Consider the following 127,047-nt stretch of genomic DNA (forward strand, 5'->3'; position numbering starts at 1 on the left):
TCCCCCGCACTCAGAGGGAGAGAACACACAGATTTGATGTGCTGGAAACCATGCAGTGTGTTAGTGTAATATCAATACAATTTAGGTAAGGCCATACAAGCAGCGATTGTTATTGTTGTGTACAAAAAACATCACCTATAGTTTTAAATGCTGCTGAACTGTTAGATTTCTTAACAACAAGCTTTTACAGTTGGACAGGTAATTGAAAATCCTGAAAAATTGAAAACTTGCTATTATTTTTGGTAGACGTGGCATTGCTATCCTTAGTGAGGAGCTATCAAACCTTCTACCCAAACTCCACTAGAACTCTTAAGTAACAAACATAACGGGTTTGCTGATTTCTTTGGCAGTAAATAATTTTCATTAGGGACAGTGTAGCTAATATCCTTCTCCCGGAGGCTTCCTCGTCCACAGTGGGGAAGGAAGTATTATGCCAGCTTTTGCAAAACAATCAGTTGTGAAACACTACCTAAGGTGAGATCATACCTTAACACTTCTAGCTACCTTCTTGATCTTCTACCCACCAATTCTTTCAAAGAATTTCTGTATTGGCTTACTGTCATTGATTGAACTGAATCAGTTGGTGGTTCCCTTTGGTGAAGCGAACAGGACAACGCTCACAAGAACTGCGTAATGCTATATAACCCAAGTTTTATTAGTGTAAAGGCAGGTATTACACCTCCCCACTGTAGGGGGAGTCCAGGAAGAAGAAATACCAATTATCCACAATGCTGCTTTAATTATATAGAACATTTTAATCTCAGCCTACACAGTGTTTACATTACCCATTGGCTCCATGTGGCTCACTGGAGCCAAAAAGCTTCCCGTACATAGATGTAATCATGCAGCACTTTGTCCACCAAACATTCAGCTGCAAGATAGTGATGAGGAGGCAGTCATCGTCAAAAGGTATCTTCAGTCCTCCTCCTCCAAGGACATGCAGTCTCAGTCCTTTAGAGCCACTTTCATTCTCCTCACTTTCTATCTCCACTCCACTGTGTCCTCTTTTGAAACATTCCTGGATCTGCACTGCAACTAATTTGGTCTCCCAGTCAAATGCTACTAGCACATCATTTTCATCTAAGAACCATCAGGCCTTGATTCCCCCAAAAACCTTTTCGCCCACCCTGACCATGTTTTTCATTTCATAGAGCACTTAGGCCACTACCACAGCAGCCACAGCAAGCATTTAACATTACATTTATGACATTTAGCTTATCCAGAGTGACTAACAAGGTTACGCATATTACAAAGGAGGGCAGCGTAGTGTTAGAGGTCTTGCCCAAGGTCTTCTATTGGTGTAGCACAGCATAGACACCCATACCAGGCATCAAATCCTAGTCTCCCACATGGTGTGATAGCTCACTGGCAGGTAGTGGTGTTATCTGTTGCGCCACAGCAACCACAGCCCTGAACTCCACTGGTAACACATGCTACAGCATGCTCAGATTATCAACATCATGCTCATTCCCCAGCTAGGAATATCTGTTACTACAGCTCACTGGAGAACAGAGAACTTCTCCCCCGCACTCAGAGGGAGAGAACACACAGATTTGATGTGCTGGAAACCATGCAGTGTGTTAGTGTAATATCAATACAATTTAGGTAAGGCCATACAAGCAGCGATTGTTATTGTTGTGTACAAAAAACATCACCTATAGTTTTAAATGCTGCTGAACTGTTAGATTTCTTAACAACAAGCTTTTACAGTTGGACAGGTAATTGAAAATCCTGAAAAATTGAAAACTTGCTATTATTTTTGGTAGACGTGGCATTGCTATCCTTAGTGAGGCAGGCTGGCCTTATTACAGATTGTAGTGTTCCTAGAGTTAATAAGAGAGGTGGGGGTGTAGCTAGTCTGTCTTTAAGATGTTATGCTGTAAAGAAGTACACTATATAGACAAAAGTATTGGGACACCCGTCCATACATTGTTTTTTTCTGAAATCAAGGGTATTCAAAAAGAGTGTATCTTGGTTTTGTTGAAGTAACTGTCTCTACTGTTTAGGGAAGGCTTTTTACTAGATTGTGGAGCATTGCTGTGAGGATTTTATTGCACTCAGAACGACAAGAGCGTAGGTGGCGTCAGGATGTTGGATGATCACCACCTCACCTAATCCCAAACATATTGGGAGCAGCATCATTCCAGAGAACACAGTTCCACTATTCTAAAATCAAACCATAACAAAACCAAGACAGACTGAGCTCAATGTATAAAAATGACCTGAAATGACCATGGTGAGGTAATTTTTCAAACCTTCTACCCAAACTCCACTAGAACTCTTAAGTAACAAACATAACGGGTTTGCTGATTTCTTTGGCAGTAAATAATTTTCATTAGGGACAGTGTAGCTAATATCCTTCTCCCGGAGGCTTCCTCGTCCACAGTGGGGAAGGAAGTATTATGCCAGCTTTTGCAAAACAATCAGTTGTGAAACACTACCTAAGGTGAGATCATACCTTAACACTTCTAGCTACCTTCTTGATCTTCTACCCACCAATTCTTTCAAAGAATTTCTGTATTGGCTTACTGTCATTGATTGCTCTTGACTTTGTTAATCAGTCACTTTAACAAGAAATTTACACTCAGACTCTTAAAACAAGTGTCACCAGGCTTTTAGTAAAGAAGAGAATCCTCGACCCTTCAATTCTTAGTAATTGAAGATAAATTCCAAACATTCATTTACTGTGTTCATTGTTTTATTTGGATCCCCATTAGCTGCTACTGCAATAGCAGCTATTCTTCCTGAGGTCCGACAAGCATAAAAAACAAACAAACACCCCCCCCCCCCCTAAAAAAACTCCACAACAATTTACAATAAAAAAACAAACAAACAAAACAAAAAAAACAAAAACAAAGCAAGACACACATACATACACGTACCTACATGTGCACACATACCTACATACACATACAATATAGTCGCATAAAGAAGAATACAAATAGTAGTACGGTTTAATAATATTAATATTAATAATAATACTCAGCAGTGAGGTAGTGAGGTAGTGTCCTTTTATTATTTTTTTTAAACTTATTTTACCTTCTGTTTTGAGCAATGTAACAGGCAGTGAGTTACATTTTTAATGGCTCTGTAAATAACCGTTCTACACATGTAGTGTTTTTGTTTTTGTTTTTTTGTTTTTTTTTGCTCTTGGCACTTTAAAATCATTTTTTAGCTGAATATCTTGTACAATATGTTCCTCTCTCTATTATTTGTTTTGGGTGATTAAAAAGGCCCACTGGATGTTTTTGTTCATCATTTAAGATGTAAGATATATATATATTGCAACATATTGAATAAGACATATTAGTCTGGTTTCTGGTCTTATCATAGCACAGAAATGGCACTTAAGTTTTAATGATCTTAAGGTAAATCAGGATGGAGGTGACCCATCTGTATTAGTTCACTTAGATTTTAGTGTAGCTTATGGCACAGTTGACCTTAAGATTGCTTCCCCTTTCAGAAGATTGTGTTCGTCTCTCTGGTTCTGTCTTGAATTGGTTCCAGTCTTAATTGGTTCCAGGCTTACCAGAGTGGAGGTAAATGTTATGTCACTCGTGGAAATGACTTCTTTTATGAATCACACTTTATGCTGTGTAGTACTCCAGGGTTCCATCTTAGGACCAGAGCTATTCTAACGCTATATGCTCAATACATGATTCTCTTCCATCAGTATTCTGTTAATACACAGTTGTACATATCCCTAGCAACTGGCCCTTCAAAGATCTATTAACACACTGCTTAACTGTCTAGAAGACATTAAGTCCTAGATGTGTCATACCTTTCGGATACTAAATAAGATATGACTGAGATGGCGAACAGAAAGCTGAGACATATTAATGCATATTTAGAATCCCTATCTATGACGCATTAATGCTGAAAGTGAGAAACTTATACATATGTTTGTGTTATCACACCTGGATTAGTGCTGTGCTCTTTTTTTCTGGCCTACTAAAGAGCTCTATTTCCAGCTGCAGTGAGAATTCTGACACACACTCATGTGTCAATCAGCTGCTCTTCACAATCTTTGCACATTTATGAGGAGGGTTGAGACCTATGTGTTTCATCTGTTTCTTAACCTGACAGTTTTTAATCCGATTTATAAGAATAATTATTTTACTAATTCACTCATACACACACACACACACACACACACACACACACACAAACACACATACTTACTTATATGTAGGATATACTATCGCAAAAAAGTTGTTTTCAGTATCAGTTTTGGAGAGCTCACTTTTCATGTTTCCTTCTGCAGGTGCACCCTCTTAAATAAAGGAGTGACAAAGGGTTCTTTGAGCACTGCCACAGAAGAACCAAGTTTGCAAAAGATAAGAAACAGCTTGACCACCTTAAGCTGGTGAAGCTAGTTGAGCTCTTAACTAGCTCTTAACTAGCATAGGGTATGCTATCGTTTGAGTTGATGGTTTAGGTGGTCTATAAGCATGATCAACCTGACCAAGCTTGACTGTGCTGGTTGACTGGCAAGACCAAGCTGTTCAACAAGCATGACCAGCAAGACCAAGCTGGTTGACCAACATGACCAGCATGACCAAGCTGGTTGATCAACATGACCAACATGACCAAGCTGGTTGACAAACATGAACAACAAGACCACACTGGTCAACAAGCATGGCCAAAATCAAATGCAACAGATACTATGCTGGTCTAGAGCCGGTATAGCTTATAAGCATAGGGTATATTGTCATTTTGATTATTAGCTTCCGACCACCTAGACCATCAAAGACTAGATTAGAACAAAAGTTGGTCTTGAGATGGGTTTTCAGTGTGAGAGTGTGAAGCTTTTAAAGGTTTAAAGAGCTTTCATTTGATGTAAAGGTTCTTCGCAATCACATATCTACTGCAAAAGTTTTTTTTAGTTTTTTTTTAGGAAACTAAAATTGGATCTTCTATGGCTCAGTATTTTTTCGAAAGAGGCTGCAGTTTTGACTCAACTGATGCTCTACAATTCTCTCAATCCATTTTACTATTCCATTTTAATCTGTAAAACACTGTTGTGTTTTGTACCCCTCTCTCTAAACTCATGTATCTTTGCACCAAGTATTTTCCTCTAAACCCAACAGGCTCTTCCTAATTTTAATCAAATTAAAGTGCCCAAATGGCACATAACAGAATTCAGAACGACAGCGCTTGCTCGGCTTCACACATCCTGACAGAAACACGGAGAAGCAAGGAGCAGCGTGACAGATACAAGCTCGCATTGGGGTTAGCGAAAATGAGGAGTCAGGCTGAAAGAGTGAAAATTAATGTGGGCTATCAATTCACAGGCTTTAGGATATGTGACACACTTCAAGCTGACAGCTTTTAATTAGATCATCAATAGTATGGCAGCGGTGGCTAATGGAGCAGGAGACACTGCCCAGGCTTCACTCCCACTGCATGAGCTTCCCTCCTCTATCTTTCGCTGTACGCATCACCTGACTGCATCCGTGCTGTTTCAGACATGTGAACAGGTCACGCAAGTGTTAAATGTGTATTGATATGATGGATCAGAGGAGGGCAGGCCAGTTGCAAATTCCACTGATGAATTAATACATTCATCAATACATCCTCATACAATGCAACTAGATGTCAAACTACTAATCAGTTTGGGTACATTAGGATACCCCAATAACATCCAGTTCTAATAGGGTGCAGGGTGTTTAATTAGCTTGTCTATGGTCCTTGCCACTGTTGTGATGGTTGACCAAGCTTTACAGAACATTGGCAAAAGCCCTATTTAATCTAATGAGGAACTGTAGTGATGGTACGAAAAAACGGTAGGGTCGCTACATAATGCTGAGTTTCCAGTTTGAAATGCAATACTAGCAAACCGAATCCAATGTTGTTGTAGCCAATCTAAACTTGACTGGAAACAGCGATGTTGCCAGAAGCTAACATTAGTTGTGTTAGGCATTTGCAGTTTGCCTTGCAAAAAGGGTGTGTACCTGGGCTGGACCAGCAGCCTGGTCACCAAAAAGTCTATTGTTATTGGTGGCTAACTAAACCAGTGACAGCAAAAAAGAGTTGAACTACGAGGGGATCTTTGTGTAGATATGTGCTTAGCTTAGCAATTAACAGACTGGCTAATACAGGTACCATACAGACTAAAAACACTAAAGCTAACCTTATCATGCCAAGTTGTGATATAATGTATGTAGTATGTAGTATGTAGTAATGGCCACAGTACAGTATTTAGTATAAAACTATGCATAACTCTGGTTGGAGGCAGTGGTGTAAAGTAGTTTAACATATGTGTTGAGAATGCTGGCTAACTCAGTTTTGTATAAAATAAAATAAAAAAAAAAAGCAAAATATTTCCAGATAATTTAATACTCACTACAGTCCAGTGCGGAACACTGAATTCTGTGTATACTGTCTAACTGTCATGGCTGAGGTAGTGGATGATTTGTGTGTCAGCTCCTCTCAGCTGAGGAGCTAATTTAGGGATTAGCATGCTGATTAACTTAACTACAAGAAACAGAAACAGAAACTACAATAAATAGAAATATGATAAAACAGTCTCCTGATTGACTGTGTTTTTAGTTTATTTAGAGCCAGTGGAGAACAAGGCATCATATTTAGGCACAGCAAAAATAAATAAATAAATAATATTATTATTTTGTTGCAATTTTCCCTTTTTCCTCCTAATTTGGTGCTGCCAATTATCCCACCCATTTGCAGCACCCCTAGAACTAGCGGTGCTCCCAACCCAAGAACTTAATACATGTTTCAGCCACTACCTCTTTTTAAACTGCCACCAATGCCACCAGTTGTGCTCTCTCATACTCCGGCTAGCTCACTAGCTCCAGGCCATATTGTTAGCGCATTAGACCGCTGAGCCACTCTGAGAATACTTAATTTGGTAAAAAAGGTCATTTAACTGGTTTTATTATGGAAAAAGTATCTAGAAAGAAAATGGATGGCCCTAAAATGTAGATATATTTTATTTACATAACTTGTAACAGGGCCGCCGCAAGCTAAAGGTGCAAGTGTCTCCACATCTCTTCTCAAGAAGAATGAATGAGTATTACATTTCTGATACATTATTATTAGTTTGTTCTTACTGTCCATATAATCATTTATTACAACCCTCTTAATATACTGTAAGAATCTATATCTTAGTAAACCCCTGCCTTTCCTCCCACATTCCCTCCTACTGCAATCTATTGGTTTAATGGCATTTATACTTTGCAGTGATGAAGCACTGCAAAAACAATGCACTAAGTACATTGAACAAAAAATGTGCACAAACTGAAAAAATACTGAAATAGTCACATTCCATTCAGTGATTTTATTTCTCTGCAGTGTTTTGCCTCAGCAGCAGTTGTGGTTGCTGTAAAAGTGCCGAATATTAGTCTAATTGTACAATGCAAATGGTGTAGGAGCCAAATTTGACAAGTATTTTGTATTTTATGTCTTAGTTATGTGTAAATATGAATATCTAGGTTTTCTTTTTGTTTTTTTAATACAACTCTGTACAGAAAAATATGCTATTTAGAGTGCAGATATTTCAGAGTAAAATACTTTGTATGACCAAATTGGTTAAGCACACCTTTCAAAAGGTGAAATCACTTGTGTAATAGACAGGCTTTAAATACCACTTCTCTTTATCCCCCTCCCAGCTGCGCATTCTTCACTCGAGCAGCATCCACTAAAAAACGCTAAAATTTGAAGGCACCACTCCGCCTCTGGAATAAATAAGATAAGAATGAAAGCATCCATCATTCCGCGCGGGAAAGGCTAATTTCAGACGCCCTTCCTGACGGCTTTTACAACACGGCGTGCTACTTTATTTTAATTGGCAATCATAAATTAAGTGAATGGAGGGAGACTCGCCTGCCGCCACTGTCTCTGGCGTTTGAGGCTTTTAATTGGCTCGACTTGATGGGTCCCTACGATAAGCACAGACAATACATCCGCGTGATTGGCAACTCATTTGTTGCCGTGTAATTAGAGCGAGAGAGGGCCCCAGCAAACACACCACTGTTTCTCCTTAAGGCTCTGCCGTGCCTCGACTTTAATCACTGTTGCTTTTCAATTATGTTCAAATGCAATTTAAAGCCAGAGCTCTGCCCATGCTTATGGTAGAAGTGGCAATGACGTTTATAACAGTGCAGCTGAGCTGATTACCAATAGATCAATGGCACAAACTGAACCTCAGTATTTTTACATATCTTCCAATCCAGCATGGATTTAAGGCAAGGGGGCAGCATAAGTAGCAGTAAACAATAAAACAGATCTGATACTTAGAACCTTGGGCAGATTACTGTTTAGAGTCAGGAATATTGGTGTAATTACTCACAGTAGAAATGAAAACAAAATATATTTGTGCAATGACAATACATATGCATAACTTTGCAGTCACTGACAATAGATCTGTATTTGTGCATATGTGTATACATGCATAATTTACAATAAAAATATATCGTTTAGCTGCCACTAACAACATATTGTAACATTGTCCAATCAGGGACAATAGAAATGTGTAATTGGCCAATTTCTCACAATAGAAAAGTATAATTGTGCAGTTACTCACAATAGAGAGGAATTATCTTGTGTAGTTTCTTACACTAATCACTAACAATAGATTTGCAGTATTGTAAAGTCAGAATAGAAATATACAATTGTCTAATCACTCACAATAGATATGCATTATTGTGAAGTCACAATAGAAACGTATAATTGTCTAATCACTCACAATAGATATGCAGTATTGTAAAGTCACAATAGAAATGTACAATTGTCTAATCACTCACAATAGATATGCATTATTGTGAAGTCACAATATAAATGTATAATTGTCTAATCACTCACAATAGATATGCAGTATTGTAAAGTCACAATAGAAATGTACAATTGTCTAATCACTCACAATAGATATGCATTATTGTGAAGTCACAATATAAATGTATAATTGTCTGATCACTAACAACAGAAATGCATTATTCTGCAGTCACAATAGAGATGTATAATTTTATAAATGTATAATACGTGAGTCTTATAGTATCAACAGGTGCATTAACGGACCTCCATTTACTCTGTCCCGGTGTTTGAGGAGTTTAAGCCTGCAAAAAGATCTCTCCCTCTGAACCATTAAAACAATGTGACAAGGCAAAATTAAGACCTCATCCATCAGGGGAAAAACTTGCATAGCATTAACATGTTGTGAAACTACCTTTTGACGAAGGATACTGTAAGTTATAAGGCATAATCAGTATAAAATTCAGGGATTCTCAAGTTTTTTTTTTTTCTTTCTTTTTTTTGTTCAACATTTTGAATAACACAGAACACTTGAGACGTTTTAGTCACAAAAGAAATGTATAATTCTGCAGTTAATGACCTACAGAAATGTATAACAGTTTAGTCACTGGCAATAGAAATATATAATTGTGTAATCACTAAAAATATACCTGTATTACAAAATTCTACAACTCTCCAAGTATTCTTATAGAGGTTGGCTGATCCTAGAAAGGAGGGGTGGTTGTCAACATTTAAATAAGGGGAGTACCTGTACTTTTTTCCACTTCAAGCACTCTAATGCTTCTAATGATAGATCAAAATAAATAGTCTGAAAGTCTATGTGGTTGTTGACATCATGTAATCAAATCTGATCTGAGTACAGAAACAGCCAGGCCATCAGCTGCCATGTCAGACGTGCCTGGCCCTGAAGCAGCTCATCGCATAAGAAACAGACACAGCTTTTTAAAGACATCCCTCCACATGAAAACACAGAAACATTGCTTTAAAACCTCCACCTGCTCTACTCACTATTAACACCACCTTCCAAAAACTGTGTTCACAAGGCAACCAGAACTGGAGATGAACCTTTCCACCTCTCTCGCAACACTTAATCATCATCACACACTTACACATTGCTTGTGATATTCAGATATTTCGGTTTATGTACTGCTTGCTATTGAGTCATTGAAAGCTCCCAGGCAGTTAGTGTTGGAGTTAATACACCATGCAGGAAGCGAGTCTCAGAGCAGTTGTTAAATGTAGAGATTCCAGAGTTACTTTTAGGACTGCTCCATTCTCTTTCACCATTGCTGCAAGTAGACATCTAATTTAGTCAGAAACTGGATCTTCATTAGAGTTATCCCCAACTGAACTGTAGTTTATATAACATAAGGTCTGCTGTTTTAGCAAAACTAGGTAATTTAACAGTATTGCCGAGGTAACTGAATGGGCAGTATCATTAGAAATGTGAGTGAAATGAGTTTTATTAGGTCTCTGGTTGATGGTGGTCAGATTTAGACAGAATTTGGTCAGATTTGATCAAATTTCTGAGCTACGACAGGCAAACTGTGGCAAAACATACTTTATTCGGATTGGGAACAACACTTTAGACTGAACTGATCACTGAACCAGGCAAAGGGCTGGGAGCAAAGGCTCCCTCAAAGCCTGCATTGCAAATGTAAAGTTTAAAAAATGTATACAGATAAACAGTGCTTGGAATATTAACCAACGACTGTAGGCTCAATGTGAAATTATTGAAGAAATGTCCTGGTGTCCACTGAATACTGATGTTTTTACATGCAAATAATTATACTATACATTTAGTAAGTGATTCACAAGTGTTTACATTGCATAGTATAGTTGTATACTAGTATGTCATTCTATGTGTTCTTGTGTATTCTGCCCATGGGCCTTACAGTGATCTGTCTTTGCTCAGTTATAAACTATATCTGTTGCTCTACTGAAGGAACATATCACTGAATGCTACTTGATAGGATCAGTATCAAGCCATATACTCGGGGAAACATGGTCCCACCTTACAGACCCAGTGAATACTGTGATTTTAGAATGGGATGGAAGCTGCCATGGCAGCACTAGCAGATTGCAGATAGAGCAAATGGAAAGCACTAAACATGGCACATCTAAAAATGGCCCAACAATTCAGGCCTAAATGTTTTCTCAAGTCTTGATGTCTCTCGCCTTCTGCCTCCCATCCTGCTATTTTTAAGAGACAAGAAACTTGCTTCTAGGTTGTGTGTGTGTGTGTAATATATTTATAGGACCATTTTCACTTCTTAATGCACTTTATAAGACTATGACTACGTCCCAATGCTTCTCAAGCAATATACCCCTTTAGACAGTTGCAGGGTTTAATCTTTTCCAGCCAGCCCAGCTAATATAACCCAGAATAATAGGAATTAAACGTTAGTGTGGCAATGAATGAATATGGTGTGACTGACAATCTCTGCACGGCTTTCTCTAAAATCGATCTTAATTAAACTCTTCTCCGGTCTTTTAGTGAATTAACACGTCTCCTGTGAGGCCTCCCTCTAAGTTTCACCTGCTCTTCCGTTCTTCCTTCTGCAGGTGAAAATGAACTAAACACTCTTTCACTATGGTGATAAGTCCATGGGAAGGAGTAATAATTAGCCACCAAGGGTCTTTTTCCTTGAACAAGCACAGTAAGTCATTGCCACTTTCTGCATGCAAATGATGACATATTTCATCTGCTATTTTAATACAGGTTTCATCATGCCCTTGTCAACATTGACTCATGACACTTGCAGGACAACCAGGAAGGCCGTTTTTGACAGGATCTAATTACGTACATAAAAACTTGAGACAAAAATAATAATAAATCAGAGTTTAATAAAACAATAACTTGCTTGCTTCAAATGTAAGTTTATAATGCAATCTATAATGCAAAGTTTAAAATGCACTGTGCTTCAGTTTACTTGTTGCTAGCTGTGTAGACACTAGTATGCTAACTAGCAAGCTGGCAGAGTAAAGTAGCAAAGATAGCTGGTTATATTATATAACTACTTCAAACAACACGACAGGACAACTAGGATGGAATTTATTAATAGGAACATTTCTCTTTGCTAAGCTAGCCTGAGGGAACTAATTATGTAGCTAGAAAAACTTTTAGTGTTTTTCTAACCATTTTTTTGGATGTCAACAAAGTCAAACACAAACTGAGACTAATTGTTTTGTCTTTCTTCAATTTTAGATGTACAGTGTAATCTATGAGATTTCTTTGGTGCAAGCTGTGTAGACTCTAGCATAGAGCATTTTAAATAATGCTAAATAAAAAATGGCTGTGGGCAGTGGTGGGTTAGCGGTTAGAGCTCTGAGCTATTGATGACAGGGTTGTGGGTTCTATACCCGGGCTTGACAAGCTGCCACTGTCGGGCCCATGTACAAGGCCCTTCACTGTCTGCTGTGTGTTTCACTGCATGGATGGGTTAAAGGCGGAAGCCAAATTCCATCTAAAGGTAAAAAAAAAGGTAAAGGTGCACATATTTGTCACTGTACTATGTACAGCACAACGTGTCTTCTGCATTTAACCCATCTGTGGTAGTGAACATACACACACTAGTGAACTAGGGGCAGTGAGTACACACACACATACAGAGCGGTGGTCAGCCAACTCCAGTGGGAAGTTCTATAATTTGACCGGTACTCAGCAGCTCAGGCAGTAAGTGGCCAGACAAGATCAGGTGAAGAATCCTGTGGGATTGTTTCATTATTGCAGCCGTTTTATGCCGGTTTTATTAAACAGGTGTCACGACTAGGACTCATGTATTCACTGTGTGATCTGTGTGAGTCACACGACTTAAAAACATCAAGTCCCACAAGCACACACACAGGACACAAAGTCTTTTATTTACACATAGTAGTATACTCAGTTCTCTGTCAGCGCTTCCTCAGCTCTCCCTTGTGTGTGTGTGTGTGTGTGTGTGTGTGTGTCTGATCTAGGGTATTTAAAAGGAGCTGGGAGCTCCTCCCTAATCTATTGCACTTGAATATGATCAGATGAGAGCTCCCAGCACCAGGTGACTGGGAAACACAGCAGCTCTGCCCCTTGTCTCACCACAAATGGATCTTACTGATATGAATGTGTTTTAAAATATCAATAAAAAAATAAACATGAGACATTTGTCATGAGGAAATTCCATCTTAAAACAGAGCTGCAGTTATGTTTGAGTGCCTGTAGCTTCTGGAATGGGAAATGTCAGTAAGAAGCTGGAGAATATTCTTCACAATGGTTGTTTGCCATGGTAGTTTTAGGTCTTTTTAACATTGAGTTTTCACATAATAAGGGTGATGATATATATTTTCTTTAGTCTAAATGTGGGTATGTATATTTAATGTTTCACAAAATAAACACAAACAGGAATAAATGATGTATCTGTTGAGTATTTAATTATTAAACAGAAACATTTAAGATACACATCCAGTGGCAACCACCTAATGTTAATCATTTTAAAAGATTTTTCAAAAAGCAGCATGAACACACAAAGTTACAAATATTATGAAATGTATATTTTATTATATATCATGCTCTTGCACCAATGGTCAAATGAACAGTTTACCTCAGAACTGGCCTTGCAAGTGTTTTAATTAATAAAAGCTGTGACTCTGGCTCATGAAACTCTGCATACTTCACTGATCTTCAGCTCATTTTACCGTTCACCAGATCATCAGAGATCTGCCATCTTGGTTTCAAATGAGGGTTTTAAGAATTCTGTAAATGTGAAGGACACACTAGGGTTTGGTTATATTAATGGTTATAGCATGGAGTTAAAACAAACACAGAGCTTCAGCAGTGTTGTAGAGACTTCAGGCTGTGTGCTGGGGGAGGCAGGTAAGAGGAACCAAAGCTGATTGGTGCGTCACAATCGAAGCTAAACATTCTCCACAAAAATATCCAATCCCACCGGTGGGACCGTACCAACCAGAGACCAGCCACAGCATATCCCACTGGTCTGGCCTTATGTGCTAATGAGTTAATGTAAAGTATTTACAGTATTTTACTGCTGTAACGTATTAACAGACCTGTGTGCCATTTATTGAGTTCAAAGAAAAAAATTGTTGACCCCCAAAGTTGTGAAACAAACTTCACAAGAGGTAATTCAGAAATATAATGGCCCTTAACATGGCATCAAAGAATCCCTTGAGTAGGAAATGGCAAGGATAAGTCAATACAGACACATTAAAATGTTTGGAAATCAAGAGCATAAAAAGATGTCTGCCCATTTGGATGGAAGGCTGTACTCAACTCTGAGGTACTATTCTGAGTTACCTGCATTTGAGCATCTAGTCCTCTTCTATTGATAACTCTTCATTCTTCATCCCTCTTTTATTGATGCAGATGGAGTCGCAAATACCAAAGCAGTGCTGTGTTCTCTTCTCACTCTCTCAGGAGCTGCCATGCCTGCTTCAGTGAGATATGTATTATTGAACAGTTTAGTTTGAGGTGAGGCTAGGATAGAAAAGAGGAGACTCTACACAAGAGAGCTCGTCAAAGCTCTTCTCTTTTGGTGACAAGTCAGACCTTAAAAGATAAAAAAGGAAGAGTATTGCTGTAGAAAGGCCAAATGACCTTTCCATGCCATGCCCACTAATGCCTTGTGGATATGCAGTTTTGCTTTAAACACTGGAAAGAATTGTGCTATAGAGTGTACATGACTATAATGTGACATGTGGTCACACATGATGTAATATTAAAGAATATATCATCACTGCCTCACAAAACTTGTGTAAATATGGCAGTTGTTCTATACATTTTGTTTTTCAAAATTTCATAATGAATGGACCAATAGAAATAAACTATAATAAAATGTAATAATAAAAAAATAAAGAAGATTTTTTTCATCTCCTGTAAAGTTTAGATTTTGGAGAAATGTCACTTGACTAACCTTTAGGCTACGTCTGCCCTTGTGTCACTGCATGGCAGCAACAATATCCACCCTCAATATCTACTGGTCTCCCATCTTATTTGTACACTTGAAAAAGGCAAGTTAGGGGATTTGGGTAACAAGAGTGCAAAGGGGGCTTAGTGAATATTGGGTGGGTTAGCAAGGAGCCAGCATTGTAAATCATTGCTGAGCTCCAACATTTGGAAGGTCATCGCCCACTGCTGTGTAACAAAGGGAATAATCCTCACTAGTTTGTCATCAGTTGAGATGGAGATGCAGACACAGCAGATCTGAAATTTTAACCTCTTAGGGCAGCACAGAATTGGACCAGCCAAAGCATGGTTTATAGGAAAGACAAATCACCAGTTTTAACATGCAGCATGATAATAGCTGGTGCTTGCTCACTCTTTAGAGTACTTAAAGATAGGTACTGTTTTGGTGCAACAGGTGTACAATTTTTGTACATTTTAGTCTTGTAAATTCAAAGCAACTATTTATTGTTAATTTTTAAATAAAAACAAATATTAAAAGCTGATTTAAAAAATGATCACTGTTCACTACTATTAAATACGGTAATACAAATCAGTATTAAATGCTGAATATAGCTAAATAATCATATATACCAATATACCAATGTTTTACTGTACTTACAATGTGTTTAACTTCCGATGTACTTGTTTTTAAAAAAATATCAACTAGATTCTGCTGAACGTACCAGGTATTTTTACATAAGCCAGTGATTATTAATAAGTCCATAAGCTATGCACAGCTATGTACACTCTCAAACAAAAAAAAGATATCAGGGATCACCGGGGTGGTACCCTTAACTAGTACAATTAGGTAATTGTATTATAATCATTTGCATTTGAAGTTACAATACCTACATATACCCTGCATAGAGTACAGGCTTTTATTTGACTTTATTAGACTTTATTGTACCTTTGACATTTATTTTGTGTTTGCCCTGTGGGACAAAAATGTCCCTGTGCAGTACCCTTTTTTTGACAGGTGTGTTCCAGAAATTATGTCAAATTAATGCAGATTCACTTGTGTAATACTACCATATATACCATACTGTAAAATACAAATGCTACCAGGATGTTTACAATGTGGAAAATGGTACATTTATTGGCCTACAACAAAACTACTGTTACGTAGTCTTTACAGCATAGAAGAGAAAACTTTTGTAACTAATTTGCTTGGTTACATAGCGACAGCAAAACGATGATGGGTTTTGATGCATCATCTATTTATAATAATCAATTTATTATCAGCGCATATGGACAGGAGACATTTTGATTAGCATTGTGAGATTGGATTGGATAGTTACTCAAGCTGTCATTCATGTGTCTACAGCCCGTCACTGTGGAGTTATTGTTGTTCTCTCTCTCTTTCTCTCTTGCTCCCTCTCTTTCCACCCTGCACTCCATCTTGCCATCAAGCCTGGTGACAAATGGGACATTTCTCCAAAATTCCATCATTAAATGTCAGGTCTTGCCAACACACAAACACATTCTGGCAGAAGGTCAATACTGTGTGCATGTGTGTGTGTGTGTAGTTTCTGGCATACTGTGTCATGCTGTGCACATGTTTGAGTTGCCGCTAGAAAGAAAAGACATATCTTGTGGTTACCCATTCTGGCTTTGTAAGGCAATAACACACACTCACTGCAAAATCTTGTATCTCCATTTTTGCAGTTTTTCCATTTTTCACATTTAAGGTCTACAAGGTTTTTCCTTCTCATGTAAGGTTGCCATTTTGGTGATACTAGGTTTTGCGTGCAGGGGTTTTACGCACCTAAGCACATTATTTATATCTCTTCAATCAGAGTGTTTCTGCTTATAAAAACTCACGTGAGCTAGTTTGAAGCACAAAGCTTGGTTCCAGATTTCTCCTGGACGCCCTCAGCCAGTGTGGGCATTTGACTTTGACGTTATTTATTTGATTAACAGAGACAACACACAACTGAGTCACCTGATTTAACAGGATATAAATGTATGCATTGTATACTGCATATTTGAGTAATTACAGTATATGTAACATGTTTCATATCTCCATTTCCAACCATAAACACATTGTTGGTGCATTGTACTGAAGAGGTGGGTAAGCTCTCTTGGGGGTTTCTCTGAGTTAGACAGTTAGAACATTTTTGGTTCTGAAAATAAACAAAATGTATTAAAAACACGCGCAGCTGATTTCCATTAGAGATTTGGCCTGGTTATTTTAAAATCTGCCTGCATGTTGCTCCTACCCCAACAGTCTAAGAGCACTTCATTTGCTTTAGTGGTTTACTGTCATAGAAACAGTGAAATAGAACAACACAGGAGCGGCGACTGATTTAAACAAACTTGTTCAGATTTTTGGTTAATCTCTCCTTTTCCTCTATTACCCAGTGTCCTTTCCAGTGTTTAGCTTGCTTGACCAAATGACCAGAAAGCATAACAGTCCTGCATTTTTTTGGCTGTGAGTGAGTGAGTGAGTAATTGTGGCAGTGCTTTTACAGTGAAAATGTCTATCAAAGCACAGTTATTGTATTTCTCATAACTTACTCTAAATGGGAATAAATAGCTACAGTATGAAAGTAAAAACAGGGTTAACTTATTGGCTTTACTGTATGGGAATGTAACAAGAATGCAATTCTGAATTATTTGCATTGGAGAGCAAGAGTAATTGTGCTCTCTTGGGCTCTGACTGTCCATGGCGGGCTGCATGACCCAGGATTTGAACCAGCGATCCTTGGGTTATAGTGCCAGTGCCTTTGTCCACTGGACCACTTGGACACTTTTTACTTTATTTTATTGTATATTTGTATTCCTAATAATTGTAGTAACAATATATTTATGAATAAATTATTATTATTAATTACATAAATACGCTTGGAGCATTCTGGAGCTCAAGCCAATATCTCTGGGATAAGTTTGAGTGGCATTTTTGATCTTTAAATAATAATCCATTAACAGTACCTGACCTCACTAATGCTCTTATGGCCAAATGCCATCAAACGCTGTGTGAGGTCTTTGTAGGAGAGTTTTACAGAGACAGTATTAAGCATCACTGCCTGGACTGGAAATTGCAACTCTGACTTTAAGACATTACAGCAGAAAAAGAGGACAGCTGAGAAGATGACTGTAGACATTTGCACCACACGCTGCATCCACAGAACCACCTGAGGACAACCTCACCCATCCCTCACGGAATTCTTCTTCCTGCTGGCATCTGGTAAAAGGTACAATATATACAGTATGCAATATTAGCGTAAATATGGCCATCGTTTTTTGATTGTTTTCATTGTTTTTTCCTGTTGTACTGCACTCATACCTAACCATGAGGTCCACACCATCGATATGAACCGATAGTATGCTACATTCATCTGCATCTTTGTCCTCACACAGTACACACAGCCTGGCTACTATCCTTCACATTTATTGCATATATATATATATATATATATATATATATATATATATATATATATATATATATATGTACACACATTTGTATCATATACAATGTTGTGTAGTAGTTTGTCCTTCTATGTCGCACTGTGTTCCAGAGAAACACTATTTCGCCTCACTGTGCAGATATTTATAGTAAAAATGACAATGAAGCCTCGTGAACAATACTGAATGTTTCCAGTCTAGTATGTTCAGAGTCCAAAACAATGTACTTCAAAACACACAGGCTGCAGAAGACTAAAAGCGAGAGTAATAAAGAAGATAAGCAGAATAGGACCTTAGAGAAGGAAGCTTACAAAGATTTGCAAGGGATTTACAAAAAATGAAAATGTCCTTAGGAGTCTATAACGTACCACAAATTCACAACAGCTGAAGGAAATGCTGTGGCTATATCCACAGATTTATGAGCTAAAAGAGCTGAAGTGTAGAGTGCCAGGCATGTCTGAACAGGATGTTCTTCCAGGTCGTCAAAGGGTAGGAGCCCTAAACGTCTCTCTTTTGGTGGTGTCTCGCCTTCTGCTTTTATAGAGGAAGTGCCCCATGTGCCAGTCATGGGCTTGCACCTACAGGAACACACAAAACAGTATAAGCAGGTACACAAAAAGAAATTTTGTGACCATGGGTCATAACAGCAGCTAATCAGTCTTAAATGTATATATGTACAAATGTATGTCTTAAAGGCACAGTGAGAAAAACAGCCTGTTTAATTCTAAGATTCTAAGGTTGGAGATTTTAACACAGAGCCTACACTGTAGCATTTTTACCTTCAAAATCATTGAGCTCCACTGATTTGTAAAAGGAAGAATAGCGCCTCTGTTGTTGCTACTCCAGGCTCTAAACTCTGCTAACTGCACTATGTAACATCAGTGCATCGGGCAGGACAACACCTGTGAGATCTGGGTTGCTCTGCATAGTTCATGTTTATGTAAAATCCGGTGGTATTACTCTAATACGTCAGTCCACATGCTTCATTCAGTTTCAGTGCCAGTTCTATATCTCTCAGCATATAGCCCTTCACATGTGCCCATGAGGGAGGGAGCTCAAAGCATGATTTGTCTTCATGGTAGTGGATTACACTTTCCACCTGTTGAAAGAACACATAAGCAAAAACATTAATTCTTGCATAATGCTGCATCCCAATACCATTCTTCACTCTACTACTGTAAGGTATATCATAATTATAATTGTGCATGTTTGTACTAACAGAACGTAATGAAGAGCTGGTATGCCAACATAGGTCACAGCAGGCTCCCTTGCCACTGTGGCTGCTGAACTTGCATCTTGCACCTCATTTTTACAGATGTGAGAAGCTTCACCCTTTCTGTTTTGCACTGCATTGTGGCATGATAGCGTGCATTGTGACCGCACTCAAAAACTGACCTGTTCTCAGAATGCATTGTGGATGTTTGAGTATACTCAACTTTCATCTTTCATCTATACTATAGACTCAGAAACTAGTTAATATTACTATGTAGTGCACAGTTGGGACGGACCCAAAGTCTCTAAAAGTAGCACTAGTTAGATATCTGGTGAGAGAAGGTTCAATTCTGTGGCCAATCAGAATACCCCAACACTGTGTTCAGTAAAGCATGCTCTCCTGAACCTTTTCTAATTATTTGCCACTGCTCCTCACCATTTTACAGCCCTCATTAAATGGCAGTCTGCCGAATAAAGACTTTTCCCAGATGTCCGAGCTTGTAAATCGTTAAAGATGCGCAGAGGAGGACTTTAATGCTTTTTAATGACGATCATCATAATTCATCGGCAATCATTTCACACTGATCACAGTCTGTCGCCGCCGCTCTACTGGTTGGTTCTAAAGTGGCTTTTCAAAACATGCACCCCAGCGTGATTCTTGCCAGTTTGTCAGAATGAGATGGAAAAGGGCAGACACAGTGATTTGGAAGCTCATCAAAACTCCGAAGCCAAGTTGTTGCTGAAATATCATTGATTAGCCACTTTGCCTCTTATGAACAAACCCCAGGCCTTTAAACTGGATGGATTACAGAAAAGTAACACAATCCCAAACTGACAGGGAGCTACTGGTTAACTATCACCAGCATGGGCTTTGCTGAGTATGATGCTGATAAGACTTGACAAGCTTAGCTCTCAGTGGGCAAAGCTCAAAATAACATTTACAAAGGGCTGCTAAATACAAATGATGCTATGCTGACCTGTCAGTCAGTCAGTAATTTTAAGGCTTTGGCAAAAACATATAATTAACTGATCAGGAATTACAACCATTTTTATGAGGTACCTCCCACTATTTGATAAGTTAGTGTAAGAACTAACAAAATTAATATAAGGATTGTCTGGATTCTGCCTTCAGTTTTGTCTTTAGTAAGTGAAAAATGGCTCAACTGGGTTGAGGTCAGGTGACTTCGGATCTCAAACTTCATATTCTTGTCCCTACTCAGGTTAATCTTGGTTCAATCTTTCCAAAAAATAAAAAAATGCATTTTAAGATATGTCGGGTATAGGGGTATAAAGCCACCCAGTATTAAGCTGTGAAGCAGTGGAATTGTGTTCTCTGGAATGATGGTGCTCTATCCTATAATTTTGGGATGAGGTGCTGACTGTCCAACATCCTGAACTCACTAATGCTCTTGTCACTGAAGGCAGATCTAATTCCCACAGACGATCCAAAACAGTAGACAGTTACTCAAGCAGATTAAACTTAGCTCATTCCATTCATTTAAGGATTTGTTTACTTATTTTCACTTAGACAATCCAGAAAATGTGTCAATTGACAAGGTAATACTGTATCTACATTTCTGTGGGAGCAATAACAGGACTAGTCATATCTGAGGGGTGGCTGCAGCACCACCACTGTTCCTAACTTATCATACATCTAACATTCTGTTTATTTCCATTCAGTTAGGGTAACCATAATGAGGGTTTTCCACTCTTTAAATAAAAAAAGACAATCAACAGAGAGCAGCTAGTACAAAAGTAGAAGAAGTAGAATAAGCCCAATAGTATTATTTCAAATTCAGTCATTCCCACAGGGACTATTATAAAAATATATGTCTCAAACTATTGCATCACAAATCTTACTGCTTCAGTTCAGTGACCTTGGATCCACGTCACCAGCAAGTAGGAGGATTTATTTTGGACCATGGTTCATTTCCATTTCGCTTTTAAAAGTAAGTCAGGGGCTCAAAAATTCCAGGAAAGGGATCAAACAGGTAGATGTGGAAGCCCCAGGGCTGCTTCGTCAGGGATTTTTGTTTAAAGCTCCTCCAAACACTTGCATTGTTGGAAAGAAGCTGTGTACGTGTACTGAGGCCTTGATGTGTTATCCTTTAGATCAAGCGGGCACCACAGTCTTGGAGGGCCATGTCACTTAGGTTAGTGGTTTATTCAGTGCCCTGATCCATCTCATCTATTTATATTCTTTAAGAACTGAAAAAAGGCAGACACATAAGGCAAAACTGTGTAGCACTGGTGTCCTTCGAGACTGAATAGAATAAAAGATATAGACAGAATAAAAAGTCATTGGCACCTTAACCTCTTTCTACAGACCCATGGGTGGACATCATTACTGCAATTTAAAGTATTCTATTAATGACATGCTGTCTTACCGATGCTGCTTTTTCTTAATATGTTATGTGTCTAACAAGTTGAAAACACATAAATATGAGTAGTTGGTCAACTGTGATTTATTAGCACTGTTAGAATAAAAAAAATAAAGGTAAAAAGGTAAAGGTGCACGTATTTGTCACTGTACAGTTTACACTGTACAGCGAAATGTGTCCTCCGCATTTAACCCATCTGGTAGTGAACACACACTCACACACACACATGTGTTAGGGGCAGTGAGTACACACACACACCCAGAGCGGTGGGCAGCCAACTCCAGCGCCCGGGGAGCAGAGAGGGTAAAGGGCCTTGGTCAAGGGCCCAACAGTGGCAGCTTGCCGAGCCCGGGAATCGAACCCACAAATATTGTACATCTTATATACAGCAATAAAAAATATGGTATTACAAAGAAGGTGCTGATCCAACATGCTGGTCTATTTACTATTTGCTGCATAAATCTATGCAGCCGAAATAAATATTCAATCAGTTGATCTCCACAAGGGGACATAGTGAGAAACACATAATACACAAAATACAACAAAAACACAAACACAAAATATGAAATATAACCTTGTTATGAAATACATTATTGGAATATATTAAATCAATAATTGTAGAAAACATGGTCACTTCCATTCTATGGAGATGAAGCTAAAATTGTTGGTCATGTTATCATTTTTGCCACTAGAGTTTGCTACCAGAGGCAGACCTAGATAAGCAGTCCAAATTGGGGAGATAATGGGTGAAAATTGGATAACATTTATAGAGCAGTTCATGTATTTTATCACAAAACGAGTTTAAATCAAATTACAGAACCGGAGCTCAGCTCTGTTTGTTCTGTTTGCTGCTTCAGTTTAACACCTTAGTCCAGCACATCTAACTACACTAACATTAGCTGACTGGCTAACAACTAATTAGGTCACATTGGCCTATTTATATGACACTACATTAACATCAGATCTACAAAGATTGTCTACAGAGTGTTTGTTAATACAACCAACAACACAACATAATAGATAGATAATAGTATGATTAATTAGCTAAATGCTGTACAGCTCGACTACAACTCAGCTATTCCATGTAATGAACAAAAAGATCCCACAGATGATCTTTTTACGACATAGCAGAATAATGGTTTAAAAATTTAAAAACTGTTGGAATTAGACACTGGAAATGGCAACACTGGAAAATGGTCTGTTTTGCCATTGAAACATAGGGGGATGACCGGACCAACACATTATACTGCATACTGCATTGCTATATACTGTATTCATAAAAAATGTACAGTATTCAAGAGTTACAAACACTATAAAGGACCCATATCTAAAGGCATTTCTAATCCCCAACGAGCAAATCCCAATGTAGCAGAGTATCAGGAAGAAACACAGAGAGCTACCAAGACTCGAAATGCAAACTTGGTTTTAGATACAAATTAGAGGTCTGCACCTGCAAAACTCACCCCAATATCTATTATTTTCAGTGAAATGTGAGGGAGAGGCCAGTTAACCTGCCCAGTGTGGTCAAGAATGGGACAGAGACAACAATGAGATAAAAGGAAAACAACAACAACATAATGAATGAAGTCATTCTAAATAGCAACCAACAAGGCAATCACACACAAATGGCATTCTTATAGGCTACAGAGATGGCAGAGCCTTTAGACATTCAGGTGGCCACAGCTGTGCGTTTAATGAGTATTTTACCTACCAGTAATGAGTACACTGTGGTTTAATTCCTGCTTTGTGTTTATTGGGAATAAACTGCCTGGGGTGACGTTACTTCACAATAAAATCAAACCGGCCAGATGACTATGACTGCCTTTAAACTCAGCAGAAAATCTTTTACTTCTGAATTTTCTTTAGTTATTTATTAGACTGTGTCAAATCCTGGATGTCAGTTTACCTTTTTGGGACTGTGTTTTGGTTGTGGGCAAGAGTGGAACAAATGGTAGCAATTTTCTGTGGGAGTAAACCACCTAGTCACTAATGTTAAATATCAGTCAAAGAGCTGCTGGACTGCCAATTTACCTATCCAAGGATGTGGGAAGTGGGAAGGTCTGCCAATTTACCTACACAGGAATATGGGAAGTGGGGGTGCTGATAGGGGCTGCAGCTTCCCCAGATTTCAGGACTGCTAGCGGCTAAAAATAATTTGAAAAATGTATAAATCTGAGCATAAATGTGAGCTTGCTTAGCAAAGAGTTCATATATTTTGTGTTTCATTTATGCAATTTCAAAATCTGTAGTAGTCCTCCTTTGTTTAAGTCAGAAAGCATCGTTGTGGATCAGCAACTTTATGCTTCTCTCATCACATTATAGCAGGGACTATAGCACAGAGTTCATTAGGTTAGAGATGGAACTTAAAAGAAGCTAACTTTAGATTCTTTCATATAGCTGCATTTCTGCTAGCCAGCCAGCTAGATAGATTCATATGATAATATAATGCAATATTGCATGAGGTGATGCAAACCTGATGAGCCGCTCACTGTTTGGAAGCATACGTGAAGATTTTTATTCACACAGAATCATACTGGTTATTCTGTCTGTCTTGAGACACACAAGGAGCAACGACCCCAGGATTTAGATCACTTGACATGGCCTTTCTTTACCTTTTTTTAATGTTTTACAGCTCTGATATTATTCAATCTCATGAAGATCCCATGAAAATACATTGAAAATACATTGAAATACATTGAAAATACATTGAAAATACATATGGATAAAAGTATTGGGACACCTACTCATTCACTGATTCTTAAGAAAATTATTAAAGGTATTAAAAAAGAGTAACTGTCTACTGTCCAGGGAAGGCAATCTACCACGTTTTGGAGCATTGCTGTGAGGATTTGCTTGCATTCAGCAACAAGAACATTAGTGAGGTCAGGATGTTCTCCAACTCATCCCAAATGTATTGGATGGAGGACCTTCATCATTCCAGAGAACACAGTTCCACTTCTCCACAGCTCAGTGCTGGGGGCTTTATACCCCTCTATCCCACGCCTGGCATTAGGCATGGTGGCAACAGGGTTATGTATATCCGCTTCAGAGTCCTATTGTGTTGACGCTACTATTCATTAGAAGGGGTGTCCACAAACATTTGGACATATAGTGCATATGACTATGAAAAGGTAATGAAGGTTTGTATGATCTGGCAGTTTAATTTGGTCTAACTTTAGCAAGCAACCATGGCTCAGTCTTATGCACCTCTGTGAATTATTGCATGCTATGACACTCTATTGATATGATTTCAATGCTTGGGTCACTTACTGCCTTTCAACATTTCAGCCCCCCATATCAAATCACCATCCTGTGTCCATAGACCTATTCAAGCTTCTCACTAATATGATTTTTTTTTTTAATGTTGGACTATATTGTGGCAGATAAATGAAACCAGTCAGACTGAAAACATTGTTTGCTATGCTAATGTGCTACCATGCCAATTGTTACACAACAAACAAATTACATCTGATTTATTATATAAATGCAACCTTTCATTCATACAAAATTGGTCTGTAGATTCTACATTTAGGCGTGTCAAAAACTGAGTGTACTGCAATTAACTTAATTTAGGTTTTTACCATGTGTTCTTTAAAGCTTGTCTGACCTCACAACAGCTGCTAGTGTAATTGTGGCTGGAGCATGGGTAGCATCAATTGTGTTAGACATGTACACGGTGTTAGATATGAAGTTCATGAATTACACCTTCCAGAAACAGGTTAGGAGTTCAAGCCAATCAGAAAGCTTCAATCCGTGTAACTTAATTGTGTCTTCAGATGCCTCTCTAGACCACAACTTCTCCATTTAATTATCGTGATTACCATTTACCACCTTGTACCACCATCAGTACATCATTCTGCCATGAAAAGTGAACTTCATGCCCCTTTAAACTGCATCACTGCCTTGCTATACTTAGCTGGTGCTGTTTCACCCCCTAAAGCATGTCACACAGCTTTCCGCCACATCCTCATTTATCTATGACTGGCAGAGCTTCTGTTCACTTGTCTATCTGTCTTCACACTTGTAGTTTCTAGTCCCATTTGAAGGCTCCATGTCCAATCAGGCTTTCCCACCCTCTGTTAAAGGGCCTTCCAACCTGTAGCCGCATCTGGTGGGACCATCTTCAAGAAGAGTATCTCTAAAAACTGAGTTTCATTAAAGAGACCACATCCAACTTTTAACTTTTGTGTGGGTTTATGTACCAAAAGCAGGCTTAACTCATTGTGACATGACCTTGTACCTTGTTCATTTAGACAGACTGTTTGATACAGTTCTGTTCTGATTGGTTGTCCTGTGTTGTGTCTAACTCACAAGCAGTGCATATCAAAAATTTTATCACTTTAACATGAATGGGCAGAGTTTAACTGCTATTAGAAGAATAGGTGCATATTTGTAATTGGGTTGTTTTGCATGACATCACAAAAACAATACATTTTAAATGTTATACTGCTTCTTTTACATTTACATGAAAAATAGTAAAAGGGGAGTGGGAGATATTTAGAAAAATAATAATTAATCATATTAATATTATGGTCATTTAATGGCATTGGAAACTAACCGGATAGTCTACATATTATGCATGTACATAATCGGGATACAAAATAAAAACTGTCATTTGTCACAGTATGTGGAGCTTGGAGGCAGGCGTAAATACAGCTACTTACATTAACACAAACCAAACAAAGCAAACAGGGATACAAAAAGACACAAACTGGAGAATAAAACAAATACTGTGAAACATAGAAAAGTAACAAGGACCAAACACACTAAGCTAACCCACCGTGAACTACCAGGAACCATGTACACGTACAAGACCACCCAAACCAACACTGGCACAAAGGGACTATATACACAAAGACCAACAAGCAACACTTGAGACTAATGAGAGGGCGGGGCTACAGAGAGGGCACATGTGGGAACACAAATGAGAAGGCAGGGCTAGGGCGGAGACAAGAAACAAACATAAACAGAGGACTAAACAGAGACACAGACCAGGAGAGGAAAACACAAGGACAAGACTAAGACACTTGTTACATCATTATGGCACAGTTACAGAACAAAACTGGAAGAAGCTTATGGACATGTTTATTTAAAAAGGAAAAAAAATCCTGATTACTTCAACCTTTAAATACAGCTCATCCTAATGACACACATGGACATCAAGCTTCTATAGTAACAGCCATTTTTTTAAAACAGTATTATCCTTTTATTACAAAAAACAACTCTCCATTATAAAGTTTAATTTGAACAGTATTATCATGATATTCTAAAAACAGCTCTTTATTGTAAAATGAATGCATAATGATTTGGTTAATTCAACACTAGTCAGAATTCTCTCCATTTGGGTTTACTCTCCATCAGCAAAGAGAGTAAATTAAACTCAGAAAGTGTCAAAGTAACAGTAAACATTAAGTCCTGATTAACTCCCTAGTCCTGATTAAGTGATTAGGTCCACACATGTGGTCTAGCCCTGGAGAGGTGTGTTTAGGAGGTCTGCAGGGAAGGAGGATCTACCTAAATCCTCTGTTATGCTCGTTATTGCAAGTTGTGAGTTGCTGTAATGTGTGCTGTGTGTAAATACCTGTGTGTGGGTGCCACTGGGCACAGTTTACAAACCCTTTTCCCTCACAGTTACACTTTTTAAGACATGTGGTGTGAGCTCAGGCTACATAGAGGGTGGGCTTCACTCTAAGATTCAGGTTGTTGTAGGAGTTCTTCAGTTCTTTAATTGGCTTAACATGCTCATATACATTTGTCAAGTCAAGTCGGTTCCTCCAATGTGTTCATCTGTGAATACTAAAACAAAAATATTTGACAAGACATAGTTATATTCACCACTTGTGTTGGACACAGATGGACTTTGGCCTCTGCCTTTAACCCACCCTAAAAGTACTGTAAAAGTATTAAATTATAAAAGCAGTATTTCGCCAGCATTTTTTGTCTGGCAACCTGCTGCCGGTTCTTTAACACCAGTACTAGAGATGTACTGCTAATAGTATAGGACTCTCTGGAGCAGATAAACATGAACCCATTTTCACCACACCTAATGCCAGGAATGGGCTAGATGGGTATAAAGTCCCCCAGCATGGAGTGGTGGAACTGTGTTCCCTTGAATGATTGTGCTCCATCCGGTACTTTTAGGGCTAACTGGTGTCCCAATATTTTTGTCCATATAGTTCAAGATTGCTATTGATCAGAGGTGTGTTTTTAAGTTAAAAACAAAGTTTGATCATGATGTAATTGATTATGTTAATATGGCAAATTATAACTGAAACAATGCTTTTAACAAAACAGTCTGTTAAAACCAGCATCGGTCAAAAGGACAGGACAGTCATCCATGCTAACTACTGATTTCTGTACATGATTGAATCACTGGGGTAGTTTTGCTGGAGCTGGCCTTTACCCACAATTCCCAAGAGGTATGTCTGTGTGGACCAAGAGGGCATATCTTCTCTAATGAACAGTCCACAAGCTAATCATGCCTCTCGCTCTCGTTCAGTCTCTCTCTCTCCCTCTGTCTCTCTCGCTCTACACCCCCCTGACCAGGAGTGAAACCCTCTCCTTTGTTTCTGTTCCCCTGTGAACTGCACACAGTCGGGAAGGAGCAGAGTCTCGGCTCCTAACGAAGCCAGAGCCACCTCTGCGTGTCCAACCTGCTCTGCACTCCGAGAAGCCCTGCTAACGAGACAACAGGACTGCGGCTGTGCACAACAGGGGCTGGTGATGGCAGCCAAAGCAGGGGGAAAGCAGTAATTAAAATGATTTCTGTGGAAGTGTTACGTTCCTATCGCACCAGAGCTCTCACATCATAGAAGCAAAAAAAAGGCTGAAATCAACCCCCTTTAAAAGTCGAGAGCGATTAGAGTCATCTTGCAGTTCTGTTTTAAAGGTAATTACATAATTCCTTTAATGACCGTTATTATTAACTGTTACAGTTATTCCAGTATTAACTACATATTCAGTCTATTTTTGAGGTAAATTTTGCAGTAACATCTTAAAGTGTGTCATTAATTCCCAAAAACATGAGAAACATTTTTTTCCCCCTGCTAAACACAGCATATGGTGTATTTTCCCTGTGTCTGTTTGGGATTCTCTTCGGAAGCTTCTGAGGTTTCCTTCTAATTTCAGTACATGAATTTGCCATGCTACATTGCCCCCTAGGTGCGAGGGTGTGAGTGAGTGGGTGTGCATGGTACCCTGCATAGGACTGATGTCCTGTCCAGGGGGTATCCCTGACTTTCGCCTAATGATTCCAGATAGGCTCAGGACCCAACAAAACTCTGACCAGCAAGAGGTGAATATGAAGACGGATGGAAAACATAACACCTATCAATAAAGGAGCCAAATCACGTTGGTTCCCAAAGTTAATGTATGTAAATGTATAAAGCTGCCACTCCTAGTCATTTCTGATCATTTCTAATCTGGCCATGCAAATGAATACATACTGGAGGAGTTTAAAATAACCAAGACATGCATATGAATAAGTGTATGGAAATTTATGCTAACATGGACAGGTCATAGCAAATATGAATTCAACGCTTTTTTTAAAAAAGGTCATTACCGTCCAAGAAAATGAGGCCTCTTGCATTCCCAGGTACTAACCTTGCTGGCCTTATAAAGTTGGAGAATGCACATAGCTGGTTCATCCATGAGTTGCTGTCTGTTCTGTCTTTTTCTGATGTAAGGCTCTCTACCATCTACATCTGAACCACCATCAATCACCCATCCCAAAATATCTTTATCTCTGCCTCAATATGCTAAAAATACGCAGAGGAATGTTCCTTCAACTTGTTCAAAAAGTAAGGACGAAGACATCCGACTACTGCTACTTGAAAAGGTCATTATAGTCAGAGAAAATGTGTCCTCGACTACCATTTACAGTTAAATAAAGAGAATGAATATATACGAATGGCCTTTATATAAGTTTCTGTCTGTCTTGTCTTGATCTAAAATTGAAACCTGAATCATAACCTTTCAGAAACTTTATAAAACTGTCTCAAGTGATAAAAGTATAAGAAGAAAGTTTATTCAGGGTTGTTAAAGAAATTTCAAAACTTGTCACATTGAATCTGTGTTATTAGGAGATAATGAGAGAATAATCTATAGTATTAATATGATGAAAATTGTGCAACTTAAAAAGAAAACTAAACATAATGACCAAAAATAATAAATAAAAACACATAAAAGTAAACGTTCTAGCTATAGGTATGGTAATAATGCTATTAACTCAATAACTATGCTAATGATTATGCTAATTCTAGCTAGTCCGGAAAGCACCAGTGTGTCTTTATAGCAGACATCTAACAAAATCACATTGTAATAGTTCTAACTTTAGATTTTCTCTTAATGCTGACTCGGCCTGAGTCGGCCAATACAATCTGATCCAAACTTTGTGTTTCTACAAATAATACTGCCTCACAACTTCGGTAAAACACCAGTAAAATCATTATTTTTAGTAACAGTTTCTGTAATCAGACTTTCTAAGCTGACTCTCTAAACTATCTTACAATCCAGTACGACTGACCTACCTGACCATTCAGCTCCCAGTTCCTATCCAGTTCTGCAGCCAGAGCTCGTTTAGAACCAGGAAAGGATAATAACCCATAAAGGAGGGTGTTTCTCTCACTGATAGAACTGCATTTTCTTGATAGTTTAGTTTTGAACTAATTTAAGAGTAAAAAGACAGAATAGAAGTAAAGTAATATGTTCCCAAATGGTATGGACGTAATGGAGTGAAATGTGTCTGTTGGTGCACAACAGATACATTTGTCATGGTTACAGCGAGGCCCTAAGCTAACTCTTCCTTGAACTTTTCCACCTTAAATAATGCAGAAGTGATGTTCTGCTGTTGAAATGTACACAATGTAGTTGTGACACTATTTAAAGGACAATGAAGAGCTAGAATTACAAGCCAACTTCAGCTTCTGTTTTGGCTGCTAACTCATCAAAATAATGTCAAAACTTTCACATGTCTAGGGTATGTTTTGAAACATGAAATATGAGAAATATGAGATATAAGTTTATCTGAAACAGCTGAGGACCATGTCTACTGACTTTAATGACACTCTGCTAGAGCAAACCCAAGGATTGGAAGCAGATCAGAATCTTAAAAGACGATACCCATTTCATTAAAAATGCCAGGATCGGCCTCTGCTATTCTCTAAAAAAGCTTTAAATGATCACTAGAATAAATTTTTGATCAATTGACCTGAAAATTCCAGGGAAACCACAATCCAGATAAAACTTGAAGGCAATTAAATGAAATGTTTTGAGATTAGCTTTAGCAGCATCATGTGATTCCCCCCCCCCCCCCACACACACACACACATTTTACCTTACCTTCTTATACCTTCTTTACCTATACCTTCTTACATAAGGAGGTATATCTGAACTACAATCCATCAGTAATCTCAAAATATCTCGTCTCTGTCTCAATATGCTAAAAATACACAGAATACCTCCCTCGAGGGGTTATTTGTGAAGCCATCTAACTATGTCTTATCATATTTGAGATACAGGCTGTCATTCAAAACTAAAGTACATTGTTTTAGCAATGAAGAATATTTCCCATGCAAGACCTCAAACTTCCATGGAGAAAAGAAATCAACCATCTTACAAAGAGTTTGGAGTTGTCAGAACGTCCATTGTTCAAAGCTTTTGTAATCACCTTGATCGTCTGAATGCATTAGGTGTTGGAGGGAGAAAGGAGCAGTGAGCGTTTGTTTGTTTGTAAGATTGTCTCCGGCTTTGACGGCTCGACGGTGTTTCCAATTGAAAGTGCTGATTCTTGGAAGCAGACTGCCCGCCGTGCAAGACGAAACCTTCCACTTTTAATTTTATTCCTGCATTAATTGGTTCCTTTCATCTGTCGGCTCTCATTGTGCACTACTCTAATGAATGACGGCGACGGCGGCGGCAGACACAGGCTTACAGATATACAGCTCTTTGCTCAAGCCTTCTGATACAGCAGACAGGCCTAATGAGTGAGAATTAAACATCAATAGGTAAGAAAAGGGCTATGACAACTGTTCAATAAGCCGCACTTCCCCATCGAGGGCACATGACCTAACTGCATGCCGTAGTAAATCGTAAATGTGTTCATGGAGCCTTTCGGATGGAGTCTCTACCAACAAACTCTAATTAATTCACTTAATGAATTGCCGGCGGTTGGAAAACAGGGGTGTGTATGGTTCACAGAACTGAAATATTGTGAAATGATTAAATTAACTAGATTGTGGCCATTTGTGCTCCCAAAATGTTTACTGGGGCTACGTTCTGAAATGGCCTTTGTCCATTACACTTGTATAGCTATGTGACAGGTGTGACACAGCTTTATGTTTTCTATGTCCTTTAGACTGATGGATGGATGGATGGATGGATAGATATTTGTGTTGTTAGTAGACATGGCGTGAACATTCTGAAAATTTTGGATTATTATGTCAATCTTATGTCACACATTTTCTGGAGCATTATTTCTGTAATGCTATACTTACAGGTTAACCTTCCTGGAACCTATATGATCATCGTGTTGGACAAAAAGATATGTAAACAGAAAGAGATGAGCGAGTGGTTGTGGGTTTATGTAGTATCTGAGTTTTTGAGCTCAGCAATAAATTTCTCACTCAAATGGCAATATAATTTCAGACAGACAAAGAAACAGACACATGACAAGCATGCTGCTTTTCCCCATCTTTAGTCTCGAACACTTACACCCTTAACTAGATGGAACTGTAACAAAAGCTGAAGTGTTAGATATACCAAGTAATTACAATGACTTTAAATGTAACATCTTCTGGAACCATTTGTTAGGAAATTACTTGGCATCCTTTAACAGCTGTATCTTTTAAACCAGGCTACATAAAGATCCTTATCTTTTTTGTTTTAGCGCCATTATTTTTTGCTCTTTTCACCCCATGTGCTCTGGCTCTCTGTGCCCTTCGACGGTTCATTATAAATTGGCTCCGTGTTGTGGCTTGTTAGCAAGCTAGAAGTGTTGAAATTGTCTGCCACTTGTTCTGCATTGTGTATCGTAATGGATCAGTTCAGTTCAGTTATCCAGTCACAGCACAGGTATAGAGGGAACAGCTTTAGAAGCAAACTGCTCACAAAGCATACATATATATATATACATAGTTTATTTTTTATTATAGTCAGCTTTTTTAAATGCTAGCTCACTCACTTAGTGGTAGTCAGTCAGGCACAACTGAAGAAACTTTGGTTTATGGGGGCACGGCTCTACTGAGGAGCCGTAGATGAAATACCAGAATCATTTCTGATTGGTTGAGGTGCTTACTTGATGTCTGGCCACCTCAAAAGAGCAAAAATCACTTGACCAACATTTTTCATTATTTGAAGAGTAATAGTAGGGGTGTAACAGTGTGTTTATTCGCACGTAGCTGCCATGGCAGAGATGTTAAGTAGAACACACGGTGTGGACAAACCCATCCATACGGTGGACAAAGATATAATATATCTGACAGATATCTTAAGATTATATGTATGTATATATATATATATATATATATATATATATATATATATATATATACACACACACAGTCATATCAGGATATTATGACCATCTTCCCAACAGTGGGAATAACCACCCTTGGCTTGGATGACCCTAGCAAGACGTTGTGATATGGACTGTATTAGGTGATGGAAGGTGTTCATTATAGAGGTTAACTGGCCCACAGATGTGCATCGATTGCTCTGTACCACCCGCCGGAGTCATCATTCCCCTCCGTCATCAATGGCCTGTGGAACACCACTGTTATGCTGTTGGGAGGCACTCAACGTACGAGAAGTCCATTGTAGATACACCTTCACAAAGTTAGTAGTTTCCGGGATTTTGCCACCCCTTGCCCCATGCCACAGTCATATCAGAATATTATGACCACACCTGGTTTGGAATAAACTCTGCCCAGGACGTCACAGACGCCCCATGACAGCAAGTATGAATAAGCGAGCACACCAGTCAGTTGTAGTGGAGTGGATCATCTCGGGCAAAGGATGTGATTTGACTGATGTCCGAAGGGGCATAATAATAGTTAATAGTTATAATAATACCAGGCGTATCTAGGAATCTAGGTATCTAGTATCTAGGAAACCACTTACTGTGTTGTGATGTTCTAGAGTTGGTGTACAAAGAATGAACATCTTGCATACTGAGTGTCTCATAACGGCAGAACAGTGGTGCCCCACAGTGAACACCGACTCTGACGAGTGGTACAGAGTAATCAATACGCTACTGTGCACCAGTTAACCTACATAATAAACACCTTCCATCTCCTAAGTCCATGCCACGATGTCTCGCTAGTGTCATCCATGTCTCCAAGCCAAAGGTGGTTATTCCAACTATAATGTGTAACTGTGTATAATATGCAAAATATAAATATAACTTATTTGACTAATATGTCAGCTCTGTTCAACATTTGGGTTCCAGAATAACTCTGGTGACTGTCTGTGAAGAGTTTGGTGTGTTCTTCTCTTGTTTCCTCCCAAAAACACATATGGTAGGTGAACTGGTCATGCTAAATTGCCCCCAAGTTGTTTGTGGGACCCTGCCAGAAGGTATTCCTTCCTTGTGCCCAATAATTCTGGGTTGATTCCAGAACCATTGTTTAGTGCTAAACTGATCATTGTACATATTATTATTGTATACATTATGTTAAAAAGTAAATAAAGTGATTTTAGCCTCCTTAGGGTGGGTAGATGAAGTAAAGAAGAGTGCTGAGATGATGGATGGGTTGCTGACAGTAGAAAGAGAGAGAACAAAGACTAGAATTATGTGAGGAAGACACTTCTTTAGTCCTCCATATCTTAAGTATCCAGACGCTACCGTCTCATTGTTTCAATCCTTCTGATTCCTTCTCCTCAGTGATGTATGAGTCACACACTATAATCATGTCCAGCATAAAGCAAGCTCTAAACAGATGTCACAATCAGCTTGTGACCAGATAGAGTTATTTGTCATCTTTATTGCTCCATAGAAACCATTACTTTGTTTTTTGGGCCCTGCTAATGTCACTGACACTCCTGTTGATCAATGGGATTGTGACACATGGTGATTTGCTCCATCACTCAATGCTTTTAAAAATAATTGCCAGCTGAAAAGAGTCATCTGCATCCCTGCTTAAAATTCTAGGCTTGGTTTTCTATCACATACACTCATATAAACATTTATAAAGGGTACTTGGCTTTGTAAAGAAGAAAAAAGAGAAAACGAATGATTATTTAACCATTTCAGACCTCAATTATTCTCCATCCATCTTTTTATCCACTTCTTCCAAGTATAAGTCACGCCACTGATATAAACAATTAAATAATCTTGTGTTTTGGCCTAAATGAACCCAAAAAGTTGACTAAAGTTTTTCGGAATAAATATGTGCACTATATGGAAAGTATGAAAAGTATTGGGACATTGGGACTGTTCATTTATTGTTTCTTCTAAAATCAAGAGTATTAAAAATAGTTCATCCTGATTTTGCTGGTGCGACTGTCTCTACTGTCCAGATAAGGCTTTCTACTAGATTTTGGAGCATTGGTGTGAGAATGTGATTGCATTCAGTGACAAGGACATTAGTGAGGTCAGGATGTTAGATGACCACCACCCCACCTCATCCCCAACACATCCCTAAAGTACTAGATAAAGCACCATCATTCCACAGGACACAGTTCTACTGCTCCACAGCTCAATGCTGGGGGGCTTTATACTCCTCCAGCCCGCACCTGGCATTAGGCTTGGTGCCAATAGGTTTCTTGTTTATTGATTTAAATGTCCTATTCCATTGGCAATATGTCTACAGGGACTAGACAAGCTGTGTGTGTTGTGCATTTGCACATCTGTGTCAGCAATAGGTGCAATAGAAGTGGTGTCCACAAATATTTGGACATGTAGCAGTTAGGTAAGACAATAACACAATATAATTTTTTTTTTCCCATTTATTGAACAGAAAAATTGACAAATATTTTATATAAACAATTATTCATCAAAAATAAATAAATAAAAAGTTAACCAATAAGAAAATTCTAGTTTCTAATTGATCAGCGGTTGCATTTGAAAATAATATGTTCAAAAAAGTATTTTTTTGTATCTAAAACCCTTTAAACTGATTTGCCTTGAACCAGTACTCTCAACAGCCGTTCAAGTACATGATTCATTTTTGTACTCTTACTGGGACCTTTGTACTATTGAGAAGTGCCAATTGAAATGTTCTAGTTAAATGTCTCAGTGTAATTTGCTGTGGGCTGCCCTGAAGGAGTTTTTTATATAGATGAACAAAGCAAGCGTATCTGTGTGCTGAACCATGTTTGGTATGTGTTTCTGTGTTTTGGCTCTTGTTTGGCTCTTATTTTTGTACCTTTTTGCCATAACATTGAGTACTCCAATACTCCAGTTTCAGCATCCTGGGTCTCTCCAGTTCTGGCTCTTCTGAGATCGCTCCAGTCCCTGCTTCCAGGACAGCTTCAGTTCCAGTAGCTTGGAAGATTCCTTTCCCAGTGTTTAGAGCCATTCCAGCTCCCGTTCCAGTTCCTGCTCCTGCTCCCAAAAGGGTTCCAGTTACCAGGACCATTTCAGTACCTCCTCCGAAGATGACTCCAGTTCCTGTTACCAGGGCCATGCCAGTTTCTGCTCCCAGAATGGCTCTGTTTCCTGTCTCCAGAGCTGTTCCAGTTCCAGTTCCCAGTTGGTTCCTGTTCAAGGTAATAATTCAGTTCCAGTTTCAATTAACTGGTTTCCTCCAGGTTCAGTTCTATGAGTCACTCTTTTTCCATTTCCCTGGGTTATTCCAGCTGTTTCTGTTTCTATGGCTCTGGTTTGTGGGCCCCAGACAGACTTGATTTCTGTGCTATCTTCCTATTCTATGCACATTCGTCTGAGGCATTTACAGTGTTTTATTGTTTAATTCTACAGTCAACTGTTCAACTGTAAAACCTGTGATTTGTATCTTCTCACTGGCTTACATATTGTCTAAGAATCTGATGCTATTTAATGTGACAAATATTTAGGGAACAAATAATCTTTCACAGCACTGGACACATGAAATACATTTAATGTAATTTAAAGAACACATGCTTAACATGCTTCTTTGTTTATTTATTTTATAAAAAGCCTCCAAACTTTTGAAGGGCACTCCACACTTTATGCAAAGCCTCCAGTGCTGCTTGCCAGTGCGTATCTTCACCTGGTGCTCCACATGTTTTTCTTTACTACAAAGATGAACGAGCAAAGATGACGGCAGCTTTGAGGCTATCTTGGAGGCAACACACGACACTTTCATTATTTACATCCAAAACAGAAAGGAACCCAAAAAGCAAGCTAAAGCTACTTCAACTAATTCCAAGCAAGCTAGTTCATGACTTGTTGTGATGATCGAAATGATCATTCAGATACAGAGCTTTGAAAGTTAAAAACTGGGAGGGATCGACTTGAGAAGGTTGAAAGTTCAGCCCTACTCTCTTTCCAAGCCATAACTTTATGTCATAATCGATGCATGATATTTTGGCTCAAAAATGCAATATGAAACTGACCCATCTATGATTTCATCGTTTCTTCTTCCATAGCAGCTGTTCTGAGGTTGGACAAGCTTCACAGAATGATCCCAGGGTTCCTGAATAACTGCTAAAATCAAATAGATTAGCTGCACAAGATGGGGATAGAGATTTAATCTCCTGCAGAATTCAGGTGTAGAAAGTCTTTGACTAGTAGATGTGTTACACACACACTGCTTATGCTGAATGTTAAAAAGCAAACACATTTCCAGCAACATAATGAAGCATATTACCTTAAAACAACCGCTTTAAAATCATTGTGCTCATTGCTGCACTAGGCTCAGCACGCTGCTAACTGCAGCATGTAACTTTGGTGAAGCAGGAAGGATATCGCTTCACCAGGAGCACTGTGTAACGCTATGTAACATGCTTCTTTCACTTTCAGTGATATCTGTATCTCCCAGCTTGTCCAGAAATGCATGTGAAAAGTGAGTCCTTTAGGAGTGGCTCAAAGCATGTGTCACACTTCCTGACAGTAGGGGAGCCCAGGAGCAAGTAATACAAATCGGATGAGATGGTTTAGAGCAATAACGTGTCAACGACCACGCCCTTATTTGGGTGAAAACTAGCCCAATCGTATTGCTGCAGCCAATTTGGAAATAATAGTGTCATCATGCCCAAATGCTGCTGCATGACATTTTGCTTGTCAAACAATTTTCTTTACTTTCCCAAAAAGTGGATCTGTGGCTTCAAGCCATCCACAGAGAGGTTGAAAAAGGTAAACTGTGGGACCCGGCCAGTCGATATATGGTAAACACTTCATCATAGACCAGTAAATGTTATAATGTTAAAAGTCCTCAATGCTGATGCTGCACATGGAGCAGAACATGGAACCTAGTAAAAAGCCAAGGAAATCCCAATGTTAGCCTGTAATGAAAGGTTTAATGCAGCCACTGGATTTTCCTCTGATTTGTTGAAACATAGGTATTAGAGCAGCCTTACCTGCCTGTTTCCTGAAGTGATTTTTTATGCCATTATTATCATCATAATCCAAATTCAAAGAGAGTCTAAATGCTGCGTTAATGCTATGATAATACAACTATAGGGAATCGAATCATCATTGATTAAATGAATCAATAGATGTAAATGTTCAGTACAACATACTGGGTAGGGTCGTTCATCCACTTTGATGGCAAGGACACTCATCAGTCCTTTTTTTTTATTTTCTTATATGACAGCACTAATTTTTGACATGATGTACGTGTTTGGCTGGCTGGTCATAGGTTTTGGACCTAGCAGGTTGGTGTGGCACAACAGATAACACCATTACCTGCCACTGAGCTACCACACCATGTGGGAGACTGGGGTTCGATTCCCGGTCTAGGTGACTATGCTGCGCTACACCAATAAGAGTCCTTGGGCAAGACTCTGAACACTACATTGGCCCACTTCTGTAATATGAGTAATCTTGTAAGTTGCTCTGGATAAGAGTGTCTGCTAAATGCCATAAATGTAAATCAACAGGGAATGCTTATTTTAAGCTACTAAATTCTCAAAGACCTGGGGACTTGTATTTACCACCAGTAAAACCAGAGTGAATATTTTTACCCAAGAAGGGACAGGGGCATTTTCCAAGGGCCAAGTACCCAGATGTGTTGCCCTCATCCATACAATGCCGCTTTAATAGTTTCAGATAACTCCACCCCATTGATCAACTTTGAAAAAGGGGCACTTTGGACTGTTTGACAGGGAAAAGGGGGATGGGACAGAACCAGTAGTATTGCTCTGCATCTGATACCTTTTAATTTACCTTACAATACATTTGTATTACAATACAAATATATACATGCACACATACATAAACAGGAGGAAGGAGAGAAACAGAATGAAAAGCTGTAAGCTGAGTGTTATTAAGCCATGTGTGGGAAACAGATTCTTCACCATTGTTAGCATTACTAAATCACTGGTAATGCCTGGTACAAAAGGCAGAAAAATGAATTACACTGTCTTGTTTTTTTCTAGATCTTTACTGTGGCAGTTTCTCACACAGATAACATTAGGTAAGAGGATGACAGCAGCTTGGTTAACTCACAGCTTTGTTCTCTGTGTCTGCTGCTCATATTTCACACTCATAATGCTGCCTTTAAGTTTATAATAAAAACATGACTTGAGGGTGTAATTACTTTTTACTGTATCATCTTGTGCAAATAGTCAATTCAGTGCTTTCTAATATCCTGTTAAGAGCTCTACATACGTTGGATAAATAACACCATTTCCTCTACAGTGCATACTTTAGACATGATTATTTTATTCACAACGATTGCCTAACATAGACGGATGTACTATAATGAGGCCCTAGAATGTCAAACGATATTTCCTTTGGTATGGTTGAGAAATCAGTGTATGGAAGTGACATACAGTGAAACTGTGACACTGTTGTGTTCTCCTTCAACAAGAAATCCAGCAGAACCAAAAGAGGCAAAAGGGGCCCATTTAAAAATCTTAACACAGTTTCGTATTGGCCTTGATTTATTATATTTGCACACCCCAAAACTTCATACACATACACCGTACCCACTAGCGAAGGCCCCGCTAGCCCTAGTCAAAGCTGGTGAAATGGTAAAATGTGATAGCCTCTTCTGGAGAATATGGTGCTGTTTAGACTTCAGAGCAGCACATCACCTCTAGACTCTGCTAGTTATGAGAATACAGGTTGCTACACAAACTAAGCTTTGTGATCATGGCTTTTTTGTGCCAGTGTTCACAAAAGGGGAGCTCCATCTCGGCACATGATGAAGACAAGCCAGCAGGGAGCAAACAAGGATCCACTCTTGGCTAAAAGCTAATGCTAGCAGACACTGGCTTTTATCATCCCTTTTCTTCAATGTCCACTCTCTTTTGTCAAAAGCTCCCCAGTCTGGGGCGGTCATGTGATAAGGTATATTCTAACCAACAGACAGGAATAACAGTAAACAAACTGAGGGAGAAGAACACAGCTTAAACAGCAATTTCAAGTGGAGCTCAATTTACTAAAGTTCTTGAGCCAAAGAACTTCATGTACTCCCTTATTTTATCATTCTAAAGTACCTGACATAATTTCATCATTATTGTTATTTTACAGTGAAGGTATTTAAACCTTTCATAACAAGCCTAATCATTTTAAGCATATTGGAACTACATTTAAAAAAGGTTCATGATGAAACATTAGCAATGTTGTCAAGACACATCCTAAGTGTATCAGAAATGAACATGTAAATTTATTGGCCACTGAATGTTATTTTTATGGACAGTAAAGGAGTGCAGGTGTAAAACAATAAGAATACTTTAATGTAAGGAGTGTGTGCAGGAAGACACAGTAAAATGCAGTGAGACCAATGAGAGTGAAGGGCACAACTAACCAAGCTAACAGAGTAGACATAGGCAAGACAAAATCAGAAACCACAAACCATCCAAGAGTCAAAACCAGATAGACCAGAAAGCAGGAAATAAAATCCAACAAGGGCAAAACCAAAATCAGAAAACGAACAGGGATCAATAACACTATAAACAACAAGGAGCACGGCCGTTCAGTATGCAACTGGAACTACCCAGGTATATATATATATACACAGAGGGGAATGGGTTTTGTTCAAACTGTTGTTACTTGTCTTTCATAGCCACATATTCAAATTCATATGAAAAACATAACGTATAAAGTCACATCAAACTGCCCTGTGTCTACACTAAACAATCTCATGTCCACATTAAACAAATCTCCTGTTTAATACACACTCTTCCAAATACTGACTTCTTTGTGTGATGCCATAGAAGAAGGATTTGGAGTTCTATAAAGAACCAGGATTAGGAACCAGGGATTGATGAGCTGGAGCAGTTCTCACGCTGCATCAGAAAGTTTGACTGTTTGCGAGAAGTCCCTCTCCGAAATGGAGAAATTGGTTCTATCTTTGAATTTGACTCTCTGTTTGCCCACCCCAAGATCAAGTAGAGATTCTGACTGGTTTGGTCTCTGAATTTGACTCTCTTTTCGCTCACCCCCAGATTAAAAAAGAGATGTGTCAGTTTGGTTTAGGGAGAGTCGATTTCCTTTAATAAGTGACATGCACTCAATGATCGTAACTGTTGAGAACATGGATTCTGAGTTTATTTGGCGGACTAGATTAGAACCTTTATCCGGCCGGTTTCAGGCCACAGGCAGTTTCTGGTATCTAATTACTTACTTTTCCCTTTTTCAAATGTATGTAAAACACATGGGAGCTACTGTGGCAAACTACTGTTATAGTTATATTTGAACCGCATAACACCACTTCTAACATCTGAAACAATAAGCAGCCTAGCTCTTGAAGATAAAAAGTTTTCACACTAATGGTATATATACCCTTGTACAGCCCAAGAGAAAAGGGTTCCCCTTAAAGCTCTGCACATTAAACCAGCAGAGATTATTATCAGCACAGGCAATATATTCCCTGATTGACCTTTATCCTCAGTGTGATGGGTCCTTCATCCGTCTTTGCTCTACATCTTCAGGACAAGAGGTTAGCAAGCCTCCATTGCCATCTGCAGCAAATATAACTGCACTTGGCTAATAGAAATGTTCACTGTAATTACTGCAATGAGCACGCGTGTCCGGAGAAAACCCACACATTCTGGTTTAATGGCGTTAGCTGGTCCACATAAATCAATTGGCTGTCCAGAGCCATATCTTGTAATTACAACAACCTAATCACTCTCATTAGTGGGATCCTGCCTTTGGGTTGTTACAGCACATTGATGTCCGGCCCAAAGGTCTATGGGGGTGATTATGGGCCGATACTTTATAAGGCAGCCAATCTGATATCTGACATTTAATCTAGACATGTTATGAGATATGCCATTGTAATGCAATGTAAGGTCTTGGGAAAGTGATGCCACAAGGGGATTGGGGTTCAGCTTACAGAGTTTTTCTGACTCAGGCCTAAGTTCCAGCTGTGGCTGGAAGTCCTGGAATTTGAGTCACAAAGTTTATTAGATACACCTACTAAACCATATGGAGATACGATATACCTTATACTCACACCACTTGTGCAGAAGGTACTGCTGCATGCCAAGAAAGAACTACCCCAGCTCTCCCATTTCTGAGAAACCAAACTTCAGCAAAACAACCTGACTGTTACCTGCACTACGCTGCCTGTGGGACTCTCGCTGGATTACCTCTAAAGTAATCTTTAAGGTTATGGAATGGTGTATGCAGACAGAAGTTTTTCCAGGACTGCATACTTTTGCTCTGCAGTGAATTTTTTTTAATGCCCTCTTATCTTTTCTGCCGACCACGTTTTCTCTTTGAGAATCTGGTCTGGGACATGAATGCGGTGAGTGATTTCTTTGGCCAATTAGATACAAACCCAGAGAACACTGTGGCAAATAAGCTTGCATCTTAAGCCTAAGGGGAATTGCTGGCCACTTGTTTATTTTCTATTTTTTTCCTTTTAGTTTAGCTTTGGACTGCGTCCAGCTTGTCCACTTAGGACGCTAAAGATTATGAATGTAAGTGACAGAGTCGCTCTATCAAAACAGGCATCTCCTCCCTCCTCTGAACTGTGTGTGTGTGTGGGGGGGTAAATTAATTTGAATAGCTCCCTCACACTGTGCGCTGCAAGGCCGAGATCAAACAGGCAAGGACACAGCCAGCCAGCCAGACTGAGAGAGCAAGAGAGAGCCAGAAAGAAAAAAGAAACTGACTGACAAGTGTAGGCAGAGGCACAGCCAGGTGGATCTCCTCACAAATTGCAAACACATGCTATATTTACACTGCCTCCCTTTCTACAACTGTGAGGCAGCTTCAGAGAATAAATGGAAAGATGTATCTTTATACACCTCACTCTTCATTGCTGGTCAAGTCAATGTTATTCATTTGAATAACCTGAATCAATAATCAATAAAAGTCTACAACATAACCTTGTGGAATATCACTGTTTACTATTGATCAGTAACTTCTTGTGAAATAATACAGTTTTAGGTTTAGGGGGTTCATAACAAATGTGGTGCATTACTCATGCAATACAATATGTAGACATGAAGATAAACATGCTCACCTAGTAGGACAATGATGCAGTGCAGGCTGCAAAGGCAGAGATGTGATGAAATTACAGAAACAATAGTAACTAATACCTCATTACTACAATGCAGTAGCACAAAGCCTTGGTGTAGTCATGGATGATCAGTTATCGTTCTCAGGTCATGTTGCAAATGTAACTCGGTCATGCAGATTTCTCCTTTTCAACATCCGGAGCATTCGACCCTTCCTCTCTAGAGAGGCCGCCCAGGTGCTCGTTCAGTCTCTCGTCACTTCCAGACTTGACTACTGCAACTCTCTTCTGGCTGGTCTCCCTTTGCGCACCATCAGACCCCTGCAACTTATCCAGAATGCAGCGTCACGGGTCGTCTTCAATGTTCCTAAGTTCAGCCATGTTACTCCACTGCTGCGTTCTCTTCACTGGCTTCCTGTAGCTGCTTCCCACATCAGATTCAAAACCCTGATGCTGACCTACAAAGCCAAGAACAGACCAGCCCCTCCGTACTTGATAGCAATGGTCAAAAGCCAATCCGCACCAAGAGCCCTTCGAGCTTCAAGTACGGCTCGGCTCGACCCGCCATCCCTCAAAATCCACGGAAGACAAGCGTCCAGGCTTCTTTCTGTCCTGGCACCAAAGTGGTGGAACGAACAGCAGAGTCGTTTGCTGTCTTCAAACGCAGACTGAAGACCCACCTCTTTCGAGAGTACTTGGGCGAAGAGTAGAGTATTATGGTCTCCTTACTGACTTGTGTTTAGTAGGGTCTAAACTTAGAGGTATCTTTGAATTCTAGTCTATTCAAACTAGCTAAGGTTATTCTTGTGTAAATAGTGAAGCACTTTGTAAGTCACTTTGGATAAGAGCGTCTGCTAAATGCCTTAAATGTAAATGATAATATAGTTTGATGATAATGCAATATCTGTTTGTTAAGCATAGTCTTTTCCCTAGCAAACTAGCAAATCAGGTCACTAAAAGAGTTTCAACAGAGAATGTCTATTGACTTGGAACAGTTTCTGACTGCGTTAGTGATCAATGGTTGACATCACTTCATTTAGGACCTTACAGAAGTTTAAGTTGCTCAATGGTGATTAAGCACAGCCCTGTGAAACCCATGCAGTGCAGTTTCTCCAAAATGTGCAGCATATGAAATTTCTGAACTGGTTCTGAGAAATGTTGGATAAAGAACACAGAGCTAAAGCCTTTCTGTTTATTTTGGGCAGGTTGATAATTGATGAAAGTAGAACAATTGCTTTAATGAAGAGCCTCCAGTGTAAAATCCTACAGTTTTGAGATTTGTTTTTTAATCAATAAAATGTTTAAATTATCGCACATTCTACATTTTTTATTCCTCTCAACGTCCAGTTATGACATTAACCCAAATCTGTTTGTAATTGATATGGTTGTTTCTCAAACCTTAACAGTGTTTCCACACTAGCTGCTATGGGCCTGTTTGACCAGTGATGCAAAGGTTGGATTTGCGTAGCACCTTTCTGAGCAGGATATACGTACTTTCCATATTTCATGGGCAGCTGTCTATGAGTGTCACCTCAGTGTGCATCTTGGCTTGCATAAGCTTTGAAGCTGTGTTCCTCCCACCTACTCTGCTTCCCCGCTGTTGTCAGGCTCTGGTGTCACTCAGGCGTGCCAGTTCACAGCCCGTACACCTTAGACTTCTTTCACCTCAACCTACATGAATACTGATAGAGTCTAAAAGCCTGCTGCAGAGTGCTTAGAGGGGCCTTGCTGTAACTCCTTGTGGATTAACATTCATTTGGAAACAGGTTCAGTGCTATGACTATTATTTATGTGTGTGGGACAATATATGGACAAAAGTATTGGGACACCTGTTAATTCATTCTTTCTTCTAAAATCAAGGGTATTAAAATGTGTGATAAATATTTTTGGAGAAATACCAATATTTACAGTTTCCATTTACAAGTCTATCTGGTCAGTACTTTGTTAAAGTAAAGCAGGTGAGATCCTGGAGAAACTGAACAATTCCATACAGTGGTGGAGAGCACAGAGAACACAGCAACCAAACCACAATATTTATTTGTATCTGTTCTAATTCCCTGGTTTTCTGATTTTCCTACAAGGTTGAAAAGGATCTTACAAAAAACTGCCTCTCTTTTTCTCACACACAATCTGTGTAAAACTATTTGAGGATGAACTGAAAATGAGCCGTAATAAAGACCATGAGTGCACCTCAACATTGAGCAGCTGAGCAAAGAAATACAGCCAAAGAAAAGTGATGTTTGCACATAGTTACATGTAGGCATTGTTTCAGAGCCAACAAATCAATCATCAATTCATTTCTCTGAGTTTTGCTTTTAACAAAACTCACTGTTTTAAGCTTTACACTGGAAGCAGCATCATGCTCTCAAATGTTCACCCTACATGTTTATGGGCCTTGAAAATAAGAGTTTCTCATTCCTCATCTCTCTCTCTCTCTCTCTCTCTCTCTCTCTCTCTGTGTGTGTGTGTGTCTCTCTCAGTCATTCTCTCTCTCTCTCTCTCTCTGTGTCTCTCTCAGTCTCTCTCTCTCTCTCTCTCTTACTCTCTTTGAAAATGACATTTGTTGTGGAATGCTACAAAAGTTACAGTTTTGTCATTGTGTTTTGGATTACTAGAAAAAGAAAAGATGCAGATCTGAAGCTGTGTCATCTTTTTTTTCTGCCAAGGACTTCCTGTACTGTCTTCAGCTTGCTCTCTTCTGTCGCCATGTATTTCTGGATCCTCCCTTAAATGTCATTCGGATTGTGTTGTAGAGGGATTTAGGGATTTCACCGCATCCTCAGCCAGAAAAATCCTCATCTGATGAAATGACAGGGCTGACTGAGCCAAGCGGCAGCAGAGGGGAATGCTCTAAGCAGGTTAGGATTCCTCCAAGAGGCCTTAGTGGTGTTTGGACCGAAATCTTCATGTTAATGCACCCGGATTTGTAGCAGCGTGCCAATGTAAATACAGCAGAAAATTGATTACACTTGTACTGACAGAGTCAGGGAGCTTGGTGTATAATTGGTGATTTAGGAGAAAGAAAGGTATTATATTTGTTGCATAATTTTTTTTTTCATTTGTGAAGTGTAGCATGAAAGTTGCCAGTAGTTGATATGGCACTTCAGTACCACGGACAGCAGCAGACACAGCATGGGAAATAGGAGCAATTGGGGCCAAACTTGCTGTATCTAGTTTGGACAAATACTGTTATCTGAATGTGAAGCATAGAAGGTCAGCGTACGGAGCACCTGCAAACAGACGGTACTTTTATTTAAAATCAAGCATAAAAACCTGGAGTTTGTTATCATAACTGTATTGACTTCAACTCAGCCTTTGCAATACTCACACTACTAACAAAAAGAGTTCTGACTTGTAATAATAGTGGACTGACTTTTGGTGCTATAAAGAACCATTTAACCAGGCATTGTGCCATTTAAACTTTCAAAAGACTAATTTAGTAGTCTTTACTAAACACTGTTGAATTACCCATTTATTAAGAGTTTACGTAAATGGCCATGTTCATTGGATTGGGCGGAGGGAAGAACGAGCAGTGGAATGTTCAGTCAGAATGCACTCACTCGCCTAGACTAGCCTTAGTGTACTAAACAGCTAGCTATGCAAGCATTGCAATGCAAAGCATTTTTAGAGAAGTTTAGAAAAACATATTGTATTTTTAATTGGTTTGTACAGCCATATGGTTTAGTGTTAATGCAGTAGTTAAGTGAAATTACAAGGCCAAGTCAACAAGTGCTTGTTAAAATCAGAGAAAAAAATTGCAATTTGTTAAAGTCTCTAATATATGCCATAAAATTAGCACCATTTGCCTAATATTGATTAGGTCGTCCTTATGTCGTCACACCAGATCTGACCATTCGAGGCATGGACTCTCTGAAGGTAGTATCTGGCACCAAGATGTTAGCAGCAGATCCTGTTAGTTGCAAGGTGGGGTCTTCATTAGGTGCCTATGACCCTGTCACCAGTTCACCGGTTGTCCTTTCTTTGACCACTGCTGGTAGGTACTGACCACTGCATACATGAAAACCACCAGCTTCTGCCTGATATTTCGGAGATGCTCTGACCCAGTCGTCCAACCATCACAATTTGGTGCATGTGAAAGTGTATCAGATCACTTATGCTTGCCCATTTTCCCTGCCTTTAACACATTACCTTTTAGAACTAAGATAATCATGTTATGCACTTTATCTGTCAGTGGTAATTCTCTAATGTTTGATCTGTGTACTGCAAAGCCCAGTCCTAAATGGTGCACTTTCTACAGTACACACTTACATAGGCATGCAAATCCACCAGTGACACTGCACCAAAGAACCCTTCTTGCCACCTTTTCTTGGTTTAAGTGTTAGGCCTTCTTAGTAAGTGCAATCCACTTCACTATAATGTAACTTTATTTAGGTATGAAGATTCGGTATTAAAGTCAATGACGTCAATATGGAAAGTATTCAAATTTAAGCACATCAAGCCTCTAAAAGGGTTTTCAGATAATTACATAGCCTGTCCATCCACTATATCACTCAATAGCTGTGACGCTTTGATAATTAAAGAGGATTAAGTTGTTTTGGAGGAATTTTGATTTATTTCCTCAGAGGCGCAAAGCAGATGTTTCATAATTACTGTTACAGGAGTCCCACTGTCGCCCCTAATCCCCCACCTGCGTCTGGATGCTTGGGTTGGGCCGTGCTGGGAAATTACATTAGTCCCAGGAGAGCCTAGTCTGGTGCAGGCATATGTATGGGGTTAGTGGTGTCAGGATTCAGTGATCATTTCTCTGGGAGAATGAGCTGTCAGAGGATTTTCTTCTTTCATTTTCAAACAATATTATGTTAGTATGTTAGGTCAACAGCTCAGTAGATGAGGCATACTGTATATATATATATATATATATATATATATATATATATATGTATTATATAGACAAAAGTACATGCTTATACATTGTTCTTCTGAAATCAAGGGTATGAAAAAGAGTTTATCCATAAAAAGTTTTATACTGTCCAGGAAAGACTTTCTACTAGATTTTGGAGTAGATTAATGTGCTGCATTCAAATACAAGAGCTTTATTGAGGTCAGGATGTTGGATGATCACCACTCCACCTCACCCACAACTTCCTAACTCATCCCAAAAGTATTACATTTACATTTATATTTACATTTACGGCATTTGGCAGACGCTCTTATCCAGAGCGACTTACAACGTGCATTGCTATTTACCCAAGAAAAAAACTTTAGCTAGTTAGAATAGACTAATAATTCAAAAGATACCTCTAAGCTTAGACATTACTAAACACAATACAATAAGTCGACCATAGTACTCTATTTGTCCAAGTACTCTCGGAAGAGGTGGGTCTTCAGTTTGCGTTTGAAGACAGCGAGCGACTCGGCCGTTCGGACACCCAGGGAAAGTTGGTTCCACCACTTTGGTGCCAGGACAGAAAGAAGCCTGGACGCTTGTCTTCTGTGGACTTTGAGGGATGGCGGGTCGAGCCGAGCCATACTTGAAGCTCGAAGGGCTCTTGGGGCAGACCGGCTTTTGACCATTGCCATCAGATACGGAGGGGATGGTCCGTTCTTGGCTTTGTAGGCCAGCATCAGGGTTTTGAATCTGATGCGGGAAGCAGCTACAGGAAGCCAGTGGAGAGAACGCAGCAGTGAAGTGACATGGCTGAATTTAGGGACATTGAAGACGACCCGTGCCGCTGCATTCTGGATGAGTTGCAGGGGCCTGATGGTGCGCAGAGGGAGACCAGCCAGAAGAGAGTTGCAGTAATCAAGTCTGGAAGTGACGAGAGACTGAACAAGCACCTGGGCGGCCTCTCTAGAGAGGAAGGGTCGAATTCTCCGGATGTTGTACAGGAGAAATCTGCATGACCGAGTTACGTTTGCAACATGTCTTGCGAACGATAACTGATCATCCATGACTACACCAAGACTTTAAGCTTCTGTTGAAGGAGTGACCAGTGAGTTCTCAAAGGTGATGGCAAGATTGTTTTTTGGTCCAGCAGTTCCCGGGATGTACAGCAGCTCCGTCTTGCTGGGGTTGAGTTTGAGGTGGTGAGCCGCCATCCAGGAAGAGACGTCGGCGAGGCATGCTGAGATACGGGCAGAAACCTGTATGTCAGACGGTGGGAAAGAGAGCATGAGTTGAGTGTCATCGGCGTAACAGTGGTAAGAGAATCCATGGGAGGATATCACTTTACCAAGAGAGCTAGTGTAAAGTGAGAAAAGAAGAGGACCAAGAACCGAGCCTTGTGGAGCGCCAGTGGAGAGACTACAAGGAGCGGACATGTCGCCCTGCCATGTTACCTGGTATGAGCGTCCCTGCAGGTATAATGCAAACCATTGCCATGCAGAGCCGGTAATTCCAAGGCTGGCAGGGATAGACAGGAGGATCTTGTGGTCCACTGTGTCAAAAGCAGCAGAGAGGTCAAGAAGGATCAGAACCGAGGACAGTCTAGCAGCTTAAGCTGCATGGAGCTTCTCTGTAACTGCAATGAGAGCAGTTTCAGTAGAGTGAGTGGCTTTGAAGCCAGACTGGTTAGGGTCCTGTAGATTGTTCTGAGTGAGAAAGAGAGACAGTATTGGATGGAGCACAATCATTTCAGAGAACACAGTTCCACTGCTCCACAGCTCAATGCTGGGGGGCTTATACCACTCTAGCATATGCCTGACATTAGGCAGGCTCATTTTATAAAAATATAGCCATAAAATGAAAACTAAATTAAACAAACCAACACAAAGCAGCTTAACATTAGTAAAGCTAATGCGAATAAGATTTCTATCAAAAAAGAAAAAAAAAAATCAGAGCTGATGAAAATGCAATCTCATTTTATCCCATGTATCCCATGTATTTGTATTTATGTATTTGTATTTGAATTTGATTTGACAGCTGAAACCTGTGTGCATTTCTGCCTCCCTGTGGCAGACTTCTTATTTAAGACTAATCTTAAAGGATTATCTTATCTTATCTTATTCAATTCTTTGACCGGGCAAGCCCACCCACATTACACCAATAATAAAGAGAAAGTCTTTGGGCAAGACTCCCAACAGTACAGTCTCCTACCTGTGAAATGTAATTCCAGTGTAAGTGACTTTAGATGGGAGCGTCAGCTAAATGCAACAGTGACCTTTCCTGAATTTGTATTTCAACATCCAGCAGACCTAATGGACACTATAACACAGTGAAGTGCGAAAGATGGCTAAATGGGTTCTCTGGCATAACAGAGGAACCACTTTTGGTTTCCTAAAGTAGTGATTCTCAAAACTGGTCTTGGGGGACCCCCAGGCAGTCAAGATTCTAGCTCCAACCCAATTATGAATAAGGATAGTCATAGAGCAAAACATGGACTGTCTAGGGGTTGCCGAAGAAGGTTTGAGAACCACTGCCCTAAAGAAGCATTCTCTTTAGAAGTGAGAAAGTGCCCCCCCCCCAAAAAAAAAAAGAAAAAAAATGTTAGATTTTAATCTTTTCATGAGATCTAATCAAAATCACGGATAACCCTTGGTTTCACATCTTGCATCTTCTGCTTTTTGAAGTTTCGACTAAACTGTCTTCTACCTCTCCAAAGCCTCAACAAAAAAGTGTTGCTCACAAAGGTAGCAACTCTCACCCAATCAGTGACACACCAACTTTTCCCTCCCCTGTCGTATGATCTCTTAACTCGCTTTGAGCATTAAGGAAGTTGATTAGCGTGCACTGCTAAAGAGGGAAAACACACGGGTGGATCTCTTCCTTCCTTGCGAGTTCGCCATTCTTTTGATGTTGTTGTTTTGGTGCGGAGCACCTCCCCCTGATTTGAATATCAGAGAGAGCAGGAGGGGGCTGGGGTTCGGCCACTCGCTGCGCCTTTGTTGGCGTGATTAAAGCAGGTGTCGCTGAGGGTTGTGTTTGTTAATGACAGTTTGCATTTCAATAGCTGTCACTCGCCTGTCAAAGGGGGGGAAGTGTTTGTTTCCGAGCCTCCGAAGAACTCCCCGAACGCATCTCTTTTACATAAGCTTAACCCAGCTTTGCAAATGAGCTGCAGAAGTTTGTTTGCTCTCCTCTCCATTGTTGGTTTTAGTTTAGTAGTAATAATAAAATAGTTTTGAGAAGTGAATTTTAATTGTATTAAGATCCCTTTTAATATCCTCTAGATTGCAGAGAAAATATTGGATTCTTCTTATGTCCTCATCTATATTGTGTTTGTTTTTTTATATTACTGTGTTCTGTACACCCTTGAAAGTGGGGTTCTTCGAGGGAACTTTAGTAAGGGTGAACTGCTTCTATGGGGTCCATTAAAGATCAAAAACAGATTCTATATAACACCAAAAGGTTATTGTTACAAGTACTATGTAGCAATGGTTTTGTTTTTTTCTACTAGTGCAGAACTCAGAATAGCCCCACCAGGTTTTACGGAAGTCGCTGTAGTTACTGAGTAATACACCTTAGTGTGTAATAAACCTTTCTGTGTTAAAGGGTAATCCAGAAAGCACAACAACTCCAGTTCACCCCAGTTCCAAAGCATTTGTGTTAGCACAGGCCAAGCATGGACACCTACAGGTACAAGAAGTGTCATGTGAGTGACAACCAAAAGGATACACGGTTGCTTCACATGTGAAATCTTGCACGCATGACCATGCTTGAAGTGTGTGCCTGTGTTTAAGGCCACTTTAGTTAAGTGCCGCTTGAATTGTGTCAAAGGATGTCGTTTGTCTGTAATGGCTGCTTATTTCCCAGTAAAACACCAGTAAAACCCTTGGTAAAAGTAACAGTGCAGAGCAGTCCAAAGACCCAGGCTTACTTTCTCAGAAGCTCTGTAGTATTAAGGTCATGGTTAATGGTGTAGAAATTGTTTAATGTGATGATTGCTCTACCATTTAAGAACTACTTTTAATTTGCGGTGAGAGGCTTTTGTGAAACCCAGCCCTATAGCTGACAACACAGATCACATTTAAATACTGAAAAATAAGGGTCATCATTTCATACTAATGACCCTTATAGTAATGAATGTTGAGCAGTTTAGTAAGTGAAAGTGAACATAAATCATTAAAAATGATTTTTTTATGTCTGTGTAATTTCTCTTCGCAAATATTTAGTGAGCTGCAGGTGGGTCTTGCCAAGAAAAGAGCCATCATTGCTAAAATCAGTTAATGTGCTAAAAATAAAGTCACTTTTGGTTCCCAAAATATTTTTAGTAAATAAGACATCAAATAAAATAATATTTCACGTTTTAGTTTTACATGTAGAAGCACTCAAGTATGCTCATTCGTTCTTCCCTCAAGAAAATGTATGAACAGTAGTTTAGAGGCAAATGGACAGACAGACAGATGAACAGATTGACAGGCAGACTGGTGGACGGACAGAAAGGCAGATTGGGAAGGAATCAATCTACAGTAGGAGGTCCGTTTATATTGTACAACACAGGATTTGTAATTCCAAAGGTCCATCCGTGTGGTTTATTGTGTATGTATTTGAATATGTGGTGTGTGTGTGTTATATGCTTCTCCTTTCTAATGTATTATACTGTAACCTGAAATATTTATATAACCTAAAATAAATGTAGATATTATACAAATCTCAGGCCGTCCTTTGACATTTAGCCCCATGACTAACGCTGCCCACCCAAAGCACACACAACATCCCTGCCCCAACACTTATGTACCTACCAAAAAAGAAGAAGCAAAAGAACGAAGAATAAAAACAGTACGTGGCTTTGATGGAGTCAGGATTGCTTGTAGTCACAGGCAACATGCTATTCCCCTCCCAGCACACAGCACTTTTTGATGGCCCTTACTAGCTATAAAGAACTCACAGTGAAAATAAATAAGGGAGGCAGCCCTGCCTTCAGTGGGTAATTAGCAGCGATAACGTTGTTTGTGACCAGTGGTGGCATTTCTTCCTTCTAATTACCTCTCACATAATAAACCCCCAAGGATATGAGAAGTAACCTGGGTTGATGAGCATTATCATTTAGTAGGTAGCTTCATTTTTTTTTTTTTTTGGTGGAAAGGGTGGAGGTCCTGTAACTTCTAAAGCTGCAAGTTGCTGAAGCAACCAGTCATTACTGCAGATTAGAAGCTATCAGTTACAACAATTTCTTTGTAATAAGTAAGAAGGTATTTTGGTCAGTCGATAATTTAGGAATAAAAAGATATGGCTTACTAATGTGCAAATGTTCATTTCTTCACTGTTAAAAGTACACAAAAATTGAGGAACCTTGGGAGGGTCTTCAATTTGAAACTGTTGTTGAACCTCCTAAGGTGCTTTGAGGAACCTACCAGAAAAGGTTTCAGTGTATGGTTAAAGTCAGTTGGTAACATTGAGAATATGGGGGAACTGAGGCCTCCTTGAACAAGGCAACTAGTGGTAATTTAAAGATCCTTTAGACCTTTAAAAGGTTTTTCAAACACATCTCTTTTGGTTCTTGGTTCTTTATAGAATCGAAGGTAGTTCTTCTATGCCATTGCTCAAAGAATCATTTGCAGCATCTTCATTTTAAAGAGCACAACCCCCTTAATGCTTCATGGGCAATTAGATGGCTGCCCACTGCTCCGGTGTGTGTGGTCACTGCCCTATTCATGGATGGGTTGAATATGGAGGTTGAATTCCATAGTACTGCTGTGTAAAGGCTGTAAAGTGTATGTATTCTATTTCTAATTCTAATTTGTATAGTGCTGCCTTTAATAGATACTGTAAAAAGCACTCCGTGTGGTAACAAGCAATTGAACTGGGTTTATTCAATTCAAATAAATACTAAACCAAGTTCAATTGCTTTTTATAATTTTTTTTGCAGTGTATTTTTGCACATTTGTCACATTAAATTGTTCCAGATATTCAAACAAAAAGAGTCAATGAGCTTAAAATGCAGTATAAACTAACTGTTGTATTTACTGAAGGAAAAAAAAAAATTGCCAATACCAACTTGAGTAAAAAAACTCAATTCAGTGTGGCTGAATTATGTTTTGAAATTAGTAATTCACACCTCTTCCACAGTGATGTCAAAGCCAGTTGTTTCATTTTCCAGAAAAGTATAAAACTAATCAATATTTATCATTTCAGAAATGTTAGGGAAGTTTGGGTTTCTATGTTATACCCTTTAAAGGTATCTGGGACTATAGTTGTGGTTTACATACACTCATCATGGACCAGAATGTCTTGGCCAAAAAATAGCTTTTTTTAACTGTTCTTTTTCTGAGGTAGAATGAATACACAGCAATTATGAAATCAACACAGGATAAAAAAATACATACAGCATATTTGAATTAAGGTCCCTTAGCAAGTTACAACTTCACCAGACGTGTTTGGTAGCAATCAACAAGCTTCTGGCAGAATTGTGGTTGGACATTTCAATATTCTTCTTGGCATAAGTGTTCAATTCAATTATTTTTTTCCTGGCAGGGTGGCAGGTAGTGTGTGTGCTGCATACCTCCAGAGGCTTTAAAAATGGTAAGTGAACTGGCTAAGCTAAAGTGTGGACTGGTGCCCTGTTCAGGGGATATTCCTGCTTTGCGCCCAGCAATTCCAGGTAGGCTCCATGCCTCCATGACCCTGAATAGAAAAAAAGCTAATAATAAGATGCATGGAGGGATGGTTTTAATGGTTTCACAGTCCACATATTTGAGGTTATGACCATTCCCAAAGCATAATGTTAGCCTGCTTTATTTATCTTACAGCCACATCTGTTGTATCTTATTGGTAACTGTCCAGTTGTATCCACATTTCAACCACCTAGCTGAAGCTTTGAAAAGTCCAATATTGCCATGACATTTATGGCCATTATAAGTGTATGTATATGTCTGACCACAACTGTATGTGGTAAACAGAAATAAAACCAGGAATGCAGAAGGTTCCTTTTGTTTATTCATAATGTCCAACTTGTTGTGCGTGGACCAAGGCTCAGGCTAACTCGAATACTGTTTCATATCATCTGTAAACAACCTGGATCGCTCATTACACCGGCCGATCGATCATCCACTTCCTGTGAGAGAGGAGATTAGTGGTCAACTTTTAGCACCCAAATCAATAATCATCTCCCTAATTGGGTATTAGCGGCAGGAAAGAGTGTCTGCAGCTCCACCACAATGGACACAGTAAGCACTGCAGAACCCTGCCAAGGCTCTTGGGGTGAAACCCTCATGAGGCAATTTCTTATTATTCCAGCTTTTGTTGCTAATCAAAGCCTTGTGGGAGGCCACAGTGGAAGCACATAAGTTACTGAATACATTTTAGCACTGTAAAAAGTGCCAGGAACATAACCATATTAGAGGAAACATTGTTATGCCTGCTCCTAGTTTTCACTCTATTAGCTTTTCTACCATTTATTCTCACACTTATTCCATTGTAGCTAATGGATAAATTCCTGTTCTTTATTTATTCATGAAGCAGAATAACACATATTTAAATTTTTGTAATGTTTACCATATTTGTTTATAGCAGCGCTCGGCCACTATGCTGTAATCAGGTGGAATGAACTCCCAGAAACTCACCCAGACTCTAGCCATTCTTAAAAGTAGACTGGCTAACTGTACCCAGAGACCATGCCCATGTGGGGCCTGTTTGGGTAGCCCAACTGAGAACCAGCTCGTTTTGTCCACAGTTTCCATGTTGGCCCCACATATGGATGCCCACCAGGATCAGTGATGGGACTAGGCATGGATAAGCATGGGCCCCATCTGGGTTGTACAGTGCATAGGGGGCATAGATGGGAACCTGTAGCAGTAACAACATATGTCCAAACCAACCCAAAGCTCATGCCCACCCACAAGTCCTAGCCCAGGTTCCACCCATGTAAGCCCCACATGATCTAGTTTACTGGGTAGATTGTTTGCATATGCCGTTCAGACTCTGTGCATCTTTTTTGCATTTTTGTCTTCATAAAATATTTAAATACAATAAAGTATTAAAGTATATTTTGGCATATTTTTACTCAATGTGATAATCAGGTATCACAATCCGGAACACTTTTTGGAGATTTTTGCAAATCCGAAAGGCCAACATTTGCCAATACCCACCCCACTAGCTAGGACTCCCTTTACACAATCTCACCAGTACTACATCATTGGCCAGCTGAATGTGCTTAGAGGAGAACGCTAACAGATGCCCGTGCATCTCTCTCTCTCTCTCTCTCTCTCTCTATATATATATATATATAATTTTATTTTTTTATTATTTATTTATTTATTTATTTAATATAAATATAAAATTCTACAACTATGCTAACTAAACTTTGTGTTAGGATCCATACCATCCAGTAGTGATGAGACAAAAAAAATTGATTTGATTTCTTCCTATCATTGTCTTACTTTGCCCCATTATTAAGAAAAGAGGTTCTTCAGGGGTAAAGACAGCTTAATAAAGAACCATGTCAACTCAGTAAACCCTTACACTCTAAAATGTCCCTTTTGGTTGAACAGTTATTTTTCCATTATGGACAAACCATTTAAAATTATTCTACATGACAGTAAAAGAACTTAGTACTTAGTACTGATATAGATGTATTTTTGATTAAAGTTTAATATGGTCATTGTGAGCTATATCTGGTTGTTTCTCCACAATCTGCCCGCACTATACATGTACTTCCTCCAACGCTGACGCTAAACAATCCCTTCTTATGTTTGTTCTTGAGCAATGCAGCATAAAAGTGCCCCCTATAGACGTTTGTTATTTGTCCTTGCCTATGAACTGTATTACTAAGGAGTTGTATTGTAAAATGCTACCAAAGAGCCTGAACAACACATGGTCTAGCAACTAAAATGATTATAGGTAACTTCAGAACAGTTATGAGCCATATAAAAGTCCTGTAGGTACTGTACCTTCATTTTTATGGGTTTTTCACAGTGTGCTTCTGAGCCAGATGGGTATCCAGCTGTTTAGCATTGATGCGAATTGGAATATTTGCATAAGACAGGACGCAGCTCATTATTCTGAAATTTACAGAAGTATGAACTGGAAGAAAATCCTGGGCGAGAGCATCTAACGGAATTTATTGGTCCTGCACGTGTTGCGATTGTTTCGCCCCGCAAAATCCTTTATCTTCACTTCTCCCCTTCTGTTCTACAGGCGAAAGATGCACAGGCAAGCAAATCGCCTCATTTCAAACCATGTGGAAGCAAATGATGAATTCTGGAGCCAGTGTAAACATGGACCATCTGTCTCAATACACCTATTCTTCTCAAGTGTCCTCAGCTCAGCATCAGGCGCAAAACATATTTAAAATTATGCCAGAAATCCTTGATATTCTCACATTAGTGTCGCTTCATCTGGACGTACTGGGAAAGTGAACATGCAACTCAAATCATTTCAGCTGTTGCTCATCAACAAAGCGTGCAATATCATCTTATAAATGCAAATGTTGTTTACTGCTGATGTTGTAGCTTGTGGTCTCAATACATGTCTTGCAGAAAGCAGGACAAATTCAAAGTAAAACCATTCTGAAACACAGAGTTTCATACTGTGTGGACATTAATGTCATTTCAGTATTGGCCACTTTTTTGGGGGCATTTTTCTAAACTATTCTTTTTCTGGAGCAGAATGGGTGGCAACACATATTTAATAGACATGGTGCACAGGGTTTAATTGTTACATGTCTTTTAACTTGTCAAGCCCAATGCCTCTTAATGTCCAGGAAGCTAGTGATCATGATTGACTACAGCTGGTACTGTATCTTCTCTGTGTCCATGTAAAGGTTTTTTTTTTTTAATCGCTCAATGGAATGACCAACACACAGTACAAAGGAGCTCTACGCATATCTGAGAAGAATGGTCATAGATTTACACAAGTAAGGAATGTCCAATGGAGCCATTGCTAAACCATCAGTTCAAACACAAGTTATTGTAATTGTAGGTACAAGTTATTGGGAGGTGTAGCCACTTTGCCAAAGTCTAGAAGAAGACCCAAACTTTTACATTCAGCTTTAAGGAAACTGGCTTAAAAGGTCAGAAACAACCAATGATCCACCAAGTCACAGTCCTGCGATAACCTGGAAGCGGTTAGATCAGCAGTGTCACAGTCTACAGTCAAGCAAGTCACCATGAACTGAGTGATTGTCATCCAAGCTCCAAGAACGACACCTTTAAACTTGACTAAACTTTGCAGCTGACCACATGGACAAAGAAACAGCCTTCTGGAGGAAAGTACTATGATTGAATGAGGCAATGATGTTTGGAACAGTAAAGCTCACCTTCAGCCCCAAGAACAACATACCACTTGTTAAGCATGGTGGTGGTAGCATGTTTTGGAACTGGTAGAAGCAGATGAACAATGAAGGAGGAGAACTACATCAGAATTCTTCAGCATAACCTCAAACCATCTGCTAGTTGGACACAATTAGGTGTTGCAACAAGACAATGACCTCGAACACACCATGAAAAAAAAAGAAAAAAAAGAAAAAGGATCAAGCAGGCTAAGGTTAAGCTTTGGGAATGGCCTTTGCAAGATGCAGACCATAAATATGTGGACTTTTCTTTAGGTTTGTGGCAATTCCAAGAGGAGTGGTCAAATATTCAACCACAATCATGTTAGAAGCTTGCTGATAACCATCTGGTCAAGATGCAACTTGCTAAGGGAGATTTTTTGCAGTGCATTGCTATTCTGCTTTTTTGTTAATACTGGGACTGGGACTTGTGTAATGTAATACCAATTTTGTTTGAAACATTTTAGCTCCTTTAGCTCAACTCTGAATTCTTTCTAATTCTTGTATTAAAGCATGTCACATCTAAAAGCACAATGCTAAAACTGCTCAAACAAACTACAGAGTAAAACAAGAGTGTAAGGCTGCTGTATTAAATGTTATTCAAGTTAACAAAGTTGAATGGACAATTTATTAGTGACACGAAAGGAGTACAAACAACACCAAGAGTGTTAAATGCCCCCAAAGTGTTAATTGTTAACAACAGCAGTTTGGGTGTAACTTTGTAACCTTTGTGCAGTGGGAGCATGTGTGCTCCACAGTAGTGAAAAAATTAGCTCTTCCTGTGTTGTTGCAATGCTCTCAACATTTCTACCAGAAGACTCTGGAGAAATTAGGGCAGTAAATCGTAAATGTTATCTTAACAATTAATAAGATGGAACAAGTTAGAACTGTTGATTGTCTTTGGCGTAGGCCCCATCGTCAGCCCAGGTCCTGCACCATCTGGACTCCTCCAGAACTTTGAGGCAGGGGGCAGAGCCTACTACAAGCATCCGTCTGGACCAAACTGGTGGTGGTGGGGAGGAAGGAGGGAGAAACGTGATCTTATTTCTGAAAGCAGCATAAAGCGTGTAATTAGACATCTTTTAATACAGGTAGTGGTTGATGATTGGCTGAAGGACAGTGATGCTGCATTCAAGTAGAACTGGTAGAACTTTCGCTAGAGCTTTCATTTTTGCTACAGTGAATAGTTAAGCAAGTAGAAGATCATTTGACCTCCAAAGTGCTTCAAGTTAAAGAATTATTTCCAACATTTGAATTTAAGTTAGATTCTCTGACACTGATTATCTTGATAGGGCTATGGCTTGTTCACAGTTTTTCTTATAAAAGGCCAGGCAATGCAAATTGCAAAGCTTTATACATGTGCCAACATCTCAATTGATTCCACTAAATCCCCGCAAATGAAATAAAGTGACTTCAGGTAAGTAACAGTACCTAAGCAGGATAAACTGTGGATAGACTTCAAGAGAACAGTGCAGCAAGATGACCCAAGAATTCCACAGAACTAGAAGACTTTTAGCTGGCAAACTGTTATACTTGCCAAAGGTGGATACTCATAAGCACTGACCACGTAAGGTGTCCAAAAAGGGTGCCCAGATTGCTGATTGCTGAAAATATTAAAGAAACATGTTAACAGAAACATAAAGTTTACATGCCACTGTATATGACATCAATATTAAGTTCATGAATAAAGCATATACTGCTGAAAGGTAAATAGCATGTCAATAAGCAAAACGAAATGTATTTATATGGTACATGTGCACATTTTCATTAGCAACAGCCAAGACAGGGCTGCATTCAGCATTTCAACCAAATTTCCAGGATACTGTAAATAATTTGCAGCCGTCAGGGAGGAATTATCAAAATGTAGGAGACTCCCGCAACATCGCGAGGAACCTCCAGCTAGGACTGACCCAGCTGATCAGCTACAATCTCTTCACCTAGCTAAGCACATAACATGCCAAGAGGCCATACAAAAAACTGCAGCAGTAACCAGTGAAAGTAAATAATTAAATAATAATACAATAATTACAATGCTCTAGTTATAGTGCTAAAAACAAAGCTTGAGATCTGTTGAGGTGCTGTAAACCAGCCAATAAAAAGCAGAGCTCGTTTTTTTGTTTTCGAGCCCACCATAAAAACAAATTGGCATTTAATTCTGGGGCAAAATAAACAGCCACATAGTTACTATTTATATATTAAAGAACAACTTCTACTCAATAAATGCATTTTATTGAAGCTACTTATTTATAACTACAAGCAAAAGCAACTAATTTACAGTCCGGTTCAAATCAAGAGGAATTTGTACAATGTGTATAAAATGTAGTTGGACTATAATGCATGTGTACAAATGATTGACACAACACATACACAAGAGATAAAACGATATGAATAAAGAATGGTGCAGCTTTTTTCTCAATTCTTCTTTAAGGACATGACAGGCTGTGTTGTGTATATTTGGGAAATAGCGCAGTTTTTGTAAACGTTACATGTTATTTTTTGGGGTGCACTATGGCGATATATGTACAAATTTTATGAGCTCTCTAAGCAAAATTGATGTTGGTACATGTTTAAATCTTTAAAAAATGGCAGTATTTGAATACTGGTGCCTCAAGCTCATAACTCAGTATTTGGGCAGCAATCCACCATTTCTTTTCTAGCCAGGCAATCTTTGTTTTTTTTTGGGGGGGGGGTGGAGGATAGGTTAGCAAACTGAAGGTTAAGAGGTTTCATTTATAAGTGAGTTCAAATAATTTACAACAGAATAATATAAGCACCATTTACTTGATGCTATCTGCAGTAGCTGCTTTAATTTGTTCTGGGTTTTTTATGATTTTTAAGAGACCAGCAAACTTGAACCTCATCTTGAAGAGCAGCACAAGTGACAACACACTTCAGTCTGCTTTTGGGAAAAGGGAAAAATAAATGGCATCACCGAAGGACACGATTTACTGAAGAAGGACAATTTCCTGTTTAGGATTTAGAAGACTTGTTGCATTGCCTAGCAACAGCAAGGAGGCCCGTGCTCCGAACTGTCTGAACTGATCCCAGTACAGGCCAGAGGCCTACAATCAGGTGTGACAGCCAAAGAGTCAACCCAGCTGCTCTAGAGCGAGCCTGGCATTCTGTCAATGCACACACACACACACACACACACACACACACACACACACACACACACACACACACACATCACTCACATGTGCACACACAGTCAACACTCAAACTCAGCAGGTGCTCTTGTCATTGATGTAATTAATACACTGCACATTTGTTTTGTGTGTGAGTGTGTATTTGTGTGTGTGTGTTTAAGGCTGAGTGTTTATCCCAGCACTTAAACTCCCCCCAATTACTCTTTCTATTGTGCCTGATAATTTGCTCTGAAGAATGTTTTGTTCCTGAGGACCATACAAGTGTTTTTCATACGGAGTAACTCATTTAGCCACTGATTTCATCAACTGCAGCTCATCACAGAGTACCATGATTCTGGTGAAAGACAAACTCCATTCTACAGTGTTTATTCACAATGACTGTTCGAGGGGGGCTGAAATAAGCCATGCCAAAAAATCTAGTCCAGCTTATTGACTACTGGAACTTACATGGTAGGTCCAACAGTTTGTGGACACCCCTCATTAGTGAATTCAGCTTCATTGAGGTGCACCCGTAGCGGACAATTCAAATACCCACTTAATTTGCATAATCTCCCAAGAAAAGCACTGGCAATAGAATCTGAAGCTCTAGAGGAGTTGCACAGAAGCCTCATGTCATCATACCCAGTGCCAAGCATTAACTAGAGGGGTATAAAACTGGCTAGGGGAACTGCATTCTCTGGAGTGATGGAGCTCCACCTAGTACCTTTGGGATGAGTCAGAGTTGTGTTGAAGTCATTCTCTATTCATAAAAGAATTTTATAATTTTATAATATTTTATGTAAATAATTTGAAAGCATTTTTGAAAACATACTAATAACTTCCCAGTCTGACCTAACAGCACTAATGCTCTTGTGGCTGAATGCAGTCAGGTCCAATATATGGTGGAAAGACAGTAACTACAGCAGAAGAGGGACCAATACATTAGAGGAGCAGGTGTCCACAGACATTTGGCCACAGAGCGTAATCCCTGCAGGGTCGGTACGAAGGAATGCATCCTTTGAAAAGTATCACAGCTCTTTTGGTAGCCAGATACAGTTGTTTCATTCTTGTTTGGGGGATTGTCATCCATTCCTCCTGGCAAAAGGCCTCAACACTCTTAAAAAAAAAAGGTGCTATGAAAGGTTTATCAAGCAATGTCCCAATTCTTTTGTCCATACAGCGTGGCGTTGACTATTCAGACAGCAGCAGTTAGCCCCGTTTCAGCGTTGAGTGCTTTTTGAATATGACACAATACTGGAGAACCAATCAGAACAGTGCTTCTGTTTTAAAGGCACAGTAACAGAAACAGGCTGTTTAACTGAAAGAGGTGAAGATCAGGGAGTGTTAAATTAAGGCATGCAATGTTCCTGGAGATCGTCTGAACATCAAGTGAAATTATGAAGTTTAGTGCCACTGCACACCACAATTTTATCATGACTGGGTTCTAATAGATAACCCAATGGGAATGACACTGATGAAATCTCACTCTGCATCATTTAAAGCAAATAGTCTTTCAAGCAAGGGTGACTTGAGCAGGCTTGACTCGTGAAAAACTAGCTCTGACTCTAAAAGACTAACCTTGTTCCTACTAACATCACTCGCTTTTTGTGTCACTCGCGAGAGCGTGTTTGCCTGACAACTGGAAATGAAGCGTGCCAAGTGAACAAGCAGAGCTTGCCAAGGGGCAGAGACCCAACAACCTAGTGGAGCAGAACTCCTTCGCACCGTTGTGTTATCCAAAACAGACTGAGAAAGCTATTCATTAGAGGTATAATGGAGATTGGCAAGTGCTGGCCTGGGTCACTTTCCTTTCATAGTTCCGTGATGAAAATGGCCAGTCTGTCCAATTCAGTGCCACTGGTGTACCAGTCAGCCCTGGGGTGCTTTTAAATAAAAGCAAGGTGAAAGCGCAGAACTGCCTCTCCCGCGATCAAGCTCTTTTCAGAAGCTTGTATTATTTGGGCTCTGTGTTTTTTTCCCTTCACAAAAGCAGAGCGTGAAGCATCACTAATATAAAATTCTAACAAGCTTGCGCACTCCGTATAGGGGGGGGGGGCGCTCGTCTGTTGCTGCAGTTCCCCTCGCCCGGAGAAAATGAGGGGAGAAAACTTCTCAGGGGTGTGACACGAGAACCCCCTTGAGCCCCGGGAACTCTGACCTAGCGCAGCCTGCCAGCCTATGGCACAAAGGAAAAGCTGCAGTCGTGACAGATGGCTCGACCAACAGCCTTTATTTCCACTGGTGCGGTGCCTGTCGCCTCTGCCTTTTTCAAAAATGTTCCCTGAGAAGGAGAATAAGCAAAGGAAAAACTCGGAAAAGAGAGAAAGACGCAGTCCCGTCGGTTACGGTGCAGTGCACTCACTCACTCACGTTCAGCTGAATCACACCGCGTTCCTTTTTTTGGAACCAATTTGTTTCGGGCTTGCCGGATAGATTGTTAAAGTGTGTCAGACTTCTTGGATGTAGTGCTTTTCAATTGGCCCAAGGGTCCCAGAGCACATATTCATGTGTCAGTCACAGCGCTGGCTAAAGGCTTTCAAATCTGAAGTAAATGTGGAGGCCATTGAAGTCAATGTAAAACAATTTTATACTGATTTAATAACAATTTTAAGTCATTTTGGAGAATTTCTATTGGTCCATTCATTATGAATGAAGATTCAAATCATGTCAAAAAGTAAAAAAAAAAAAAAAGCAAAAAAAGAGAAAAGGTTTTTGTGTGACAGTGACGATAATTATAGGCTTACCATACAAAATACAGACACATTTGATATTATGTAGACAAAGATTTTCTGCTTTTCCACTTAATGGTGCTTTTGACTGAAAATTTGAAAAGAAATCAAAAGTGGACTTTGATTTTTGCGCAGCCCAGTATTTCAGGAAGTTTACCACAGATCTGAAATTGGTTTAGCTATTAGAGTTTAGAGCCAGAACCCTTGACTGTACAATATTCATTTTAAACAGTTTACTGTTGCTTCAGTGATCTTTCCACTTCTCATTAGCTTGGAGTCAGAATAATGGGAGAAGAAATCAGGCAAAGAAAAAAGCTGCAATGTTGTCGAAGCAGAGGCGAACACTGACTGCAGTATTGTGGGAACTGTCAGCGACGGTTTTTGTAAACACTATTTCTAGCACTGTCTCGTCAAGTTGATGGAGATTAGATACAAAGCTTATGTTGCAATATGACAAGAATGCGACAGCGCAGAGTTTTTTTTCATAATCAGACAGTGGAGAGGGGGGACGCTATGAACAAGAAGATACATGGTGGTAGTAGTGAATCTTCTTACCAGGTTAGTTTTAACAACACACAGGATGTATTAGAGACATTTCAGTCCCCAAAGAAACATATAAAGGCAGCAGAGATGTCCAGGGCTGAAAGGTCACGTTTGCAAGCTTATCAAACCAGCACCGACATGTAAGCTTCCCAGCAAGCAAGAGGTCTCCTGCTAGATACCAGCTGGTATGTGTGATTGTGATTGTGTGTCATCAGGGGTGGAGCTGCATGCTCAGTGTAGCGCAAACCATCCAGGTTATTAGAGTCTTTTATGCTTTGCATTCTACAAAGCTTAGTGTGAGCTTCTGGGGCTTTGTGACTTTACAAGGTTTGCCATCAAGGGACGTGTTGAGATGTGTAAATATTGCCCTGATAGCTCCAGTAAGGGTTGCCAAGTGTGAAGAATTTATGCAAGTACAAATAGGCTATATAAATTGTTTAAAAAGGCCTAATAAAATAATAATAATTAAAACAAACCACAAAGCAGCAGTGCTGTTTCATTCATTTACATTTTAGGCATTTATCAGGGGTTCTTATTCAGAGTGACTTACAAATGTGCTTCACTGTTTACTCAGAAAATACCCTTAGCTAGTTTGTATAGACTAGGATCCAAAAGATACCTCAAGCTAGATTGTGCCAAATGCAAAAGTCAGTATGGATACCACAATACTCAACATACACCCTAAATTATTCATAGACTAAACCTGTAATTCATATTTAATATTAGATTCTATGTGTTTATATTTATATTGTCACTGTCTCAACAAAAATCCTGGTTACAAAAAGCCATTTTTCACTTTCTGACACATGATCAGGTGTTAAATGTGATTGATGCTGATTGTGATTTTGCCACAGTATCAAAATTCTTTATGATGGATGGATCAACATAAATGGTATAAATAAAAATGGAATAAAATATTTTTTCCTTGACTTCCATTGAAAGTGAAAGTTTATATCTCCTATAAAGTCAATATATGTGTACATAAGTACTAGGCAAATCTCAGTTTAATTAATACTTAACAAGTTCTTAATTATTCAGATACAGATATTTCTGTGGACATTAGACATTAAATTCACTTGCATTAAAAAATGAAATGAAATGAAAATTTGTAAGGAAGAAAACCTCAATTTCAATTTCTTCCATTTTTCACTTTCTGACATAATTTGAGTTTGATCATTGTTCTTTGCATTACATCATAATTTCATGATGAATGGACCAAAACAAAAATTCTTCAAAAAGAATCAAACTTAAGAAGATATTTTCTTGCTGTTTTGGAGATACGAGCATTTTTATCTGACTGTGATGACCAAGTTAAAATAACAATACTGTATTTGACGACACTGTATCTATATACTAAGGGTGGACAATTCCGGTTCTCCACAGTTTTGAGCTTTTCCTGCTCACATATACCTGCTTCAAAAATGAACTATAATAACCATGACTTATTTTATTAAGTTAGTAAATTAATCAGCTTTTAAAGTGCATATATTTAGTGTTGCGTATTTCCAAGTAAATGATGCAAACTTAGCGTATACATAACAAATACGTGGCCAGAATTTATTCTTAGTACATCTAAATCTCAGGGCCCTATTTTAGCAATCTTAGACAAGCCGTTAACTGTACACCACACAGCTTGATTTAGGGCGAGTCGGTGTGTCTTTGCTGTCGTGACAATGGAAAAAGTATGCCTTGCGTGGCTCAAAATTCGCAAAAGGCATGTACTAAGTCTCTTAATGAATCATGGGTGTGTTTTGGGCGTAACATGCAATAAACCAATCAGCGTGGCACGTGCCATTCCCCTTAACAGCCTTTTAGACTTTGGCAGATTGCTATTTTAATGGTGTAAAGTGGTGGTGTACGCGCGCGTCTATGTTGACAATCCACTGCCAAGATTGCAATGAACGTCTGCCTGTTGACGTCTGCCTAGGTTGTTTTCAGTCAGTGGTGCGCTTGTGTTTCCGTTGCCAAGATAGCAATATGCCAGATACACGCCTTGTGCAGGGTGTAAGACAGGGCCCTCAGTGTGTATCTTTCTTTTTTCCAAGTGAAAGAGAATCAGTAAACAATAGACACTGTTACAGTAGAGGCTTTTTCAGCAGGTGGGTATGGAAATGAATGGCCACATGCCTGGGAGCGTCATGCTCTTTGCTCTTAACCATTGTTTGTGTTTATTCCTCCGTTAATAACAAACACCCCAGCTCACCCTCCTTCCTTTATGTGGTATTGAGTGATACAGGCTTTCCTCAACTGGCCTGGTTAAAAGTAAGTGGCATTATTCCACCCAAGGCACAGTTGCTACTCAAGCAGGTCTAATTGTCAACAGTGTTGCCAGGACAAGATGAACAAGTGCACTGGAATCAGCCTTCACGTTTATTTGTTCACAAACAAGACAGTAATTTTCGTCATTGACTGAATAAACCAATAGTCATGTTAGAGCAGCATTAAGCTGGAATTGGTATTTCTTGCTCCTGGGCTCCCCCTACAGTCAAGAAGTGTAATTCTCATTTTGAACCATCTCAAAAGAACACGCTTTACACGTGTGTTTTTGGACAAGCTGAGAGATGTGTCATGGTGACTAAAGCAGTACAGTAATTTGACTTGATTTTACACAAATATAACTCAGGTTACGTAGCGTTACACAGTCCTCTCGGCCGTGATCCATCCTGCTTCACCAAAGTTACATGCAGTGTGCTAAGCAGCATGGAGCATCACAATGATTTTGAAGCTGTTATTTTAAGGTAAAAATGATACATAATGTTGCTTTAGGTAGTTTGATTAACAAGGCATGTGCTGCTTTTGCTTCACCACAATGGTAGCTAAATTTGGTACGGTTTCTCTTCTCAACACACCGTTATGTTTCTTATTATTTCAAATGCTAGTAAATGACTGGCTTATGTTTGAAATATGCAATCCTTCCCTAGACGCGAGGACCTGTCTCGCTAATGGTAATTTCACTGTTTAGGAGACTGAAACTGGACTAGATTGAAGGTGTTATTTCCCCACCATGAAAGTTAGAGAAGCCTACAGCCTGTGGTAGGATATAGTCAGGCACAAGCTTACATGATATAACATGTAACAAAGTCTGATTCAAGTTGAAGAAGCATTTGCTCATCTTCTGGGGTTCCCGTAGGAGCATCATCAGGATTAACTGCAATCAGACAGATCTTTCACCAGATTTCTTCTAAAGAAAAGTAACATAATAAGTGAAAAGTTTTCATAATAAGTGTTTTCTGATTAGTGAGTGTGTATAAGTCAAAGAATTCACACTGATGTCTGTAACATAGTATAATTTTGAAGCATATAACATTTTTTTTTAGCTTAGCTAACCAGGCTATATGCCTGTGCAGCCTTCACACTTCCTTGCTAGTAAAAGGGAAGCATTATTATGGGGGGGCTTGTCCTATGAGCAAAACATCATGAGAGACAAGTATCTATACCTGGGTTAACAGATAAAGTTGAAGGCCTTTAAAAACATCCCAAATGTTCAGGTGAGCATATGCCAGCCTAGCAGGGTGTACACCTATGTGCAAGTCAAAAATTAATCAATGAAACAGTGTAACAGCTAAAACAGATATTAAATAATATATAAAGTTAATTTATTCGTTTATTTATTTTACATTGTCGTAGCAATGCCGCTGTCTCAGAGTCACCCATGCACCCTTAATGAAAACGTAAAAAATAAGTTCTCGAAAATCTCCACCATAGAGAGAGTTAAAATATTGGAATAATCTACCTTTCTATGTGAAACAGGCTTCTGAATAAGTGAGCATTTTTTTATTATTTGTGAGGGAATTTGATGTTTGGTTGATCCAGAATATCAGTACTTTAACATTACTAATTTAAGCTCAGCGGTTAGAGCGCCGGGATATCGATAACAGGGTTGTGGGTTCGATTCCCGGGCTCGGCAAGCTGCCACTGTTGGGCCCTTGAGCAAGGCCCTTTACCCTCTCTGCTCCCCGGGCGCTGGAGTTGGCTGCCCACCGCTCTGGGTGTGTGTGTGTACGCACTGCCCCTAACACATGTGTGTGTGTGAGTGTGTGTTCACTACCAGATGGGTTAAATGCGGAGGACACATTTCGCTGTACAGTGTACAGTGACAAATACGTGCACCTTTACCTTTACCTTTACCTTTACCAATATTCCCTGGGTGACCTTTCTTAGCTATGCTAGCTCACACTGAATTAATAAATAATTGCTTTAGTAGTTTGATCTTTGTGTATTCCAGCAAAAATGTGTGTGTGTGTGTGTGTGTTACAAAAACACAAAATAACTACATATATCTTGAATGGTATAGCCGTTTGAGGGAAAGGGGGAAGTACAGACACAGAATGATTCACAGTGCTGTATCAGCTAATGAAGGTGAATGTGCTGTTTTCTTTCATGCCATCTTGATTTATCAACCGTTGCATCTCTGACTGATGAGCTAATAAGCCAACTACCAGTTACTTTGTGCTCATCTGTCTCTGAACGGCTGGGATGAGTCATGCTAAGCTTGGGGCAGGCGTCAATCCTGATGAAATCCTGGCGTTCGCTTTTCAGCATCTAGCTCTGCGACTGGCCTCGATTGCCATTTCACACTGCGGTGAGACCAAAACTGTGGCTGTCTTTGAATCTTATAAAAGGTCAATTATCACTTCATCATCTCAACAAGTGCCAGTAACCATGAGCTCCACAACTAGGCTTGAATTGGGCACAATTTTAATGGAGAACCAAAGGCTTTGGCCGGTTGTATGCACTCTGCTAGGCAGCCTCGTTCTGGACTGTTGGCTAAAATGTCCTGTCACCAAACACCCCTTGGATAAACTGGATTTTTTAAACAGGGCAGTCTTATTTCTGTGAATGCATGACAAAATCGTAACTCTTTACTTGCATAAGAATGAAGACCTGGGTGTGCTTTGAGTGGGTTGAGAGAAGTAAGAAACAAGCGAGTTAGAAGAACTTTTGACTAAACTTAGTCGGCCTGTTACAAGACTATTTGCACATGCTGCCAAAACCACATGGGAAATACACTCCTGCCACATCTTTCGCTGGTTTCAGAATTGATTCCACAGTATTCCGAACTGAACGGCCCTACAAAAATTTAACTTAATGAAGGTGTAGTAAATGTCAGCTAGTCTAACCTCCTAAGCATCTACTTAAAGGACAGCAAACGACATTAAGGTAAACACAGTGACCTTTACAGTTAAGGCAGCATCCCTGACCCGATCCCTGACCATGGACAATCCCTAAAGTAGCGAGATACAGGTAAACAGTTGTAAAATAGCTACTTAAGCTTTTGTTTTTTAAATGTCTGTTTATTTGCTCAGCCTGCTGTCAGCTGAGCAGAGCAGACAGCTCCATGCTGCTAATTGCCAAACGCCTCGGCCACCGCTGGCGGGGTTATTGATTGCTCATCCTAACATTTCAAACAACTTGAATGACACAAGGGGATCGATGAAGCAGAGGCCATGAATTAGCAGCCTTCACGTCGACCTTCAGACCTGCTAATTCCGGGCAAGTGCTGTATGAATTCTTTTCACTAAATTCATACTTGAAACACCACAAGTTTGACGCTGTGCAGTTTTAATGCTGTGCCAGATCGGTTGCAAGGATACGCGATTTTTCCCCCCAGCTGCTGAGAACAACTTAACAGCATCACTGTATATTTGATGGTATTTTCAGGTAAAATTAGAAGGGAAAGCAACAGAGAATGTTAAGAATTAACACCAAAACCCAGACTGCTTTCAATGTGTGAACCACATCTCACAGCTTCAACTTTGACTCTAAAATGGGGAAGCAGAATTATGCTCACTTTATTAGACAATTTCAGTTTAAAGATAAACTGTTCCTGGAAATGCTTCATTTGTATGGACCAATTACAGTATGAGAAGGTTTATAAAAAGTTGGGTTAGTTTTGTTTGTTTAAAGATCTTTGACATTTTTTAGGAAACCAAAAGTGGGTCTTCTTTTGTTTTTGGCACCTTTATTTTTAAGGAACATTTGTCTTTTCTAAAGAAGCCTTGAGGGACACCCTTTCTGATGGCAAAGGATGTTTTAATTCTGATTATTATAGCATACACTATAAAACCTTTGCATTTCAAATAACCTTTTGTGGTGTGGTTCAATGGTTCTTCAAGAAAAATCTCATATGGTATAAGAACCTGTTTAAACAATGAAGCACCAAGACGTTTATAATACAGTTCTACATATAGTTTCACTATTATTTAGTGTCAAAGAATCCTTTGTCAGTACCCTTTTTACTTAGAGTGTACTATCAGGTCTGGTCCATTTACTGACAAAAGCCTCTTGACTTGACTTTTTTGTTAAGTGCCACTTCAGATTTACAGTGACAAGTAAAACTTGGCTCATAAATATACATAGATCCACTTAGATTATTAATATTGTGGTGCTTTTAACTTGCTAAGACCAAGCCCTCTTTACTTCCTGTTAGTGATCATGATTGTCTACAGCTAGCAGCTTCACTGTGTCCACATTAAAAGGATTAATTTGACATCCAATTAATTGGACTGACCAACTGATTTACACAAGTTAGGAATGTGCTTATTTTGCCCTGGTCATAATATTTTGCACAAATTCACAGCTATCTAGTGTAGGTACTATATTCATTACTGTAACTGTTAACTACTTCATCTGTGGATATCCATTACTATAACAGCAACAAAAAAAGCAGTAGTAACTGTGGCAGTAAGACTTCATAATGTACATTTAGGCACAGTGATAGTTTGTATGTACATGCACATACGCACACTGTATTTCCAGTTATTATTTTATTTAACCTTACTCTGATGTGTATACAGTGTTTCTCTTGCATGTACATTGCTGGAACACTAATTTCCTTTTGAGGATTTTAATAAAGTCTTATCTTGTTTTATCTTGTTTTAATCTTATTAGCAAAACAGAACACAGCCCAGGATAAAATAATACCTGGTTACAGCCTGATGGTAAATTTCCTGTTAAGAAGGCCATTTCACTTTTCTTAATTATTTTTAAACAAATTTGCTCACTCAAGTATGTTTTTAATGCAGGTAGACCCCCTTAGCTAATTAACCAGAATTCTTGAAAAGCTCATTTTAATCTTTCTGGATTGAGCATCATGGCATGCTTCGGAACTGCACTTGACAAGAATTTCAGAGCGCATTGCCATTCAATTCAATGACAAGTATCTTTTTTAAAGAATATGAAATGTGGCTCAGCCAATTAAAATAAACAACAGACAAACAAGCAGGTCTGTAAGGCTTTGGACAGTGCCTTTTTTTTGCAATTGTGCCTCTGTACATTACCTTAATGGCTGTGAAATGAAGCAAACAAGATGTGATTGAAGTGTAGACTTTCAGCTTTAATTCAAAGGGTTAAACAAACAAATGTTTGTATTAACTGTTTAACAGCCATGATTTTCATAAACCCTCCATTTTCCAAGCTCAAAATTAACTGGACAGTTACCTAATTAAGCAGTTTCGTGGCCAGCTTTTGTCTGTTCCCTTATTATTTTATGACAACGTATGGAAATAAAAGGTCTGAAGTTGATTTCAAGTGTTAATTTTGCATTCGGACGCTGTTCAGGGGAAACTGATGTTAGGAAACTAAGTAACATTGACACTAAGTAAATAGTAGTGGTTCCCAGCTCTGGTACTGGAGTATCTGGTCATACACATCTTAATGTTTCCTGCTCTGATACGCTCATGTTAAAGCAAATGCTCCACTGATTTGTACAAGGGAGAAGAGTGTTGCTGTCATTGCTATTCTGAGCTCAGCAAGCTGCTAACTGCATTAAGTAACTTTGGAGAAGCAGGCAGGATAACACTTGTGAAAACAGCGTAACACTGCATAACAGTCATGTTTGTGTAAAGTCCTATACTGTTACTCTATTGAGTCAGTCCACATGCTTCTTTCACTTCCAGTGACAGTTCTATATCTCTCAGCTCGTCCAGAAAATGTGTCCTTCAGGGGGGCTCAAAGCATGAATTCCACTTCCCAACTGTATGGGAACCCCAGGAGAAATATGCAGCAGGACATGTTTTAATTGCTGCTTTAATTAATACTTCAAACATTAGCAAATATTAACACAAGACTTACTTGCTGGTTACATAATGCTTCTGATCCTAATGACCTTTATATTTGTAATTGTGTTTATTAGATTGTTAATGTTAAATGCTAAAAGTACTTAACTAGGTTATCTATCATTTATACCATTAGGTAATGATTCATTGAGACATTACTGAACCATTTAGAGGATCATCGGAGTCTCTCTCCCCTCCGTTATGGACATTTACACTGCCCGCTGCATCCGCAAAGCAACCAGCATTGTGGATGACTCCACCCACCCTTCATACAGACTGTTCTCCCTCCTGCCATCAGAAAGAAGGTACCGCAGCATCCGGTCCAACACGACCAGACTCTGCAATAGCTTCTTCCCCCAAGCCATCAGACTTCTCAACTCAACTCAACTTCTGAACAGATGTCTCACTCACTCACTCTCTCACTCACCATTTACCCCAGATAAAATGGGAAGCATTTTTGCACAAAGCATTTTGCACTAATAACCTTACTACCTCACTGGATTCAATATTACACATTGCATAATTTGCACACTACCGCCAATTATTTATTATTCTCTGTCTGTACTGTGTTGTGTTGTCTGTCCGCACTTGTGTTTTGTACGCACTGTCTATGTTGCACCATGGTCCTGGAGGAACGTTGTTTTGTTTTACTGTGTACTCTGTATGTAGTTGAAATGACAATAAAACCCACTTGACTTGACTTGACTAAAGTATGAATAGTGTTTATAACGTGTGTATAGTGCAACTTAATATGTAAATATATTCTGTTTTTATTTGTGTTTTTACTATCGTGGAGGAATATGCACTCACCTTTTGACCTGTGTAATGTAATGTGACAAACTTGAGTTGACTTGGTACTGATATGTACCCTTAATGTAAAGCTTTAAAGAAAAAACTTGATGAGGGCCAAGACTAAGCTTAAATAAAATAAACATGTTTTATATTTTTTATGCAAAAATCCAACCCATTCCATAAGGTTCACTTTACTTTTACATCTTTTATTATTATTTTGTTTTTCTTTATTCAGTTCTCTGCTGATGTCGCACTGCCATATTGACTAAAAACAGTGAAATTTAGTTTTTGAAACTGATGCATTTGATTTCTATAAAGCTAAAATTATACTGATTGTGAAACTGAGAACCTGTCACTACTATCAACAGGTGTCATTACCATCACAACCAGATTTGTGTAAGTAATAACAGTTTGTTTATTGACCGTTTTCACTTTTTTCTTTTAGGAAAATAGATCCTAGGTCACACATATTTAACACTTTTTGATAGCTAGTATAAGGTGCACTTAATATACATGGAAAAAAGTTATATATATATAAGCTATTAATCCTTTAAAAAAAAAATTCTAGATATAATAGAATAATAGATATAACCAAGTGAACATGCTGCCTGAATAGTTCCTGAGCAAATGTGCAGAGTGACCACAGCAGAGATCCCACTTGAATCTCCCACTTGAACCCCCCCCCCCCCCCCCCCAAAAAAAAAAAACAAAAGAAACTGGAGCTCTATGCCTCCAAGATAAATGCATAAGGTTACACATCATTATTCAAGTCTGCTAATGGAAAGGCATAGTGAAGCAAGATCAGCGCTGCTGAGTCATGCGTAAGGATGACCATGAGAAATGACCTACTGAGTCAATAAAGACCAACAGTTCAAACGAGCAAGACAAAGTGCTCCATCGGAAGAAGGAAAAATCCTCAGCAAATGTAATTAAACCTCCTGTTTTGATAAACAAAAGGTAGCATTTATTTAGAGGATCGATCAAGGAGCACTGAAAGAGGAGCTGGACACTGTATCTTTTATTTTTCCCCTCTGCAGTCACTTTCGTGGAAATGGCCCTTAGCTCAAATGTGGTTTGAAACACCATGAATTATTTCGAAATGGGATGTTAAGCTAGTGTGTAACCTGAAGGTGTGCGAGACACTAAAGAGGAGACAAAAAAAAAAAAAAAACTTAAAAAGCACTCACTTACACTCTATAGGAAAACAACACTGTGAGGGTTCTCTGTGGAAAAGCCCTTACATTCTCGTCATGTCTCAAATCAGAGAGTTACCTGACTCAGCCATAAATGAATTACTAAAAGGTATCGAGTCGACCAACCTCCTGCCCCCAGACTAATGAGATGATTTTAATCTGGGCGGGATGTGATAAGGTGGCGGCTGGAGTGCATCTTCAATTCCTTGAGGAAAACTCTGGTCTGCTGAGAAGAGTGGTGCTCTGCTGACCTCTTGTGAGTGTTATCCAATATGTCTGAAAGAGTTTGCAAAGGATAAAACTGATAAGTGCCCTTGTCAGTTCCTTAGAAAACCAGTGGCATTAACGACACCCAAAGAATCTAATGTGAATAATTAAAAAAACAGCAAAGCAGAACTGCACAATCTTTCTAAAACTTTTAAATCTGTTCTTTGTTAGCAATTATGCACCAAATAAGAGAAAGATATCGTGGACTGCAAAGCCTCCAAAAATGTCCAGTATGAATTGAAAGCCAAAAAGGTCAATACCTACACAGAAAGAGAACTGCAATCTTTCTAAAACCTCTAAATCTGATTTGTTAGAAATTACACACCCAGCAAAACAATAGCACTGTTGGTCATTTACATTTATTCCTGGATTTTTTTATATTTCAAGACCTGGATAATTTTACACAGGGTCATACTTCACTCAGTGGCTTGACCTTTTTCTTTCAGATTAAACACAATATTATTATAATTAACATAAAATATAAACTCAGAAGACACTTGTAGGTTCCGTGGTTGTGAGAGGTAGTAAATAAAATGGCTATATTTAGGTTGTAATCATGATGATCTCTGGTTTCTATCATTGTAAAGAATTCCAAGCCAAACAATTTTCCCTGCAATGAATAATTTTGCATCACATCCACTCTGAATTGCCTTCTTTACATCTTCCCAGTGATTGAATTGTGCAGAAAAAACACAAAAAAAGAAAAAAGAACTAAAAAAAAAATAAAATATTGGTCCCTTTAAAAAAAAAAAAAAAATTGATGAAGTGTTCATGTCATATTTTAGATCAGCGTGCCCCTGCTGCGCTGTTGTTGTCCTTGCCATTCATAATCGATCTCTTCGACTTTATGACAGAAATAACTGAGGGCAAAGGGTAAACATGACCCCATTTTGCTCCCTAAAAGACAAAAATACCCCAGAGTAATGTGCTAGAACCATGTAAATAACTCTGTAAAAGACTTTTTTGTATTATTTTTGTTTTTATTTAGTTAAAGTTTTAGTTACAGTGCATTGACATCTTTAGTTTTGGCTTCAGTAATGGCAATTGCTAACTGGATTCCTTCTGTTGGGTGTTTTAATTAGCACAGCAGCAGACTCTTCTCAGCTAGCGGACAGTTCCAAAGACGGCGTTGTTTCCTAGTTATTTAAGCTTTAAAATAGAATGAATCTCACATTTATAAAACACTAAAAAAAAAAACGGTTTCCCTGTAATACAAATACACTGTTCTTGCTGCATTGGACTTCAGGCAGTAGATGACTCTTCTGGTACAGAATTTCATATCATTGTATTACTCAGTGACTCGTTTGTATAATGCAAACTTCTGCAGATTCCATTATAAGAGATTAATTTTTTTCTTGCTTATTGGCTCCCCCTAAAGTCAGGAAGGGTAATTTATGCTTTGAGCTACCACAAACAGACTTGGATTACACATGCAACAGGCCTGGTTCATGTAGCGACCTGTTTTTAGCAGAGTCTGGTAGAGTATTTTTTGGTGGTCTGGGTGTGTGTAAATATTTGGGTGTAAGCATGAGGAGTTGTAAACAGTTTTGGGGTTTTGGAATAGGCTTGCTTTATAGCTCTGGTTATGCTGGGTTTTCCCTAAGACACAACAGTGTTTAAGGTTTACAGTTTGTCAATTCTATCAACTGGACTTTCATTATTCAACTAGTACACAGAAAACATAGTTTTACATTCTGGGGTACCTTTAAAGATCTGTTCCTTTGGGGACTGATGTTCGCTGTAAGTCAAGTCAATACTGCCATGGCACTGAACTCCACCATACAGCACCACAGGATCTTTTAGACAGGCTTTTATCTCTGGTAAATGTAATACAAAGGTAATGATGACTTTAATGATTATCACAAACTAGTTTTTTTCCCACGTTTTTTACCTTAAGACAGCATCTATGTACCTTGATGTCAGACATAGAGGAGAAAACTATGCCTTTTCCTCTCCTCTAATAAAACACAAGCTGTTCTGCAGAAAAGAAGAACCAGATGAGTCAACATATGGAGAAGCCGTGGCTGAATACAGGAAATACAGGGGTGAACATGGAAAAAAGGTTGACAGCTGTTTTATATCTATTCTGCTGGAAATAAGTAAATATTCTACAATAATTACAGAGAGAGACTGTGTAATTCTAAAGTTACATGATGTGATTCTGTGATTCAGCTTTGGTTAGAAAAAACAAGAAGTGTAAATGAATGAAATCAGTATAACCAACATTATGTCTGACTGAAAGGCCATGTATTGCTGTTCAAATGAATGTGATTGTGGCAGGTCCATGGGAAATCTTTAAAGAACGTGTCACTTCATGGTTAGTCACCTAGGGAACAGCAAAACAACCATACAAAGTAGGCTGGCCTATTGGATGCCAAAAAGAGAAGAGATTTTCACATGGTGGATTGAATTATATAGTTGGAATCAGCTCTGAAAAGGTAAGGCAAAAATAATAGTTTTATTGTTGCAAAGGGGTGGAAACTTTCTGATTAATTTCCAGTAAATTACTGGTATCTTTCCATGCAAACTTTAGCTCGGAACTCCATTCAAATTTTGGGAACTTTGGGAAATCATGGGAATTTACTGAAATTAACAGAAAATAATGGATAAATGAATGTCATACACCATCATCAGTTCCAAAGAACTTATGATGTACAATTTTTTGTCAACAGCAGACATAAAGGCATAATAACAATACGAATAAATTTACCATGGGAACAAACAGGTAATTATGAGAATAATTATGGGAATAATTACCCCCTGCATGCACTGTTCATTCCTCCATCACATGTATAGCACATGTTTAGATGTTCTAGACACTCACCACTGCTGAAAGCACACATTTAGTCCGAATGACTGCCTAAAGTCAGGTAATATTTTGACAAAGTTCATATTTGTATTGACAGTAATAAAAAACAAAAAAAACAAACAAACAAAAAAATCTAACAAGATGTAATCTCCCTGTTGCTCGTTATCTGGTAAATCAGAGCAGCTTAATGAGCAATTTTACTTGAGACTAGTGAACGAAGACTAGCAGTTTAGCAAGAGGTTACCAAAGCTAGCAACTGAAATGATGCAAAATTAGAATGAAATCTTTTTTCCTTGATTTCCTTTGAAAGATAATGTATGTATAGCTATATACATATATGCCATATTTATGTTTATTCACTAGAAACCCTTTAATAACTTTACCAAGTGAAAATAAGTTCTCAAAAAGGTTCAGGGCTTTTTCTGTACTATACAGATATCCTCTTCCTGAGATACAGCAATATAGATGTACCAAACCTAGCAATGTACTTTCTTGCCTCTGTATAAATGAGGCAGGGTAGATACATACTGCCAGCAGCAGTGCAGAAGAGGTTTTGTATATGATAGGAGAGGAATCTGCATCACTGCTGAAGCGATGAGCTGAGAGTGTGGGGGTTGCTCAGAACCGAAGTTGCGAAATCATTTAATGATGCCTCTTGGCCAGTGTATCCCCAACACACTGTTCAGTATATCCCCAGTACTAGATTCTTTCGCTTTAAAATACAGTTACAGTAGATCAGGCTGTCTACAATAAGGTAAAAGAAAAACTGCCACCTAAATACCAGATCTGAAAGTAAATAGATAAACACACATACACATACAGCAGTTCAGGTCACATATTCCACAAATATTATTATAGTAGACGGTGGTTTGCCATGTATTGCCAGGGGGTTGCCATAAAACTCTAGATATGTAATTCTGCAAACATTACAGTAACACCTTAAATAGCTATTTTAAATTATCAATGTAACACACACGTTAAATTGCCATCATAACCTTAACATAATTTTACATAATTACTTACTTAGTAGGGGAAACCCAATTACGTTTTCCTTCAGAATCCCAAAGTCTTTTGAAGAGCTTTTCACATAGCAATTGAGTTGAACAAACATTTGCAAAATAGACTTGCTGCTAAAACATTTTAAATACATCCAGTTAAATGGAAATTTGATAAAAGTCACTTGTATGTTTGTTGTGCAATCTTTTGGTTCACATTTATCACATTTTCACCTCCTCATTTAGAATTTAAACACTATTTACAACTAAAATGAAAAAAGATCACTACTGTTCATAAAAACGCAACTGTGGAACATGTATTAATTTATTCAAATCGATCAACTAAAAATCCCTTTAAAAGACGCACCATCCTTACACTGCTTTTTCTGTGTGATTGATCAGTTCTGAACTCCTTTATAAGTGGCCAGTTTCGGAAAACAAATATCACTGTTGACTGGATATTTTTGGTACCTTTTTTCACTGTAGTCCTTTGACATCATCTTGGAATGTCTCTAATCAACAGAAAAAATATTTTTTGGGTTCCTGTAGATCCTTCAATAGAGCTCCCTTAACCATAGTTGAAGCATTAACCTTGCAGAACGCAGATAAACCAATCAAGCTGGGATCATTTCTTGTTTTTAAATAGTTCCACATTGCAGACATTCAAACCACTCGATGACTAATAAAAACATAGCTGATACAGATCAATTCAAATCTTGATCAGATTGCACCATCTCTAACCTGTAACCATATATAGGATATATAACCTGCAAAAAAATGCCTGACTCAACTACTACCACACACATTTAATAAAACATCACATTAAATTCATAAATTAATTTCAATAAATTAGAACAGGGTTTTACTGAATCGCTCTATTAAGGCATAGAGGTACAGTATGGCTGTAGTGACAACTGGCTTTTAAAAATAAAAAAAAAGTACTTGCATATGGGGTATTATCCCTTTATTACGTGCACAAGGCCGCATCCTAACTAGTTCTCCGCGTCATCCCGTCCACAAGGGAACTGCTGTATCTTCTTGGCGATGCACTCTGCTATGCCTCGGCTGCTGGCTGTAATCAGCCTCCGAGACATCAGATCAAATGCCCCCCCTGCAACAAATTAAAACCAGACAAAACATAACTCCCTGATGTATAATCATCACCTATGCTTGTGCTCTTACAGAGAGAAATTGTATTTATAGCTACTAGAGACTCTTGGACTGTCAAGGATAAATCAGACAGGGGAGAAAGGGCAAAGTTCGAGCACTCTATTTGCAGGTACAAATAGCCATGACTAAAACTAGACAACAGAAAATGATCCTAATGTCCTAATGAAAGTAACTGACCCAGCTCGTATTGCTAGTTTGGTCAAGCTATACAAAGCGTTGTTGAGAAATTATTCCTAAAAGGCTTCCCCCACAGTTCCTCAGACTAAAACTTTCTTACTATGCTAAAACATTTTACAGGTTGATCAGACAGTTTACCTTTTCATAAAAAGCTTAGCAAAGTCATAAAATTAAAGCAGACTTCTGCTTACCTTAAATTTAAAACACTTCTAATGTCACTTGTAATGACAACAGCAGTCTCAGAATTTTTCAATCCCTTCATGTTTTTAGTACTTAGTAGGGCACCCATTTATTGTTGTGACCTGCTGCAAATGTGATGCACAGCCTGACACCAGCTTCTAGCAGTATTCCTCATGAGCAGTGGCCTCCAGTACACTAATGTCTCTAATGTATATTGCACATGACCGCCTTCTTCAAATCCCACCAAAGATTTTCTACGGGGTTCAAGTCAGGCAACTGTGAAGGCCACGCCAGAATCTACCAGGACTTCTTCTAAACCCAAGCCTTGGTGGTATCTGAGGTATGCTTGGGATAATTGTTGTATTGGAAGGTCTAATTATGCCTAAGCGTCAGCTAACTCACAGAAGGCATGATGTTTTCTCCTAGGATTTACTGATACTTGACTGAATCCAGTGTCGTCCAGATGCTGCAGGTTTCCAGTGCCAGAAGAAGCAAAGCATTTCTCAAGCATACCTGATGCAACTAATGAAGCCCTTGATTTGCCACCTGATTTGCAATTGTGTGCTCCAATGAGGAATTCTATTCAGGGGGTTGAATTATTCTGAGACTGCAATGGTAATTAAAAGGGGCATTTTGTGTTGAATTTGGAGAGAACACTTGTTATTTAAACTACTGGATTATTACAAACAGCTAAAATACTGTACATTTAGCAAAATCAACATAATTTACAACTGTATATTAGATAAAATGACAAAGTAGCATTAAAAGAACTGAATATCCAGTAATTAGCTTGCAAATACATCTTATGAGCAGCAGCTTTAAAAAAAAAAAAAATAAATAAATAAATAAATAATTCACAAACTACTATTTCAACTCACTTGTTTCCCAATGAGGTGAAGTTAGAGACCTCACCCACACAAAGAATAATTTATCTAATGCTTTTAATGACGCTACTTTACATACTGTAGTGGCTCAGTACTTCTAACTTGCCTCCTTGATAAAGATGAAAACCATTCAGATTATGTGCAACACTGGCCTACAGTCTACTTTAAACACATTTAACACTACATTTTACTTGTTGACATGCTCAACGAAGATTCAACAAAATAATTCATTTTATAGCAGTGCATCACAGTCTTAAGATAGTCAGACTAAAGACACATAGCTTATATTTTTGGTAAATCTATCATTCGCACAGTGATCTTTTTCCCTCTTTCTTTTGCTAGTGTAGCCATCTACATTTTTTGAAGCTAATTTGCTATGTACGGTGACACAAAACGCAAAAGTCCCATTTAACCTGAAGTGTAATTGTAGCATGCAGTACACTGAGTTAGGTATTTTGTATGTGTGAAAGGTCACAGCTTTTTGTTGGGTAACTGAGCTAACATCAGCATGGCAACAAATTAGTTGTGTTATTTCAAGGCGGCCTAGTTTTTTCCCTCTTAGCTACATCATAACAGTCAGTAGTGTTCCTAGAAACTCATGGTATGTAGTCTCTGGACACATTTTGTAGTTTATTACTAGGTTCTAGTGGTGCGAGTTTAGAATTCATGATTCATGTTTTTCAAATCAGTTCAGAAGTGATTCTGTAAATTAAAACAGTTTGATTTAGTAATGTAGTGAAACAATTTGATTTAGTAATGGAATTCCATGATTTCATTCAGAAATTCAAGCTTTGTTGAGAAATTATTCCTAAAAGGCTTCCCCCACTGTAACCATGTGATCCTCCTTAGACCAGTACCTGTGATGTCCATGATGACTCCTCCAGCCTCTGTAACTATGGCTGCCCCTCCTGCCATATCCCAGCAGTGGATACCCATGTGGTAGTAAGCATCGGCTGCGCCACTTGCTACCAAACACATATTCACCGCAGCACTGCCGGGGGCCCGGATCCTGTGGAAAGATGAAGCAGAACCTTTTGCTTTATATACATTTCTCACCACCTAAATTTTTACACAGCTTTAAGAAGGCCTTAAGTCCAGAAAGACATAATTTACAGCTTTAACACTTGAACCACTCTTTACACCTTAAGGAACTGGCTTTCTCCAGGTATTAAATAAAACTGGACCAGTCACAGAAGCTTTTGTGATGAAGTCTTTTTGTTAGTAATTACATTTTAATACAAATAAAATTTAAATACAAACTGCCCTCTAGTGGATGTATTGCTTAACAACCATGTCAACATAACGGACATATAGAAATATGTAGACAGTGACGGTTACATTTTAATTATTATAAATGAGCCTTTACTCAGACAAAATTTATACAGTGTATACAACAGTATTGACAAAGCTTTCTGTCTCTGATAGTTTTGGACAAAGACTACAGCTGTGGTATGTGTCACATTGCTCTGTGGTCTAATTTCATCGTTAAAAATAAACCCTCCCGTGAGGACACACCTAGTACCAGCAGCCTATAGTGACATCCTGCTATACAATGTCTTAAAACCTAATAATGCTCTAAATGACCAAGCTGAAAAAAGGTTAAAAATCTGGGTCAGTACTCACCCATGAACTGGGATACTAAGGATGCTCTCCATGTTTGCCATCATGATCCTGAAGTGTTCTGGATCTTTCTTGAAGCCCATTTCTGTCAGTATTAGGGACTTGGTGATGTCTAAGCAAGGATAATGGGCGTGAGACCTCTGTGAGACCTCTGTGAGACCAGCTCACGTTTAAAAACTACCATCATATTCAATGTAAAACTATTTTTAATTGATGGCCAATTTGAATTAGGCATGTGTATGTTGTTATTTTTTAAAATATGTTTAGATAAATGTATGTAATTCAGAATAGGAGAAAATATAGCAGCTAATGTTGTTACATGTATTTGTATTGTCTCATTCTGTAGTACATTAAATCGCTAGATAATCAGAAAAAAAAATGTTTTTTATGCTAGTGTCACAAAATGTGTTAATCCTAATGCTTATGCCTCTATTTTTCATTCAAATATCAAATATTGTTAAAATGCCTAGCCTTTACTTGCGAGCCTAGTAATTGCTTTACTGGACTCACAAGGACTGACCTTGCTGCCCTGAGACTTTGATTGGAACTCCATTGCAGAATGCTCCTTTCCCCTTTCGAGCAGTGTACATTTTGTCCTCCATGCAGCTGTACACAACCCCAAACTCTATCTAAGGAACAAATGAATAAAGCAAAAAAAAAAAAAAAGGCAACATAAGAATTTATTACAATAAAAATATGTACAATATATGTATTATTTTAAGTCTTCTGTCTGTTAATCAAGACAAATATCTTCTACCTTATTTAAATAAAGAAATAAAGCAATGAAAGTTAGAGTATCAGGTCTGAAGTCAAATTGTCAAATTGCAGCACTGAAAAGGTCTTGCACTATCAATACATTGTGTGGCTTTAATGTGCTGTAAAACACATTAGCTTAGCTTTTTGTGGTGTACCATGTAGAGACAAGGGAGCTGTTAATAGACTAGTGAACCTACTAAAACCAAGTCTCTCACAGAACAGCATATTAAACAATTGAGTCACTTGTGGAAAGAATTTAAATGTGGGCACTGAACCTATTAATTTCTTAACCATATAATCATCAGGGCCCATTCATTATTATATATTAATTTTACAGAAGCTGTGCAGTCAAGAGTTTGCCAATTCTCTAGTTGTCAATACCTGTCAATAAGATTTTTTGACAGTTTGACAATCTAATTACCTCTTAATTCAACAGGAGAATCAGTGAGCTGAACATTATCTTAAACAGAAAACGGACCACAATTGTAATGTGCCTAACAAGATGGAACTAGCTTTTTAAAAATAAGTGCTTTACCATGACAATGCTAACAGTCATATTTCATGCCCTATTAGCTTCCATTCATTAATAATCTCATCAGCAAGTACAAACCTGAATTACCTCTCCTAGCACATCTTGGGCACAGAGAGAATTTAGAAGTGCAGCAATTTAACAACCCAAATTACTCATATTACATTTCAGAATCATCAGCTAATAGGTTACATTTGCTATACCTGTTTATTCACTGTAAACCCAATGGAGACGGACACAAAAGGGAACCTAGATAGAGAAAGGAACAGAAAGTGTTCTAAAGAGCTCCATGTTAAAGTTTTCCTTTAAAAAAAAAAAAAAGTATGAAGCATTCCTTTAAGTAGCCTTTTTGGTGACCTTCTATTTACACTTATATTGTACACACTGCACAAAATGTAGCATATTAATAACACAGCACAATATCAAACAAAATTCACAATATTTTATATGTTTTTTATATTTTCATATTTTTAGGAGGTATCAAACTTGTAATAAAGTCCTTGAGTGTCTGAGTGACTGAATAGATCCTTTGTTGACACCCAGCATTAGAGTGATTACAAATCATCTGTGTTATCTTTCCAATAAAAACATTTTCTATCTCATAACTTACATTTTTGGGTAAGCAAACTGTTCATTACTGTTCACATGTATCAAGTGTTTAAATTGACATCATTATAAAATTGTTTATTATCAGAACTGTCCACACATTTTGAACATTTGAAATTGTAGACCATATGCATGCACACATGCTTAATTTGACTTTTCAATAATCATTCAGATCTTTATTTATTTTTTATTATCTATATATAATCTGTATATTGCTATTGGGCCAATTTCCATACAAAATGTCATGAATTCCTTTCATATTCAATTGAGAATTCCAAATCAGAAATATATATTTTTTCATACTTTAGATTTTATGCTCAAATCAAAAATTGAAAATGGAAAAAAAACGTACCAGTGGCCGAAGTTACGGTCTTGTTAGTCATTCAGTTTCGCTAGCCTTGACAATCAATCTTAGAGTCTCATTGTTTTGAAATTAAATATGGAGCTATATAATATTGCATCTTGTTCACTTGTTCATTGCTGTCATGTAAGACCACACATGCCGCAACTAAAATAAATTAAAAAAACAAATAAACAACTGAAATGACTAAGAATTATGGATTCTCGATTGAATATATATCACAAAACAATCCAGAAACTGATTAGTCTTGACCCTAGAATTGAGTTGGAAAATACGTGCATTGTTAGGTTCACAAGAACCAGGTATTAATTACACACACACCTATGGACAAAGTTTGTGGTTCCATCGATGGGGTCGATGATCCAGGTGGGATCATCTGTAAGAATACTGGGGGCTCCAGCGGCCACTGACTCCTCACCTATAAAACTTACAGGAGGATGAAAAACGACACACAGACAGAGCGAGAAAGAGAATGAACAACTGGCAAGCGGAGCTCAATTGATGTATTGACTCAATCTCTGAAAAATCAATTAGACAGGCAAGACGTTCAATCTGAAATTCTGACACAGCACTAGGCAACCAGCACACTATGCCACCCTAACAGTTCAGTCACTGCACTGAAGCGCAAAGCACCTGTGAGTGGGGTATTTCTTCTTGATGGAAGAGATGATGAGTTCCTCCACCTTCTGGTCTGTCTCTGTGACCAGGTCTACTGGAGAGCTTTTCTGCATGATAGATATGTCTCTCTGTAGTGCTTCACGAATCATCTGAAACACAGACGCGAAAAGAAACATGAGATCAACTGTTCGAGAAAACAGCCTTAGTTTGGAAGATACTTAACAATACAAACTGAACACTGACCAAGGAGTTACAGTTGTGCTACACCTCTCTCATGCTATACTGAGGTCCTTACCTGTTATATAGTCCTCACAGCACTCATGGACCAATTTTTCATTATTTTAGATAAATGTCTAACATAATTGTTTTTATTGGTTAATCTGAATATTTTTGCTCACTTGTATGTCATTACTGTATGTTATTTAGTAATTTACTAATTCAGTATCCCATAATTTATTTTGTGTGCTATTGTTTTGCCATCTGGTTTTGACCTGAAGAAGGTGGGTTCCTCTCAAAATTTCATCCTCTTGTTAGTTTATTTTCACCCTGTTCTTCAAGACCACACAGGACCACCACTGAGCAGTTATTATTTGGGTGGTGGCTCAGCCTCAGCACTGTAGTGACACTGGCTGACATGGTGATGGTCTGTTAGTGTTAGTGGTAGTTAGTGTTGTGCTCGTACAAGTGGACCAGAAACAGCAATGCTGCTGGAGTTTCAGCATTACTGCTGGACTGAGAATAGTCCACCAATGTTTCTGTCTATGGCTTCTACACAGTTGACCAACTAGGTACAATTGTCTAGCGTGAACAGCAAGCGGATACAGTGTTTAAACACTCCAGCAGTACAGCTGTGTCTGACCCACTCTAACCCACAACACCACCACGTCGGTTTTACTGTAGTGCTGAAAATGACCCACCACCCAAATAATACCTGCTCTGTGGTGGTCCTGTGGGGTCCTAACCATTGAGGAACAAGGTGAAAGGAGGTTAACAAAGTATGCAGAGCCTGGAATTACAAAACTACAGAGTGCTATTATATGGTAAGTGGAGCTGAGTGTAATATGGTAAATGGACAGGAGGTGGAGGTGGTTTTAATGTTAGGTTTATGAATGTTATATATCTGAAATGAACTACAAACTCTAAGTATTACATTACCGTACTGTACCTGTAATAGTCTACCATGAACCACCGGTTATGTTAGTGGTAGAATATTCACTGCATTCATTTTCCCAAACCCATCGGCACAGTTTTGTAGCTTCTTCACACCTGATTCAGCTCAAGAAGGACCTACATAATTTGCTAATAAAATGACTCAGGATCAGGAATGGCATGTACTCGCTGTGTATGGAAGTGGGAAACACTGCTGAAATGTCTGAGAATATACAGACATTTGGACCACTTACCTTTCCGGCCTCTATTGTCACCTCGAGGCAGTAATCCATGCATTCTTGCCAAGGATCTGCCATAACTGTAGAGGTATAGACCGACCTCACTGTAAACAGAAAGTAATACAAAAGTCAAGGCAAGGCAAATGTACTTATATTCAATTTAGGTCAAAATAGCAACACAATAACACAACTTCAAAACCAAGTTGATCCCTTCATAGCATAGATTGAGACACTGTTAACAAATTCTGTCCTCTTAATTAAAAAAAATAATTCCCTCAATTTCACAAATCTTTCCTACAATTTTATAAATTGTTTTTCACAATTTTATTAATAATTCCTTCAACTTCATGAATCACTCCCATAATTAAACAAATCATTCTTGCAATTCAATAAATCATTGTCTCAATTTAATAAATTATTTCAACAAGTTAATAAATAATTCCCACATCATAAATTGTTTATGCTATTTAATAAACCATTCCCTCAATTTAATAAATTGTTCTCGCAATTTAACAAATCATTTCCTCTATTTCATTAATAATTCCTACAATTTATCTGAATCGTTCCGACACTTTAGCAAATCATTCTTGCAATTCAATAAATCATTCCCCCAGTTTAGAGAGGATGTTTTAATGTAACCAGAGAAACTATTGATTAAATTGAGGGAACGGTTGATTAAATCGAAAGAAGTCTCTGAATGTTAGCTAGTAATTTATTTACATTTTAGGGGCTCCGTAAGAAGTGAGTGAAGGCATTAATTATAGCTAATACACCAGACCAAGCAGACCAGTTAAACACACCAGACCAGTTGAACACAAGTTAAATGCACCAGACCAGTTTAATGCACCAGTACCGCTAATACATCAGACCAGTTAAATGCACCAGACCAGTTAAATGCACTACCCCAGTTAACACACCAGACCAACCAGACCAGCTAAATACACCAGACCAGTTCAATACACCGGTCCAGTTAAATACACCAGACCGGTTTAATACACCAGTTCAACCAGACCAGCTAAATACACCAGACCAGTTCAATACACCGGTCCAGTTTAATACACCAGACCGGTTCAATACACCAGTCCAACCAGACCAGCTAAATACACCAGACCAGTTCAATACACCGGCCCAGTTAAATACACCAGACCGGTTCAATACACCAGTCCAACCAGACCAGCTAAATACACCAGACCAGTTCAATACACCAGACCAACCAGACCAGCTAAATACACCAGACCGGTTCAATACACCGGTCCAGATAAATACGCCAGACCAACTAGACCAGCTAATGGACCAGACCAGTTCAATACACCAGTACCGCTAATACATCAGACCAACTAGACCAGTTAAATACACCAGACCTGCTAAACACACCAGTCCAGTTAAACACACCAGTCCAGCTAAACACATCAGACCAACCGGTCCAGCTAAACACATCAGACCAACCGGTCCAGCTAAACACATCAGACCAACCGGTCCAGCTAAACACATCAGACCAACCGGTCCAGCTAAACACACCAGTCCAGCTAGACACACCAGACCAGCTAGACACACCAGTCCAGTTAAACACACCAGTCCAGCTAAACACATCAGACCAACCGGTCCAGCTAAACACATCAGACCAACCGGTCCAGCTAAACACATCAGACCAACCGGTCCAGCTAAACACACCAGTCCAGCTAGACACACCAGTCCAGCTAGACACACCAGTCCAGTTAAACACACCAGTCCAGCTAAACACATCAGACCAACCGGTCCAGCTAAACACATCAGACCAACCGGTCCAGCTAAACACACCAGTCCAGCTAGACACACCAGACCAGCTAGACACACCAGACCAGCTAGACACACCAGACCAACCGGTCCAGCTAAACACACCAGACCAACTAGACCAGTTAAACACACCAGACCAACCGGTCCAGCTAGACACACCAGACCAACTAGACCAGCTAAACACACCAGACCAACTAGACCAGTTAAACACACCAGTCCAGCTAAACACACCAGTCCAGCTAAACACACCAGACCAACCAGTCCAGCTAAACACACCAGTCCAGCTAAACACACCAGACCAACTAGACCAGTTAAACACACCAGTCCAGGGAACAGGGCTGTGCTGAGCCAGTGCCGGTCTGGGGGTTTCTGTCTGTAGCAGTGAAGGACACTGAACTTCATTTGGGTCCAGTTAACCCCGACTACCAGTAGCTGTAGCTGTAGCTGTAGCTGGCACACTAGCACCTCCCCGGAGCAGAAACGCTGCTGTCTGGCTATGAGCGACCAACAGGACATGGAGAATAACTGCGGTAAATCAGCTGAAGTGTTTCTGCAGTGCTGGCTAACAGACACAGGACCAGTGCGGTGTTTCTGACACAGGCTTGATCTGAATGGAGCAGGTTAGCGAGTTAGCCACTAAGCTAGCTAGCTAGCTACTGTTCTAGCAGGGAAAAGGCCTGTAGCTGAAGTTACATGACCAGAATGAAGACCATACCTCACCCACCTTAGCAAGCCTTTATTCAGCAGTGGTGGTGCTCGGGGGTTTCGGTGCCCTTGACTTATCTGAGTCGTGGTCCAGCTGCTGGAGCACCGCTCTCTCTCTCAGACGCACAGCAGCAGCAGCAGCAGCAGCGTCTCCAGGACCCGCCTCCTCCAATCTGGAGCTCTCTTCACAGGAAGCCTGGAGACCCCCAGGTTCAGGTCAGGTCAGGGTCCGGGTGGGCAAAGCCAAAGGAGACATTAGAACTGAACTGTTTAGGATAAATTAAATATAATACCTGGTTTATGTAATCAATCCTTAATCTGTTGCTGCTGGTGGGGCTACTCCAGACCTGTGCTTGCATCCTAAGAACTGTACTGAAAACAGCACAGCACACTATATATACTGTACTTTCAACAGTAGTGTGTGGCTGGCACCCAAATCAATAAAAAAAAAAGATTTTTTCTTTACACTAAATGTCCAAAAGTTTGTGGACACCCCTTCTACTGAATGCATTTGGCTACTTTAGGTTGCACCCATTGCTGATACAGTGCAAATACACACATACATACAGCTTCTCTAGTTCCTGTAAAGAAGAAGTACTGGCTGTAGAATAGGACTCTATGGAGCAGATAAACATGAACCCATTGGCACCATGCCTAATGCCAGGCATGGGCTTGAGGGGTATAAAGACCCCCAGCATTGAGCTGTGGAGCAGTGGAACTGTGTTCTCTAGAAAATAGAGATTTACTAGACAGTTACTAGAGATTCATTTAGGAAGAAACAACAAATAAGCAGGTGTCCCAATAGTTTTGTCATATTATGACATATAACATGTTATTATGAGATGATATGCCATAGTAATGAAGTAGTATTTACAAGATGTTCCATGTCATACTGATGAGTATTGTTTTAATGACATCTCATGATCTCATTTAATAATTACAAAATGTGCTGTAATTAATAATTATGACAGTCATTTTCCCAGTATATTATCTCATAATAACAAGATTTTATCTTCTAACTACAACATGATCTATGTCATAATTGCAACACATCATTTTTCCGACCCACAATAACAAGATATGTTCTCGCCATTTTGCTTGGCAGCAACACATCCTGTATTTATTCTGATGTTTTCTTTATGTTTAACAGGTGAAAACACGCTGCTGATATCGGATGTTTTAAACCACAGTTTTGCAGGACAGTTTTAAATGATTTTTAAACAATCTGCCTGGGTCCTGGAAGCCTTTGCACAGTACTGTATACTGTGTACATAGGTACTGTATATACCACAGTATACTGCATGTGACCTACCTAAGTACTGTGTATAGCATCTAATTCAAACCACTACACTAGTTGCAAAAAAAGTGATGCAATAACATGTAGCTGAAGTTCTTGATGATACTTGATGATAACTACCCATAATACTGGACCTATTGATTCTAACTGATGACCGTAGTAATGAAGAAGGGAAGGGATATTCAATGAAATACAGTCCTTGTCATTGTCCTTGTACTCAGTTCTTTCCAACTGAGGAAAATAGATGCATTCTTGACAAATCGCATATACCCCTCCCTTTCGTGCAGATGCCGCCCATTGTAATTAAAGTCATGGGAGTCTGTGTGTGTGTGTGTGTGTGTGTGTTTGTGTGTGTGTGTGTTGTTTAGGCATCACGTCCATGCCTGTAACGGTTATGTACTGCTAAAACAAGTGGGAGGAAAACCTCTCCGTATGTCTCAGGATAGGTTCATTTGGCCCAGGAACCAAAGAGGCCAAAGAATTCCTGATTCTGCGATCAATAAAAAAAGAGCAGTTCTTCAACGCAGTCCTCTGAAGACTTTCCCTAGGCTTGCACTGGAGGTATGCACTGCATTTGTATTCATTGTATACAGTGTATTTAAAATATGATACATTTTTAAACCTGATCTTCAATCAATAAAAAAGTAGTTTTTAGCACTTAGTCTATCACATTTAATTTTATTTGTTCACATAGGAATTTAACAAAACAGCAGAAAATTCAACTGGGAATAAAAGAAAGAAAATGACATAAAATAAAGAAATAATTAACTGAATTAAAAAAATCAATGACCACCATCAATGCAACTGCATTTTGTTATTCTGAGAACTGAAATCAAGAAGTGATATTTTCTCAATTCTCAATGTTTTGATCATTAATTATACACTGCACAGATCCAAAAATAGATAATCCTCTATATACTCCTCTGGGGTTGACTGGATATCGCTTGCTCCCTGTTGCAGGTATAATGTACATTTTTGTCAGTCTATGTAGTCGGAAGGCCAGAAACTATCCAGTATGATTTCAGGTATGTACACCAGCAATGGTGAAGAACCCCAAACAGCATGACTTAAGGTGATGTGTTTGTGCTTTTATACTATTCTGGGATTTTATCAAATATCTGATCAAAGGCCAGATATGATGCAATGATAATAGACAATGCAATGATTATAGATCTGGCTTTAAAGTCTATGTTCAAACAAACTGGATCCCATTTATTCAGATTCATCAGATTTCTTTATGTCTTTTTTCTGTCCTTTTTTTTAAGGGCTTGCCATCATCATGTTCTTCATTGGTCATGTAAACGCTGGGCCTGGGACAACCCCGAACTTAAAACAAATTGTGATTGGACGATGCTATGATTACATTACCCTGGTGAACCCAAGCTCCAGGTGAGATGTTGTGAACAGTGTAGGATAGTGGACACCTGGAGATCTACCACACCTGATCATCTGAAGACTGACTTTAATAGGATTTGTTGGGGAAGTGTCAGCCTGTGTCGTATTTCCCCTCTGCTGAATCTTTGTGTTGTATCTTGTGTGCCCATATTGACGGTTATTGATGATTCTACCATCAATCCTCAATCCTCAATCCTTGCTTATTAATTATCTTCCTCCAGTCCTACTTCTCCTATCCAGCTTCTGTACGTCTTCATGTGTGTACTATGCAGGTACAACTGTGAAGACATATGGCGTGAGTTTGAGGAGGCAGTGGTGCGGAGGACACCGTGCAGTGTGCGGGTGAAGGATTACCAGAGAATGTTCCGGGCAGTCCCTCAGACCCTTCCTTGCGACAGAGTGAGTGTCTCTGTAGAGAAACCAAACCTGGCACAGAACGTAAGGGAAACGTGGGTTGACTTGGGGGACTGCTGGGTTTCTGAGAACCAGACTAAGCTTGTCTTGTCTTGTCTTTTAATGAAAGACTGGACTTATGCTTGATAATATGTCTCCACCACTTACATTAGAATAAACACTTGGGGCCCTATCTTACACCTTTTGCAAGGCGCGTCACAATGCTCATTGCTATCTTACAACCAGCTAACAGTCTATTTTCAGTGCTCGCGAATATATCTTCGCCAATGGTGGTCTCGAAATGAGGTGTGTTCAGGTAAATTTCTGGTGTAATGCTATCTTGGCAGTAAATTGTCAACACTGATGCATGCCCAACACACGTACACCCCCGCTTTGTGCCATTGAAATAGCAATTCGACAAAGTCAGACCGCATCTGGCTCTTAAAAGCAATAGCTGATTGGTTTATTGCATGTTACGCCCAAAACACACCCATGATTCATTAAGAAACTTAGAACATGCCTTTTGCATGTTTCGTACTTTTCCCGTCAATCCGATAGCAAAGACACACCGACAACCCCCCCTAAACCATGCTGCTTGGTGCACGGCTGACGGTTCCCCAAAATATTGCTAAAAATTGCAAACGGCCTTCTTAAGGAAGGGCGTTTATAGTAACCATCCTACACCAAGTGTTTTAGAAGCAAAATATTTCTGCCAAAATAAAAAGCTTTAACAGACTCTTGCCCATTTGGATATCCTAACTGTTGCGTGAAACAGTCCACCTCCAGCTGTATCCCATTTGTCTAAAACAGACTTGAGCATGGTAGTCAATTTGATAAAACAACTGAATTTAACTAATAAATAAAATCACAGAGAACACTTCAAGATACTATGATTAGTTTTGCTTTGCAATGTATTTTGTGCACTTTTCTCAGTATGTCATGCGTTGTCTATCTCTGAAATATTCACAGGTTGCCTTGCAACTTGTTAAAGGTCTATCCACAGGGTATTGTGAGGGCCATTCTAAAAGCATGTTCATCTAACTTTAGGTAGTCCATGGTGGATTTGGGGGTTAATTTTGGATCTTTAACCTGTTGTTGTGAAGCCATCCTCTTTTTTGCTCTTTTATTCACAGTTAAATTAGGATCATGACATTCACATTTCACATTTTCACAGTTTGTTTTGGAATCCATTCTTCACTTGCAACTGGCAGCAACACAACCCTAAACCATGACAGAGCCACCATCATGTGTCACAGTTGGCAAGGTGTTTTTTGCATGAAATGAGTTCCACTATTTTGCAAAATAGGCCTTCTCTTAACACCGTTTAATGCAAGTGTCCAATAATTTAGGGGAGCGGTCTGGTTGCTCAGTGCTAACTGTGGGTATTAGCTTCTGTAATATGCAGACTTTAGACACCAGATACATATTGGCTAAATTCCTCTATTAGTAGCTATTAAGTGTTGCTTATTAAGTTGTGATTTTTTCCACCAAACTATCACTTATTATCAAACCTTTCATTAGGAACCAGCTAAAGGACAATCATTACTAAAGCTATGCAACCCTGTTCTAAAATGTCTCATCTTTTATCCAATATATTGTCAATATACAGCTACTGTTCTGGAGCAAGACCCGGGACCTGATGCACAGCTATGCAGCCGTCACAGCAAGGTTCTGGACCTTAGAGGACACTCTTGTGGGATTCATGTTTAATGACCTCATCTGGTGTGGGCAGCAAGAGAGAGGCAGAGGTACCGACATCAGCATACATACAGACAGACCACCAGACAGCAAGATAGCACTGCAAAGCAATGGATAGAATCTGACATTATTAAAAACCTACTAATGACATTAAAACCCTGCTTTAATGAACAAAACCTCTCTGTTGTTGAAAGGATTTGATTTTCAGTCCTGTCCAGAGTGGTCGACATGTGTGACCCATCCTGTGTATTCACTTTGGAAGCGAGCGTCGCAAAATGTGAGTCTGGTACAACAGATTTGGAGATTATTCCGAAGTCACAGCACCACTAGAACGATCGCAACCCACATCTTGGTGCAGCTTAGCACTGCTACCTAGTATCCAAGAACTCTTACCATTTATCTACGCTCCCTAGCCATTTTATCGGCTAGGCCTACACCCACCACATATGTACATGTAGTAGGTTTACAATTACTGATAGTACCCCATCGGTTGCTGCACGATTTGTTAGCCATCTTCAACCCATCAGTGAAAAAAGACCACAATGGGACCACCACCACTGACTAGATATTATTGGGTGATCTAGGATAGTGATAGTGGCACATGCTAATTGGGCTGGTAGGAGTCCATCGGGTACAGCATCATTCCTGAAGCTCTTTAACACTGTGCACAATTACTGGCCACTTTATCAGAAACACCTATAATTTAGTTTACAGTTTATAAGTACATTTTGTGTTAACCTGATTCCGTTAAGTTTTGTAAGTGTGTTAGAGCATGGAAGTGACCAAGCTTTCCTATTGTTTGCAAGTTTCTGACCACCCCTTAATGGATTGGGTAGGGAACGATGGACAATTTTTTTTTTAAATTTATATCATAATAAATAAAATGACCAATCTGAATAGGTACAGGGTAGCTTCTTACACCTATGGCACTGCCGGCGGGCCTAAAGTGTTATTACAAACTTCTATTAGCAAAGAATAGCCCCACCAGTTTGTACAGCAGTCCCTGTAGTTACTGAATAACACACCTTAGTGTGTAATAAGACTTGCTGCGTTAAAGGATTAAGGGGATCGGCTTTCATGTCTCATCAAGAAGAAATGTATATTAAGCAAAAATTGAATGCAGCAGTGAGACTCCATGGAACCACTGTTTTATAGAACCGTGGAATCAGATTCCAGTTCGACCTGGTCCTATGTGTACCCAGATTTATCACAAAATACAAAAGATAGACACAAAGCATTCTTTTATTGTAAGCAGGATTGGTGTAGTATTTTTGTTTTGTACGGTTTTAGAGTGGAAACAGGAGAAAGGAGGTGTGTTCATGCTGTTTGTCTTGACAGTTCGCTGCAGCAGCCTGTGGAAACATAACAGTGCTCCTGAATGGATCCATTCCGAATGCTTTTAACAGGAAGAGGTAAGAAAAAAAAAGGGCATAATTAAGTTAGTTTACATTACAGCTATATTAAGGGGGCCATAAGTATTTGGACAGTAAAACATTTATTTTGAATTTGATTTGTTTCTTTTTCCTCTATATATCACCTCAATTGAGCTGAAATCTTGAATAAAAGACTTGTAGTTTAAATTTGAGGGTTTCAACAAAAATACTGTATTAAATTTTTAGGATTTGCAGACATTTTATATATAGTCCCTCCATTTTTACAGAAGATTTTTACAGATTCAGAAGTAATCGGACAATTAACTGATATGCAGTTAATGCCCAGTTCTATTGTTATTTGATAACAAATATACTAGATATATTACATTAAATATGTTAGAAAAATTTGTGTTCCACAGTGTTAAATTTGCAATTGGCAGATTTTTTTTTGTTTTTATTAATCATTGGATTTAGAAAATCTCAACAACAATCTCAACAAAGTGAAATTTTCCTTGTATACAAAATAGTTACATGTTAAAAACACACGTATTCATGCTTATTCATTTTTTTTGTGTGTGCTGCAAATTCTCATTGGGATGAGAACTCTTTTGCCCATGTTCTGTAAAGAGTCTGAAAGAATGTATCTGTGGTCAGAGCATGGATGGGTTTACAAATGAACTTGCTCCTGTATTTTCACATTTGCGATTAAATTCTGTCAGGAAAATGTGGCATTCCATTGTTTTACACTGATTTATTTCTCTAGCATGTTTGGAAGTGTGGAGTTGGACAATCTGAACCCCAGGATGGTGTCTCATGTCCATATTAAAGTCATTCCGAATCTGGAAGGTCCATTTGTGTAAGTAATAATAATTTAATAATAATAATTTAATATAACAGATTAGATTGGCCAAGCACCTTTTTCCCATCTACATTATGTACTGCTCAGTCTGCTACAATCTAGGGTTGATACATCAGCAAACTGACAATAATACAAACACCATTGCAAACTTTAAATTTTGCAGTCTTTAAATAGTTAAGCGATGTTTCTAGTTAAAAGGCCCCATATCCTATATTTTTCTTGTTACTTTTTATTGTTTAACAGTTATTTAGTTAAATCTAAGTAAAATAGGACAAAAATGAAACAAAGTATTCAATATTTTCAGTAAATAAGATCTAAACGTAATGGTGGACAAAAAAAAGCCAACAACAATCTTTATTTTTAAGATTAAGAAAATATTTTAGGACATATTTTCTTTTTACAAAATACTGGGGAAAAAAAGAATTTCTTTCCTAAGACACCTCTGTGAATCTGGCACCTGGAGCTTCTTCACATGCTTCTTTCTATTTCCAGAGAATCCTGCTCAAAGGGCTCCATTGTGGAACTCCTACGTGTCCTAGAAAATCGAGGATTCCGCTGGTCCTGCACGGACAGAGATGTGTATGTGTTGTTTTTATTTGCTTATTTTTATCACTTTTATCATGCAATGTCCATGACTTTGTCCGCTACACACACACTGCACAAAGCACTTGCAGCACTGTTTGCTTGGCATGCACTTTAATAATACAGGTTTATGTTTCAAAACAGAACACTGATGATTCTCCAGTGCATGAAGAACCCCCAACAGTCAAGCTGTCAAACATGTTCCACCAGCCTCTTACACAGAAAGAGCCTTTATCTCTAACGTGCCCACATACAGCACAGGAAAGCGACGACAGTACATTCCTAAGAGTTCAGGTGTCAAAATGGCTTATGTGGAGACATACCATAGGAGAACCACATTTAGGTCCCTAAAGAACATTTAGATCCTCGATTGTTTTGGTTTGTAAATATCAGACATGTGAGTTTTACTTATTCATTTATTTAACAGGACAATTGCTCATTGATTAACAGAAAAACTGTAAATTAACTGTAAATAAGCCAAAATGATTTTATGGAGCCTTTATGGAGCCCTAAGCAGATTTTAATTTGGGGCCTCCCCATATCACCACCTCAGCACCAGATGCTTCATGCGGGCCTTTATCGACCACCCAATCGGCGCATATCTACAGTGGCAGCAGCCAACAGCAAAAATTTATTAACTTAGTATTAGAGTGCCAACTATGAAAGTAAATGAATATAAAAATCACCTTTACCTGTGTAATACCATTTTATTAATCAGTGTTATTTTTTAAATATGTATTATCATGATATTTTGGTGCTCTTGGAGGCCCCCCCTGGTGGCGTTGGGGCCCTATACAGCCGCGTAATTCGAGTTTCCCTTAAGCCGGCTCTGATCCCATATTTCACACACAGATAACACACACAGATATGCTGAGTCATTGAACACAGGGTAAGTGGGTGGATGGGTTCAATACACGGGTCCATTAAGTTGCCACTGTTGGGGCCTAGCTTTCCGAGCTGATACAAAGAAAAGAATTTCATAGTACTGTACAAGTATGTATGACAATAAAGGCACATCCCTGCAATGCAGAAAATGCAACACAGTGACAACACTACATGCTAGAAAAGGTCAGCAGGCAGCTAGTATTCTAAAGTTCACATTTCATTGTTAACAAGCCACAGCTTCAACGTGCCAGTCCATTAATTCCACTTCTTAGATGCCGCAACAGAGAACACTGACTGAAGGCATCTCTGTGGTAACCTTAGTACTTGTTCTTGATGATAAATGTCTGTAAGTGGAGATACTGTATAATATCTTAAAACAAGGCAACGTTCAACATAGTTCACATACATAAAGATTGTCCAGCTCAGAAGTGCAACAGCTATGTAAGCTGTTGGATTTGTGGTCTAAAACTTTAAAAGGGTGTTTATATATAAGTTTTGATGAATTCACTGTGGATTTGTTAAACGGTGTCCAGTTGGTCAGTAATATGGGAAATGACCATAATATTTGTATACTGTAATGCTTACTAGTTTCAGAGCTCAATGATAAAATAATAAATGTTATTAAATTAAACCTTATATAAAATGTAATAAATGAAACCTTAAACGAAGGTGTGTTGGCTCATTGAGTGCTTGTTTGTGATGATAAATGTGAGGTCAAGGGGGTGGTCATTGTCTTATATCTTTAAAATAAAAGCAAAGTTTAACATATGTGACATATTTAACATTTTTCCAGCTCAGACTAATGTGTCTACTTAAAATCTGACAGCACGTGACAGCTGTGAATGCTGTAGGGATTCTGAGCTAAAACTTTAGGAGTGTGAGCAGATTTAATTGCTCATATATATAAAACTGAAAGCTGTAAACAGGTGTTCTGTTAAGTTGTGGTGCTCGTCGATATGTGTTCATTAGCGTCTTTATGCATGGGCAACCCCCAATTATTAAAGTTTTTGTGTGTTTTTCATGATACTACTGCTTTCCTCTGGTGCATTATACAATCTGAGCTTACTGTAATGGTTTGACTGAGTGTTTAAAAAAATGACAACCCTTTACCTTGATATATTGATTTAAACCGTCCACATATGCTGCTTTTACTTCTACTAATCCTGCTTCTACTTCCAAATATTCTGCTGCTTTTAGCCAATCAAAATTTCCTACCTGCTGTTTTGCTCAGGCAGCTTTACCTGAACACTATGGCAGCACACTTTGACAAACTAGCCACATCATTTCTGTGAGTGCAGCTTGAAGGTTAGCCTACCTTTAAGTTTTGAGGACACACCATGACAGTACTTCATAATTAGCTATATTCCAAACTTAACATTATCTGATATTCCCTCAGCTAGCAAAGAGAATCATATGAACGTTTTTTAAACGTTCCAGGAAGGCTAGCCTGTAATGTTACAGAAATACGTTGTAAGAACGTTTCTTACAAAAGTGTAGTCATTGTTACTGGCCACCTGAGGGCGCTCTCATCTTTAAAAGAGTCTGAGAAAGCGTGACCCAGAGAGTGCGCAAAAAACACTGATCCAAACCAACCCAGCTAGCTTCAAGAGGGTACAGGGTGGGTCCCTTTGTGAGGAGTCTAAAGGCCGTTGTTGTGTGAGCGTATGTGTGATTCAGTCTGGTGGAAGACACTGTTGAAGAGTCTGGAAGTGATGGCCCAGATGCTCTGGTACCCTCTGCCAGCCAGATGGCATGACTGATAAGAGTTTGTGAAATGGATGGGTGGGGCTGTCCACAATGCTGTGGCTTTGTGGTGGAAGCAGTGTCTGGTGTAGCTGTCTGTGGTGGACGGGGGAGACACCCTGAGGATCTTTTCAGCTGCCCTTACTATTCGCTGTAGGGTCTTGAAGTTAGAGGCATTGCAGTTCTCAAAGCAGAAAGTGATGCAGCTGCTCAGCATACGGTCATGAACCATAGAGGAAACGTAGTGAATAGGTGCCTTTTTGTTTTACTTAATTTTTTATTGCCCCCAACACTAGAAGGGCGAAGGCTAGCCCATGTCTCCTTCAACACATGTGAAGCCAGCCATCACCTCTTTTTTTACGAACCGCCGCTGATGAAGCATCGTTAGGTAGCCAGCATGCTCGAAGGAAAACCCGGCTCCCCAGCTTCGACACAACAGCTAACAGACGGCTGCAGATGGCAAGCAGCATGACCTGGGATGTGATCCAGCTGATCATAGTGGCAGGGTCTTCCAGTCCAGTCCGCTGGACCACTCTGAGCCCCTTATTTAGTTATTTTAGCCTATTCAGTGTCTGGTGTTTGGTCTGGCCGAGGGTCTGTGGAGATTGTGGAGGGTCTGCCCACTCATTTTCTGTTATGATTTGACTCCAGACCACATCGTAACTCTTGAACTAGAATGACTTTCCAATGTCATATCAGCATGATACAACATGATATGACCCTTGTATTTAACAATACCTGTTTCTTTCAAGTGTCTTTTAGATTCCAGTCTATTCACACTAGCTAGGGATAGAAATCTTCTGAATAGATGGTAAAGACGTCCCGCTGAACCTGTTTTTCTTCCTCTTCATTTAGTTAGATGGCTTTGACAGTAATCCAAGAGTGAAGGTTACTTTGATTATAGTAATCCTTTGGATTAGGTAACAAATCACACTTTAAACCCTCCTAACTCTACCCATAAGTTCTAGTTATCCCTCTGCTTTACTGAACGGTGGTCTAGAAGTTTAGAGAAAAATTGCCAGTTTGCCCTGTGGAAGACCAGTATGCTAAAAATCAATGCAAACACTTGTAAAATGCACTTCTTCTTACTGCATACAAAGTACAACTCCATTGCTGCTGTTTGCTACATGTTGATAAGTCCACTGTGATACAGACAGCAGCCTAATAATAACATCTAGCATGAACATGACCATAACACAGCCATCAATCATTTCATACAGACACTTTGTTTAGACTGCATGACAAGAACTTATTTGCTCAAGGACAGCTTGTGGAATTCGTTTTCTGCAGAAAAGGATGGAGGTGTGAGAGGAACAAAAGGGGCTTTGTAAGGACACAGGCCCGGACAAGATTTTGAGTACCGTTGTTGTAAATGTCAAAGAAGGCACAGCAAAGCACATAAAGAAAACACACACAAACACACAAGCACTGACTCCGGGTTAAAGGCTTCGTGAGTCGACATAAAATGTAATGTTCTTAGATGTGTCCCAGAGTCTTTCTAACTTTTTAAAGTCCAAAGGCCGCCTTAAAGTGTAAACCATTAGAGAAGACTGCATAACTCGTTAGGCACAATTAGTGGTAGTAGTGGAAGTAACAACAGCCATTGAAGTACAAAGGCATTCGAAAAAAAAGTTAACTGTAGAAATGTGTAGTGTGTAAGGCAATTACAGTGATATATTCAATCAAGAATTAATGGATATGCAATAGTATCACCCTGAGCAAAGTCTATATATCACTGCTGTCCAATAAAAACCATGTTTTCTGCATTTCTCGCCGTTTTTAGTTTTCTCCATGGTTTGAAACTTGAAGCTGCTCTGAATACTATTTAAATAATTCTGGATAAATAGACCAAAAGAAATGCTCCAAATTACTTGGAATAAATTCTTATTTTCTTACGGATGTCCATTCAAAGTTAAGGACGTTTTTGCCTTCTCCTGTAAAGTAACTATTTTCAGAGATATCTGTTTTTCACTGTACAGCAACAATATTCAAGGTCAATGTTAACTGATAGCTCCGAATAAAAGCTGTAACTGTATCCTTTCTAAGATTCAGTGTGCTGTACAGTGTGTTCACACTGGCTTCACTTTCTTCAAGTGAAGCACAAGCAAATCAGAGCAAGGACATGTAATCTTGAGTCGGCCTTGACAGGCACAAACACAAGCATAGAAAAGCCAAACTGTTGTAAGTAGACTAAGTATCCTTGATGATCTGACAATTGTCTAAATCAATGGTCGTCAACCTTTTTGAGCAGAGACCAACCCGCAAAATTTTGAATCATCAAAACTTCAAGGGTGAAAAGCAACATTAGCATTAATTACCAAACACATGGCATGTAAATGGAATTGCTAAACATAAATAAAGGAGACAACAACTATCACAATAATAATCATCAGAATAATCATCCTTGCTGGACCAGCATGAAGAGTTTGTTGGTTTAGTTGGTCTACCAGCATGACCAACCTGACCAAACTAGTCATTCAGTCTGACCACTTTTGGTTAGCTCATAGGCTAAATACTGCAGCAGCACGGCCAGTTTGAGACTCAGTGTGAACATGATTCACTTATGCACTCATTCCCACATCATTTGAATTTTTAGTCTGTTCAAACTAGCTGAGGTTTTTCTTGGGTAAATAGCAAAGCACTTTTGTAAGTCACTCTTGATAAATGTCTGCTAAATGCCTTAAATGTAAATGTTCTCATCTTCCTCTTGAAGATAGCCCATAGCCTCTCTATAGGGTCCAGGCCCTGAGAGTTAGCTGGCCAACCAAGCACATTAATATTGTGGTCAGGAAATCATTTGGCAGTAGTTGTATGACTGTGGTCAGGTGCTAAGTTCTAAGGCATATCCATGAAGCTTGTCAGCAGATGGAAGCATGAAGTGCTCTAAAAACTCTTGGTAGACCTCAGACTGCGTTGACTTTGGACCTCTTAAAACACAGTGGACCAAGAGCAGCAGACAACATGGCACCACAGACCGTCACAGACTACAGAAACTCCTCTGCCAGACTTGGTTTCCAAACAAAATGCTAATTTTACTTTCATCTGAAAAGACCACTGAGCAACAGCCCAGTACTTTTTTTTGCATTGACACTAGCCTCAGTCCAAGTTCTCGAATCGACTTTTCACAACAATCCTCTCAAGGTACTTTTTCTAATTACGTTTTCCCCTTACAGACAACTTCACATTAATATGCTTTGACACTATTTAACTCTACAAACAGCTAGCCTTTTAAATAATGACCTTCTGTGGATTACCTTCCTTGTGGAGGGTGCTGATTATCGTCTTCTGGACAACTGTCAAGTCAGCAGTCTTCCCTATAATTGTGGTTGAGTGTATTGAGGAAGGCACACGAGAGAAACACAGTATTTATACTGTTTAAATAATACTGTACCGAAGCAAATTCAACTCATTTGAGATACTAGATTTCTGGTTTCAGCCATAAGCCATAATGATCAAAAGTTCTTTTTTATGTTACTTTAAATTAAATGTTACTTTGTGTGATGAACATAAAATTAGTTTACCCTTTTAAATTAAATTAATACCAAAAATAGAAAAAACTTTTCCCACAACAATATCATTATTTAAAATCCAGTAGTAAATGTTTAAGTCCTCGTCCTTACACCGCTGTACACCTGCTGAAGATTTTCAACAATAAAAGAGAGTCCTGTCTAGTTTTTTTATTATTATTTTTTTTTTTTTTTAATGGTACCTGTAGCTTGTCCATGCCCAGTGTCCATATTAAACCATGAAAGACTTGCAGTGAAGATGCAGGTGAAATGTTACATCTCCTTAATGTGTCTTACATATTCTCTGAGATTGCCTGAACACAAATCTAATCAACAGGCATGGAATTTAAGTTTTTATCATTTCATTTATAATATTCAATTTTGCCTTTCAGTCGATTAACAAAAATGGTAAAAAAACAAACAAACAAAATAATGCAGTGAATGGTGAATAGAAACCAATACATGCACACTGCTGGATAAGCCTTCATCACTCTTCACACTATATTTAGTTGCTACACATGAATGTGCAGAAGAAGGTGAAGAGGAAAATGCCTTTACTGTCATTATACTTACACTCTTGTATAGTATAACACAATTCCTCTCTTTGCATATCCCAGCTTAGAAAGCCTGAGTCAATAAAAACTTGATGAACTGATGAACTTGCATTACTTTTTGAAATATGCCACCAAATGTGAAAAGCCCATATTTAATTATGAGAATAAATAAATACACAATACCAAAACATTTTAAAACACTTATTAACTAAAATATGAATGAAAAATGTCCCAGGAAGGTCTAGGAAACCTGACCTGAATGTTTTAACACCCAAAAGTCAAGTTCAGAAGACTTTCTACTAACCAACAATGGTTAGCTAGGAAGCCAGCCATTCTACACCAACCCCTGGGGCAGAGAGGACTGAGGGCCTTGGCAAACCCACAACCCTGTACTCAATAACCCACTCTAACCACTATGATCTCTCAGGTAACATGCTCACATGGGGCTTACATGGGTGGAACATGGGCTAGGTCAGATCCAAGTGGGCTCTGAGTGGGTCTCATGTGCAGTGTACAACCCAGTTGGGACCCATGCTTACACCCCTTCCATGGTCCCATTACTGACCCTGGTGGGCATCCATATGTGGGGTCAACATGGAACCCATGGACAAAACTTGGCTTACTGGGCTACCCATACAGGCTCCACATATTATTATTTATTATTTATAAGATTCATAAGATTACATGATTTACAGTCCTACCAATTCAAAAGCGGACCTACTGGACCAAGCTTTTCTCCTGATGTCTCACTTTAAGACTTTTTCACACCTCCTGAATTAGAACAAGTGTCAGAGTCAGAGAGACTCTGCTAACTGCCACATGTTCCATGTTCACACACACACACACACACACACACACACACACACACACGAATGGAGAGCACTTCGCCCCCTCCGGCTTCCTCCTTGTTTATGCTACGCCCCACAGAGCTCCAGCACTATTTTAAATCAGCGACTCTGGTGACACTTGGCAGCCGGAGAGGCTGCTGCTCACCCACGCTGTCAGCCCGTGACCCGAGGTGCTCTGCTGATCCAGCTGAGCTGCCATGTCATACGAAGACGTCTCTGCCGGCTCTCACCGAAAGCGGAGGAACCGCTGCCTGCTGATAGGAGTCGCGGTGGTGCTGCTGACTGTGACCGTCCTCGCCGTGGTGCTGGGACTAACTCTGGAGGGCGCCGCAAACTCTGGGGAGAAATTAAGGAAAATCGTCGTTGGACGATGTGAGACGTATCTAAAACAGCACAGCAATCTGTCGAGGCAAGTCGCGTTATTTGTAGCCCTATGTGAACTTCACAGTGAGAGCAGGCGCCTACAGGTTGTATTCAACCCGCGCACTTGTTAACGGCGCGGAAGGAGACCGTGATTTTCACTACTCCGTAACACGGCTCCGCTCACAAAGAGCTGAGTGATGCTGGGTTTGGGGTCTGCTGTGATTTTAAATGACAATGTATTATTACTTATATATATTATTATTATTATTATTATTATTATTATTATTATTATTATTATATTGCTTGTTTTATTTATTTATTTTTATGTCGCACTTTTCACCACGAATGTCACACAGCAGCTTTACACAGTAATGGGAAGGAAAACTCCCTCAGAGCAAGAGAAAGAAACCTTGAGGAACAAGACTCTAAAAGGGGGAACTCATCCTCCTTCTGTCGCACGACAAATGGCTGCTGTGAGTGAGGATCAATGATTGTATAAGACATTGGAGGGGATCAAACTGGTGTATAGTTCATTTGGGCTAAACAGTCCAAATGAAGAGTCATCAAGGCCAGGATCTGGCCCAGGATGCATCAAAGAGGGCAGTGTAGGTGAGGAGCCGAGTCGGGGCAGGAACAGGGCATCTTGATGCATGGGCGAGTAAAACAGAGAGTAAGAATAATAAAGGGGTCAGGAGGGTCATGGCAAATGACCGTTAAAGGAGGATGGGTCCCTCATGTGAGTCCAGGTTGCTCTCAAGGTTTCTTCTTCCAGCTTTAAAGCAACACTGTAACTTGTTTTACCTTAAAACAACAGCTTTGTAAACAGTATGTAACTCTGGAGGATGATGAACAGCCAAACTGTTTGTTTGCCAAATCTGTAAAACCTTGAAAGATTCATTCATATGAGTATGGTATTTGATGATCCTGCTAAAAAAAAAAAAAAAAAAAATCAGCTACGACCTGCTGAAGCAGATGCTTTCAGATGGTCCATGGTGGTCTTAACTAGATCCTTGCCAGGCTCAGATGGTCGATGTGGTTGAGCTGCTTATTAAGCTGGTAGACAGGCTTGGTCCCATTAGTCATGTTGGCTGCCCAGGTAAACAATCAAGATCCAATGCAAACTAACATAAACATTTATCAGTTTATCCTTAACTGGTTTTCTTTCAGCAGGGCAATACCACTTGACTTGGAAGGTTGTAAACTGGTGTACATTGCTCTACCCTAGATACTAGCAATGGGTTAACACACACACACACATCTCGTACTTTAACATAGAGAACTAAAAGATTTGAATGACCTTCACTTCCTTTTTTTTCCAAAGCACTGCATCTTTGTTGGTCTGTCTTCAGCCACATGGGGCAAAGTCAGCTCTGATGAAATTCCTGTGAACTATGAGGACCTGCATACCAATTCCTTTTAAACATTAACATGTAATTTTGCAATTTGGGAGATGATTGTCTTTTCAGTCTGGTTTTTCAGTCTGGTTTGAGGACCCTGCACTGTACCTGCAGAGTCTTCCCTCGTAAGAGTTCAACGATCTCTTACTTTTACTGCTGGTGGTTCTTCCGTGGCATCACTCAAAGAACCCATTGTATCACATTAATTTTTGTATGTGGAGTATGTGGAGGTTAGCTCTTGATTGGGTTTGGTCCTATCTTACTAACAGGCAACAGTTTATCTCTGTAGGTGGACACAAGTCATCCATTGCCCCAGTTCTTCAGGGAGTGCCTCAGGGTTCTGTTCTTGGACCCCTGCTTTTCATAGTATACATTTCGCTCTCAAATCAGATCACTAATAAGACTGTGGCCTTAGTTTTCACTGTGACTCAGATTTACATTAGCCTAACAAACCCCACAGTTTCATCCCAGTGTAGACAAAACTAAAGTTCTTTTAAAAGAGACAACATCAATGATGTTGGTCACTTTCAGCTTTCGTCACTTACAAAGATTACATTTACCACCAGAGCAATATGGCACAGCTCCTCTCTCTGCTTAGCACTGCTGATACAAACCTGCATTGATTAATGTAACTTACTCTTTAATGATCTTCTTACTTCATCTCACTTCAAACTTCAGGAGCCAAAGTCTTCACTAAACACCTTCTAACTAGGATTGGGCGATATGGTAAAAATACTATATAATAATTGTAAAATATAATGCCCAATATTTATCACAATACGCATAATCACTATATAGATTAGTAGCTTCTTAAAATGTACTATTCAGATCCTTTCCCGTACTGAATACAGTGATTTTATTCAACATCTGCTGCACTTCATCTAATTAAACCAGTCTAATTACACTGTTGTAGTGAAACCTGCAGTTAATCAGTGTTCTTTAAGCACTGACATTATCCTCAATGTGCTTAGATAAGCATATTGTGTATCATGATAACCAAATGTATCCTGATACAGTAAAATACTGACCAGCCCTACTTCTAACCCCACCCTGTATCAACTGAATAGGTTACCAATATCTTCTAGTATTTAACTACAAACTTCTCCTGCTAAATTTCAAACCTATTCATGGCCATCACTGCTGTCCCTCCAGCCCCCTTAAATCTTCTGATCCTGGCATCTCGCACTAGACTCGCATTAGTTCTTCATTGCTGCTGCTTCTTCCTTTAAAGTTCGTCATAAAACCTATGTAAAGTATCTTTGGGTTTGTGAAGGTCACTATATCAATTAAATTGATTGCATTTAAAATATAGTGAGAATATTAAATCATGTGCCCAGCATTGTGACTAAAAACGAATCTGACCTGTATCTTAATGGTAATTGCCGTACTGTAATTGCAATATGCTTTTACGTTGCTTTTATGTTTTACAGCCCTACTTCCAGTAAACACGGTCGATTTTTCAGGTTTAAGAACTGCACTGTGACTGTTGGCGTGTATCTTGTATTTATCTAGCCTCTTGCTCAGGCCTGGCTGGAACAGATCTCCACTGATCTCAGCATGAATGGGCATTTTTCCCCTCTTTGTTCTGCAGAGTGAACAACTGTGAGACAATCTGGGAAACATTTCAGCAAGCCTACGTGGGGAAAGATCCATGTGACGTTCCTCCTGAGGCATATGACCCTCTAATAAAGTCTGTTACACAGCATGTGGCCTGTAGTAAGGTAAGAACTACGAAACTACCCCTGCCCCCCCATATCTACACATATACAAGTGTATTAACACTGATACTGTTTCCAAGACTGGGATTAGGCCTGGTCTTGGCTACATTTTCCTTTTAATGGGAAATCTCCATTCTGAATGCAGTGTAGTCTATACTCTGTAGAACCACAATGTGAATAATGTCTCATTTATAGCTGTAACTGTTTTATGTGTGCATGTGTAGATGTTGTTCTGGAGCAAAACGAAAACTATGGTACATGCATTTACGGTCAACAGAGAATGCCTGTTGACTCTGGAGGACACTCTGCTTGGGTTCTTATTTGATGAACTGACTTGGTGCAGCAAAACTGGCAGCAAAGGTATTGGCCCACAGCCTAAACCAGGAACCTAACGTTAGGTAGGTTCCTGGCCGACAAGTCTAACACATAAATGGATGGTGTAAAAGTCCAGTTTGTGCTCCCTTTCATTCTTTGTTAGCTATGTTAGCAGTGTCATTGTCTTTACCTTTACACACAGACAATTGCTATTATTCACCAAGGATCATATGTGCTCATATGTGTCTGTGAACAGAAACCTTCACTACAGATTGTCCTGCCTGGGGAGACTGCGAGAATAACCCAGCCCGCTCTTTTTGGATTAAGGCGTCTGCTAACGTGAGTATATTCATGCCGCATCATGTATGACCTAGACAGCCAGGGACATGATAGTAAGGTGCTGCAGGACCCCTCAGGACCCTCCACCTCAGGATTTCAGGATTGTTTCAGTATAACTGCTAATTTAAAATATAATAATCTGTATGTCCACTATATGTCTGTGTAATATTTGTGGACATCCCTTCTAGTGATTGCTGGAGTAACTGCTGTCTCTATTGTCCTGGGAAGACCTTGTACTAGATTTTGGAGCATTGCTGTGAAGATTTGATTGCATTCAGTGACAGTGCTCATGAGGTTGTTGGAGGATCACCACTCTTCCCAATCCCCAACTGCCCAACAACTCACCCCAAAGGTATTGTATGGAGCACCATCCATCATTCCAGAGAACACATGTTCACTGCTCCACAGCTCAATGCTGGGGGGCTTTATAGTCCTCTAGTTCATGCCTGGCATTAGGCATGGTGCCAGTCGGTTCATGTGTATTTGCGCCAGAAAGGCCAAAGTTCAATTGGCAGTGCTTCTCTACAGGAACTAGACAAGCTGTGTGTGTGTGTGTGTGTGTGTGTGTGTGTGTGTGTGTGTGTGTGTGTGTGTGTGTGTGTGTGTGCATTTGCAAATCTGTGTCAGCAATGGGTGCAACTTAAAGTAGCTGAATGCTTCCCTAGAAGAGGTGTCCACAAAAATGTGGACATATAGTGTACCTGTAGAACGTTGTAAGACAGTATGGGCCACGAAGAAACCATATTTTCAGATTTACTGCTGTTTCACAATTACCAACATCACAGAAGTTCCTTCTGCTAAGTTCCTCCACAGTTTACTATTTTGCATCAATCCCAGTCTCTAAATTACTTTGTATCTTAAGGACTGAACTATACAAAAGGCTTGTATTCTCATTACAGCAAGCTAAATTGCTTGTCTTGCAAAAAAAGCCCCACCTATTACTGTTTTCCAGCCATGATATCTCCCACCTTCAAATATTTGTGTCACATGATATCAGAAACATTCAAATATTGACTCATTAGCTTGCAGCAGAGATTATGGGCATGTGACAAATGGTTACCATGCCACATATCCGCACTGGTCTCTGCCCAGCTCATGTGCATGATATTCGTCCAGAAGGAGAGAAAGCAGAGTAAGCAGGGAGAATATTAGGAGACAAATTCTGATGGGTCCAAATGTTTATGGACACCCTCTCTAATTAATACATTCAGGTACTTTAAGTTGCACCCATTATTGACAGGTGCACCAATGCAGGCACACACACAGCTTGTCTAGTTTCTGTAGAGACGTACTGCCAATTGAAAAGTATTACATGCTTAATGTCAGGCTATAAAGCCCCCCAGCATTGAGCCATGGAACAGTGGGACTGTGTTTTCTGGAAAGTTGGTGTTCCATTCAGTACTTTTGGGATGAGGTGGGGTGTGATCATCCACCATCCTGACTTCACTAACGCTTGTTGCCGAATGCAATCAAATCTATACAGCAGTGCTCCAAAATTCAGAAGAAAGCCCTCCCTGGACAGTAGAGACAGTTACTCCAACACATTTTTACATGTTCACAATACTCTTGATTTCAAAAGAAACAATTGAAGAGCAGGTGTCCCAATACTTTAGTTCATATTGTGTACATGTATGTTGATGTCCTCCATCACATTATAGCATGTTTGGACCCTCTGAATGATAAGAAATGCCAGTTGTATTCCCTATGAAGTGAAGTCACAGGAAGCACAGTCTGGTAGTGATTAGCACAGGAGGACCAGCAGAAGCACAGCTTGCTCTCAATGAAGCTTTGTCTTGCTTGCTATGAGGGATGTGTAGGCAAGACAGTGGGTTTAAGGCTGTAACACTAACTATAAACAACACTGCAGCCTTGTAAGACTGTGTAGGAGTACGGTGTCATGTGATGCTTTTCAATACAAGAATTCAGCGCTAGGATCGCTAGGACACTGGGATATCAAGTTTCAAGTTTCAGGTTTATTTGTCATTTGCACAACATGTCAGGACATTTATGCATTGAAATGCTTGTGGTGAGGCTCATGTTGATACTCTACAGGAGGACAAAACTATATACATACTAAACATGTTAAAATAAGGTTATATAAAAAATATATATTAAATAAATACAAAATACACACAAAATACAGAATATACAAAGAAAGGAGAGAACTGTAGAAAACAGGAGGGATCTGTAGAAATATAGAGATATATATATGCCAAAGTAAGGACATCGCACTGTTTATGAAATAGCCTGTGATGGTGTGTGGTTTTGTAATAATACCTTACTGTTAATAAACTATTTGCTTGGAATGTAATACCTGTAAAGTATTTATTTATAAAAAGAAATTTAATGATTTATTGGAATTTTATGTTTTTTTATCTAGTAATTTAGTATTAGTAATATTTTGTCATTGTCATTCAAATCATGCGCTGACAGATTCTGATTATTTCTAGTGATGTTTCAGAACTTAATATAATCATATACTATGTACTAAAAGTACAAATCCTTGAAAGGATGCAGCCTATTTTGAAAAGATGTTTAACTAACCTACATTTAATTTTTGACAAAAAAAATGACATTAAAATAAATTGAAGTAGTTTTTTATTATATAATTATAAATTAACAAGTTATTGTAAATATGCCACTGATTACAAATTCAATTTATTTCTTTTCTTCTTTCTTTTTTGTTTTTACAGAAAAACACTATTATTTATACAGTGCTTTTCTGCTTTCTTAAATCAAATGTCCATACTAATAATTTATTTTCACTGTAAAAAAACAACAACAACAAAACAGTCAAATGACTATCTGCCACAAAACTAATTAAAATTAAAATTAAAATTTCATTTCTCATTCTTTGCTGTAGAACTTTTTCCACTAAATAGGAATTAGCATATTTGCATTTTTTGTTTTGCAGCCTTTGGTCATTTGAGTCCTTCTTTTTGATTTTGTATTATTTACAAATACATTTGATTAGATTTAATACTATTACCTACAACATTACTAATTTGACTTAAAATTAGACATGGGGCTGTTTGTTTTCCTTGCTCTGAAATTCATGCAGTGAGTTTACGTCAGCTTCATGCCTAAAAACACACCTCAGTCATGAAAGAATCATTTTAATGCACGAACACGTATGACTTTCTGCCTTATCGTCCTTTTTGTTCTCAACCTGGGATTGATTTGTTGTTTCAAGGAAATCTGAATCATTCCTTTGTTATTCTTTTCCAGTTTGCAACTGTATCGTGTGGAAATGTGTCTGCAATGCTCAATGGATCACTGGAATCCCCATTCAGCTCCACTAGGTAAATCAAAAACTGCTGGCTTTTATGATATCCTATTCTTAATCCATAGGCATTAATATGGAGTTCCCCTTTTCTATAAACAAGTATTCACCCCCTTGGATGTTTCCCCTTTTATTGCTTTTAGAAATGGAATCTTGGTCAGTGTAATTTAGTTTGTTGGTAGTTGATTTTTTGTCCTTTTTCTTTCCTATTTCTTTTACATATTAACTATTTGAAATTGTGTATATTGGCTAAAACATTCCCATAAATAATTATAATAATAGTAATATTGCTCCTCAATGATATATGCTCACATTTGGGACATACAATTACACTAAATTACACTGACTACATATGGATATGCAGACTTCATACCTGTATAAGTACAGATTTATACAGATTTCTTTTAGTACTGTTTTTGAACATAGTATTTTATTCAATTTATCGTTTAATGCATTTTTCTCTCTCAGTGTGATACTTATTAAGTCTTTTTTTTTTTACATGTCATGCTTGTGTTGCTCTCACCAAGTAAATGTCCTTGTATGTGTAACATAATTGGTGAAATAAAGAGATCCTGATTCTGATTCTGATAAAATAACTGGGTCTGATTGAACCTATTTGGGTGGTCTGTGCATTTATTTGGTAATTGTAGTGCACATGACCACGACTGTGTGCACCACAGTTTCCAGGGAAGTTGGGCCACAAGTGGTTCTTCACCAGAAAATCTCATTAAAATTAAGTCAGACAGGAATTCTGTTGTAGATCACTATCGATGAGCTAACAGCTTAAATGCATCAGTGACATGACCAGAACCATGCTTCTGGTATTTAGTGTGCCTTTGTCACTTACACTCGTACATTACAATGAAATGCTTGTCTTCACATATCTCAGCTTAGAAGCGAGGTCAGAGCTCAGGGTCAGCCAGGCCTTGTTTAAGGCCCCAAAAAACAGCAGCTTAGCTTGGATTGACATGTAAAATATCTGTTTATTCCTTACTACAGCCTTGCTAGGCTTGTGTACACCCAACATCACCACTGCAAAATCATCTACATATGTGTTAACCCACTTAGTTAGGTTACAGGGTTATGGTTACTGATAGGTTTAGTGGCGTCTCTTAGAATTTCCATACCAAATCTATCTCACTCATTGTAATTCACAAAAGTTCTTGGCGGGATCTAGTGTGTGGAACCTTTACGGATGTGGAACCGCTATGTATGATCTTCACGTCCTTAAATAGTGTGCCTTTGTTTTATTCAATAAGGCTTCTTTGTAAACATGCTTGTTTCTTCCTTTTGCTCCAGTGTATTTGGAAGCGTGGAAGTGAAGAACCTGGATCCTGATAAAGTGGATAGTTTGACCGTGTTTCTCGTCACCAGAGAAACAGACACGTAAGTCATCAGCTTTGCTCTCCAATCACAGGGTTTTAGAAAACCTCTTTTTTTGTATTAGAAGATCAGAAGAACAGTCTGTTTCTCCTCCAGTTTTTCTTATTTCCCCACTTCAGTTTTATGTGCATTCTGAGAAATCAGATAATGATAAATATGATATATGATATATAGAATGAATTGTGGGTTTCAAGTCAGCTTTATTAGGATTTTGCTAGTTTGGACCATGACTTATGCTTATGAAGGCTGTGGAAGAGGGGGATGGAGTTCAGGTGGCTTCTGCCTGGCTCTTGATATGTGTAATGATCGGGTTCAGAGGGAGGTGACTGGGAGGTGAAGGGCTGCGCAGGCACGTTGTAGACATATGAACAAGGCAGGGTTGAAATGTATAGGGAGGACGGGTGTCAGGCATGTTCCTCCTCCAAAACCTGTAATAAAGAAAAACATGGGTAGTGCTGGAACTAAGTATGCAATCCAAGGACATACCATACCATAACTGCACTCACAAGGCCAAAAACATTGCACACGTTGTGTAAGATCCTCCATCCCCACATTAACGAAGAAATGCGATTTACAGTAGACTCAACAGGTTTGTCCAGAAACTAGTCAGGGCAGATATATTATCTCAATGATGCTCTGCATACAAGCCAGTGTGGCTCTGTGGTTAACAATAGGAATGGGATGAGTAGGCAGTGGCGAGAGCACCACTGGGATAGGTAATAAAGGGAATGCTTCTAATGCTTGCAAGTAATTCTGAGCCACGAGGTATGGTTTCTTATGCCATTCTTGATTGGTAAAATGTGAACTTACTTATTAACATGGAGCTTAATTTATTTTATTTTGCTCATATATCCGTGCCTGCATGGGAATGTCTGTATTGACATCTATTGGCTAAATGGCAAACTGTTTACTCGTAGTCAAACTGAGTCTGCAGGCCTAAATGCTATGTATTCAACGTTCAGTAGGCAGGAGTGTAAACAGTTCATGTGAAGGGTGAGAGTGATCTTTACTGATGCCACATGCTTCCCTTACACAGCTAGATGTTATTGTCCTTGACTGCAGAATAACCTTGGCCCAGCAATGCACTGGGGAATCTTCTCCGCCTGATGCAGTTACTATTACAGCAACTGATGTTGCAGCCAACGATTACAACAAATGTTGTCACAAAGCAGCTTTACAGAGATCCGGGACCGAGCCTCTTTTGAGCAAGCCAGAAGCAACAGTGGCAAGGAAAAACTCCCTTTTGAGAGGAACTAAGACTCAAAAGGGGAACCAATCCTCCTCTGGTCGACACTGGATAGCACAAAAAAGGACAGAACAACAAGAAAATAATTGACAAAAGAATAGTGAATTATGAGCTGTAGCATCAAACCCTAAATGATGAGTGAAATGTGAACGTCCATGCAGGTAAACAGTCATTTCCACAGCTATGCAGGAAGGTGTGGAGGAATCGGTGTAAAGATCCATAGCAGCGTAGCAGTAGGCAGCAGGGGAGTGGAGAGCCAGGTCTGGGAATCTTAATACATGGGAAAGAGATAGAGAGAAAACATTTGGGGGGTTTACAGTAGGACAAGGCTGACCCAGAGGGTAGGCACCAGCACCCAACCACGAATGGACTCAGCAAGCAGACAGTAGGAGGCAGCTCAGCACATAGGGGACGGAGAAGAAAGAATAAAAATAAAGGAAATTCTGGAGTCTGAGTAGACTGGTGTAGGGACTACAGAAATAGATGAGCAGCAATGATCAGAAATTTGTAATCAGAGCACTGGATTAAACACGTGACTATATTCAGTATTGGACATCATGCAGAAAGCTAACCAAAGTTTAACTACTAATAACTAACTGTTCTCTGTATCTCCTCTGTGCTAAAACTCTCGCAGCAGCAATAAAATAATCACAGGACGAGCATGTATAGAACTGGATTACACCTCATTAATGGGGTGTGAGGTCCAAATGGTAAATGGTAAAGAACTGGACACTTACAGTTACCCCTATTTCAGTTTGTAATGAAGCAGAATTTAAACAGTTGCATCATGTGATAAAAAATTAAACCTAAATCCAACCCCCAAGTCCAAGGCCTAGGTTGTTGGCGAGATATGTTACATTTCCCAGCCACTACATCATAGAAGGCTATACCAGAGTGAAGGACCCTTCGTTTACAGCCTAGAAACACAGCCGACATTCGGAACCCTTGATTACCCACAGAAAATGAAGCCTCCAGAGCAGCATTTGTTTAAATGTTAGTTTTTTATAAATATTATTTATTTATATAATTCAGAAATTAAAACACAAGAGGCACAATGCAAGGGGCAGGACCTGTCTGGAGATGTCATCACAGTGCCTCGTTAGACTGTTCCATTTGTGTGACCAATAGTCTACTAAGAAGGAGTCTTAATGGGACAGTCCTACTGAATTTTGATATTTCATCTTAATTTATTATCACTTTATTTCCAGTTCTTCCCCAATCACTTAGTTTTCACTAAAGTAAACCACAGCAAGCTGGCTGGGGGGCTTTGTACCCCTCTAGCCCACACCTGGCTTTAGGCATGAAGCCAATAGGTTCAGGTTTGTCTGCTCCAGAGAGTCCTATTCTTTTGGCAACACTGTACTACATGGACTAGACAAGCTGTGTGTGTGTGTGTCTGCAATGGGTGCAACTTAAAGTAGCTAATTGCTTTCATTAGAAGAGGTGTCTACAAACATTTGGCCACTTCCAGGAGCTATGTGATGTCATAGATAGTCGAGAAGGGTTTTTCATACAGATACGTAAAAATACACAAAACTCACTTAACTTGGACAGCTCTGGCCCCCCTTAGAGAACACTGCCTGGCTTGTGGCCTCCAAGGAATTGAGAGTTTGAGACCCCTGAGATAAGGGCTTATGTTAGCCTAACACAAAACTGTCGACTGCTTCTTTATAAATTGTCACAGTGTCTCCCCCTGCTGGTAAGACTCAATATTGACTCTTCCAGCATTGAGCTGAAAATCAGTGGAACTATGTTGAGGATTGAGGTGTGTGATCATCCAGCATCCTGACCATCCTGATCCTAACAGCGATGCTCCAAAGTTGAGTAGAAAGTAGAGACAGTTACTCTAACAAAAGCAGGATAAACTCTTTGTTTGATACTCTTGAGAGTCTCACTTCTGGTCAAAAAGTACTTTGGTCAGTGGAGACCAAAATGCAGACACTGGTTTAAAATGATTGCAGTGTATTACTATAAACCTTACGATTTGTTTATTATGTTACATTTAGTGCTGTTACCTTATGTCTAGGCAGGATGTTGCAAACATCAGTCCGAAAGGATTGGCAAGATATATAGGTATATGTATACAGGTTGTTGATGTTTTCTTTGTCAGGTCAGAGTCAGTTGCTGTTATTTCAATTGACCCACTGAATCCAAAAAAACAGTGTTTAAAATTGTTTTTACATTGATTTTGACTTTGATGTCTCTTTTCCCCTTTTTTTATTCTGTCAGGACCACGTGTGCCAGTTCTTCATTCCAGAGTTTAAAAAGTGCCTTGGATCCCAATATTGCTTACAATTGCAAAGAAGTTCCCTAGTAAGTAAACATCAGCTGTTCAGGGACACTGTCTTGTTAAGTCATTGACTTCTGTCTAAAACGCTGCCCAGAAAATAGCTTTAAAAGGAACCCTGTTGTAACTTGAGTGCCTTGATACTCCACAGTTCACTACAAATAAAATATGATGTACCACTTTTCTGGGAAGGCTTTTCACAAGATATTTCATAAGGTTCTCAAAAGTGTATTTCAGTTTAAACTCATTCACTGACGTAAACAATGTTGAAAAAGGTTGGCTGAGACGGTCTAGCTTGCACGTTTTAGTTTATTTACTTTTACAGCATTTAACAGACGCTCTTATCCAGAGCAACTTTCAAAGGTCCATCCCTAAAGGTGTTCACGCCTCACCTTGTTCTTATAGACCTTGCTTTGTGCACATGGCCACAGTCAACTAAGGGGTCAGGCCCAAACCCAGACAAACATCTCCTGACCATTATCCCTCCACAACCAAACTTTAGAGTTGGTTCTTTGCAGTGTTGCAGTGGTGGGTAGCATTCTCTTAGCTTCCCCCAACTCTGATCCATTAACCAGACTGCTAGAGAATAAGGCTAAATCATCTCTCCACAGAGCACATTTATATTGCCAATAGTCCAATAGCAATGTGCTTTACACCACTCCAGCCAACACTTTCCATAGTGATCTTTGGCTTGTGTGCTGCACACAGTCATAAAGCTCATCATGGGAAAGTTCTGGTGCTGATGTTGTTTAGGACTACAAAAGTTTGGAAGGGAGAATAGGCCATTTTTACATGCTGTGCATTTGCATGGTCTACCCCCTATGGCTGAGCCATAAGCCAATAGCACTTACAGCTGACTAGTGCAAACTAAGCAGCAACGTTCACAGTGGCTATGGCATCATCAGGGATCAAACCTAAAATCTCCAGATGATGGGCTGGGTCAATGCTTACCACTCAGGAGCCCCAAGGCTTAAATGTCAGTCAGGGTTTTGTTTAAATACAATTTTCACAGGTGACCTAAGTCCTCTGTACAGTGCTGTATTTGTGAGCAGGTTTTTTCTTTCTTTCTTTCAGTGCCAGAGTTGAAGGCTGCATTTCTGATCCGGGGATACCATGTAGTGACTGCTTATGAGAGTCCACTCAGCATTCGATGAAGACTCGACCACATCCGGACCACCCACAAATGTTGTAGACGCACATCATCTGTAAATAAAAGACACTCTAACCTTTGCTAGAGAAGACTATCTTAAATCAGGGCTACTTATTGAGCTTCAAACATTAGCAGGGTCATGACTCCAGTCCAGGTTCTTGGGCTACAGCCACTAATGTATTTATTTTAAATAGTGGCAGATCTTTCCGGGGATAAAAACACATTCATGTTCAGTATATCTTATATGGACACAAACAATTTTGTTTGATTTCTAGTGATTTTCTGAGGGAAAGACATGTTTAGCTAATTGTTTAGCTCAGGTTTTTGGCACATGAATTTGTAGGTGTGACACTTTAGTAATAGTGTGTATGCTTGGATGAGAGAGTAGCTACAGGCTAAACGCATTACCACAACATATCTGACGGCCACAGTGCTGCTAATAAGTTTGCAAACCCTTTACATTTTTGGTATTTCTGCATAAATATGACATTATATGTAATTATATTTTCATCACCTAAAACAAAATAAGGAAAACCTGTTAAACAAATGACGCAAAAACATAATTTTTATTAAGCAAGATTATCCAACATTTATTATCATTGTTGGGGAAAAAAAAGTTTGTGAACCTTTCTGAAAACCTTTCGAATACCTTTCAGAGGTTCACATACTGTTATCTTCCAAGACGTAATGTTGGATCATTTTAAACTAATAAAATGTAAAAGCTATATTGTTTTTGCATCATTTCTTTAATTGGGTTCTTCTTTAGGGTTCCCCCATGTCATTTACATTCTGTAAAACCTGGAAATATGGCATATCTATGTAAAAATGTCCTGAAAATATTAGTGCTGTTCTGGAAAAGGTGAGCTATTGAGCCACTCAGATATTTGCCAAAAGACAAAAATACTAAAGTATTTGTTAAGGGATTTGCATCTTATGAAAATATCTGTAGATAGTATATTGTCAGTGTCCTGCAAAAATCTTGTATTTCCAATGTTGTCTGGTTTTCTGACGTAATCTGAATCAAGCAGTTGTTCTATACATTATGTCAATGTTTCATGATGAAGGGACCAATAGAAATGCCCCAAAATATATAAAATATTTTTACATTGACTTCAATTAAAAGTCAAGAAGTTGACATTTTGAAAGGGCAGTGATGATATCCAGGTGTCGTGTAGTACATTCAGTAACCATGTGTGTAAAACCAATATATAGACTTTAAATTTGCTCATTATGTTGTCATGTATGGAAGTCATAGAAAAAGTCCTGAAAATGTCCAGGAAAATGTTTACCTAAAAAGGAGTGGGAACCCTGTTCTTGTCAGGTCAAATTTGTGCTGAAATGCAACAAGACTTCAGAAATGTTCTAACAGCACTGTACCTATCTGTAAAGGACAGTATTTAGCATTTAGCATTCAGAAAGTGAGTACAGCTGCCACACTGTTGGTACTTTGCAGTTAGGAAAAACTGCTGCAAATTTAAAATAGCATTCCTGTCATATTCATATTTCTTTCCTTTTCAAATCAACGGCCCCTGATGACTATAGTCCCGCCCCTGAAATCTAGCACAATTAGGTGTACTAAGAGAACTTTTGCATTGACCTTAAATGTGACTGTAATATGTTTTTGCCTGGTCTGGTCTCTATACCAAAAGTACTGTATGCCATCATACCAGAACACCATCTAGAATAAGCACTACCACATGTTAGTAATGGAGAAAAAGACAACATATGTCCTAAATTGCAAAATAGCAGATTTTTTATAGCAGAATTACAGGTTTGAGCCAATTACACTGCTAAAAGTATACGATCCTGGAGGAACATTTTGGAGGTTCTTCAATTTGGAACTGTGGTGGAATCTTTGAAGAACCTTAAAGAAGAACCTCCACAGTTTCAAACTGAAGTACCTCCAAAAGCTACTTTTAACAGCGTAGGTGGAGACCAGAATGACTAGTGAGGAGATCATAAATAGGCAATATTATAAAAGGTGGGAAGTACAATCAGTAACGTATGGTATCTCTTTTTTACATTTGTTTATGGTAGTTTATGGTATTTTAAACCACATAAAGATTTTGCATTGATTTATGCTTAGAATAATGATTTGAATTATATTTTATATGCTCTTATATATCCATCAGCCATAACATTATTACCACCTTCTTGTTTTTTTTACATTCATTGTCCATTATATCAGCTCCACTCACCATAAGAAAAACTTACTTCTCTGCATATTTTGTTCTTCAGTGGTCAGGATCCCACAGGACCTGTTATTTTGGTGGTGGGTCATTCTCAGCACTGCAGTGACCCTGAGATGGTGGTGGTGTTAGTGTTAGTGTGTGTCGCGCTGGTACGAGTGGATTACACACAGCGGAGCGGCTGGAGTTTTTAAACACTGTGTCCACTCACTGTCCACCTAGTTGATCCTAGTTGGTATAATTGACAATGAGTGTAGAAACAAGGAGGTGGTGTTAATGTTGTGGCTGATATGTGTAAAATATTAATTCTTATTTATAATAAGTTTATAATATTCATGATACAAGAAAGTATTCTCAGTAGAAAGTGGCAGCATTGTGAAGACTATTGGTGGGGAGATGCCAAACTACTGCTGTGACTTTCCTAGGGTTTGCTGTGAGCTCACTAAGAAAGATCACGGTAGATGTATACACTGTTTTTAGTGTGGGCATTTGTGTTTTTTAAAGGCCTCTGATGTGACCGTGGATCTGACCTAAAAACTAAACTAAACAAAACCTAAACTGCTTCAGCTGTGACTACAGCATAGAAATATCCTTCCCTGAAAGCAGGAAAAGTGGACATGCCGAGGTCTACACACTCTGATGAGGACCCGTGTGTTGTTTTAAGGGGCATTCTGGTATAAAACCAGCGTTTAAAATGTTATCTGTTGTGTGGTGTAATATTCTGTAGTGCAGCAATCTCTCAGTACCCACTACCCAGCATGCATTACATGAATACACAATGCAAATCTTGGGCATCAATCCAGATGTGATTACTGGCTTCCTATCAGTAATGGTAGCTTTTGGGCATTTTTCTGCCTCAGCCATCTAGCAGAAAACAACCCACCTCATGTGTGGACCTCAATGCTGTTTTTCCTCCCACCTTTGAAATGCATCACCAGCAGGGTTTTTCCCAGCCTACAGTACAGTAGAGCTGCTATCTGATGTGAGTAGGTGTTCACCACAGATGTAGTAAGGATTATTTTTTTTGGCCAGAACACCAGTAATCTTAGTTATTAGCTAATATTCTGAAAAGCCTGTTATTATTATTTTTATTTCTATACTTTAACTCACTGTGTGTTCGGTTGAACTTGTAAATAAAGAACATTTTACACTACTTTACTTTGAATTTACTTTGAATTTTGTTTGAGCCGATTACACTGCAAAAAGTATAAGACCCTTGAGGAATGTTTGGAGGTTCTTTAATTTAGAATTGCGGAGGAACCTTTTAAGGTGCTTTAAGGGACATTCAGTAAAGGTTTTTTGAATAAAATGTTCCTTGAAGGCTCCTCAAAGCACCACAAGACGCTCCCCCACAGTTTCAAATTGATGGACCTCCAAAATTTCCTGAAGGTGGAGGTGAAGAACAGAATGACTAGTGGGCATTTATATATATATATATATATATATATATATATATATATATATATATATATATATATATATATATATATATATATTATTTTTTGGGCCATATATATATATATATATATATATATATATATATATATATATATATAAGGCTGAAGTACAATCAGTAGTTTATAATATATATTAAAAGAACATTTTACATTACTTCACATTGGCTTTTTTCGTCATTAAAATTATAAAACAAGATATTGTACATATATATACAGTGCTTCCAAGTAGTATTCAACCCCCCGCAGATTTAACAAGTTGCAAATAAGTTAGAGCCGTCAAACTTTGAACAAGAGCAGCATTTATTAACAGATGCATAAATATTACAAACAAAAAATATAAGTTGCTCAGTTAAATTATAATACATTTTAAACATAAAAATGTGGGTCAATTATTATTCAACCCCTAGGTTTAATATTTTGTGGAAAAAACCTTGTTTGCAATTACAGCTATTAATCGGTTTTTATAAGACCTGATCAGGCTGGCACAGGTCTCTGGAGTAATCTTGGCCCACTCCTCCATGCAGATCTTCTCCAAGTTATCTAGGTTCTTTGGGTGCTTCATGTGGACTTTAATCTTGAGCTCCTTCCACAAGTTTTCAATTGGGTTAAGGTCAGGAAACTGACTAGGCCACTGCAACACCTTGATATTTTCCCTTTTGAACCAGGCCTTGGTTTTCTTGGCTGTGTGCTTGGGGTCGTTGTCTTGTTGGAAGATGAAATGACGACCCATCTTAAGATCCTTGGGTCAGACTTGACTGTTCGGACAAGCCTGGCCTCGGCACGGGAGGAAACTTTAAAAAGGCTGTCCAGGCCGTGGAAGGTTAATAGTAGTTCCATAAACCTATATATATTGATAGATATAGATAGATATAGATAGATACATACATACATGGATGCAATGTGAAGCACCCACAGGTTTAGCTCCTCTGCTGGCTGGTTGCAGTATGATGTTTAGCTCTGCCCACCCAATATGTTTCACAATGGCAAAAAAGCCCATTTTCTCAATGGCCTGGGAGACGGGGGCGGGTCTACAAGATCAGTAGGCAAGTCTGGCTCCTTCTCTGGTCTCTACTGTGCAGTCTGGTTGCCTCATTTCTATAGAACAGAAGGGAATGGAACCACGCCGTCCGTGTTTAAGGAGAAAAACGGTATATACATACTTGTGCTTAAAGCTGCGAACTGCTTGAGTCCATCATTGTTTTTTCCTCCTAAAACCGCCAACAGTCACTGTCTTCAGTTCCATAACATCACATTAAATCAGCTCAGGAAAGACTTACCCTCAGACACCGCATCAGTAGTCACTGTAACAGTCATTCTAACTTTTCACACCTCTGCTGATGTGTCTGAGTATGTGGGGAGAGAAGGCTGTGCTGAGTTGTGAGCTGTGCTGAGGGGGCAGTATGCATCATCACATTACACGTGTCCTTTTGAGGTGTTTTTTGAAGAACCTTTCTGAGAAGCTGTTATTAACTGAGTTAAGGGTTCAGAACATCTGGATTATCACTGAACCACTCATGTATTCAGAATCTCCAGCTAGACCTGAGTGGTGAGAGAGAACCTCAGATATAACAGATATAAAATTTACTTTTCCAAAAAACATAGATGGTTAAACACACAGTCTTTCTCTTACACTTCAATCAAGAAAAACTCTTGTTATTATGAAATGTTTTCAGGTTATGAAATGTTCATCAGATTATAATACACAATCTTCTAGTATCATCTAGTTAGAACTGGATTAGTTACCTCTGAATCCTGAGGTGTTGCAATCCGAACGCAGTGAAAAGCTGATGATGTATTTTAATAGAACTTGAATATGCGTACACTGATGTGCATACAACCTTTAATATGCATATTATATTATATTATATTATAATATATATTATAATAGTATTGGCTGTGTTTAGTACTAAACACAGTTTTTGACTTTTATTTACTTTATAAATGGAGCCAAGGTCAATAAAATGTAGCTTTTTTTATATCAAACTAAAACCACATTTCTACAAAGTAATGTCAATAAAACTATATACTGTAATAAGTGTAATAAACTGTGATAATAAAATAAGTGATTGCATAAATATTCACCTGACCTAAATCAACAGAGGTTCAGCAGGCAGTTGGTGCTCAATAGCTCAATAGTAGCTCAATTAGTGAAATGGAGATCACCTGAGTGCAGTGAATGTGTCTTGAGTGACTGTAATATAAAGACACCTGTCTGGAAGGTCCCGTCACTGGTTAATCAGTATTCCTGGCTACAAAAATACACCAGACTCAGACAAACTCAGACAAAAGATTATTGGAGAGTATATGTAATGGGGTGGATACAAAGAAATAAGCCCAGTCACTGAAGATCCCCCTGGTGTTCCATTAAATCCATCATTGAGAAATAGTTTTTTGGGGGGAGGAATATGACAGATGTGTAAATCTGCCTCTTAAAACTGAGTGACTGTGCAAGGAGGAGACTAGTGAGGGTGGCCACCAAGACAACTAGGACTTCTTTGAATGATTTACATTGATGCTGCCACCCCCATGCTTCACAGTGGGGATGGTGTGTTTGTGGCGATGTGCAGTGTGTTTAGTTTGATGGCCAAAAAGCTATATTTTGTTCTCCAAACAAGAACACATTCTTCCAGTTGACCTTGGAGTCTCCCATGAAGCTGTGACCCAGTAGAAGAACCTAGTTAATAGTTTAAGGTATCCAGAGTCTCTCCCAGTTCAGCTGCTAAGACGTTTAACTCCTTCAGAGTAGCCATAGGTGCCTGGCATTAGGCATGGTGCCTATAGGTTCACACTTCGGAGCAATTTTACATTAAAACAGCAGCTTCTACAGAATGGCCGAAAACATTCTGTCATCGCCACTCTGGGCCCAAACACTACTACCGCACTATGTGACTGTGTATGTGAGAACTGTGTAATGCTGCTTAACCCGGGTCATATTTGTGTAAAATCCTGTAATATTACTTTACCTTGTCAGTCCACATGCTACTTTTACATCTGATGCTGGCTCTGTATCTCTCAGCTTTTCAACAAATGCACGTGTAGCATGAATTACACTCCCTAACTGTTGGGGGAGCCCTGGAGCAAAAACAGCCGTTTTCAAAACGCTGCTTTAAGCATCTTTTAAAATCAGTTGTAAAATGTAATTAATAATAATACTATTTTCCCAAAAGAAGAAAGTTAGGACACCCCCAAGATTATTAATGTTTCAACCGTCTAAAACTAGAATCAGGTGCAGCACTGCATAGCTGCAGATTATTAAAACATCACTACAGCCTGTCCTTTTAAACCTCAGACATTTGATCATCATGAGATCATCAGGTGAGATTTCTGAGTCCTAGGAAGGGATTTAACAAGATCTCAGAAGATCTAAGATTTAAAACGTTATATATTTTTTTAAATAAAAAAATAATTAAATATTAATAAAAAAAGATTTTAAAGTCCGTCCACCGCAGAATGCCTAAAGAAGTCTCCTTGAATGCAATCCTTGAATGTCATCACGCGATCTACAGGTAGCTCATTACCACAGCTGACGTCAAAGTACAGCATCTACCATCAGAAAGCACTGAGAGGAGGAAACCCTTGAATTATTTAGACGCAGTCTAAACCAAACACAGCATTTGACTGTGAAGCGTGGAGGTGGAAATGTCATGGTTTGGGGTTGCTTTTCTGCAGTAGAACTAAAGCTGAAATGTCACACAGCTGAAAGAATTCTGCATGGAGGAGTAGGAAAAAGCTTCTCCCAGGTGGTCAGAGACTGGTAATCATTATAGGAAATGTCTGAGGCTGAGGGGGAGACCAGCTAGTAGGGCATAGGGCATTTCTATTCATTACATTTTACTAATTATTTTTAAACAACACTTTCTCAGTTGCATTGGCTTAATTATATTACTATATCTTTATATATACATATAATTAACTCTATATCTGTGTTGAGCCTTTTCATACCTAAAACACACACACACACACACACACACACAGTGACACACTGAAGTTTTCATTCCCATATCTCACACTGTAAGTGAAACCATAGTTTTGCTTTCCTGTTATACCAGCCCGTGAGTCAGCAAGCAGCTACAGCGCGGTCTTTCCCGCAGCATGCTTACCCCCCCTCCACACACACACACAGACACACACACACACACACCGTCGCCCTTTAAGATCGTCACGTTCCTGTGCGCATCCACTTCAGCTCACTCGCTTGCATGGCAGGCTGAAGTGACCTGATTCAGGGGTCTCTGAGGGGTCTTCAGTGTCACTTGTGCTCTGTGTCATTTACCGGCATGTGCAGCTCGGAACGTGAAAATGTGGCTGAGCTAAAGCCTTACAGTGGGCGCGCCCACCTTCAGTCCGGGCTCGCGGGAACTCGCGTGCATTTCTCTTCTCCCACGCACAGCATTACTGTTTTTTTAACTACCTGTTTTAGGGCAGGCTCGAAATAATAATAATAGGCTCTATTATTAATAATAATAATAAATAATTCTTAAATAAATGAATAATCAATAATAATAAATGTGTGTTTTTATTTATTGTATTATTATCTTCTTTATTACCTCTATGAACTTTTGTCAGCTATATGTTATTATCTTTTTTATCTTCTATGCTATATTTGTCATTTATTTAATTATTATTTTTCATTTTCATAATTATCATATCTTAATATTGTAATCTCTTTTTTTTTGTATTTGTTATTTATATCATTTTTTTGATACTGCTATTTTACGTCTCGCATAAAATAGCACTACAGGCCTAAGCGTAAAGCAGACACCTGTCAATAAGAGCTCCCGGCCAATAACAGCGCAGGGGGCGGGGTCTGTCTGAGAACGGGTGGGACAAAGCAGCAGCAGCGCCTGAGAGACGAATCCCTGCTATTGGAAAGCTACCCCTGACCTGTGTCGGGGAATCCTCGCCTGGGCGTTGGCGGTAGAAACTCCCCAGTACGGTAACATGTCGTAATCTTTCCACACCGGGATTCCCTCTGTAGCATATTTAAAGCGAGGCCGTGGCTGCTTTAGACCACCAGATCCTCTCCAGCCCGGCTCTCTGTTCCCCAGGCCCCCAGAACCGGTGAGATACGAGTTTTAATT

The 127,047-nt window shown here is 39.1% G+C and overlaps 3 protein-coding genes across 5 annotated transcripts; 2 read left to right on the forward strand and 1 right to left on the reverse strand.

The window, feature by feature from the left end:
• Positions 1–76,151: 76,151 nt before the first annotated feature.
• LOC140565353 (inositol monophosphatase 1-like) lies at positions 76,152–89,884 on the reverse strand. 3 transcript variants are annotated; one of them, XM_072691237.1, is made up of 9 exons: positions 89,726–89,884; positions 87,244–87,332; positions 85,856–85,989; positions 85,544–85,648; positions 84,459–84,504; positions 83,491–83,599; positions 82,974–83,082; positions 82,208–82,359; positions 76,152–80,050 (listed from the first exon to the last, which is right to left on the reverse strand). In XM_072691237.1, exons 2-9 carry the CDS (start codon positions 87,304–87,306, stop codon positions 79,932–79,934), a joined length of 837 nt encoding a protein of 278 aa, XP_072547338.1. In that variant the 5' UTR covers positions 87,307–87,332; positions 89,726–89,884; the 3' UTR covers positions 76,152–79,931. The 3 variants fall into 3 exon arrangements, with proteins under 3 accessions (XP_072547338.1, XP_072547346.1, XP_072547354.1); XM_072691245.1 differs by having other exon boundaries at positions 89,717–89,884; XM_072691253.1 differs by lacking the exon at positions 85,544–85,648.
• LOC140565376 (ADP-ribosyl cyclase/cyclic ADP-ribose hydrolase 1) lies at positions 89,370–98,897 on the forward strand. The gene is made up of 11 exons (XM_072691264.1): positions 89,370–89,531; positions 91,372–91,564; positions 91,964–92,028; positions 92,269–92,392; positions 92,671–92,797; positions 94,401–94,539; positions 94,684–94,766; positions 95,828–95,901; positions 96,626–96,718; positions 97,214–97,300; positions 97,448–98,897. Exons 3-11 carry the CDS (start codon positions 92,019–92,021, stop codon positions 97,542–97,544), a joined length of 834 nt encoding a protein of 277 aa, XP_072547365.1. The 5' UTR covers positions 89,370–89,531; positions 91,372–91,564; positions 91,964–92,018; the 3' UTR covers positions 97,545–98,897.
• A 5,898-nt stretch (positions 98,898–104,795) lies between these two features.
• Positions 104,796–121,662, forward strand: LOC140536650 (ADP-ribosyl cyclase/cyclic ADP-ribose hydrolase 1-like). Its single transcript, XM_072658584.1, has 8 exons — positions 104,796–105,248; positions 108,191–108,320; positions 108,542–108,677; positions 108,889–108,971; positions 112,200–112,273; positions 113,554–113,640; positions 117,113–117,196; positions 118,245–121,662. The coding sequence occupies exons 1-8, from the start codon at positions 105,037–105,039 to the stop codon at positions 118,300–118,302; spliced, it is 864 nt and encodes a 287-aa protein (XP_072514685.1). The 5' UTR covers positions 104,796–105,036; the 3' UTR covers positions 118,303–121,662.
• The last annotated feature ends 5,385 nt before the right edge of the window (positions 121,663–127,047 follow it).

This window comes from Salminus brasiliensis, chromosome 1 (genome assembly GCF_030463535.1).
Source record: "Salminus brasiliensis chromosome 1, fSalBra1.hap2, whole genome shotgun sequence".
Taxonomy (NCBI): domain Eukaryota; kingdom Metazoa; phylum Chordata; class Actinopteri; order Characiformes; family Bryconidae; genus Salminus; species Salminus brasiliensis.

Excerpts from the sequence above, each read along its gene's own strand:
- LOC140565353 (XM_072691237.1), bottom strand. The coding sequence starts at position 87,306 with ATGGCAGATCCTTGGCAAGAATGCATGGATTACTGCCTCGAGGTGACA. Across the intron at positions 85,649-85,855 it reads AAGAAATACCCCACTCACAG|TTTTATAGGTGAGGAGTCAG; the intron begins GTGCTTTGCGCT and ends TCCTCCTGTAAG. Across the intron at positions 80,051-82,207 it reads AGTCATCATGGACATCACAG|GGGGGGCATTTGATCTGATG; the intron begins GTACTGGTCTAA and ends AATTTGTTGCAG.
- LOC140565376 (XM_072691264.1), top strand. Across the intron at positions 92,798-94,400 it reads AGACCCTTCCTTGCGACAGA|CTACTGTTCTGGAGCAAGAC; the intron begins GTGAGTGTCTCT and ends GTCAATATACAG. Across the intron at positions 94,767-95,827 it reads GGAAGCGAGCGTCGCAAAAT|TTCGCTGCAGCAGCCTGTGG; the intron begins GTGAGTCTGGTA and ends TTGTCTTGACAG.
- LOC140536650 (XM_072658584.1), top strand. The coding sequence starts at position 105,037 with ATGTCATACGAAGACGTCTCTGCCGGCTCTCACCGAAAGCGGAGGAAC. Across the intron at positions 105,249-108,190 it reads CAGCACAGCAATCTGTCGAG|AGTGAACAACTGTGAGACAA; the intron begins GCAAGTCGCGTT and ends TTTGTTCTGCAG. Across the intron at positions 117,197-118,244 it reads AATTGCAAAGAAGTTCCCTA|TGCCAGAGTTGAAGGCTGCA; the intron begins GTAAGTAAACAT and ends TCTTTCTTTCAG.